The following is a 122,400-nucleotide window of genomic DNA, read 5'->3' as shown; positions in this document are numbered from 1 at the left end:
GTGGCCACTACAGTGGACAGCAGTGACGGAACATTTCCATCACGGTGGAAAGCAAAGGGACAGGGCTGTCAGCACCAGGCAGGGAACCTTGGACTTTCCTTGGGGGACCGGGGTCTGGAGGGCCCTCAGGCAGGGCCTGTGGGATGAGGAGCAGCAGGGCTCAGGGTGTTAAGAGACTTGGGATCCACCCTGGCTGCATTTCCCCATTGGTTGCAGGCCAGTCCCATCCTGTGGCCTGTCTCGCTACCCGTACAGGTGTGTTTGGACCGGATCAAATGAGTCCGTGCCCTTGAAACTTTGGTGGTGGCATGACTGCTTTGGAGGAACTCTTCCTGGATACCCCTGGGTGTGTTCATGGGTACTAATCAAGCCGTCTGGTTCGGAGGAGGAGCCTGAGTCCTTACCCAGCCCCAGCCCTCCCTCCAGGCCTCACGGAGTAGCCTGCAGTCCAGCAACCTGTTCATTTCTTTAGTTCTTGGCTCCACCCCTTAGCCTGGAGACTCCACAAAACCATGTCTTGGTCCATTCTCTACATAGTTCAGGTCTCAGCTCAAACATTGCTCAAGAAAGCTCTTCCTAACTGCTATATAACCATATATGATACATGCTGTCATATTTCTAATTTGATCTGTTTATGGTCAAATTTCTCAGTCTTTATAATTTGCTTTTTTAGTGCCTTATAGGTACTTTTTGTACCTCTGAGGTTACTAAGATAGTTCCCCCTATTCTCATCTAAATAGATGTAAATTTAGATGTATCCGTCTTAGTTTTGTGCTTCAGATTTAGATTTGAACTCTCCGGGAACTTATTTTTGTGTGTAGTGTGAGGTAGGGATCTATGTTAGCTTTCTATTGCTGCTGTAATAAATCGCCAGAAGCTTAGTGGCTTTAAACAATACACATTTATTTTCTTACAGTTCTGGAGGTTGGCAGTCCGAAATCAGTCTGGGCCAAAGTCAAGGTGGCAGCAGGCCAGGGTTCCTTCTAGAGGCTCTGAGAGAGAATCATTTTCTTGACTTTTTTAGCCTCTAGAAGCAGCTGAATTCCTTAATTCCTCAGCTTGTGGCCTCACATCACTCCAGTCTCCGCTTCCACGACCACATCTTCCCAGTCTTGTTTCCCTCACCCATCTGAGGGGTCCTGTGGTTACCCTGGGCCTGCTGGGGTAATCAGCATAATCTTCCCACCTCAAAATCCTTAATCACATCTGCAAAGTCCGTTCTGCCATGTGTAAGCTAACACACAGATTCTGGGGGTTAGGACGAGGACATTTGGGGGGGACCATTCTGCCCACCACAGGGTCCCACTTCGTTCTTTCCCATCTCAGCTCACAGATTAGCCTGCCCTTTCTCATCTGCAGTGGGGGTCGGCAAGCTGCAGCCCACCGGCAAAATCCAGCCCACCCGCTCTTTTTGTAAATAAAGTTTTATTGGAACCCAGCCACGAATTCATTAATGTATCATAACGTGTGGCTGCTTTTGCGCCACAACAGCAGCGTTGGGTGGTTGTGGCAGGCACTGCGTGACCTGCAAAACCTAAAGATACACACTATCTGGCCCTCTCCACAAAGAGATTGCCAACCCCGATCTACGGGGGTGGGGTTGTCACATGTCAGGACCAAGGGTCACCTACTTGTTATTCAAAATGGACTTGGCATCTTCATTTTCCCCGCCACTATTTGATTACTGCCCACTTCCTTCACTGGACCAGATTGGCCTTGTTTACTGCCATGTTCTCAATACCCTGTGCAGGTCCTGGCATACAGGAGGTGCTTATGTTAGAAAGAAGAGCAAGCCAATGTCAGCTTGAGCCTCTGATTTTAGTGGGAGGAACTGGCCCCAGGGGGGACACTGACTTTGCCCGAGATGGTGACGCTTGCACCCTGACACAGGCCTTGTTACAGGTTAACACTTGTGTCTCACAGACACAGCTTCTGGGTCCAGAGATGAGACAAAACTTGTCCAGGGCTCCTGGGCCATACCTAGTGGGTCAGAGCTGGCTCCAAAACTTGGACTTCGTTTTTTTCATACTCTCAGTAATATACCCCTTGTTCTTGACTTTTATCATGTATGTTAAGAATCTCTCCATGCTGGTACCTGAAGGGCTGACTTTTTCCTACAGCTACACATTCCACTCTAGTTCTGTCTTCTACTAGCTGGTCTGGTGACGAACACTCAGGTTGCTCCCCCCCCTTTGGGCACAGCCATCGCGCCGCAGTGCACGTTCTTGCCCACGTGCCTTGCTCACGTGCTTAGTTTATAGGATAAATTACAAGTGGAATAGTTGAGACGAGCACGTGCGCGTTCCACTATGTTACAGATACAGCCAAATGGCCAACACGGAGGCACCGGTCAACTTAATAAAGACAGCCCGTTTCCCCACACTCCTCACCAACCCATGTGAGCAGACTTCTTACCTTTGCCAAATGAATAGTTGGGAAAAACCAGAGCCAGTGGTTCACACCACAGCTCCAGGTCCACGTTGGGGCCGGTTAGCTCCCAGTGGGTGACCCTTCCCTTCCCCAAAATGGGTAAGCAAAGAGTTCCTTCACCCTTTAAGTTACAGTGCAGTGTGCGGTGCCACCCTCCCTGCCAACTAGAAGAGGTGAGTCCGTGCAGCCCGGTTTAGAAGTGCCACCTCTTTATTTCCTGGGGCCGGCGGCAGGGGGAGCCAGTGAGCCCAGGGGAGGGCTCACCCCCGCTCCCCCTGACTCTCGGCCGGGTGGTGGCTGCGTTGGTGAAGGAGCAGGAGGCGTCTCTGGCCAAAGGCCTGGCCGCAGCTGGAGCAGTGGTGCCGGGCCGTGGCCTGGCTGCCCGGCGCGGTGGGGGGGTCGTGACATAGGCGATGGGCGGCCAGTTTGGAGGGGAATGAAAAAGCCTTGGGACAGTGTGGGCAGGGATAGGGGCGGGAGTCCGTGGCATGGTGTGTGTGTCGGTGGGCAGCTAGTTTGGAGGGGTAGCAGAAGGACTTGGAGCAGTCAGGGCACGGGTAGGGGCGGGCGGGCGCGTGGGTCCAGAGGTGGGCTGCCAGCTTGGAGCGGTGGCCAAAGGCCTTCGGGCAGTGCGGACACGGGTGCGGGCGGGCCCCGCTGTGCGTGAGGCGGTGGGCTGCCAGCTTGGAGGGGTAGGAGAAGGCCTTGGGGCAGTCGGGGCACGGGTGGGGGCGGGCGCCTCCATGTGCCAGTCGATGCGTGGCCAGCTTGGACGGGTAGGAGAAGGCCTTGTCACAGTCGGGGCAGCGGTGCGGGCGCTGGGGCGGGGGCCGCCTGCGGGGTCGAGTCGGCGCCCCCGAGGATGCAGCAGGCCCTGCAGCCGACTGGTGGGGCTTCTTGGACGAACCCTGGTGGGGAGCTACGGGACAGTAGGGCTGATGGGCTCTTGGCAGCAGCCAACTCCCTAAGTCTAGGCTAGGTTTTCCCCCACCCCAGCCCGCTTTGATATTCGAGTGTACCTGGGCACTCAAGTGTCATACTGAGATTCCTCAACTGTCATGTGTCTGCTCTCGACCCCTGGCATCTATCATCCTAAGGGATGCCAAAACATTACCTACCTGTACCCCCAAAGCTAAGGCTTTTCCAAAGCTACTTAGGTGTCTGCTTCTGTATCTTCCCAAGTGATCACCCTCAAATCCTGCATGTCATGTTCCTTGTCCCTCCTGTAATTTCCTGAGCCCTAGAAATGATCATGAGGGTCCCCCCTAAGCCAACCGGGAGAATCCCAGAACTTCACATTTTGGGGATCCCAAATTGCCACTACCCTGGGCCCTCACATTTTCACCCTGAGACACCCTCAAAATGTGATTCTCTTAGCCCAGCTCCTGGAGAATGCCGCCCCCCCCCACACACACACACAGCCGTGGCCATTCTCACCTCCTTTGGTCACTAGTTCCTTGCCAGCAGGACTAGGGTCGGTGGCTGCAGTGGCGGGTTCGGCATCCCGTTCCAGCATCTTGCTGGCCCAGAGACCTAAAGGAGGGCCTGAGGGGGGGGAGGGGGGAGAGTGTCGCTGGTGATTATCAGGCTAATGAGGATATGGCTGCAGGGCCTAAAATCAGAGGTTAATCTGTTTAGGGGTCTATTTAAGTGTGGGATCCTAAATTGGAGGCGGGAGTTGCCGGAAGGCGGAGCCTAAACGCACCATAGGCGGGGCTATGCAAATCTAATGCAGATAAATTCCCTTTGCCACTTAAACCCAGGGTTATAACCTCCGAGCAGAGTACTACCTAGACCTCTACTACTTAAACTCAGCAGCGATCCTGGGCGTGGAGAGGGCGGAACCTATGCCCACACTGGGCGGAACCTCCCCACCAGAACCTCCCAGGCAGGGGTACTTACGACCGGAATGGCAGGAACTACACAAGTAGGACCCCAAGTCGCCTGCTCTGAAGCTCAGGCCCAGAGGAAGGGCCAAAGAACTCAGTGGGCGGGTCTTCTGAGATTTTCCCAGGGGAGGGGCCCCAGAGCTCTGTGGGCGGAATTTCGTGTCGAAGAGAAAGCTTTACCTCGGCTTAGTCTCAGTCCATTGACGCCTGGACCGCTAAATTTCTTCCTTGCTGAGAAATTCCATCCCCGGCGTGGAGTTGGGGCCGTGGAGGGTAAAGGAAAGACCTGTAGGAAGACACAGAAAGAACGTGGCGTGTGTTGTAATCCAGAGAGTCTTACTGGACCTCTCCGGATCTCAAGCGTCCGGGCCTCGATTCACCCCAAGGGATCGTGGCATTCGGGAACCAGTGCACCCTCCCAAGGCTCAGACATCGATGCAGTTCCTCCGGAATCTATGCATCAGCATCCCAAACGATCCCACTCCGGGAGATCCTAGCATTCTGCCCCTAATCCCTGTCCGGGAGACCGAGGCGTCTCGGCGGGGGCTCCAGCATTCTCACCTGCGGACCGCCCCTCCCTGGGGGCGGGGCTCTGGGCTCCTCCCGCGGCGGCCGCGGTCGCAGCCGCGCTGCCCGTAGACACGGAGTTGTGGCAAGCTGTATACCCAGCGACCACAGGGGAGGGCGGGGAGCGCTCGCAAGCAGCTGGGCCCAGCCTCATTTCCATTCCCTCCGCCCACGTCCTGCCTGTGGGGGCGTCAGTACGCACGCGCAGTGACGGTCCGAGGAGGCAGTGGCTGCGGAGACAGAATGGATGGAAGGAGTGGGTGTGAAAGTCTGGCAAGTTGGTGAGTAAGCGCAGAGCCGCGGGCGGAAGGACTATAGGCAATAGAAAAGTGTACAGAGGCTTGCAGGGCCTACGGTGGCTGACTGGAGTCAAGAACGTTCAGGAGTTTACACGGAGAGCTGCGGGTAGACCTCATTGAGACAGCGGCCACGACTGGCACCTTCCCTCTTCTGTGTCCCACTTCCTTTCGAGCATCCCGCTGGGAGCCTGAGGTCGGTCCCTGGAGGCACTTTCAAGAGCCGTTGGCCCCATCCACCCCTACGGCGTTTCTAATTCCTGGAGAGAGGGCGGAGTGGGGCGGGCTCGGGGCGGAGCTGATGCCCAATAAAAAGCACGCTATTTGCATAGCTCCTTGGCACCCTTCGTCATTGGGTTATTCCAGATTCTTTGCCCCTCCCACCCCAACAGCGTGACCCAGCGGAGGCGGGGGGTGGGGTGGGTGGTGGTGGCAGGAGTTGAGGGAGGGGTTCCCAGAGGGTCTGAAACTCCTGATGCCACGCGGAAAGGCATGCTTTGCATCCTTCCGCGAGCCGTGAGAGTGCATCTTTCTGCCCAGCACAGGAATGACCATGAAGTGCCTATAAAAATACCCCGCATGAGTGGTTCTTCATCCTGATAACCCACAACGTCTGGCGAGCTGTGGGAGCTGTGGGAGTTACCCCAGGGGTTACTGGAGCCAGGTTGCCTGGGTAACTGGTTTGGAATCTGGGCTCTGTCACTTTCTAGCTCTGTGACCTTGGGCAAGGACCTAATTTTTCTAGGCCTCAGTTTCCTCATCTATACAATCAAGGGTTGTTAGTATTAAATTCGGTAATGGAAAGTGTTTTACAACAGTGCCTACAGTGTCAGTGCCAATAAATGTTACCAGTATTCTTGTTCTTAGTGTTCATTAAAATAGACCATGACAGGGTCAAGGTTGTCTCAGGAACAGAGAGTGAATAGACCTCAAGGTGGAAAGGAGCGGTCTGTGTTCCAAGTATCTCTTTTATCCTGTCCTGCCTTGCTTCAGACTCACTGACCTTCCAGTTCTGGTATGTGCTGTGGTCAGTCCTACCTCAGGGCCTTTGCACCAACTGTGCCCTCTGTCCTCAAGGCCCTTCCTCCATCACTTTGCTTGCTGATTCCCCAGTCAGATCTCAGTTCAAATATTACCACTGCAGAAGTACCCCCTGCCCACCCTATCTCAGGGAGCCCCTTCTCTCCATTGCTCCATTGTTTTATTCCCTTTGTATGCACTTAGCATTATATACCTGTCTTCTAGAATGTATGCTCTGTTAAGATGGACAGTATGGACAACTTGTTTATCTCATTCATTTCTCTGTCCCCCACATCCAGAACCGGGCTTAGCTACATATGTTGTGTTAAAAAAAATTATGTCAAGCGAATACCTGAAAGAATTAACAGCCAGAAGCTCTCTCTAATGAGAAGGTAGAATGATGGGGAAAGTTAAGAACTTGAAGTCAAGGAGTTGGCAACAGGCCTAAGCTGAACAGAAACCCAGGCGGGGGTTTTAAACACACAAAGTGACATGAACTAGTTTAGATTTTTATCCACTTTATTCTTTAACCATATTTCTAGGTTATGGAAAATTCTCAAACATACAGAAAAGGAGAAGGAAGGGGGGAGGGTAACTAACTCCCATATATCCATCACCCAGGTTCCACGTGGCCAATTTTATTTCATCGTCCCCTCAGTGACCTTCCTTGAGCACACTGCATTACTGGTATTTTAAAGCAAATTCCAGGTATGTCACCCAGAAATGTTTCAGTCTGTGTCTCTAAAAAAATAGGAGCCTTCACCCTGGCCAGGTATTTTCAGTTGTTAAGAGCATTGCATGAACCTGCCTAGGTTGCAGGCTCAATCCCGTGGTTACGGCACATACAGGAATCAACTAATGAAAGTATACACAAATGGAAAAACAAATCCATATTTCTCCCTCTCTCTCTAGAATCAATAAATTTAAATAAGAACTCTTTTTTTTTAAAGTATATACTTTATTTATTTATTTTTAGAGAGAGGGGACAGGAAGGAGAAAGAGTGGGAGGGAAACACGAATGTGTGGCTGCCTCCCACGTGTCCCCCACCAGGGACCCGGCCCGCAACCCAGGCATGTGCCCTGACTGGGAATCAAACCGGCGACCCTTTGCTTTACAGGCTCAATCCACTGAGCTACACCAGCCAGGGCAAGAACTCTCTCTTTTAAATAGAACCACAATATTGTTGACAGGAGAAACCTCATTTTTCTTGCCGATGCTGGAAAGAACTACAGATCAGCAAATTTATTAGTTTGCAGGCAGGGTTCATGGGTGATATGTTCTCATGGAAGAGAACGGACCTTGTGTGGGTGGGGGCGCAGGAGGCTTAGGTCCAAGGCAAAGCTGAGCAAGGGCAGCAGAAGTGAGGTCAGCCAAAGGCCTGGGGTGGCAAGCACCCCAAGTCTTTTGTTCTGAGGACCTACATGGTTGGTGTGGTGGAATGGGGTGAAGAAGTCACATATTTATTGACAGGTAAAGGTGATGCCAGCTTTCCCCGGGAGGAGGGCAGGAGGAGGATGTGACTACCCAAACTTAGGTGTGTGGGGGTCTGGTAACCCGAATCCTTATCTTTTTTTTTTTTTTTTTTAAGATTTAATTCATTTATTTTTAGAGGGGAAGGGAAGGAGAGAGGGAGAGAAATATCAATGTATGGTTGCCTCTCATGGGTCCCCTGCTGGGAACTGGCCTGCAACCCAGGCATGTGCCCTGACTGGGAATCAAACCGCGATCATCTGGTTTGCAGGCCCGTGCTCAATCCACTGAGCTACACCAGCCAGGGTCCTTATCTTGTTCCAGACTCCATTTGTTCATCTTGCTGTAAAACAGATACATGACGGGAGGCAGTTAATTAAAGTTGGTGCGGTTACCCAAAGTTATTTATGGGCTCTTTCTGTAAGCATTAGGGACTCCATCCTAAAATAAATAGTGTCCAGAGGTAGGCAATTAACCACAGTTGCTTCATGGGCTTCTTTGGGTACTGGGGACCCTCCTGCCTTTCAGGCCTTGTGATGAAAGCACAGTTTCAAGGCTTTTTCCCCCAGATAATGGAAACGCTACATAGAATTTCAATGACTTTGACAGTTTCAAAAACTGACATAGTGTTTCTTGTGATGCTGGAACACCTGGCAGTATTATCGGATCAGGCTCAGGACTGCTGAGTTAGTGGGTGAGACATGTCTCCCTCCTCCTCCCTTCCTCGGTTTGCTGTTCGTTCTACCTTAAGTGCTAAGAGGCGTTTCCTGGCAACCAGATGCTAGACACAGGATGTAACAGCAGCACAGTCTCAGAGTTCTTCCTATGCTGTCTTCTGCCTCAGTATAGTTATCACACCTTCCAAAATTCAGAGTCATTTCTATGTTACCACATAGCCTACAGTGTTCAAATTTCCCCCATGGTCTTAAACAATGTGAGTTTGAACTGAGAGTCAATTTTTAAAAATCCACGTGTAAGTGGACTCCGCAATTCAAATCCACGTTGCTCACAGGTCAGCTGTGTATCTTATTTTTTTCCTTTCCCAATGTTATACTTTCTTTCAAAGATTCAGAGAATTTGAGAGAATAAAGAACTGTTCTCTGCCTTAATAACAGAATTGGCCAAGGTCAACAGTTATCCAGTCATAGCCAGTGTTGTTTTATTCTTGCCCAGCCCCCAAATAATTTTAAAGTGATATGCCAGACATCATAACCCATAAGTACCTTTTTGTTACACTTGCTTTGTTTGGTGGTTGCTGCATGGGAAATGAATTGCAGGGAGGCGGAGTGGAAGCCAGAACCCAGTGAGGCGGCTGTTACATATTAGTTATATATAAATTACCAGCATTTAGTTAGCTCTTTGTATACCAGCAACCATTCTAAGTGGCTTATATGCATTCATTCATTTAATCCTACAGCGACTTTTTAAAAAAAGATTTTATTTATTTATTTTTAGAGGGGAAGGGAAGGAGAGAGGGAGAGAAATATCAATGTATGGTTGCCTCTCATGTGTCCCCTGCTGGGAACTGGCCTGCAACCCAGGCATGTACCCTGGCTGGGAATCAAACCGCAATCCTCTGGTTCGTAGGCCCATGCTCAATCCACTGAGCTACACTAGCCAGGGCCTACAACGACTTTTTAAATGGAGGCACTACTATTATCTTCATTGTACAGAAGAGGAGAATGAGGCATAGAGCGGGGAGGTCACTTATCCAAGGTCCCACAAGGCCAGGTGTTGAACCCCTGCATGCTGGCCCCGGAACCAGGTAATTTGCATGTTTCTTTGCTGCCTGTTGACTGGACCAGAGGACATGATGCTGGAAAAGCAGCCTGATGGGGAGGTTCACGCTATAGGGCCTACAGTGATGAATTGGGAGGCGGTGGCAAGATGAGGAGGGAGTGGAGGGTGGAGATGAAATAATGATAGCCAGCTCCCACTGAGCGCTTGTCCTGTGCCAGGTGCTGTTTCAAACTCTTTACATGGGTAAACTCACCGAATCTTCACAATGAGGGAGGAATGATTTTCAACCCCATTTTACAGGGGAGAAAACTGAAGCCCAGAAGAAGGTGAGTTTTGAGCCCAAGATTACCCAGGTAGGAAGAATGATGCCAGCCTTTCTAACTCAGAACACCTCACCGCTAACCCTAGGAAAACCCCAAAGAGAGTGCACACCTTCAAGGAACAGGTTAACCATCTAACAATTTTGTAAAAGCATCAGGAATGGGCACCTCGGGAATGAGAAGGTCTTATTTGCGGGGCTCCAGAGCTTCTGGAAGTCGCTGCACCTCTCCTTGTTTTAGCCTGATGTCTGTACCTCCCTCCCCATCCAGACGGAGGACTCACCTCTGAATCTCCAGCTTCACCCGGCTTGGGCCAGGCATGCGGGACACCTCAAGGTAGGCGAATAAAAATGAACAAAGTTCTCTGCTTGGCTCAGCTTTTTTGTAAGCCTCGCTTGAAGACATGCTTATTGATTTTTTTTTTTGAGAGAGAGAGGGAAGGAGGGAGAGAGAGAGGAGAGAAACTTCACTTGGTTGCCTTCTCATAGGAGGCTGACAGGGGTTGGGGATGGAGCCCTATGCTGGATATGTGCATATGTGACCTGAAAGGGAATCGAACCAGCGACCTTTCCATCTGCTGGGGGATGTGCCAACCAACTCAGCCACACTGGCTGGGGTGCAAAATTGTGTTTTGAAAAGGCTTTTCCTGAATTAACATCATCAAAATGTCCATACTACCCAAAGCAATTTACAGATTCAATGCAATACCTATTAAAACACCAATGGCATATTTCACAGACATAGAACAAGCACTTCAAAAATTTATATGGAACCCTAAACGACCCCAAATAGCAGCTGCAATTTTGAGAAAGAAGAACAAAGTAGGAGGGATCACAATACCCAATACCAAACTGTATTACAAGGCCACTGTAATCAAAACAGCCTGGTACTGGCATAAAAACAGGCACATAAACCAATGGAACAGAACAGAGAGCCCAGAAATAAACCCAACTCTCTATGGTCAATTAATATTTGACAAAGGGGGAAGAAGCATAAAATGGACTAAAACTATTCCCAAATGGTGTTGGGAGAGCTGGACAGCTACATGCAAAAAAAAGAAACTCGATCACCAACTTACACCATACATCAAAATAAATTCAAGGTGGACAAAAGACTTAAATATAAGCCGTGACACCATTAAAATCCTAGAGGAGGACATTGGCAGGAAAATCTCATATTCCACACGGCAACATTTTTACTGATATGTCCCCTAGAGCAAGGGACATAAAGGAAAGAATAAACAAATGGGATCTCATCAAAATAAAAAGCTTCTGCATGGCTAAAGAAAACAGATAAAAAGAGAACCAGCTGTTTGGGAAAACATTTGCCAATGATACCTCAGACAAAGGTTTAATCTCCAAAATATACGAAGAACTCACATGACTGTACTTTAAGAAGACAAGCAACCCAATTAAAAAATGGGCAAAGGACCTAAACAGATACTTCTCCAAGGAGCACATACAGAGGGTCCAGAGACATATGAAAAGATGCTCAATGTCGCTAGCTATCAGAGAGATGCAAATTAAAACCACAATGAGACACCACTTTACACTGGTCAGAATGGCCATCATAAACAAAGCAACAAACAAGTGTTGGAGAGGTTGTGGGGAAAAGGGGACCCTAGTTCACTGTTGGTGGGATTGCAAACTGGTGTAACCATTATGGAAAATGGTGTGGAATTTTCTAAGAAAACTAAAAATGGGTCTGCCTTTTGACCCAGCAATTCCACTGTTAGGAGTATATCCTAAGAACCCTGAAACACCAATCCAAAAAACCTATGCACCCCAATGTTCATAGCAGCACAATTTACAATAGCCAAGAGTTGGAAGCAAGCTAGGTGCCCATCCAAAAACTATGGTACATTTACACAATGGAATTCTATGCAGCAGAAAGAAAGAAGGAGCTCCTACCCTTTGCAACAGCATGGATGGAACTGGAAAGCATTATGCTGAGTGAAATAAGCCAGGCGGTGAAAGAAAAATACCATATGATCTCACCTTTAACAGGAACCTAAACAACAAAACAAACAAGCAAGCAAAATATAACCAAAAAGACTGAAATACAGAACAGGCTGACAGGGACCAGAGGGGAGAGAATTTCAAGGGAAAATGGGAAGGATTCACAGGAAAAAGTATAAAGGACACATGGACAAAAACTAAGGGGGGTGGAAATGGGAGGGAGGTGGGGAGCATGGGGGTGGGCTGTGATGGGAGTAAAAGACAGAAAACTGTACTTGAGCAATAATTAAAGAAAAAAAAGAAAATGCTCTTCCTGGAAAGGAATAAACATTCCCGAAAAAATACTTAGGCAATTTTAAAAGAAACTTTAATGAGATAAAGTGTTGTTCTGGGAGCCATGCACCCACCGTTTCTGAAGTGTCCTGGAACCAGACTTTTTTTTTGTCTGATAGTGAGAAGCCAACCTCACTCTTGTCCTATGAAATGGCCCTGGGGCTGTGAGTGTATTGGGGCCTCTTGTTGGGTTTTTACCTCTCTCCCTGCCTGTGCTCCCAGCATCCCTCTATTGCCTTTGAATGTCTCCCTGTACCATTCTCACAGTTTTCCTGGTCTCTGATACCTCCTCACCGCCCCAGGCCCAGCTGTGCAGGCCACCTTCTGGATGCCCCTCCCCGTGGCCGCGGCCGGCCCCTTTAAGGCGGGCCCCCGCCCCTGCGCCCTCGGTCCCTTTAAGGCCTGCCTGGTCCACGCCCCCCTTCTCTCCTCTGCAGGGAGCAACTTCCCTCCAAAGACTCCGGCTGGGCTCCATCCTCCTCCAGCCGCTTGCGCGATGGCGGGGAGCGCGCTGAGGGTCGCGGGGCGGCAGCTGAGCCAGCACAGCGGGGCCGGAGCCCGCTTCCTCCTGCGGCAGGTGAGAGCTGGCGGGACAGAGAGCGGGATCCCTGGGGCCCTGGGCGGCCGCAGGGGCCGAAGACCTGCGTCCTTTAAATCCGGAGAGATCTGGGAGTCCCGGGGCCCGGGGCGGATCCTTGAGTTCTTCACGGAAGAGGGCGCTGGGACTTCCTAGCAAGTGGGGACTCTTCGGTCCCGATAAAGTGCCTGGGGCTCCAGACTCCTGACTCCGGAGGACCGAAGTGCCTGGCGTTTCTGCCTCTGGCTATTAGCCAGGAGAGTCCAGCCGAGGCCTGGACTCCCAGGTCCCCAGTGAGTGGGTCTGGATCTGCGCTCTCAACTACCTCCCCCCCCCCCGCCCGCCCCCTCTCCAGATGTTTGAGCCCAAGAGCTGCACCTACACGTATCTGCTGGGGGACAGAGAGTCCCGAGAGGCCATTCTGATCGACCCGGTTCTGGAGACTGCGCCTCGGGATGCTCAGCTGGTCAAGGAGCTGGGGCTGCGGCTGCTGTACGCTGGTCAGTCTGGGTAGGACTCCTGGTGGGGGAGGCGGATATGAGGGCTGGGAATCCTGCGTGCCCTCCCTGCACCTGGTGCCCTCCCGGACCTGGCCTCCTCTCTCTCCCAGTGAACACCCACTGCCACGCCGACCACATTACAGGCTCGGGGCTGCTCCGGTCCCTCCTCCCTGGCTGCCAGTCTGTCATCTCCCGCCTCAGTGGGGCCCAGGCGGACATACACATAGAGGATGGACAGTCCATCCACTTCGGGCGCTTTGTGAGTCGGGTGTTGGGTCTTCCAGAGGGTGGTGGCCTGGACTTGGGCTCAAGGGATGAAGAGTCTTGGGGGCCTGGGTTCCTCAGTCCTGGGGTGGGAGGGGCCTCAGGCTTGGGTTCCTGATCCCTGAGCTTTTGGTCTCTAGGAAAAAGATGCTATTAACCCAGGTGGGGAACTGGGGCAAGAGGCTCTGGGGAGGTGTGTTGCTGGCCGAGCCCCTTAAGTAAACAGCACTTACTCAGCTTCCTACAGTTTGGGGGCAGCTCCTTTGGCCTGGCATCTCCATAAAAGTTGATTGGGGACTGGAATGCCAAGACCTGGGCTGAGGGAGAGACCTGTCTTCTGAGAGCCACTGTTGGAGGAAGTAGCATTCTTGTTGCCCAGGGTCAGGATGGGGGTAGGCCCTGAGGCACCCAGGGTGCAGCATTTAAGGAGGAGCTGACTCTCCAGGCCAGCACCTTCCGTGACCTCGCCTCCTTAAATGTTGCTACTTAAGCTACTGTCTTGCTTCACTCTGGCCCCGCCCTGCTGTTGCCCCACACTGGAAAGGTCTGAAGGTTCCTACCTGCCTTTCCGTTCTTTTGCCACAAGCCTAACCAGCTGGTTTCTGGCCAGGATTTCAACCCAGGGCAGTGCAGAGGGGTGGGAAGGATGCTGGGGTGCCCTCAGAGAGAGAGAGAGAGAGCTGGCAGGGCTTTTTTCTGATCAGTGTTGCTAAAGGGGTAGTGAGTCCCCTGACATCAGGGACATGATGTCAGGTGGCAGGGTTTCCCTAAATGGAGATAGTTTGAGCCACAACATTTAGCTGAAATGAGGGCTGTGTGGGGTCCTCACATGTTTGAATGGAACTCAACTTCCATTGTTTGAACATACCACATTGGATTTATCTGTTCATTAGTCGACAGACATTCGAGTTGTCTCCATTGTGTGGCTATTTGGGATAATGCTGCCCCGTGAATGTTCATGTTCGAGTTTTTGTGTGGACGCCTGTTTTCATTTTCCTTGGGTACATACCTCGGATGGAATTGCTGGATCGTATGGTGACTCTACAGTTAGCAGTTTGAGGAAAGGCCAGACTGCTGTCCGAAGTGGCTGCATCATTTTTTGTTCTCACCAGCAGGGGGTGAGGGCTCCAGTTCCTCCACATCCTTGCCAACACTGGTAACCATCTGTCATTATGAATATTCACCATTTTGTTTGGTTTTTACCTGAGTACTTTATAAACCATTGGAGACAGGCACATTTTTTCCTCTCCCTTATTTTCTTCCCTACACTTTTTACAACTGAATTGTCACGTACATATAATATGGTACAAAGTGCACATATTGTATATATGCAGCTTGATAAATTTTTACACGTTTACACTTGAGTAGCTACACCCAGATTCAGATAAAGAACATGCCCAGCACCTAGAAGGCTTCCTTGTCCCTCTTTCTGACCATTGATACCCTGCCGAGGAATCATCATTCTTCTGTCTTTTCTAAAATATTTTAAAAATTTTTTTAGAGAGAGGGAAAGGGAAGGAGAAAGGGAGGGGGAGAAACATCAATGTGTGAGAGATACATTGATGGGTTTCCTCTTGCAGGCACCCAGCTGGGCAACCTGGCCTGCAACCCAGGCATGTGCCCTGGCTGGGAATCGAAACAGCGACCTTTTGGTTCACAGGCCAACATGCAGTCCACTGAGCCACACCAGCCAGGGCTCTTCTGTCTTAATCTTAGATTAGTTCTGCCTGTTCTGTGTGTTATAACCAGAAATCATACAGTGTGTACTCTTTTGTGCCTGGCCTTTTTCACTGTACACAATGTTAGATATGGTTGTCATTCTTTCCTTTTGTTGCTATATAGCAGGGATTGACAAACTTTTTCTGTAAAGGACAAGATAGGAAATAACCTTTAAAAAAATTTTGCCTGGCTGGTGTAGCTCAGTGGATTGAGCACAGGCCTGTGAACCACTCGATCGTGGTTCAATTCCCAGTCAGGGCACATGCCTGGGTTGCAAGCCAGTTCCCAGCAGGGGCCAGTTCCCAGCATGGGATGCACCAGAAGCAACCATACATTGATATTTCTCTCCTTCTCTCCTTCCCTTCCCTTCTAAAGATAAATAAATAAAATTTATTACTTTTTTTTTTTTTTTTTTTTTTTTATTGCCCTGGCTGGTGTTGCTCAGTGGATTCAGTCCCAGCTTGTAAACCAAAGGATCTGGGATTTGATTCTCATTCAGGACAAATGCCTGGATTGCCACCAGGTCTCCAGTAGGGGGCGCATGAGAGGCAACTACACATTGGTGTTACTCTCCCTCTCTTCCTCCCTTTCCCTCTCTCTAAAAATAAATAAAATCTTTAGCCCTGGCTGGTGTAGCTCAGTGGATTGAGCATGGGCCAGCAAACCAAAGGGTCGCTGGTTCGATTACCAGTAAGAGCACATGCCTGGGTTGTGGGCCAGGTCCCCAGTAGGGGTTGTGCGAGAGGCAGCCACATATTGATGTTTCTCTCCCTCTCTTCAGAAAGAAGGGCTTTTTTCTGATCAGTGTTGCTAAAGGGGTAGTGAGTCCCCTGACATCAGGGACATGATGTTGGGTGGCAGGGTTTCCCTAAATGGAGATAGTTTGAGCCACAACATTTAGCTGAAATGAGGGCTGTGTGGGGTCCTCACATGTTTGAATGGAACTCAACTTCCATTGTTTGAACACACCACATTGGATTTATCTGTTCATTAGTCGACAGACATTCTTCTTTCTGAAGAGAGGGAGAGAAACATCGACTGGTTGCCCTTCTCACATGCCCCAAACCCCTGACAGGGATGGGGCAGCAACCCAGACATGTGCCCTGACCAGGAATTGAGCTTGGGATTTTTCACTTTGTGGGATGACTGACACCCAATCCAACACACGGGTCAGGGTGTTAGTAAGATTTGCAGGTCATATGGTCTCTGTTATAACTACTCAATTCTCCTATTGTTGTGAAAGCAGCCAGAGAGGATGCATAAATGAATAAGCATGGCTGTGTTCCAATACAACTTTATTTGTGGCCGCTGGAATGTACATTTCAGTAATTTTCATGTGTCATGAAATAATCGTTCTTACTTTGATTTCTTTTTCAACCACGAAAAACTGTAACAAGCATTCTTAGCTTTCAGGCCTTACAAAGGCAGGCGGCAGGTCCAATGTAATATACCAGCCATAGCTTACCAACCCCAATGTAGAGAGCATTTCATTCAGTGAATTTATCACAATCCATTTGTCTTTTGCTGGCTGATTCCAGCTTGGGGCTATTATGAATGGCACTGCTATGAGGATTCTTGTACAGATCTCTTCGTTGAGATTACCCTCAATTCCAGGGAGGGGACTTGCTGGGTCACAGAACTGACACCTGTTTAACTGAAATAGAAACTGCCTGACAATTTTTAAAATTTTACACTCATACATTCTACACTCACAGTAGGCCAAATTTGGATGGTTTCACTGTGGCATGAGTTTTCTGTTTTAATAAGCCACCATGGAGACTTGAATGTTTTATCACCCGTGAGGAGATTTAGGAAGTTAGTCTTTCCTGTTAAATGTGTTGATTGTTACGCATGTTCCTCGAAGACCCTCTTCTTTCCCCCATTATCCTCCTCCCTGTTCACCCCTCCCCTCTGGTTACTGTCAGTTTGCTCTTTATTTCGAGAAGCGTGCTTCTCAAGACTCCAAGTTCCCGGGTCCCATTTTTTTTAAAATATTTTATTTATTTATCTTTAGAGGGGAAGGGAAGGAGAGAGGGAGAGAAACATCAATGTATGGTTGCCTTTTGTGCGTCCCCTGCTGGGAACTGGCCTGCAGGGAACTGGTCTGCAACTCAGGCATGTGTCCTGACTGGGAATCGAACCGCGATTGTCTGGTTCGCCGGGTTCCATTTTTGAGATTCTGATTTAATCGATCATCATATGCCCTACAAAAGTATTTCTGTTCTTCCTCCTGTTTCAAATTGAAATATTTCAGTTGTGGAACAAGCCTTTTATCCTCCGATATTTTTTATTTATTTTATTTTTAATTTGTAAAGATTTTACTATTTTTAGAGAGAGGGGAAGGGAAAGAGGGAGAGAAACAGTAAAGTGTGGTTGACTTTCAGTCGCCCCCTACTGGGGACCTGGGCTGCAACCCAGGCACGTGCCCTAACTGATAATGGGACCAACGACCCCTTGGTTCGAAGGCCCGTGTTCAATCCACTGAGCTACATCAGCCAGTGCACCCCAATATTTTTATTTTAATTTCAAGCATACAGACAAGTTGAAAAAATTTCACAGCATGTATCTTGTATATCCACCCATCACTTCATCTTATTTTGTTTCCACAAAAGAAAGAAGGTTTAGCTGATGGAGGTTCAATGTATTTTTGCTACAGTGGAAAATTATATTTTGGGTTTTTGAGTACAGAGGGAATAGAAAAATGCATGGTAATACCAAGATTAAATACTTTTGAATAATAGAGCAAAAAAATACACTTGGGAAAAGAAAGGTAAAGAAACCGGGAATTTACGTGCCACCAGGGGGCAGTGTGGGCCGCGGAAACTGCAAGGTGAAAGCGATTCGGGCCTGCACTGATCCCTTTAGTCTGGGGTTTAGTCGATGCAGGTAGTTTCAGAAGTCAGATCATTAGGGTAATAATTTCTTTTCCGACATTTGCTTCTCTTAATTGAGTGTGGGGATTTAATTAAGGATGAGCTTCCTGGGCCGCAATGTTTGTGTCTGGGTTTTGTGGGGTGTTTGGTTTTGTTTTGTTTTTTTAGAGAGAGGAGAGAGAAGCATTAGTCAGGCTCTCTCACACACCGCGACCAGGGACTCAGCCGAAACCCAGGCATACACCCCGACAGGTGACCCTTCCCTTTGCTGGACGTTGCCCAACCACAGGAGCCACACCCGTCAGGGCATGTCCAGGATTCTTAATGGCAGTCTTAGAAGTGGCTTTGGAAATCAGAAAGTGAACGTTTGAGGTGACAGACCCTGCTCAATTGCCCTGTAATGTGGCTGTATGAGTCGTATCCACATCCCAGGAAAGGTAAGGCCTTTCCTCAAACACCCTGAGTGACTGGCAGTTGCCAGTCTGGTGCGCGGATAATAAAGGTTTTTAAATTTAACTCTCACTGTTCCCTCCTTCCTTTTAAGGGAGGTCGAAAGTCTTTTCAGATGGTTTTTTTTTTTTTGCCATTTGTTTTCTCTTCCATGAAATACCTGTTTGGTTTTTTGTTTTTGTTTTTTAAAATATTTTTAGACAGAGGGGAAGAGAGGGAGAGAAACATCAACATGTGGTTGCCTCTCACGCACCCCCTACAGGGGACCTGGCCTGAAACCCAGGCCTGTGCCCTGACTGGGAATCGAACCAGTGACCCTTTGGTTCACAGCTTGATGCTCAATCCACTGAGCCACACCAGCTAGGGAGGAGTTGTTTATACATTATGGCTGTTCACACTTTATAATAGTTATTTACTCATGCTGCTAATTAATACTGCCTCTGAGGTTTTATTCTGTCTTTTAACTCTGGTTTTGTACTTTTTGATAATGAAGTTAAACTATGTGCCCACAGCTGTCACTGTTTTTCCTTATAGCCTCTGAATTTTCTATCATTCTTAGAAAAAGCTTTTCTACCTCAAGGTTTTAATCATTTTATTTTATTATTGAATAAATAATTGACAGAGAGAGAGACAGAAACATTGATTTGTTGTTCACTTATTTATGATTCTTGTATATGCCTTGATAAGGATTAAACCCACAACCTCGGTGTATCAGGATGCTGCTCTGACCAACCGAGCTACCTGGCCATGGCCCTTTTCTACCTCAAGATATAGTTCCTCCTATATTTATATCTAGAATTTTAATGCTTTTTATGTTTAGATCTATAGTGTATCCTGAATTTTGTGTTTTATTTCTAGTTATAAAGTTACATGTTCGTTGTATTTAAAAAAAAAAGATGATATAGGAAAAGTTTAAAGAATAAAATATATATTTTGCCCTGCCTGGTGTGGCTCAGTGGATTGAGCACCAGCTTGTGAACCAGAGGGTTGCCCATTCAACTCCCAGTCAGGGCACATGCTTTGGTTTCGGGCCAGGTCCCCAGAAAGGGGCAGGTGAGAGGCAACCACACATTGATGTTTCTCTCTCCCTCCCTTTCCCTCTCTCTAAAAATAAATAGAATATTTTTTTAATAAAAATAAATAAAAAAGAACAGAATATGTATTTAAAGTTAATGAATACATTTTATAAAAGGTGACACTGTAAAGGTGGCTTTGTAACTTGCTTTTCTGCACTTGATTTTAAACATATTTTTGTGTCCTTAAATATTTGTATATATCATCGTTAAATTTCAAAGACTGGTTAGTATTTTATAGTTGTATTAGTGTGCTTATGTTTTTCTTATTGATTTGCAGGATCCGTTTGCTCAGGAAGTATGCTGTGTACCACCATGTGGTACATACCCCATTTTTCGGACTATAAGACGCCCACCCCACCCCCAATTTGGGAGGAATAATGGTTGTTAGTGCTGCTCTTGAGTTCTGTTTACATTTACATTGGTGAAATATGATGTTACTTATGTTGTTAAATATTTTACCACATTTTTTGCTTCAAAATTTTTTTTCCTATTTTCCTGCTCTGAAACCTAGGTGTGTCTTATGGTCTGAAAAATACTGTATATTATAAATATATGGGATCCTCAGCTTGCTTGTTCCCTTTAAGTTTAATTTGTGATGTTTTTGTCATTGCAAAACTTCAGGTTGACTTAAAGTCAAACCATCAGTCACTTCCTTAATGACTTACGACATTAGGGATCACATTTGAATGTGGTTCCCTCACCAGAGGTTGTATATTAATTTGTACTTCTGTTGCTGCCACAGTGATATGATTTTATGGTCTTGCCTTTATTTCACTTGGAGTTTAGGTCAGTGTGAGGTCTGGGCCTGGAAATCTAACTTAGTTTTTTACAAAATAGGTTATCTGTTAATAGATGTGACCCTGGAATAGTTTCACCAGGAGGGCAGGGCCATCAGCTTCCTGCTGACCACCTGTACTTTCCCTCCCTGCCAGGCCTTGGAGACCCGGGCCAGCCCCGGCCACACCCCGGGCTGCGTCACCTTCGTCCTGAGCGATCACAGCATGGCCTTCACCGGAGATGCCCTGCTCATCCGAGGGTGTGGGCGAACGGACTTCCAGCAAGGTCACAGGCCCTGCCCTGCAGCCTGAGCCCTTAGTATAGTTATGAGTGTGCCAGGGTTTTAAGTCTCAGCTGCAAGAATGACTGAATGAGTGTTAAGCATTTAGGGGGTCAGGACTGACCTCAAGGCATTTAGCTGTGGAGTGGGGGTGGAGTTAGATTCAGAGGGTAGCTGATCAGGGAACAGTTAGATTGAGGGGTTTAGTTGTTAGGGGACAGTTAGGTACAGGGGTGAATTCATTATGTATTGCTGTGAAAGAAATTACCCCAGAACTGAGTGGCTTAAAACACTGATTAACATTTATTATCTCACATGGTTTCTGAGAGCTGGGACTCTGGGAGCGGGTTAGCTGGGTGGTGGATTTGGCCAGGGTCTCTCATGAGGTTGCAGTCAAGCTGTGCGGCTGGGCTGCACTCATCTGAAGGCTTGCCTGGGGCTGGAGGCTCCGCCTCCACAGAGGCTCCGCCTCCACAGAGGCTCCGCCTCCACAGAGGCTCCGCCTCCACAGAGGCTCCGCCTCCACAGAGGCTCCGCCTCCACAGAGGCTCCGCCACATGGCTGGCAGGCTGGCCCTGGCTGCAGGCAGGAGGCCTGGGTTCCTCCTTTCATGGGGCTATTAAAGGGCCATCACAACCTGGCAGCTGGATTCTCCCAAAGGGAGTGAGCAGAGAGAGAGCGAGAGACAGGGGCCCTAATTTTTTAAAAGAAGACTTTATTTACTTTTAGAGAGAGGGGAAGGGAGGGAGAGAGAGAGGGAGAGAAACATCAATATGTGAGAGATACATCCATCTAGTTGCCTCTCGCATGCCCCCAACCGGGGACCTGGCCCACATCCCAGGCATGTGCCCTGACTAGGAATCCAACAGGTGACCCTCTGGTTTTCAGGCTGATGCTCAATCCATTGATCCACACCAACCTGGGCCCTAATTTTTCTTAATGACCTAATTTCCTTAGTTAAACGGTCATTTCTGCAATATCTTATTTATTAGATACAAATCCCTTAATCCAGACCACCGTGTCAAAGAGTTTGTGGCCAGGTTTTAAAACTGCGTGAGAGGTTTGGCTGCTGGAGGTGTTGTGGGGATGGGGCTGGTGGAGTTCAGTTCTGGACGGCACCAGCCGCTGCTAGCTCTCGCTGCTAGCAAGTTGTCCGAGTCAGTGGTTTGATCGCTAGGGGGTCTGTGTTACGTTCCAGGTTTAGCTGCCCAGGGCACTGAGATTCAGGGATTTCTCTGTGAGAGGGGAGTTGCAGAGTCTCAGGGTTTGGCTGTTATTTGAGTGAGACAGAGAATGTAGGGTGGACAGTAGGTTGGGGGGATTTAGCTGTCTCGCGAGAGGAGGGCGAGACTGGATGAGAGGAGCAGACAGCCACGCTGACCTGGCGGTGGGTAACCAGATCCCCTGGGCGCCTCTTGCTTCCTCTTCTCTCTCTCCTTATCTCTCCGTCTCCTCCTCTGTCCTTTACTCTCTGAGGCCCCTATGCTCCCCCTTACGCACTCCCAAAGCAGTCATGCAGTGGAGGGGTTCAGGACTCAGGGCTTCCTGTTAGAGCCGTGGCGCCATTCCTTCAGTATCTTGCCTTCTAGTCCACCGCCCCTGCCCAGACCCTTTCTTGGCATCTGCAAAGCGAGGGCCAGCTCCTCAGCGCTTCAGTGTCTCATCTCAACCTTGTTTCCAGCTATGCCGAGTGTTTCACCGCTCCCTGTTCTCTGTATGTGCCGTTCCACCTGCCTAGAATACCCTTTCCTCTCCTTCTCTACCTAGATAAAGGGGTGCTGGCAGGAAATGAGGGAGAGGGTTTAGCTACCTGCACCCTGTTCTTGGGGGAAGGGGTTAAGGGGCCTCTCTTGTCCTCTTGATCCACTGACCTCTGAGCTTTGCCTCCCCAGGCTGTGCTAAGACCTTGTACCACTCGGTCCACGAAAAGATCTTCACACTCCCAGGAGACTGTCTGATCTACCCTGCTCATGATTACCATGGTGAGGGCTTCCTGGAGGAGGTGTGGGACCTGCATAATTTACTACTATTTGACAGGGAGCACCAAAGTACTGTAATCCTTGTGGGGCGTGGGACTACAATTCCCAGAAATTCCGCTGGCCCAAATGATGGAGTGCTTATGTGTGCTGAGTGTGAATGTGGAAACCATGACTCTGGAATTCCAGAAGGCCTGGGTTTTCCTAGCACCTCTTAATAGAGCTTAGGGAACTGAGAAACTAGGTTTCCCATATTGCCTGTTGAGGAGGGAAAGCAATTTCAGGAACATTCCGAGAAAAGCCTAGTAGCCCCGGGGCCAGAGAGGCACCCCAAAGCCTTCTGGGAAATGTAGTCCTGAGAGGTCCAAGGCACTGAACAAGTGGACAGTCCTCTCCCTCCCTTGCCCATTAGGGCTCACGGTGTCCACTGTGGAGGAGGAGCGGACTTTGAACCCTCGGCTCACCCTCAGCTGTGAGGAGTTCATCAAGGTCATGGACAACCTGAACTTGCCCAAGCCTGAGCAGATAGGTATTTGGGGGCTTGGACTCCTGGTCTGAGGGTGCAGGGGATGGGGGCCTGGAATCCTGGTGTGTGGGGTGGGGGTGCGGTCCTGGACTCCTGGGTCTGGGTTCAGGGACAGAACTCCTTTCCTAAAGAAAAGGGCTCTTAGGATTTCTGGGTGCCATTTAAGCCTGCTGGGGCCCCTTAGCTTCCGTCCTGGTTTCTTCTTTCAGACGTTGCTGTTCCAGCTAACTTGCGTTGTGGGGTTCAGACCCCACCTTCCTGACTTCATCTCCGTCACATGCTCATGTCCATTAAAAATGCAGTAGCTGGGGAGAGGGGAGGGGTGCCGTCACTGGAGTCTCTCTCCTCTTCCCCTCCCTCAGCAGTCTTCAAGCCTCTCGAATAAAGTTTTTTTGTTGTTGTTCTGAATCTGACTTCTGTCTGTTTTCTGGGGGAACCCGTTGGGCTTTTGGGCCGAGGTACCTGGGGTTCGTTCTGGTGTCCGGAGAGGCCAGACAGCAGGACAGAGTGAAGGTCCAGAGAGCCCAGAGGAGGAGATATTCTAACTCACAAGAGCAGCAGCAAACAGGTGTCTGGGGCAGGGCTTCTTGGCTCCATGGATTAGAACGTCATGTTGAGTTCGAGCGATTTCCCCCTGGGAGACCCAGGATAAGGTAATTCTGTTCTCCAGGCCTCTTCTGTAAAGTGAACATAGTAATGTGTTCTGATGATCCAGTGAGTTCATATGTGTAAGGTGCTTGGCACACTACCTGCCTGGCAGGCTTCCTATCAGTGTTAACCACTATTTTTAAAAAAATTTTTTTCTTTTTTTAAATTTAAAAAAAAATTATTTATTTATTTGTAGAAGGGAAGGGAAGGAGAGAGGGAGAGAAATATCAGTGTATGGTTGCCTCTTGTGCATCCCCTGCTGGGAACTGGCCTGCAACCCAGGCATGTGCCCTGATGGGGAATCAAACCACGATCTTTTGGTTTGCAGGCCCGTGCTCAATCTGCTGAGCTACTTTTTTTTTTTTTTTAAAGCAAGATTAAGGCCCTGGCTGGTGTGGATCAGTGGGTTGAGCATCAGCCTGCAAACCAGAGGGTTGCCTGTTCCATTCCCAGGCAGGGCACGTGCCTGGGTTTCGGGCCAGGCCCCCAGTGGGGGGCACTTGAGAGGCACCCACACACTGATGTTTCTCTCCCTCTCTCCCTTCCCCTCTCTAAAAATAAATAAATAAAATCTTAAGGGAAGATTAAATTTTTTTTTAAACTGAGAAAGTGAGATGTTAGCATTGTCAGGGATATAGGAGCCATAATGAGATGATAACATCTGTAATTCAAGCACTCATTTAAGATGCCCAGGAAATATGATACATGAGGTGGACACAGACTGACCCCTGTGTTGGGAGTGACAAGCGGTAGAGGGTTCCTCGGCCATGGAGAGGTGATCATCCCTGATAAACTATGGGTGAAAAGAAGAGGATTTTTTACCATTTGAAACTGAGCTGCTGAATCAGGTTTTCAGTAGAAGCGATAGAACTCTTTCACACACAGTGGATGACAGCAGCCGTGTCAGTGATCAGTGTCTACTCCAGGCATGTTCACTGATGTGTCCCAGACTTCCAGGGCCCCAAGGATAGCCACGCCCTAAGCCTCCACAACCACAGCATCTACCACCATGGCCGCCATCTACCACAGCAGTTTCCATATTAGCTGCAGCACAGCCTCGGGAGGTGAGGATGAGCGTCGACTATTATTGTCACTATCAATTGGAACGATCTTCCAGGCATTTCCTGGCTTGGAGTGACAGTCAGCAAAATGGTTTAAAAGCACACTTTCCAGAGAACACATCTGGTGCTGACTTTAACAACATGTATAGACTTTGGGCACACTTGTCCCCTCCCTCCCGGTCTCAGTGTCCCCAACTAGGAAGTGGAGATAGACATCTGTTGTTACGCTGCTAGGAGTATAGAATTAAATGAACGTGTATCAACTTCTAGCACAGCTCCTGACATCCAATAGTACTTTCTCACACCAGTTATTTTCCTGTTTTTACCCAGAGAGGAAAGGGTCTGGCTGACACTTTTAATTTCTTTGGTTCACCCCATAGCAAAGTGGGGGGGGGGGCACACTTCTCTGTCTCTGAGCAGGTTTTTGACTCAGCTCAGGGCACCTCGTCCCCTTGTCCAGCTCCCCAAACCGGTCCGGGCTCTTGTAAAGGACTCATTACAGGGGAGAGGCCCCTATCTGCATTCCCTTCTTTCTTTCAGCATTCCCAGGGTCTGGCATTAGGGAGGCGTTGCACATATGAGACCAAGACACCTGGCCCTCCAAGAGACAGCAATGGGGGTGCCAGCAACAGAGCTGGGTGGTGGTCGGAGGGGGGTCGCGATGCTGGGTTTTCGGAGAGTGGGACCGGTGGGGCCGGGATGCCCGGATGCCACGGTCGCGGGCGGGGCAAGCAGGTCGCTGCCTCCTCCCTCTGGAGCTGTTGGACCTGTTGTGCCCCCCCTCCACTTCCGGGCTGCTGTGGAGGGGGTGCAGAGCAGCCTCTCTCCTCCCTCTTCCCCAGCCACCTGTTTCACAGGCTGAAACGACAGCGCCCTGAGTGCAGAGCGAGCGCGCCGAATCCTGAGCGGGTGAGAGGCCCGGGGCTGCGGAGCAGAAGGGGGCTGGAGGCTTGGCCTCCAAGGTCTGCGCGGGTGGAGGAGGCTAGAGTTTGCGAATGGAGCTCCTTGGAGGAGCTCAGGACTCAAGACTCCTGGTTTGTCTGGAGAGAGGGAGACTAGGAGCCCGGACTCCTGGGTCCCTGGGTGAGGTGGCATGGGTGTCCCTCCTTTGGGGTCGGAGCCAAGTCTACCAGGCTCCGGGGTGCAGGGGATAGGAGCCCGGACTTTTAGGTCCCCGAGGGAGAAGGAGACCCCGGGGTCGCTGTAAGGTGGTCCAGGGATTGTGTGGGGGGGGGCTGCTGGGGTGGGGTAACAAGGTGCCACATCTGGATAGAAGGGAGAAGCCCATAGGGGGTGGGCTAGGATCCAGGACTCAAAATCCGGCCCCACCTCCGGGGGCGGGGCAAGAGCCGAGGAATCCCGACCCTGAAAACTCCAGGCCACGCTGCGGGAGTGCTCAGTCCCTTTCTTTGAATTCTTAGGCCCCGCCCCCTTGGAAGAGTCGTGCGGAGCGCTCGGGCCTCCCCGGCCACGCCCCACGCTGCCAGGCCACGCCCCCAGACTCCTGGCCCCCGCCCACCCCGCCGTAGCGAGCCACCGCCATGGGGACTCCCAGCAGCCCGGACGAGGGGACTCCGCCGCCACAGGTCCCAGAGTGCGATGAGGCGGTTCAGCCCGAAGAAGCCGCCCAGCCCCGGGAGCACCCCGAGGGCTCCCGCGAGCAGGAGGCTCCCGAGGTCCCGGCGGAGCTTTCTAGCGGCGGAGGAGCTGAGCAGCAGGCGGAGGAAGAGGAAGAAGTGGCCGAAGGCAGCAGCACCGAGAGCAGCCGCGACGCGGTGAGGGGCGGGGAGGGCAGGAGCCCCGGGGTCGGGGGCGACCCAGAGCAGGTGACAGGGACAGCGAGAGACAGGTATGGAGAGAGACCAGATAGACCTAAATTCGGAGACCAGGAGAGAGCCCCAGAGATATGGCAACTCCTGAGAGACAAAGACATCGACCCGGGGCCAGACAGACCCAGCCCGAGTGAAAGACAGAGACGTCCAGAGACCGGCATGGAGAGACCGGATGGACAGAGACTCAGAGACGGGCAGACTGAGAGACAGAGACCGAAAAGAGCCCCGGCCGCTGTGGCTCAGCTGGCTGGGCCTTTGTCCAGTGACCCCAAAGGTCGCAGATTCAATTCCCCGTTAGGGCACATGCCCGGGTTGCAGGTTCGGTCCCCAGTGGGGCACGAGCGAGAGGCAGCCTATTTATGGTTCTTTCTCACACTGATATTTCTCTATGTCTCTCCCTTCCCTCTCTCTAAGCATGCCCTCGGATGAGGATGAAATAAATAAAATTAAGAGAAAAGACCCCAAAGAGACAGAGACACAGGAAGAGACTCAGAGAGACGGAATAGAGACAGAGAAACCTTAAGAGAGGGAGATATTCCGAGGAAGAGGAGGGGAAGTAGTAGCAACGTAGAGACAGAAGACAAACACTAGTGGGAGAGATTCGAGAGACCTGGGGGGAGAGAGAGATCCGGGGCCTACGAGGACTCGTAGGGGCCCAGAAAATAGGACCTGGTTAGAGAAAAAGGAACACCCTCCCTTGAGTTGGCTCCTGAAACTGCGAGCCCCTGGGGCCTGGTGGTCACTGGACTTGCACCCCGCCTTGTATAAAAGCGTGCTGGTTGAGTTTAGGCCAGTTAAGACCCCCCCCCCGAGGAAGCTTGAGGCAGGGAACAGACCAATGTAGTGACGGGGGGGGGGGTGTGAGGCCTCTCCACACCCTCTGACCACACCCTCTTTTATCGTAGGGGGAGGCCCCGCCTTCTGTACAGACCCGGGCCACGCCCCCCACGCCCCCCCAGTCTAAGGAAGGGGCTCGAGGGGTGGCGCTGCGGCTTCGAGAGCAGCAGCTGGAGATTCTGACTCGAATGGCCCTGATGGAGCAGCGAGTGAAGGAGCTGCAGCGCCAGAGGAAGGAGCTGAGAATCGAGGTGAGGCTGCAGACCTTGTGCACGAAGCCTCCCAGTCCTTTCCTCTATGGGATCCAATTCCAGGCCTCCAGCCCCCTCCTTTCCTAGACCTCCGAGCCCTAGCTTTTCCGTTTTCTCCACAGATGGAGGTTGAGGTGGCCCTGCTGCGCGGGGAGCTGGCTGGGGAGCGAGTGGCTGCCCGGCGGGAGGAGGAGCAACTCCGGGAGCTGCTAGAGCAGCAAGTGGACACAGAGCAGGGCAGCCGGGAGCAGCGGGAACAGAGGGAACAGGTCTGTTGGTCCGGCTGAGTCTTCATCATCAGTTTTCTTCCCTGTCGGAGGGGTATTCCTGGTGGGGTTCCCGGGACGCGGGCTCCAAGGACTAGGGTTACCCCTATTCCCCAAGTGGGGACACTTGGGCTAGGATGGGAGGTGGTGATGGACAGATGCCTTTCCTTATCTTCCTCCTGCCTCCCAGACCAGGATTTTGGAGCCTGACTCACCGGGGCCTTCCTTTGGCCCCCTCTCTTCGCTCTTTCAGTGTCACACTGTGAAAAACGTCAAACCAGTAGCAACAGAAGAGTCAGATGGCCGCCGTGCGGTGTGCTCGCTCCTTAGCTTCAGCAGTGACCGACTTCCATGCCTGTTTGGTAGCCCTCAGTTTGTGTCCCTATTCCTGGTTTTGAAAGCCTGTCCCAGATATCACATTACTTTTCAATAAGAACTCCTTTTTACATTAATAAGTTTTAAATATTGTTTTATTTCCAGTTTTCGAGTTTCCAGATCGTCTCAAAAATGCCCCTGAATGGTTGGTTAGCTGTTTGAATCAGGTCCCCAAAAAGGTTGAAATGCCATACGTGTTGGGTTTTTTTTTTTACTGATTTTATTTTATTTGTATTTTTTTCATTACTTGTTTCACTTCTAGTAGTCCCTCCCTACTATTGTTTTCCATCCCACTTCTTGGAGAAACCAAGTCTCCTGTCCCACAGTCAGGATGTGGCCCGTGTCCTTTGCCTGTCCCTCTTCCTTGCAGCAGGTGGTGGGTGAGAAGTTCAAGTTGCATCAGATTCAGGTGTGCTTGGTGCTTCCTGTGTGCCATGCTAGGGGGACGTCAGCTCTGGTTGTCCAACCTCAGAAGGTCACTCTGATCCCTTCCTAATAATCCTGTACCTAAAGGCTTTAACAGCCCTCCATTGGTAGTCATTGTGTGGATTTAAGGTTACAACTTAGGAGATGGAACCTTTGTTGTTCTATCAAATGATCTCTTAGCCCTTATCTTGTATGTCGTAATATCCTCGGGCTGGGTCCTCAAAGAGCCTGTATTTCTCTCAGCCCTGATTTCTCTCCCATAACCAGACCTCTGTGTCCTGCTGAAGATACTGGCTCCTAGATAGTCCTTCCTCGCCCAGTACGCAGGAGTCGAGGCGCCCAGGCCTCACCTCCCACAGACCCACGAGTTGGCCCTTCTCGGTCACCACAGCCAAAGCTGACCTCAGCAACTTCCTTTTCTACATTCTTTCTAGCTCACCCTCCCTTGAGTCACCAGGCCAGTGTCCTGGACCTTGCTCGGCTCACCTCCCTACCTTTCACACCCAACCCTGTCAATCAACAGGTCTCACCCTTTCTGTCCCCTGGTCCTCTGTCTAGCGCATCCCCTTTGCATCCCCACTGCCAGGCCGAGGGTAGGTCTCGCCCTTCTTGCTTGGAGGGCTCATGAAGTAGCTGGTCTCAACTCCTGGAATCCATCTCCCAAAGGGACGATTCCACACCTCAGTCCCCCTCCATCCTTTCAATCCTTCCATGGCTCCCCATTGCCTCGGGATTAGGGCTTCTTAGCCCGGTTGACCAAACCCAACACCAGCTGAGCCCACCTTTCCGCCATCGTCTCCCCTGTGCTCACTGTCTCTTTCCTCCACTGTGTCTTCTTCCTTCCCAACCAGAGTTTGCCCCTAAACTTCCCACACTTTTCAACTCCACGGCGCATTTGCAACATGCTGTTCCCTCTCCCCAAAATACCCTTTCAACCCCCTCTATCTCCTTAGGTCTAAATGCGCTCTGATTTTTGAGGCTCATCTTAAAATCTTCACATCCAGGAAAACCTGGGATTACCCCAATAGATTGCTCCCCACTCTGGGTTCCGACAGTCCCTGCATTTCATTGCCTGGATTGTCCCAGGCTGTAACTGGCTGTGACCCCACCTGGGGTCCAGGGACCATGTCTGACCCCCTGCTCTGGGTCCAAGTATCAATCACCCAGCATGGATATGCTTTGCATTCATTCATTTATTTTTCTTTAATTAATTAACTTATTTTTAGACAGAGGGGGAGGGATGGAGAAAGAGAGGGAGAGAAACATCAATGTGTGGTTGCCTCTCATGCACCCCCTACTGGTGACCTGGTCTGCAATCTAGGCTTGTGCCCTGACTGGGAATGGAACCGGCGACCCTTTGGTTCGCAGCCCGTGCTGAATTCACTGAGCTACACCAGCCATGGCATCATTCATTTCCTGAACAACTGTTTAGATGATGCCTACTCCAGACAAGCCAACACCAAAGTGAACCAGACTCACAGGGTCCCTGCCCTCATGAAGCCAACCCCAGGCAGGGGGGCGTCAGAGGTCCGGTGGGCCTGGCCCTCGCTTGCCTCTGTGTCTGTCCCTTGTGCTCAGAGGGAGGCCAAAAGCCTGGCTGTTCTTTCAGGAGCAAAGGCGGCTGAGCCAGGAGCGGGATCGAGTGGAAGGTCTTCGACAGAGACTCCGTGAGGCCCAGGGGCAACTCGACTCACAGCCAGAGGACCAGCGTGAGCGGTTCCTGCAGACCGTGCAGGAGGTGAGGGCTCTTTGGACCCTCTCAGGGACCGGGTGTCTAGGCCCCTCCCCACTCAAGACCCAGAAGTCCAAGCCTTCAGCCTCCTACTCCCAGAGTCCCCTAACCCCCAGGACTTGAATCTAGGCCCTCAATGCCTCCTCCCTTGTTAGCCTGGAGTCCTGGCCCACCCTTTACTCCCCTGAGCCCTCCGGGTCCAGGCTTCCAGCCCTTTTGCATTTCTGCCCACAGATGAGGGAACAACTGGATGCGGCCCAGCGTGCCTACGAGGACCTGGAGTTCCAGCAACTGGAGCGGGAGAGCCGGCGGGAGGAGGAGGATCCTCGGGGCAGCCCTGGAGCTCGTGTGCGGGACCCCAAGGTCCAGGAGCTGCAGGCCAGCCTGGCTCAGCACAGGGTGAGCCGGGCCGCGCTAGCCTGCCTTGCTCACGGCGCCCTCCGCCTCCTCCCCTCCACGTCTGGCCCTTCTCTGATCCCCACCTGTGCCGTGTCCTTCACAATAGGAACAATAATAGCTGACGTCTGTTTAATCACTGAATCCTTACAACAATCCTGGGAGACAGAGCTTACCTTTTCCCATTTTATAGATGAAGAAACTGAGGGTCAGCCTACTCACGGAACCTTTGCCAAGTCGCTTAGTTTGTAGAGGGCAGAGCTGGAATTTGAACCCTTTTCACTCTTCACCACTACACTCTATGCCTGTCAAACCCTATCCAAAAAGATGCTTTTTGAGAGCATCTTTTTGCTGCCGCCAGTTCTTTCTGCGAGCGTCAGAGTCAAGGGTCTGACAAAGCCCACTGGAAAAAAAGTGACACGTTTGGCCGGACTGAGCGCCACGTGTTCTGGAATTTTGCATCAGAGAGTTCTGAAGTGTGTCTTCTCTCTCCGCCTCCATTTCTGGGTCCCTTTCCTGTCACTCTCTTTTCCGTCCCTCTGTCTCACGCAGCTTCTGTCCATCTCTGCGGTGCTTCCACCCTGTCTTCCTTCTCTGCATCTCTGCCTCTTGGGATCTGTCTAGGTCCTGCTTCCGGTTTGTTCCTCCATCTGCCCCTTTCTCGCTCTGTCTCTGGCGACTCTGGGTCTCTGTCTGTAGGTACGACCCTCCATCTCCTCTTCTGGACACCCCAGAGGGAAGAAGGCACCAGGGAGCTTAACTCTGAGTCCCCCCCCAGCTCCCTTCAGGCCCTCAGGACCCGGGGTCTCTGTTATGGTATAGCTGGTTCTGGAGGAGCCAGCCGGGGACCCGGGTCAGCTAAGTAATGGGGGTACTGGGGGTGCCCTGCAGCATCGGATCCAGGTCTTGGAGGAGCAGCTGAAGTCGCTGGGGGAGCAGATGGCAGCTGAGAGCCGGGGGCTGAGCCGGAAGAAGGAGGAGGCCCTTCAGGCCCTGACACAAGTAGGTGGCCATCAGTTCTGTGGCTGGGGTGGCCCGTCCTGCCGACTCTGGAGGGTGGCGGTCCGTGATGTCATGCCTCTGCCCTCCCTTAGGAACGGAGCCGGCTGCTGGAGCTCAACTGCCTTCAGGGCAGCTCTGGCGGAGACCCTGCCGAGTCCAACCAGGCCCTCACTAAGGTATGGGGGTTTCAGTGCACCCGTCAGCCCCGCCCCCGCCCCCCTCAGACTCAGGAGTCTAGGCCCTTAGACCCCTCTTCCCTTGGGATCCAGGATGCTCAGCCTCTGGGTGATGGAGGAATTCGGGGCCCCCAGCTCCTCCTCCTCAGGGAAAGAGCAGTCTCTGCCCATGGTCTGGGAGATCAAACAGTGAGACCCCATTCCAGCCCTCTGGTGACATTGGGCCTTTGTTTTTCCATCTGAGAAATGGGCTGGCACTGGAGACAGTGGCCAGAGCATCCTAGAACTAGTGGGGCCTGCGATCCCTCCAGCTCCTGTTGACCTTCACCCTCTCACGCAGCTCCTGTTCACTCAGAAGACAGACCGCCAGCTGCTGGTGCTGCAGGACCCCAAGGCGCCGCACGCTGCCACCTCCGCCTCTTCCTGCCTCTTCTCCGTTCACAGCTCCCTGCAGGTGCTTCCCCGCTGTCCCCCTAGTCGCCTTGTCTCCAGAATTCCCACTGTGGCTTTCTCTGCCATGGGGGGGGAGGCAGGGAGAGTTAGTTGATCCAGGGGTATTTTTAGTTTTATCAGGCTCCGGCTTCATTTTTTTCTTCCCCTTTTGCCTAACCCTCAATTCCTTCCCTGGAAAAATGAAACGTGTGTGTGCCCAGGAGCAAGTGGGAAAAGCATCTGAACAGGGCGTATTGATAAGCGGGCCCCCCCGCCCACCCTGCTGGCCCACAGTCCCCTCCGCAGAGGCAGCACAACTGTGTGTTGCTGGCGTAGCCTCCCTTTTGGATCTTCGGAAACTGTGTTAATGAGACAAGTTGCTACTGACTTTTTCAATGAAGTAGAGTAGCCGGTGGCAGGGCGTGGTGCCTGAGGTGGGGTGCAAGTTACATGACAAAAGTCTCGTTTCAGTTGTGTGGATAAGCGCTTAGAAATTGGTAGCTTGCGTTATATCATGTAAAGCAGTTTTTTTTTGTTGTTTTGCAAAAATGTGTATGTTAGCTATAAGTTGGCTTTTATAACTGAATGTTCTGTCATGGAGATTGTTTGCTATTGACACATTTAGAGCTGACTCATCCTGGTTAACAACCCTGTGACGATAACCGGATAAACAATAACAGTGATACTAACGACAGCTCATATTTCCCGTGTATCGTGGGCCAGGTACCATGTGAAATGCTTCACGCATGATTCATACACCTGGTGTTGCAAAAACTCAACGAAGAAGGTTCTTAGGTCCATTTTGCAGGTGAAGAAACTGAGGCAGGGAGGTGAAGGTACTCAGCTAGTTGGTGTGTGGCTGAGTCGGGATGTGAACCCAGGTGCTCTGTCTTCAGAGCCTACGCTCCACCCCTCTGGGCTTCCCTGTGGACACAGTTCTACTCTGGGGCATCAAGCCACCCTCCCTCTGTGGATAGTGATCTGTTTTTTGCAGTTGCAGCAATGCTGTTGAAGAGATCTCAGTGTGTGTGTGTGTGTGTGTGTGTGTGTCTTTGTACACAGGCTAATAACATGAGTATTATTAGACTGTCTAGTATACATATCATGTAATATAATATGCAGTGTGTTCTTTCTTATTAATACTTTTAAAATCTTGCCTTAACCTTTTTTAAAAAGATTTTATTTATTTATCTTTAGAAAGGAGAGAGGGAGAGAAATATCAATGTGTGGTTGCCTCTCATGTGTCCCCTGCTGGGAACTGGCCTGCAACCCAGGCATGTGCCCTGACTGGGAATTGAACCGCCATCCTTTGGTTTGCAGGCCCACACTCAATCCACTGAGCCACACCATCCAGGGTTAAACTTTTTTTTACTTACTGATTTTCTAGGGAGAGAGAAATATTGCCTTGTTCCACTTATTTATGCACTCAGTGGACAATTCCCGTGTGTCATGGCCGGGGATGAAACCTGCAACCTTGGTGTGTCGGGACAATGCTCTAACCAACTGAGCTATCTGGCCAGGACTACTTATTAAAATTAATTAATATTAATAATAAGTCACTTTAGAGAGAGTAATGTAGGCTGGGGTCTACTTAAAGCATTTTTATCACTTTGAGCCATGTGGGATTGCTATTATTTAGATATGAAAAACAGCCAAATATTGGCAACTTGATATAAAATTATATGTATTCATGTACATTCATGAAGTTGTGTTTTGTATAATTTATGAATATATAATTCCATGAATATATAATATATATTCATGGATATCTATGTATGTATAAAATGAAAATATATCATTTCATTTTTTGCTCAGAAGAATCTCCCAAAGTAGGTCCTATTAGTGGCAAAGGGTGAGCAGATAATGTCTAGGGAACTCACTTTCTGACTGATTTTCCTGGGAGCCTGATAAAGGTAGCAGCTGGGTTGCCAGGCAACCGACTTACAGTAAATACGACCCTTATAAGTAAGTTGCCTGGCTACAGATACTCAATGGGAAGCCGGGTCCATTCCTATGGAGTCCTTTCCTGAGTTACTGCCTCCTGTGGACACGGAGCTTCTAGGGCCAGGGGCACCCTGTACCCTCTGCTGTGGCTCTCATACCTGTCCTGCGCCCAGGTGTCTGTCACCTGGGGGGCCCGGCCAGGCAGTCCTCTAAGTGCTTTGCACGAGGTCACTCATGTAATCCTGACCTTGGCCACGGCAGGGCAGTGGGCCCTCGGCCACTTTGCAGCAGGCAAGTCCAGCCTGGGAGGAGACATGTCCTGCCAAAGTCACACACCCAGGAAGTGGCAGAGCAGGTCTGAACCCAGTATGTCTGTTTCCGTGGCCTGTGCCTTTTAGGAGACTGGTTTTCTAGGGCTCCTGCAGAGTCGAGGTGGGCACCGTGCTCAGCACTGGTCCAGAGGGAGCAGCCGGGGGCCGCAGGGCACAGCCGGATAAAAAAGTAGATAACTCCTCATCTTCTTACCCCTTTTCTCTCGCTTCAAGTCCTAGTAAATCCTCACATTCCACCCTTCTTTCCCGGATGCCGTGATGTCTGAGAGTACAGCCCCTGCTGGGGTTCAGCTGGCAGTACTTCCCAGCTGGCTGAACTCAGACATGCCTCTGTGCCTCTGTTTGCTTAGCTGAAAAATGGGAATAATAACAGCACCCATTGGTCGACAGGTAAAGGCTCAGCATGGTGCCTGGCACATAGTAGGTGCTCCGTGGATGTGGCCTGCTGGTACTCTGATCACAGTCACAAATATTAGTCGTAGTATGATTATCGGCATCCTTCTCTCCAGTTCCATCCCATCTCTGGTTTTTGTGACCCTATCCTGGCTTCCTCACTGGTGTCTCTGTCTTCTTTTTTATCTCCCAACCATCTGTTCTGCACACAACAGATGCATCTCCTACTTCAGTCCTCCCCGCCAAATGCCTTCAGCCCCCCCAGGCCTCCTCGCCAGGGCCTGCCAGCCCCTGCACGATCGGGCCCCTGCCCCCGCTCACCGCTGTCCTCAGGACCCTGCTCAGCTGCAGAGCGCTGACCAGCCGCACTTGTTCCTGTCTCAGGACCTTTGCACTTGCCGATTCTTCCACCTGGAACACTTCCCCTCAGTCTTCCCCAGCCGGCTTTTTTTTTAAAGTACATTTTATTGATTATGCTATTACAGTTGTCCCATTTTTTTTCTCCTCTTTAACCTTCCTTCGCCTGTACCCTCCCTACCCTCCAGCATTCCCCCCTCCCCTGCCTTAGTTCGTGTCTGTGTGTCGTATATATAAGTTCTTTGGCTTCTCCATTTCCCATACTGTTCTTACCTTCTCCCTATTTTGTACCTGCCAGTTATGCTTCTTATTCCCTGTACCTTTCCCCCCCATTCTCCCCCTCCTTGCTCATAACCCTCCATGTGATCTCTATTTCTGTGATTCTGTTCCTGTTACTAGTTGTTTGCTTAGTTTTTGCTTTTGTTTTTTAGGTTCAGTTGTTCATTGTTGTCATTTTACTGTTCATAGTTTTTGATCTTCTCTTTCTTAGCTAAGTCCCTTTAACATTTCATATAATAAGGGCCTGGTGATGATGAACTCCTTTAACCTGACCTTATCTGGGAAGCACTTTATCTGCCCTTCCATTCTAAATGAAAGCTTTTCTGGACAGAGTCATCTTGGGTTCAGGTCCTTGCCTTTGATGACTTCAAATACTTCTTTCCAGCCCCTTCTTGCCTGCAGGGTTTCTTCTGAGAAACCAGCTGATTGCATTATGGGAAATCCTTTGTAGGTAACTGAATCCTTTTCTCTTGCTGCTTTTAAGATTCTCTCCTTATCTTTAATCTTGGATAACATAATTATGATTTTCCTGGGTGTGTTCCTCCTTGGGTACAACTTCTCTGGAACTCTCTGGGCTTCCTGGACTTCCTGGAAGTCTAAGTTTTCCTTTATTGTTTGTTCAGATAAGTTTTCAATGTCTTGCTCTTCCTCTCCTTCTGGCACCCCTGTGATTCAGGTGTTGGAACATTTAAAGTTGTCCTGGAGGTTCCTAAGCCTCTCCTCATTTTTTTCTTTTTTGCATTCTTATTTTTCATTCTGTTCTGATTGGATGTTTATTTCTTCCTCTTGTTCCAAATCGTTGATTTTAGTCCTGGTTTCCTTCCCTTCGCTGTTGGTTCCCTTTATATTTTCCTTTATTTCATTCTGTGTAGCCTTCATTTCTTCCTTCATTTTGTGACCAAGCTCAATCAGTTCTGTGAGCATCCTGATCACCAGTGTTTTGAATTCTGCCTCAGACAGGTTGGCTGTCTCCTCATTGCCCAGCTGTTTCTCTGGAGTTTTGATCTGTTCTTTAATTTGGGCCATATTTCTTTGGAATGGCGTACCCGTAATGTTGTAGGGGGAAAAGCCTTAGGTATTCACCAGGACAGGGCACCATTTTTTGCTGCATTGTGGCAGTGTCTGTTGGGGGAGGGTCAGAGAGGGAACAATGCCCTTGGCTTTGCCTGAGCTGCACTTTCCAACAAACTCTCCTGTGAGGCTGGGAGTTTGCCTTTGCAACCCCCATAGCATTTTACAGTTAGAGGTGTGTGTGTTTTTTTTTTAAAAAGTATTAGAGAGGAGAAGGGAAGGAGAAAGAGTGGAAGAGAAACATCCATGTGTGGTTGCCTCTCACATGCCCCCTACTGGGGACCTGGCCTGTGCCCTGACTGGGAATCGAACCAGCGACCCTTTGCTTCACAGGCCCATGCTCAATCCACTGAGCTACACCACTCAGGGTTACGGTCAGAGGTTTTGAGTCTTTAGTTTCCCAGTCAGCCAGCCCCTGCCTCGCTCACATGGTCCACCTTGCTGCCCATCCTCTCTGCCAGGAGTTCCGTGAAGTCTGATTTTTCTGGCAGTCCTCATTGTTCATTGTTTTAAAATTGGTTGTTATCCATCTTTTGGTTTTGCGAGGAAGTGAAGTGTTTTTCTACGCTTCCATCTGGCAGAAACTCTCCAGATTCTTCCCTGGCCAACTTGTATCCTTGGGCCTTGGGTCACTGTCCAGAAGGCTCTCCCTGGTCTTCCGGTTGGAAGGTGACCCTCTTTTTTTTTTTAATCCTTACCTGAGGGTATGTTCATTGACCCCTGAGAGAGAGAGGAAGGGGCGTGGAGGGAGAGAGAGAACAGAGAAACACTGATCAGTTGCCTACCACATGAGCCCCCACCAGGGATCGAACCCACAACCTGTTGGTGTCCAGGATGACGGTCCGACCTCCTGAGCCACCCGGCCTGGGCAGAAGGGGACGCACTTTTATAGCACCCTATTCTCTTCGCCCCCATCAGTTTCTGATGATATACATTTATTGGCACGACTGAAAAATTTCTATCAAAAGGGACTCACCTTCATTTACTGTTTTGTTACCCAGGGGTGTGATTTTTTGTAGGAAATGTAGGGAAAATGCTCACTGGTTTGACTTCCTTCACCTGTCTTCAAAACCAGGTTGGTTCTCCTGCATCCTCCCCAGGTAACCACGTCAGTTTTCCCTTTACTGTTACTATTATGATTTACCCTGCCCCCTGTTAATAATAATACTGTTATTATTAACTCATGGATTACATGTGTTTGATGAGTTACGACCTGTAGCAGTGAGTATCCTTACTGGTGCTCAAATCATGCAACTTTTAAAAATTATTTTTATTATCCACACAGAGGTGTTGCTGTTTTTTTCTTTAGAAATGACTTTAACTATTTCTTTATGGGTTGTTCTCATGGACATTTTCATCTTTCATTACTTTTCCTTTTGAAATAACTTAAGACTTACAGAAAGAGTAGAAAGAATTCCTGTGTAGCTGTCATTCAGAATCTGTAATGAACATTTTACCACGTTTGACATTTGCTTTATTATTCTTTCTTGTCTCTGTACACACACACACACACACACACACACACACACTTTACTATTCTCTTCTGAAGTGTGATTCCCTTCTACCCCTAAATACTTCTCTATCATTCTGTAAGGCCAAGGCCATTCGTTCTTAAATTTTTATTCATTTTTAAGAGATTTTATTTATTTATTTTTAGAGGGAGGGGAAGGGAGAAAAAAAGAGAGGGAGAGAGACACCGATGTGAGAGACGGTTGGTTGCCTCTTGCTTGTGCCCTGACCGGGGACTGAACTCTCAACCCAGGCATGTGCCCTGTTCAGGAATTGAACCAGTGATCTTTTGTTTTGTGGCGTGATGCCCAGCCAACTGAGCCACACCTGTCAGGGCTCAAGGCCATTCTTTTTTTTTTTTTTAAAGACCAGCAATGTTTTAAAAAGGACTTTGTTTATTTTATTTTTAGATAGTGGGGAAGGGAGGGAGAAAGAGAGGGAGAGAAACATCAGTGTGTGGTTGCCTCTTACACGCCCTCTACTGGGGACCTGGCCCACAACCCAGGCATGTGCCCTGACTGGGAATTGAACTGGTGACCCTTTGGTTCACAGGCCCGCACTCAATCCACTGAACCACACCAGCCAGGGCTCAAGACTGTTCTTACACATAACCACAGTACAGTGATCAAACTCAGGTAACTAATTGAGATAATACTATTAAAACCCACAGATCTTATTTATATCTAGTCAGTTGTCTCACTAATGTTTTTTCTGGGACAAAAACCAAAGGAAATTTTTTTTTCTGTCCAGGAACACAGGTTGCATTTAGTTATCCTTTAAAAAAAAAACAACAAGCTAAACATCCCCCGTGTTTAAAGCTCAAAAGGCATGGAAAAGGCTCTTTGGCTATTATGTCCAACCATTCAGATCCTCTGCCGATGGTGGCCAGTGTCTGGTGTCTACTTGGAGATGTTTGTGTTTATACATTCTGTCCTGCACACATGCTGTCTCTTTTTTTATGCACAAATATATCATCCTTACGCTGCTGTGCACTTGCTTTTTATCTTGGAGGTTATTTTCTTTCCGGCTGTAAAGAGCATCCCCTCCTCCTAGTGTACGTGCTGTGGCGTTTTCCACGGCGTGCGTCATCCCTGATTATTTACCCTGCCCCCTTCTGTGGGCACATGGGTGGTGTCCAGGCTTCTGAGGGGAATAACCTTGAACTCAAGCCATTTTGCATATGTATTAATATATGCATTGGATATAGTCCTGCAAGTGGAACTGGGGCTCAAAGATGTATGCATTTGGTATTTAAAAATAAAATAAAAAGAGCCACACTGGCCTCTCTAAAGCTTGTTCTGATAGAACGGCCCCTCCCCAACATGTGGGAGGGTGCCTGGCTTTTCCACGTGCCCTCCACACAGTGCGCTTTTCTTTTTAGTTTTATTAAAACGTAATTCACCTAGTTCAAGTGTACAACTAGTGGCTTGTAGTGGATTCACAGAATTGAGCGACCATCACCACCACTTAGGGCCTGGTCATTACAGCAGAAGAAACCCGGGGCCCTTTAGCCATCACCCTCAATTGTCCCTCTTCCCCAAAAGACCGATCTACTTCCTGTCTCCTTGGCTTTGCCCATTGTGGACTTGACCCGGTGTGGCCCTCTGCGGCCGGTAGCTCTCACTCGGCATCACGTTTATAATGGCTTTTTGACTTGTGCCGGTTACATGGTGGTTTCCCTCGGCAGTGAGCCCTCTGACTTCCAGTTGAGATTGAGCGTCTCCTGTGTTTTCAGGGCTCCATCGGCCTCCAGAGGACTGGGAGCATGTCCCGGAAGAGGGGAGAGAGACTGAGCCAGAGGGGATCCCCCCGACCTCTGTCCCTCCACTGTGCTGGTGAGGACCCCCCGCCATCCCCCGACACCTCTTCCTTCCCAACCACCAGCCTTCCTGAAGCACAGGACGGAGGAACTTGGCATGGCTGCCTGTCCGGGGAGAAGTGGAGGGGCTTGGACAAGGGAGAGTCCCAGCCGCCTACCCTGACCCCACCTCTGCTCCTCCAGGGCCCCTGGAGGCCTCAGCCCTCCCAGCAGCAGGGGACTCTGGGAGACACCCGCTCTATCAGCTGCTGAACTGTGGCCCTGGAAATAGGTGAGACATCAGGGAGAAGGTGCAGAGAGGGAGGGGAGAGGCAGGGCCCCTGTAACCTGCCCTGGTCTCTGTGCCCTCCTCCTAGCTATGGGGCGCTCTACCCAGACATCGCCCGCATGGAGCGGCTGCTGCAGCAGGCTGTGGCGGAGCGGGAGCGGCTGCTCAAGGCCAGGGTGAGACGCTAGACCCTCCTCCCTCAACCCAGAACTCCAGGCCCCTAGCCCCTCCTCCCTCGGACCGGGATTCCACGCGCCCAGCCCCCCGCCCCGGGGAGTTCAGGCCCCCAGCCCCTCCTCCCTCGGACCCAGGAGTCCAGTCCTTTGTTCCTCAGATCTTACTGGTGGGTCTCCTGACTGACCCCGTCCTGAATCCACAGGAAGGAACAAGAAGGAGCGCAGAAGGTTGCTCAGGCCCCGCTGTTCCTGCCATCATGGTCAGTCTCCCACCCTCACCCCACCTCTCCCCCTCTTGTGTTGCTCCCTGGCCTCTGTCTTTTCCTATCTCACCCTTTCCTCTCCAGTGGCGCAGAAAAGGGTCCTGGGCTCGGCAAGGGAAGGGAACCAAAAAGACCGGGCTTCCCTTCCCGCTGCGGTTGTCTGTACCCACGGCACGTCCTCGGGTAACACGCTCCGCTTGGCTGTGCCTCAGTCTCCTCCCCTGGAAGTGGGTGGTGACAGTGTCACAGTTACTGCAAAATGAAGGCAACTACATCCGGGGCCTTTAAAAATCATTTAAAAATTTGCGTTTTTGGTTTATTTTTGTTTTTTTAACAGACTTACCAAATTTTAAAATATGAATTTAAAAAAAGATTTTATTTATTTATTTTTAGAGAGAGGGGGAGGAAGGGAGAAAGAGAGGGAGAGAAACATCAATGTGTGGTTGCCTCTCCAACGCCCCCTACTGGGGACCCGGCCTGCAACCCAGGCATGTGACCTGTCTGGGAACTGAACCAGCGACCCTTTGATTCACAGACCGGCACTCAATCCACTGAGCCACACCAGCCAGGGTCTTCCCGACTTGTTTAACACCATTTTACTCATAGAAAAAAACTCATCCTGTACTTTCTTACATTATGGATTTAGCTGACAGCCTCCTTATTCAAATGGTATTTTACCTGTGCTAATACCATGGATACATTTTTATTATAAAGAATGTGACAGCATGGGCCCTGGCTGGTGTAGCTCAGTGGATTGAGTGCGGGCTGCGAACCAAAGGATTGCAGTTCCATTCCCAGTCAGGGCACACGCCTGGGTTGCGGGCCAGTTCCCAGCAGGGGACGCACGAGAGGCAACCACACATTGATGTTTCTCTCCTTCCCTTCCCCTCTAAAGATAAATAAATAAAATCTTTTAAAAAAAGAACCTCTGAGACATAGACATATACCATATTTTAAAAAAAACAAACAATGAAACATAGCTCAGGTGAGGATTAGAAAGATAATAATAAAGCTTTCCAAAAAGGAAAAGCCCAATGAGTAAGTAAAATAAGGTGCACGTCAGGTGCTGATATGAGTCAAGGACTGAAAGCAGAGCATGAGCTCTAGCTCATTAAAAATGAATCACCCCTGCTTGGTAGCGGCATCATTTATTAAGTAGCGTGTTTCTGGGTCTGTGCCTAACAGTAGAGTCACCAGGTTGGAGAGCCTGACAGCAGCCAGCGCTGCCTGGAGCAGCCTGTGCTGTGAAAACAGCCCCTGAGCTTCAGTTGGGGGGGGGGGGCGGGGACTGAGGCTCTGAAAGGGGCGGGGTCCTGTGCGGAGTACACAGCCCGAAGGCCAGCCCTGCTGCTCCCTTGGATCTGGGCGGACTCCGCCACGTCCTACCTGGGTAACCTGGCTGAGTCACCGCCTCTCTGAAGCCTCAGTTTTCTCAGCTGTCAAGTGGGGACAGGAAGGAGAGAGAAAATGAGGTAGTCATGGTGATCGCTGGACACACTGGGGAGCCACCCCTATGGATTTGACAGGATGACCTATGCGCTTCCAGGTGCCCCAGCGGGTGTCCTTGCAACAGTCTGCCCCTCCACGTCCCCTCTTTTTTTCCAGCTCGATCTCTGTCTCCACCCAGTGAGTCTCTTCTGTTTCTCATCCCTTCTTGCTCTGGCCTCACTTCAGTCTTCTCAGCCCTCCACACTCAAAGTGTGGCCTGTGGACCGACAGCATCGGCGTCCCTGGGGCCTGTCACATCTGCAGAACCTCACCCCACCCCAGACCCTGCCTGGAACGACCTAATCTGAGCGTGCATTTTAACAAATTCCCCAGGGGCTCTGCTCGCGGGCAGGTCTGAGGCCTGGCGTGGGTCCCCTGACTGCGGGCTCATGCTAGTCTTTGCAGAGATCATTCAGGAAGAGTAGGTGTGATCGGGCTGGGCCTGGTAACAGTAGGCACTTTCAGGGCCTTAATTTAATTCTTCTCCCCTTTTTGACCACCTGAGGGGACCACTGCCTGGCAAGTCCTGTCTTGGTTATCTCTGGCTCTGTGACTTGGGCCTAGTGACAACCTCTCTGAGTCTTAATTTCCATATCTTTAAAATGGAAAAAGTAGCCCCGGCTGGTGTGGCTCAGTGGACTGAGGGCCAGCCGGAGAACCAAAGGGTCACTGGTTTGATTCCCAGTCAGGGCACATGCCTGGGTTGCAGGCCAGGTCCCCAGTAGGGGCGTGTGAGAGGCAACCACACATTGATGTTTCTCTACCTCTTTCCCTCCTATCTCCTCTCTCTAAAGATAAGTAAATAAATAAAATCTTTCAAAATTATTAAAATGGGGATAATAGGGTACTGACCCCCCAAGAGGGTTTGAGTGGGCAGTGGAATTACGCCTATAAACTGCTTAGCACAGGTAATAGTCACTGACTTCATCACAACAGCAATGATAATGGAAATGGCGCGCTCACTTACTGACCACTTACTATTTGGTCCCTGCTTTCCAGAGGCAGTATGTGAGGGTCCCCACTTTGGGGACCCTGACCTAGGCATCCCTCCCCTCTGTGACATGCCCGTGGTGTTTCACCCTGAGCTCTTAGGTCAGGAAGCCCTGGGTTCCGGCCCCAGTTCTGCCACCTGAGCTCTGGGTGACCTTGGGTGGCTTTACTTCATCTCTTTGTACCTCGCTTTGCTCATCTGTAGTATGGGGCTCATAGTATCCCTGTCCCAGGGACGGGTGGGCGGTGGTGGGGGAGTCAGGGGGTTGACGCTGATGAAGCTCCGGCAGTTTCATAGTAAGTGTAGCCGTCAGTTTCCCCATCGGGGTCGTCACTGCTAGAGTTGCTGTTTAAAGGCTGTAAGAGGCCTTTCATGACTTTTCCGAAGGCTCCTCCTGTGGGCTCCAGGCTTCAGGACCTCCTCCTGACCCTGTGCCCTCAGCTGCCCCCTTTTCTTCTCTCCCAGGCCCCGCCCATGCTCCCGCCCCGCCCTCAGGTACCCCGGGTCTTGGATCTCCAGCAGCACCTGGAACGCTGGGGCCACAACCCTGAAAATTGCCCAAATGTCCAGGTGTCTGGGGGCTGCTGCCGCGGGCCCCTGGTGAAGATGGGCGGGCGCATCAAGACCTGGAGGAAGCGGTGGTTCTGCTTTGACCGCCAGGCCCGGCGCCTGGCCTACTACGCGGGTAAACCCATCCTGAAGAAGTCCACCCCCGGGGCTTTCCCACCAGACACCTAGGAGCCCTGGCCCCGGCCCCGCCCCCTTCTCTTAGGCGCATCCCCAGCCCCTTCCTTCCTCAGGACTCAAGAGTCTAGGCCCCCACACTGGACTTCCCCTCAGGGTCCAGGAGTTTGGTCCCCTACTCTTCCCTAACTTTCCACAACCCAGGACTCTGGGCTCCTAGCTCCCTCTTCCCCCAGGACCCAGGAGTCCTGACCTCCATCCCCTTCCTCCTATAGAAAGCCTGCTTCAGTAACATGGGTAACAGTTTTGTACAATTTTGGCTCCCCAGTCCCCATTTTTCTAAAATACCCAGGAGGAGTCAGAACCCATCTAATCAGTGCCCTCCCTGCCTCCGAGACCCAGGAGTCCAGGCCCCTCTCGACTTTTCTCCAGGGGAGTCAGTGCATCTGGCCTGTCCTTGAGTCCCTTCCCTTGTTGGGGACCAAGGCACTGAGGGACTCGGATTCCAATCCCATCCCCTAGTCCTGTCCAGACTCCACATCAGGTTCCCATTTAGCATCCATGTTCACTCACCTCCCATCCACAGTACTTCAGGGGCCTTCGGACTGTCAACCTGCTCCCCACCCCAACCCCAATCTCCGGACGTGGACCCAGTGACCGCGCCCTGCCCAACGCACACTCATACCACGCACACACCTCACTGGCTCTGTTTCTCCCTCACCTCCCTGTCAGACAAGGAAGAATCTAAACTCAAAGGCGTCATCTACTTCCAGGCCATCGAGGAAGTCTATTACGACCACCTGCGCTGTGCCTTCAAGGTGAAGTCCCTGCTTGGCGCTGCCCTGTCCTCCTCGTGTGAGGCCCTGCAGTCTAGCTTTAGCTAGTTCCGGGGAAAGGCCATCCACGGCCCGCACCGTCAGGGTACTCCATCCAGCACAGGGGGGAGACAGGGCATTTCACTGCGGGGACCAAAAGTTAAGAGTTGCAGCCTTGGGTTCTCGGCCACTGTTACTTTTCCTGGCGTGAAAGATTTAGAGCAAAAGTTTGGCACACTGATGAATGAATGAATGAACGGCAGGGTGAGGGTTGGGGCAGCCTGGGAGCATTCAGAGGAGACCGCGGTTTCAGCTTCCGCCCGTAGTTGCCAAACAGAATGGGTCCCATGTCACATCATATTTTTAATTTTTTCCCTAGAGGACTCAGGAATTCAAACTTTTATAACAGTGCAATGCCAGAAATTTAAATGTTGGCAACTGGTACAGTGTTTAGAAAGAGCTGTGGAAAGCAGCCAGTGGGACATCAGGGAAGTGACTTCTGTTTGCCAGCCTTAGTTTTCTCACCTGCAGAATGGGCACACTTCAACCCATTTCCTCAGAGGTGAGAAGGTCAAAGACAGATAATGGATGTAAGGGATTTCCTGAATGTAGGCTTGGCAAGTAAATAATAAATAAATGGGTTGCAGAACACGCTAGCTTTCCCCAGTTACAAACCAGGGAGAGCTACATTTTGGAGAAAGGAAATCTGAATGCTTAGACTTCTAATATAGAGAAAGGTAGGCTCGGGGAAAGGAACACGGCTCCTTCTTTTTAAGTTCCTCTCCTAAAAATTCTAAGCTCCTCGTGTTAATTCATTTAACCCTCGCCACCCAATGAGGTAGGTGCCATTAGTTAGGACGGCAGATGGGGAAGCAGATTCGGGGAGTCTTAAGTAACTCGTCCAACGCCATATTCCATCCTTTCTGTGCTCTTAACCACCTCCCCCGCCCCTTTATCCCAGAGCCCCAACCCTCGCCTGACGTTCTGCGTCAAAACCTACGAGCGCCTCTTCTACATGGTAGCGCCCAGCCCCGAGGCCATGCGCATTTGGATGGACGTCATCGTGACGGCGGCCGACGAGAACCACGCCCCGTGAGCGGCCCCGCCCCTGGCGGACGGTCCTGCGAGGCCCCGCCCACTTCCGGAAAAGCCTGGGCCCCGCCCCTTTGGAACTCCGAGAAATCTGCCCGTGCTGCGGCTCTGCTGGCCTGAGCCGCGGTGTTTTTCGGGGCTGCAGGTGTCTTTCCCCCGACGGGAAGCCAGCCCCGGGGCCCTGTGCCGGGTTGGAGGAAAAGTGCGGGGGTGGGGAGGAACTATTTATTGGTGCTCCTGTGATACTGAATTAAACATGGAGGGAAAAACCGGTTGTTGTCTTTTCCAGCCCAAGCATCTGGGCCCCTCGCCCCGTATCGTCGTCGGCAGGACGTCCGATTTAGGGTTACATCAGAGCGCCAGGCGTCCCCCAGCCGGTTCTCCCCGCTGTAAAAACGGAGGCCTTCGACTCTCAGGTCACGGCTGAGAGAGGGGTGTGGAGAGGCATGTGTCCTTAGTCTTTGGCAATTTTGGTCTTTTAGTTTCTGGGTCTAACTGCTTCCACTCCCACCCCACTTTCAAATGATGGTAGAGTGGGGGGAAGGGTGAAAGATATAGAGGGAGAGAAACATCAGTCTCACACCCCCAAACCAGGGACCTAGCCTGCAACGCGGGTATGTGCTCTGACCGGGAATGGAACCAGACACAAGGCACTCAAGCCACTGAGCCACACCAGCCAGGTCTGCTTCCCCCCTTTTTGATTTGACTGGGCTCTTGCCACTCCAGGCCTTGGCACATGTTATTCCCTCTGCCCTGCCCTTAACCAGTTAGCTCCTCATTCTTCAGGTCTTATTTGGGAAGAAGCTCTTCCTGATTGGGTTAAGCACTGCTTTAAGCTCTACTGTTCCGTTCCTGAACAGCTAGGTTATCACTGGTGATTTATGTTCTTCTAGACTGGGAGCTCCATGAGGGCAGAACCAGGGCTGTCCTGGACATTGCTGTGTCCCCAGCACCATAGGGCACATTTCACTCCATGAAAGTGAAAAAAGAAAAATGCTTCCCATTCACCTCTTAGACAGCTTTTCCCACTCTACCCAGTTCCTACTCATCACTTAGGTTTTAGCGCAGGTGTTTCCTTCTCCAGGAAGCCTTCCCTGATTCTCATGGCTGAGTCAGATGCTTCCCCTGGACTTCACATCCTGGCTCTGATCACTCATCACAGCCTTGACTGACTGCTCTGGGTCATCGCTGCTGATGAGTGTGTCTCCGTGCTGGGTGGGAGCTCCAGAAGGCAGGGACTGGGGCTGTCTCTGTCACTACTGAGTCCTCCGTGCACAGCAAAGAGCCTTGTGCAAACTAGATGTTGAGAAAATGTCTAATGTGTTAATAAATCGATGAGAAAGATGCCGAGGACTGGAGACAATGGTGAACAAGGCACACAGAACTCTATCCTTTAGGTCTGACCCAAGGTGTCCCCTCCTTCACGAAGCTTTTCCTGTTCTCTAGACTGTGTCAGGTGCCTATTCTGGGTTTCCGCAGTTCCCCAGGCTCCCCCACAGTGACCCCTCTAGGCTGTGGGGTCAGGTCTCCCTCACCTCCTCTGAAATGGGACTATAAGTCCCTCTGGTTCCCATGTCCTTGGGACCTGGGTGTCCTATCAGTCCTGTCCCAGAATTGGCACTTCTGAGTCCTAGGGAGGCTGACACTCCAATTCCCAGGCTCTCAATGATCCCAGCTGTCCCTCCCTTGACCCCCACCTCCCGGTGGGAGACATCTGCATTCTTGGATCAATTCATCTCCTCTGCAAACTGGGCACAAGCTGGGGCCAGCTCCATGGCATGTATGTGACCAGCTGACCGGTTGCATGCTCAGAAGAACCCTCTCAGGATTAATGCTCTGTGGTTGCTGTCTGGAAAGTCTTAATTTTGTATTTGAACTTGTGTTTTATAAGTGAAGTCTGAAGGGCTGTGAAGCATGAGTTGAGGGGATTGGAGCCGAGACTCCGCCTCCTCCCCCCACCCCCACCCCATGACCACTGCCACCCTGCAGCTTCAGCGGGGCCTGGGTGTACATGGGCACCTGTGCCTTATGGCCTCTCAGGGTGGGGCGTGGCTGCGGGCAGCTGGAGGAAAGGGGGCCCAGAACCAGAACGCTCTAGTTATGCGACAAGGTCTCTAGACACCTGCGAGGGCCTGTGCTCACCCCAGAAGCATCCCTGTGCCCAAGGGAACATGACATTAAACGCCAGGAGAAGTGGAGAGAGATGGTGGAAGAAAAAGTTTCTATTTATAGTATTTTAAAGGCATTTTTTCCTGCCTTTTGAACCGGATCCCCGTATTTTCATTTTGTACTGAGCCCCGCAATATAGGGAGCCAGCACTGCTCCTGACCCCACCCCTTCTCTGAGACATCCCAGACGGTACAGCCCAGAGGGAGTGAGTCTGAGACAGGCCGGAAATGTCACTGAGCTCAGTGCCTTTGCTGTCCTGGGGGACAGAAAACCCCTAGTGGCTATGGCCCCAGGCTTGTCTGAGGCCCTGGCGTGACCTCCAGGACTGGGGACTGCCTCTGCACTAGCCCCTCTGTGCATCCACCTTGGGAACCGGATTCTAAATCTCTTCGCAGTGACTTCTGGGGAGAGGAGCTGGGGAGAGTCACTGAGCAGGTTAAGCAGAGGCCCTGCATTCAAACCTCCCTTTGCTCCCTGGTCCAGGGCCAGGTGCAGGTCAATGCCCGGACTCTGGGCAGGCCTGAGCAAGAACAGGCTCCCCACCCTGAGTCCAATTCCCTCCCAAGACGCTAGTTGTTCTGGTCCAGCCAGTTGGGGTTCCTCCCTGAAACTCTCCCACGCGGCTACGGCCTGCAGGGCCTTCTTCTGTTGAGCACAAAATAATAATAATAGTATTATCAGCTGGCCTCCCTGCACCCCACAAGAGAGGGGTTTTCGGACCCATTCGGCAAAGGAGGCAGCCGAAGTTCAGAGAAGGAGACACAATTGGTGCAGGTCACACAGCAGGAGGATGACAGAGGCAGGATTAAAATTCCAGATTTGATACTTTGTCCGCTGCCTCACTCCTCTATGAAAGACATTCCTTCCTTTATTATAAAAGACACCTCGAAGGCTCAGAGAGGTGAAGACACCTAACACAGGGTCACACAGCAAACCATAAGTGGGGCTCAGATTCCAAGGCCGGGCGGCAGAGAAGGGGGCCAGTGCCAAATGACCTTACCAGCAGCCATTCACTTTCTCTCTCAACACGATGCCAAGTGACCTCACCTATGACTGAGGTGCTAGTCACTGTTGGGAGTGGGGGTGCCCAACGGGGCCTGGGGAACAGATAACATCTTTACGAACACAGCCACTATTTTAACTGCCATAGGTAAATCTTATCTATGAGCTAAGAGAAGCAAAGCAAGAGTAAAGGTATAACTTTAACGGAACACAATATAATAAATACAATACGAGCAGTCCCTTACATTAAAGCCAGGACATGGGGACCCTTAGTCATTTCATGGTTTGCTCTTGTTTCTGTATTCAGACATGGTGACACAGTGGTCCTGAGCGCATCTCGTTCCATCCCGGTCACAGTGTGGCCCTGTGTGATGGTCGCAGTCTGTGTTGGTGGGTCGCAGAACACTATGATCTCACTGAGTGCCAGGCCAACCCCCGGCCAGCCAGCAGGGGCTGCCTTTCTCTCTCTTACTTGGAAAACTGGCCAGTTCCCTCACTGCACCCCTGGTCTTCTTTCTCTTCCCTTCTGGAGTCTTGTACTTATTTACAAAAAGGTCACAGAGACTGTTGTCCTGTTTCATTCATTCTTTTTTTTTTTTTCTTAATCCTCACCTAAGGACATGCTTATTGAGTTTAGAGAGAGGAGAAAGGAAGGAGAGAGAGAAGGAGAGAAATATGGATTGGTTGCCTCTCATATGTGCGCCAACTGGGGACTGAACCTACGTCCTACGCATGTGCCCTTGCCAGGAATCAAGTCTATGACCTTTCGGTTTACCGGATGACGTTCCAACCAACTGAGCCACACTGGCTAGGGCTCTCCTTTCTTTCTTTAATAATAATGTACGTTCATTCACTTGCGTAAGTATACAGCTTAATGATTCTTTACATATTTGTACACATGTGTAACTACCACCCAGACAGAGATTGTAAGGGCTTCTCACCATTGCTCCTTTGGGGCAACGCCCAGCCAAAGATAACCCCTACTGTGATTTCCCTCACCCCTGACTAGTTTTGCCTGGTCTAGAACTTCATATAAATGGAACTATAAAGTATGCTTTCTTTGTCTAAGGCTTCTTGAACTCAACACGAAGTTTTTGAGCTTCATCCATGTTGCTGAAGCCATTAGTTGGCTTTTTCATTGCTGTGTAGTATTCCACAGGCAATCCACTGTTTTTCCATTCACTTCTTTAAAAAAAAAAGATTTTACTTATTTATTTTTAGACAGAGGAGAAGGGAGGGAGACAGAAAGGGAGAGATACATCAATGTGCGGTTGCCTCTCATGCGCCCCCTACTGGGGACCTGCCCCACAACTCAGGCATGTGCCCTGACTGGGAATCGAACCAAAGACCCTTTGATTTTCAGGCTGGCACTCGATCCACTGAGGCACACCAGCTAGGGCTCCATTCACTTCTTGATGGACATTTGCATTATTTCCCAGACTGATCATTTTAGAAAGATCTGATCGTGTCCCCAGCTGACTGAGACACTCTCAAAGGTTGTCCACCTTTCTCAGAATTAATTCAAATCCCTTCTCAGGGCCTGTAGTGCCCTGGCCCCTGCCTGGTCTTCTGCCTCACTTTCCACTCTTTCCCCTCATTCTCTGAGCTCCAGGTCCACTGCTCTCCTCCGAGTTTGAGTGGTTCCTGCTACTTCCCATCTGTAGGTCTTTGCATCTGCTGCTCCCTCTGCTTTGTCATGCTCTCGGCTCCCACCCCAACCTGCTTCATAGGCTAAATCTTCCCTGTCTTTGAGACCATCACTTGAATGACCTCCAGGGAAGCTTCACAGACCGGTCTGCCCTTCCAGGCTCCACACTCCTTGTAGCTCCCCCCCACTTTTTCCTTCATTATGCTCGTTGTAAATAACAATTTGTGTGATTAGTTGATGAACATCTGTCTCCCCCATCAGACTGTGAGCTCTGTGAAGACAGGCCCTGGTTCTGTTTTAATCCGCAGGCCACCCAGACCAAAACCGCACACTGCAGGTACTCATGAAATATTTGGTGAGTGCCAAGCGTTGAATAGGCCCCTCTGGGAACCTCAGCACTGCCCCCCAAACACACAGACTTTCTCCTGAGAACTGCCAGGGAACTGGAGTCCTGCCATTTCACTCCTTGGCAGCTGCGGGGGACCCACCCAGGGGCGGGTGTTGGCGCCCACAGCGGACGCTGATTTGGCCCAGTTGGGCAAGGCCAGGGTTGCCTGCGGGGAGGTTACTCATCCTGGGCTCAGGTAAGAGGAGCTGGGTTGGGAAGCCGCACACTGAGGGGTGACGCCAAGGGAGCAGGATCGAAGCATGGCCCCTGCCAGGAACGCAGGTGCCCGGGCAGTGATCTGGACTACGGGTTGGCTGCTGCTGCCGATACTGCTTCGAGAAGGTGGGTCTGCTGCAGGGAGGGCCGGAGGGGGTAGAGTGGAGGCTCTGGGGAGGAGGGTCCCCTCGCTCCCTACACACACAGAGGGCTGAGGGAAGGATGTCCGCATCCTGAGCAGAAGGGCTGTGGGAAAAAAAAAATCATCTGCCCTGGTCAGAGGGGGCTTGTGGAAAGGGATCCCATCCTGAGTGGAGAAGTGTAGGAAGGAGCTCCTGGTCCATGGCGAGGTTCTCCCAGGACCCAGGTTAGGGATCCCTCACGTTGGGCGTAAGGCGCTGTGGGAAAGACAGTCTCAACTGTAGGCATAGGGGGCTTGAAGGAAAGGGACGCAATGTATCCCACGACTCCAGATCTGTGGGAAGATTTTCCTTACTCCAGCCCTAGAAAAGGTCGTGCCGTCGGATTGTCTCCTCCTGCGGATACAGGGCGTGGGAAGGACTATTTCTCCTTGCCAGGCCGGGGGTGGAGGAAGTTTAACTAGGGGTCGCTCATTCTGCTCCGCCCCGCGTCCCCAGGAGCACAGGCCCTGGAGTGCTACAGCTGCGTGCAGAAAGCAGATGACGGGTGCTCGCCGCAGAAGACCAAGACCGTGAAGTGCGCGCCAGGAGTGGAAGTCTGCACAGAGGCCGTGGGGGCGGTAGAGACCAGTGAGTGGGGCCCCCTAGTCCATGTACCCACTCCTTCAAGTTCCTCTGGCCGGGCCCCACCTCCTTATAGTCCCGCCTCTCTCTCTCTCTCTCTCTCTCTCTCTGAACTTGGCCACACCCTTCCCAGCAGCCCCATCCCTCCCTACATCCTGGCCCTTCAGCCTAGCCAGGGCTGTTCAACACCACCACGCCCCTAAGCACGGTTTAGAGGGGTGAGGGGCTGAGAGTTGGGAACTGGGTAGGTGAACCAGGAGATCCGGGATCTGGGACCTCGTCCCCTTCGATGGAGGACCACACTCTGTTCATTTCTGCTCCACCACTGAGACCCCCTCTAGCCATTTCTGTCCCAGACACAATGTTCTCCTCTCTCCAATGGTGATGGAGAATGAGGCTCCGACGCTCTAACACACATCCCACCCCAATCTGAGGCCCCTGCTCCTAGGAGGCCCCACCCCTCCCCCATCCTGTGCCTTTTTCAGTCTTAGTTCCTTCTGAGGTCGCTTTCCGCGGTTCCGCCCTTTTATTACAGCCAGCCCTCTACTCAGCGTCTGTCAGCCTGGCAGACCCACGAGCTTTGCTTTTTTAAAGATTTTATTTATTTTTTATAGAGAGGGAAAGGGAGGGAAAAAGAGAGATAGAGAAACATCCGTGTGAGAGAGAAACATCGATTGGTTGCCTCTCCCACGGCCCCAACAGGTGACCTGGCCCGCAACCCAGGCAGGTGCGCTGACCAGGAATCCATCTCGGACCTTTCCACCTTTCCGTTTGCGGAAGGATGCCCAACCCATTGAGCCACACTGGTCTAGACTCAGACTTAGCTTTTTGAAGTCCCGCCCCTACGTTCGTCATTCTTTCCAATCACTCTTTTGGAGGGCTTCGCCTCCTCTGACCCCTCCTTCCCTCCTCTCCGCAGTCCACGGACAGTTCTCGTTGGCAGTGCGCGGCTGCGGTTCAGGACTCCCGGGCAAGAATGACCGCGGACTGGACCTTGCCGGGATTCTGGCCTTCATCCAGCTGCAGCAATGCGCCGAAGACCGCTGCAACGCCAAGCTCAACCTCAGCTCGCGAGCGCTCACCCCCGCAGGTCAGTGGGAGCCGAGCCCTGGGCCCAGGGGCGGAGCCAGAGCGGGCCGGGGTTGCTCCGGGTGATCACTGGAGGCCGCTAGCGGACGTAAGGGGCTGGGGGCGGAGCCACGCTCAGGGGCGGGGCCTAGAGTCAACAGGCGGGGCTTCATTGCCATGGGGTGCTCGTGAGATTGGACTCCAGAGGCGGGCTCAGTAGGCGGGCTCACAGGGTGGGGCGGAGCTAGACGCTGAACCAGCACCCTTGAGAGGCGGAGGGGTGGGCTGTCGCGACCCCGGGCAGAGCTCAACCGCTTCCTTCCATCCTGCAACCCTGGCAGGTAATGAGAATGCGAACGAGCCCAACGGCGCCGAGTGCTACAGCTGCCTGGGGCTGAGCCGCAAGGCGTGCCAAGGTACCGCACCGCCCGTCGTGAGCTGCTACAACGCCAGCGACCGCGCCTACAAGGGCTGTTTCGATGGCAACGTCACCCTGACTGCTGGTGAGCGAGCCCTGGGGAGTTGTAGCCTTTCTGAGGCCTCCTGGGCGGTGGTAGTCCTTTACTGAAAGTACCCCACCCCCACCCCCAACACATCCTGGGAGCTGTAGGCCTAAGTGCTTGTCTTGTTTTCTAAAGTGTCATGAGAAATGCAGTCCTATCCCCTGTATAGCACGGGGATAGGGATGCTTTTTGTTTGTGGGAAAAATACATTTCCATAGAAGCTTGCTAAGTGCAGAATGCAGAGAAATGCAATGGGAAATGTATTTAAATCTTCTAGTTTCTGCCCGGGATCTGCAGGAATCTAGTTCTGTCTTCTTAAAACTCAAGGGGTGCCCTGGCTGGTGTAGCTCAGTGGATTGAGCTCGGGCCTGCGAACCAAAGGATCGAGGTGGGATTCCCAATCAGGGCACATTGCCTGGGTTGCAGGCCAGTTCCCAGCGGGGGACGCACGAGAGGCAACCATACATTGATATTTCTCTCCCTCTTTCCTTCCCTTCCCCTCTAAAGATAAATAATTTTTTAAAAAAACTAAAGGAAGGTTAGGGTGCCCACTTAAGTACTTTGGAAAGGTGCCTACCGGCCTCTGCCTCAGGGAATCATGGGAGATGTTCTTCCAACTCCATCCCCTGATAGGCATTAGGGGACATAAAGTTCGGACTCTGAGACTAAATATTGGCGGTGTTACTGGGAGATGTATGTGAACAATGACCATAGGGGGCGTTTGTTTTTCTCTTTGGTCCTGTGAGAGGTGTTAGGCACTGTTGGACTTGTAGTTCAGCCTGTGTACTTTTCCTCTCGATGTACTGCGGGAAACGTGATCCATAAGCCAAAGACTGGGACACTGTGTCTCAAAGTGGGGCCTGAGTTGAGACTTTCGGATAAATGAGCCCTGCTTAGTTTCATTCTGGCTGGGCCTCCCCTCCCCGCACTTCAGTCACCGACCTACCTGTGTCTCCCTCCTGCAGCGAACGTGACTGTATCCCTGCCTGTCCGGGGCTGCGTCCAGGACGAGTACTGCACTCGGGATGCGGTGACAGGCCCGGGGTTCACACTCAGTGGCTCCTGCTGCCATGGGCCGCGCTGTAACGCCGACCTCCGCAACAAGACCTACTTCTCCCCTCGCATCCCGCCGCTTGTCCTGCTGCCGGCTGCTCCGCCCACCACGCGGGCTCCAACCACCAATGTCACGACTTCCACCCCGACCCCAACCACGACTGTCTCTGCCTCCAAGCCCACTTCAGCCTCCACCAGCCAGACTCCTCCGAAGAAAACAGAACCTGAGACCTCCCTGAAAGAGGAATCTAGCCTGGCTGGAGGTGCCATTAGTCACCAGGACCGTAGTAATAAGGAGCAGTACCCTACAAAAAATTGGGCCCATAACAAAGGCTCTGAAGCTCCCCTGGCAGGGTTGGTGGGTCTTCTGTTGGCCGTGGCTGCTGGCACCCTACTATGAGCTTCTCCACCTGGAAAAACGCCCCCTTGCCCTCCTTCCCTGGCCCTGGGTACCCTCTCTTCCCTTTCCCACCACTGGACTGGGCTGGCCCAGCCCCAGTTTTTCCAGTTTACCGCAGTACTGCTGGCTTCAGCTGCACTGGTTTGCGGCTTCGGGAAATAAAGTTACCATTGTATATATCCTGCCGGGTGTTCTAGCTTTTTGTGGCAGTGAACGCATCCCCCTCATCATGGTGCCTAGTCAGAATAAGTCACAGGAAGGGTGGAAGATAGAATGATAAGCTTCCTATTCCCTTTGTCCTAGCCGACCTAGACTCTGGGGGACCAAGTGGGATAGCAGTTCCCTCTTCTGTTGGCAGCTGGCCCTGCCCCCCGCCCCTCCATTTTTACAGGAATCCTTTCAGTGTCTGTCTTCCTTACTAGACTGTGAGCTCCTCAAGGTCAAGGACTGTGCCTTACACCTCTGTGTGGTCAGTTTCTGGAAACGGCCTCAATAAAATTTGAATTACTTTGTACAGTGTTTTGAAGGCATTATGTCTACCTCACTTTTTAAAAGATTTTATTTACTTATTTTTAGAGAGAGGGGAAGGGAGGGAGAAAGAAAGGGAGCGACGAAACATCAGTGTATTGTTGCCTCTCAGGCACCTGTGACTGGGGACCGGGACCACAACCCAGGCACGTGCCCTGACTGGGAATTGAAACAGGGACTCTTTGGTTCATAGGCCTGCACTCAATCCACTGAGCCACACTGTCCAGGGCAAATGCCAAGACCTTTTAGAAGAGCTGAGACAGCCCTGGGGGAAGTCTGGGTTTGAATCACTGTCATCTCCTGGGGTTTAGCTAGCTTGTGGGTGATCCCACTGGGGAGGGGGACACTGTGTGAATCCATGAAGCAGTGTCGTGGGGTGAATGGGGTCTTCAGCAATGCCAGGGAACAGAGGGCAACTTTGTTGAATGGGTTTGTACACCGCCTCCCGGACCCACCCTCCTTGCCATCAATCTGGTGTCTTAATTATTCGGTGGGTTCAGCCACTGTGTCCCAAAGGGCTTGAGGATGCTGCTCTCAGTCTTTGCTGCTGGAGACGCGGGGCTTGAGCCATTCCCTCCCCTCTAAACCCACGAAGGCATACAGGCCCCAAGGAGGAGAAGCCTATGGTGGGAATGTGAGAGGGGCTGGCAGGCTTTGGGACTGTTTGATGTAAGGCAGTAGTGAGGTGATAACAGTAATATTGCCATGCCAATATTTCTAAACTTTATTTGTTTTTGGAGAGAGGGGAAAGGAGGGAGAAAGAGAGGGAGAGAAACATCTACCGGTTGTTACTTGTATGTGTCCCCACTAGGGACCGAACCTGCAACCCGGCCCTGTGCCCTGGAGTCCAACCGGTGACCCTTCACTTGGATGACACCCAAGCAACCCAGGCACACTGGTCAGGTCACTTTTTTAAAAAAATTATTTATTTATTTTTAGAGAGAGGGGAAAGGAGAAAGAGGAACAGAGACATTGATCAGGTGTCCCTCTCATGCCTCCAACCAGGGAGCTGGCCTGCAACCCGGGCCAGTGCCCTGATGGGGAATCAAACCAGTGACTTTTTGCTTTGTGGAATGATGCCCAACCCACTGAGCCATGCCTATCAGGGCACTGGTTTTTAATTTAATTTTATTGATTGATTTTTGGGGAGAGAGAGAAACGTCGGTTTGTTGTTCCACTTACTTATGCATCCATCGATTGCTTCTTGTATGTGCCCTGACTGGGGATCGAACTGATATCACTATGAATAGGGAGTAGTATGAGGTAATAACAAAGCCATAGTAAATAATGATTAGATTGACAAAACAGAAAATTAATAAGAGCATAAGCAAATTACAGTGGTAAAATAGTAGTTATAGTTACAGGAATGTTGGGCATTGTTATTTATTTAAATATTTTAAAGGATTTTTTTTGGGGGGGAGGGGAAGGGAGGGAAAAAGAGACGGAGAGGAACATGGATGTTTGAGAGAAACATCATTCAGTTGCCTCTCTGATGCCCCCCTAACCGGGGACCAGACACACAACCTGGGCCTGTGTCCTGACTGGGAATTGAACCAGTGACCTTTTGGTTTGCGGGATGATGCCCAACCAGCTGAGCCAACACTGGTCAGGGTGATTGTTAGTCATTTTTAAAAAGTCTTACCACACGCTAGGCCTCTGCTAAGGGGGTTTGCATTCATCAGCTCATTTACTTTTCTGTTTTTTATTAGTTAAAATATTTTTTCATTTAATTTTCCATATAAATCTTCAGATGGGATGATTGGAGGTGCAGAGGTATAACGTGACTTAACCCAGAGCAAGCAGTCCACTTACCAACATTATGTGCCAGGTAGTGTTTTAAGTGCTGTGTCTGTATTAACACATTTAAGCTACACAACCAGCCTATGAGGTAAGGGTTAATCATTTGCCTTTTACAAGGTGAGGAAACCAGGCCCAGAGAGGTTGAGAAACTCGCCCCAGAAAGCACTGGAGACCAAATTTGAACCCAGGCAGACTGGCCTTATGGAGCATGACCCGAAAGACTGTAACTGTTCCCTTGGCCTGTCTGCACTTGAGACAGGCTTCTTCCTGCCTCTCCCTGACCTCCTTCTCACCCCTCCGTCACCCGGCCCTTCCAGATTTCAGAAGACCTCACCACGGAGGCCCCAGATGTCCCTTCCAGTCCCACCAGTTTCTTGCTTTAGAAACCTTGTCACCCTCAATTCTTTGGCCGCTCCTTCGAGATGTGTGTAAGTTTCTTTAAAGAGCCTCTTGGCAGTTTTACAGGCCAGGAAATGCCTTTCTCAAGGTCCTGGGAACCATCTCTTTGAAATGTAAACACCAAAAGAGGGAGCGTGTCTATCTTCCAGTTTCCCCAGCAGAGCGAGACCTTATCTTCAATGGGTGTCTCCCCCCCCCCCCCCTTGTAAAAAAACTACCTCCTGGACTGCAAAACAAAGGGTCGCTGGTTCGATTCCCAGTCAGGGCACGTGCCTGGGTTGCAGGCCAGGTCCCCAGTAGGGGGCGCACAAGAGGCAACCACACATTGATGTTTCTCTCCCTCTCTTTCTCCTTCCCTTCCTTTCTCCCTAAAAGTAAATAAATAAAATCTTGAAAACAAAACAAAACTACCTGCTATCATGAAGATACCAGAAAGTTTCCTTTTCCTTTGGGGGAAGCCAATTAGCAAACACAGATGACCTACGGAACCGAGCTCTCCATTACCCCTAGCTCTTGAAAACCCGACTGTCCCTTTGTTTCAGCTGAGTTGAGTTCACACTGAGTTCTGGCCTCTCCCTCTACTGTGATTCTTGAATAAAATCTTCCTTCAGCTGCAATTAATAGAATATTGAATGCCAACTGTCACTGAGAAATGAAAACACATTTTTACAAAGCCCTCCTTGTCTGTTCCACGTTGGCCTTTTTGGGTTATTGCCTATTCAAAGCTGGTTATTCTTAAGAGACAAAAGACTTGGGAAGAGCCTTTTACCTCCCCCTTGTCTGCCTCAAAGAACCCAGATAGAAAAAACTACTTAAATGGAGAGGGCTATCATCTCAGGGTAACACGAACCAGTGTGGCCGGCTGGGAGGAACCCAGCAAAATCTGTTAGACTTTTCTCTGGGTTCCATTGTTTCTGGTGGCTGGCAAGGATTTTTTTTTTTATTTTTTAAGATTTTATTTATGCCCTGGCTGGTGTAGCTCAGTGGATTGAGCGCGGGCCTGCGAACCAGAGTATCGCGGTTCGGTTCCCAAGTCAGGCACATGCCTGGGTTGCAGGCCAGTTCCCAGCAGGGGACACATGAGAGGCAACCACACATTGATGTTTCTCTCCCACTCTTTCTCCTTCCCTTCCCCTCTCTCTAAAAATAAATAAATAAAATATTTAAAAAATTAAAAAAAAGATTTTATTTATTTATTTTTTTAGAGAGAGGGGAAGGGAGGGAGAAAGACAGGGAGAGAAACATCAATGTGTGGTTGCCTCTTGAGTACCCTTTACTGGGGACCTGGCCCGCAATCCAGGCATGTGCCCTGACTGGGAATAGAACCGGTGACCCTTTCGTTTGCAGGCTGGCACTCAATCCACTGAGCCCCACCAGCCACGGCTGATTTTTTTTTTAACCAAATGTTTGCTCCCTGCCTACCTCCCCTTAGAGTCCAAACCTCTACCCCTCTTCTTTCTTAGCGGAAGATGCCATATACGCCCCAAAAGCCCAGTTTGTACTCAGGTCCCCTATTCTTAGGGAATCCCTGTTGGTATCTGTGCAATCAACTTGAATCATTTCTCCTGTTAATTCCTCTCATGCTAATTCGACTGTTAGACCAGCCAGAAGAACTCAGAAGGGTGGAAGGAAAATAATTTCCCTCCCCTACACTGGCATATCACACAGTTTCAGGCCGGCAGCTTGGTAACTAACTGTGAGTCTCTTTTTGGTACCTCCGTGGTGCAGGCTAGAACTTCTCTTATTACTCCTACTTTACGGGGGCTTTTCTCGTTCTCTGGGGGAAGACTCGAGGATTCCCCCTCTCGTGTGGCTCTGCTGTGGGTTCCTGAGGGGAAGACTCCCTTCACCTCCCCACAGTGTGTGCTGACCCCGTGTCCCACTGTGGCCTGCGGCGGGTACTCATGCTGCCGTCTCAGAGCTGCAGCAGTGCTGAAGGATGCTATTTTCTTTTCTTAAAAAAAAATACTTTACTTATTTATCTTTAGAGGGGAAGGGAAGGAGAGAGGGAGAGAAACATCAATTCGCGGTTGTCTCTCACTCATCCCCTGCTGGGAACTGTCCTGCAACCCAGGCACATGCCCTGACTGGAAATCAAACAGTGATATTTTGGTTCACAGGCCGGTGCTCAGTCCTGAGCTACACCAGCCAGGGTGAAGGATGCTACTTTCCAAAAAGGTGAAACCACAGTTCTGGCACAGATGAAAAACGGCCCTGGGTGAAAGGTTTCATTGCCCTCACCCATTGATGAGGAAATGGGTAAAGTGTTACAAGCCATGGCCTGAGTGGCAGGTGACTTGTAGGGCTACCAGCCGGGCCCTGTCTGGCCCATGCCCCTGTCCCCTGGAGAAAAGGTGTCCCGGGAACGTTATTGCTGCAGGGGCACTTGGCCCATCTGACCGAAGCTCTTACAGGGCAGGGGTCCCTGATCTCTCTGGTCCCAAGTCCCATGACGCTCGGCACCTGCCAGCCTCCAGAGCTGTGTGTGCTGCCAGTCACACCCTGTGCGGGGAGCCGCTGGTGCTCGTCACCACCACACTGATTTGGGAGCTGAAAGAAGGGTGTCGGTGGTAACGGCGGACCCAGGGGTGGGGCTGTGCTGCTGGTCCCCAGCACAGCTGGAAAGTCAAGCCAACGCCCATGTTGGCCCAGAGCCCGGCTAAGCAGCCTCGTGAGGGCTTCTTCCCTAACCCGGCTGGGGCTTCATTTGAAATGGGATGTGCCGCCTCCGTCTCGAGGTGGACTGTGCTTCTTTCCTCCCCTGGAGCCCAGATGGCCCCACGGAGGCCTGGCCAGCCGCCCAGCACCTCTTGGGTCACCCATCTCCTCTTGGGCCTCTGGCATTTCTCTGGGTGGGGAGGCCCCAGAGGGGCATGTGCTTCTAGACAGAGCCCTGAGTATCTCTGCCCGCCCTCGGGGTGGTGCTCTGTGCCTCTCCCCGCAGGCAAAATGGTGTGGTTTCCCTTCCCAAAAAAACGTTACCACCAGTTCACAGGAGAGACTTCAGAGAACACATGTACAGGTGATGAGAAACGCTGAAATAAATTTGTAACTGGGCCTCAAAGCGGTCAACATCCAGAGGCAGAAAATCAACCGTGTCTGGCCAGGCAGGACTCCTTCGCGACGCTGTTCGTTTACTCTCGGTGGAGCGTCACTAGGATAGTTTCGGGCAAGGCCAGGGGGCGGTGAGCCAGGAGGGAGTGCTAGACAAGACGCCAGGTGATCCCTGCTGCCTGTCACAAAGGTGGTACATCTCTGGAGGTGTCCTGTGGCGGGGGAGTCCCAGACACAGTCTGTCCCGATGGGGCGCCGTAGAGCTGGGGTAGGGCACTCGCAAGTACGGGCAAGGACAGAAGAAAGACGTGCGCCGGGTGTGGTTCGCATCTGGACCGTGGCACCCCCCTTGCCTCCGCGACTGTGCAGCCACGCAGCGCTGTCCACTTCAGGGTTGCCATAACAAAGTCCCAAACCGGGTGGCTTTAAACAACAGAAGTGTGTTATTGCCTCACTGGTCTGCAGGCCGGAAGTGCGAGATCAAGGTGTGGGCGGGGCCGAGCTCCCTTTGAAGCTTCCAGGGCAGGATCCTTCCTGGCCTCTTGCAGCTTCTGGTGCCCCCAGAGGGTTCTTGGCTTGGAGACGCATCATTCCGCTCGCTCTCCTTCAGGTGGACACCAGTCATTTTAAATAAAAGCCCACCCTAATGACCTCATTTTTTTAAACTTTTTTATCGTATAAAGTTTTTAATATTTGTTTATGATTTTTATTTATTTTTAGACAGAGGGGAAAGGAGGGAGAAAGAGAGGGAGAGAAACATCAATGTGTGGTTGCCTCTTGTGCACCCCCTACTGGGGACCTGGCCCGCAACCCAGGCATGGGCCCTCACTGGGAATCAAACCAGCGACCCTTTGGTTCGTAGACCAGTGCTCAATCCACTGAGCCACACCAGCCAGGACTAAAGTTTTTATATTTAGGATTAGCCAGCTGGACTCGGTTTAGATGATCCCGGTTCTGCTGGCAGCACCCACAGCATCCTCGTTGGGAGCCAGTCGAACAGGCACCTTCTTCTCCCCATCAGGCCTGATCAGGGCGTTGACCTTGGCCACGTCAATGTCACAGAACTTCTTCGCAGCCTGTCTGATCTGGTGCTTGTTGGCCTTGCTGTATTGTTGTCTTCTGTCTTTGTCATGGCTGACGTGGGAGTCTGGGGAACGTGATGGTGGCATCGTGGTCAAGGTTGTTCCTCCTGGGGGGGGTCTCGTCCAAGGATATTTAGGCTGCCTTTGGGGCCGCAGTGTCTCAGGCCCCCGGAAGGGGGGTGACGTGTGGAACTTTTTTGTTGTTGTTTTTGTGGCTGTGGACGCCTTTTAGCTTTGCTTTCTTTACCTTCAAGTCCTTGCTCTTGGCTTTGGCTTTGGGAGGCACCGGGGCTTCCTGCTTTGCTTTAGCCACCGTTTTTATGAAAAGCTAATGACCTCATTTTAAATCGATTAAATCTGCAAAGACTCTACTAAATACAGTCGTCCGCTGCTTAAAGGTAGGGACACGTTTTGAGAAACGCGTCATTAGGTGTGGCAAAACGTCATTTTGTCGTGCAAACACCACAGAGGGCACTCACACAAACTTAGCTACACACCTAGCTATACGGTTGGTGCACCACCATGGTCTATGCTATGACTACAAGTTCACTGCTGGCGGGACCACGGCTAGTAAGTTCTCAAAGCCTCAGTGTCTACATCCAAGAACTGGGTGTGATAATAGTTCCTACCTTTAGGACTCTTCTCCTGAGATTTAAAGTTCATAATACTACTCAAGGGCAAAACCTGGCATATAGTAAGTACTCAGAACATGGGGATCTGCAGCCCAATGGTGAACCTGATTCGAGCTGATGCAAGTATATTTCGTCAGTGAAAGAGAGACTGGGGAAATAAGATTGCAAAATGAGATTCAAAACCAGTTTGTGTCTCGCAGGGCAATAGAACCTTAATCTCTGGGGCTGTGTTGTCTGCTGGATAGAGATCATTTCCATCAGAAGTCATTTGCATCTTTCTTAGACAGAAATAATTTTCGATTTATCTATCTTCTTATTTTAAAGACATTATCTGCAAAGCTCTACAATATATGTGCAGACCAGCATAGCGCATTCCAATAAGAACCTTGAAATTGGTCAAGCGATGGTCTGGTTTGACTTGTCCTGGCCGGGTGATGGAAGGTCAGCAATTTCTCCTGGAGCCGGGATGCCGGAAGGTTGGATCTGTATCTTCTGAAGTTAGTTCCTAGGATTCCTATACAAATGTGCTGTTCATCTATAAGCTGCGTGTTAGTCTGAGCCAGCACCTACAGAAACAATGTAAAAGAATGGTGGGGGTGCCCTGGCTGGTGTAGCTCAGTGGATTGAGCGCGGGCCTGTGAACCAAAGGATTGCGGTTTGATTCCCAGTCAGGGCACATGCCTGGGTTGCAGGCCAGTTCCCAGCAGGGGACCCACGAGAGGCAACCATACATTGATGTTTCTCTCCCTCTCTCCTTCCCCTTAAAAAAGAATGGTGGGGTGGGTTGCAGTTCTTCGCTGGTACCATTTGAGTGTCAGAACTTTCAGTCCTACTTCCCTGGCCTGGGGGCCGGGGGTGCAGAGGGTGGAGAGGCAGAATCTGCCACCGATGGCCAATGACTTTAGCCTTGACATCTATGTAATGAAGGCGCCACAAAAACAAAACCCAGAAAGAGGGAGCAGAGAGAATTCCAGGTTGGTGAACCTGCGTAGGTGCCGGGAAGCTGGCGCCCCTGGACAGGGCCTGGAAGCTCGCACGCTTTCGCCAGAACTTGCCCTTTGCACGTCTTCCAACTGGCTGCTCCTGAGTCATGAAATAAACCAGTCATCTAGTAAGTAAAGTGTTTCTCCGATGCAAGTCCAGGAAGCAGAGGGAGTCCCACACAAGATGCGTGCACAGAGGACCACCCAAGACACATCATCGTTAAAACACCAAAGGTTTAAAAAATGGGAAGGGGTGTGGGCGAGTGGCTGAGGTGAGGGGATTGAGAAGTGCAAATAGGTAGTTACAGCATAGCCATGGGAATGCAATAAAGTGCAGTATAGGAAAGAGAGCAGCTGAAGAATTTACACCATGACCCGTGGACGTGACTAAAGGTGGGGGGATTGCCTGAGAGACTGGGGGTTTCTGGGTGGAGGTTGGTAAAGGGGGACAAATCAGGACGACTGTAACAGCATAAGCAATAAAGTAAAATATAACTTAAAAAATTGAAAGTTTCTGTGAGCCGTTCTAGCAAATTGACCGACTCCACGGAGGGGGCTGTGAGAACCTGGGGGTCAGAAGCCAGGTGACAGGCTCGGCTGGCTCAGCGGTGACCTGACATCTGAAGGGGCAGGGTGGGGGCAGTCTTGTGAGACTGAGCCCCTCACGTGTGGGATTTGACGTATCTTTGGTAGATGGCGTCCGGTAGTGCCAGAATGGCGTGAACGACTTGGCGGTGTGGGAAAAATCACGCCGACCCATAGATGCTACTGGGTTCAAGTGTTCACAGTAACAGGGTATCTACATGCCTACGAATGATCTCACCCACAAGATACTTACCATTTACACATAGGGAACAGTGACATAAAGAGGAAAAACCTGGCGGCCACCCCTGGAATCAAGGGGTAGAGGTGACACTGGTCAGGGGGCCGAGACACCATGGGCTTCGGAGATGACACGCTGATGACCACAGGGCCCGGCAGGTCTCCTGTGGTGTCGGGCAACCGCAAACAACCCCGCCCTCTTCACGTGGAAAGAGCCGTTCAGCCCAAACTGAGGGACATCCCATGGAATAACTGATCTCTGCTCGTCAAAATGTCCATGAGAATGGACAGAGAGAACGAGAGGCCCCGCTCTAGAAGGAGGAGGAACCGAGAGAACGACAGCCGAATGCAGCGTGTGATCCAGGGCTTCCCTGGCTACCAGGGATGTGGCTTAAGCAATGGACAAAATCTCCAGAAAGGGCCCAGATGAGATCATTTATGTTCGATGCCGATTTCCTGACTTAGATGAATGTGCTATGATGATTATGTAAGAGAACGTCCTTGTTTTAGGAAATGCACACGGATGTGTAGAGAAGGGGGAACACGCCGGCTACTTACTCCCAAACTGCTCAGGAAAAAATAAGATAGCGACAGAGAAAAGAACAGATGTGGCAACGTGTTAACTTTGGGGAATCTGGTTGGCGGTATGTTATGGGAGAAACTCCCAGAAACTCGGTTCTTCTTCTTATTTTTTAAAAAAGGTTTTGTTTATTTTTAGAGAGAGGAGAAGGAAGAGGGGAGAAAAACATCAATATGTGGTTGCCTCATGTTTGCCCCCACCGGGGACCCAGGCATGTCACAGAATGAACCCACGGGCGGGTCCCTCTGTCCCTGTGGATTCTTTGCCTGTCACCGAGGAATTAGAATTTTGGCTCTTGATGCCAGAGTTTGGTGAAAAGGAAAGGAACTATTTATTCAGAAGTTATACAGACTTAGAGTAATGACTTATTGGCTTTGTTAAAATCCCAAAGTTCCTTAAAACGCCCACAAAAAAACACAGTGTCCTTCCTTCCCTGCCTTGCCCAGCCAGGCCTCTCTGGGGTTCCGTATCTCAGGGGGAAAAACAGAAGCCCTTGGCTCGGGTGGTCCCTGGTCCTTCCCAGTCATCTGTGCCTGGCTGGCAGGCTCCTCATGGTTCCCAAAACCATCAGCTGTGTCACCTTGATCTTCAGTCCTTATTTCAAACCCACGTGGCACCTTCTCATGGCCCACCCACGAGAGTCCCGTCATCCCTCTCCTTCCTTGCAAGATCTCCCATTGTCCCGGTCCCTAGTCCTTCATTGTCTCTCCTGCTTCCTTTCCACATTGCCGAGAGCTCTGCCTGGCTGCTACATCCGGCTTTCTTGCTTCCTAAGTCACATGGTAAAGGGAGCCCCCATCTAAGATGTTGTTCCCTGAGTACAAGCCGTCGCATCTGGCCACTTTGCCCCCTGCCCTTGACCCAGCTGAATACGATATATCTCTGGAAACCTGAAAAGCGCAAGCCGAGCGGTTGGCCATTGGAGCCCGGCTTAAAAGGGAGTACCTGCTTCAGTACAACGACCCCAGGCGCTACGGGCTCATTGAAGATCCTGCTTTGGCTCGTTGGACCTATGCAAGATCAGCAAATATCTATCCCGATTTCAGACCCACTCCTAAGACCTCACTCTTAGGAGCTTTGATTGGATTTGGGCCCCTGTTCTTCTGGTATTACGTTTTTAAAACTGACAGGGACAGGAAAGAAAAAGTTATCAAGGAAGGAAAATGGGATCGAACATTTAACATCTCATATTAAATCTGGCAATGATGACTATATGTATTACTGTTTAAATAAATCTATTAGTCATTAAAAAATTAAATAATGGGAGCCCCCAAAGCATGTGATTAACCCCCCAAAGCTGCGTGGTTAGCCCCCACCTGGATTTAAATCCTGCTGTCAATCTCCCTCTACAGCTGCTTCTCTGACTCCGCCCACAACTGCTCCCCCCCCACCCCAGCACTCCCGAGTTTTTCCCACCTTTCTGGGCCGCCAGTCAGTCCCGGTGGGCGTGAAATGAACCATCTCCAAGCTCTCACACAGGCACTGTCATCAGGGGGAGCCGCCGCCCAGTTACTCATGGGTCAAAGTCACTCCCATCTCCCTGGCTCAAAGCGGGGACACAGCTACTTAACCTATGTATGAGGCTAGCCAGCAGTTATAGACATGTAAAGTGACTATTTGCATATCAGATATGAAGCTGGCCAACTGTTGATGTGCAAAATAACTCTCAATGGCCCTGCTCCAAGTGTCCCATCCCCCAGTTCAGACTTGTAGGGGTGAAGATATCCTATATTTTTGGATATCCCAAGTTCTAGACCCCGTTGCAAACCCCTTTGGGGGGACCCTGGCTGTACCCTGTTACAGGCTTGCGCCCTGACTGGAAATCAAAGCAGCGACCCTATGGTTCATAGCTCAGCACTCAACCCACTGAGCCACACCAGTCAAGGCAAAATTTGGTTCTTCTTGCCAATGCAGTGAGGAATTACAGACCAGTGAGTCTATTATTGCACAAACAGGGTTTACTGGTGATGTGCTCTCATGGGAGAGAACAGGCCTTGCCCAGGTGGGGGAGAAAAGCCAGTAAGAGATCCTTTGTTTGGAGGATGTATAAAGTTGGCAGGGTGGGGGAAGGTGAAGAGGTTACAGTGATTGACAGGTAAAGGTGGTGCTACTTTCCAGGACAGGGGCGTGACTACCCAAGATGTTCACAGGCTTCTTCCTTTAGGCACTAGGGGCCCTTTCAGGCCTTGGGATGAAAGCAGTTTCAAAGGCTTTCTTTCCCCAAAAATGAAAAACATACATAGACCCCTGGCTGGTGTAGCTCAGTGGATTGAGCATGGGCCTGTGAACCAAAGGGTCGCCAGTTCGATTCCCAGTCAGGGCACATGCCTGGGTTGCAGGCCAGGTCCCCAGTAGGGGACCCCTGAGAGGCAACCACACATTGATGTTTCTGTCCCACTTTCTCCTTCCCTTCTCCTCTCTCTAAAAATAAATAAATAAAACATTTAAAGAAGGGAAAAATATACACAGAATTTCAAGGCCTGCTGAGTCAGTGGGTGGGACCTCCTCCTCCCTGCCTTGATGTCTATCGTAACATCCCCGCCTTGAGCATTCAGAACCCAAATCTTTGGGGGCTTGGGGGCCACGACCACTCTGGCTGCTTCCTGCTGTGAAAGGGACATTGAGCCTTCTCTGGGGTCCACCTGCTTGCTACCTGTCAGTCAGAGGAAGCAGAGGGAGGTGTCCTTCCATCGGCCGCGATAGAGGCAGAGCCTCTCATCCTGGAGGTCAACAGTTGCTTATGACAATCATTTGTAGCTTTATAGCCTCTACTCTACAACAGATAAATTCTGTTAATTAAATAGATTATTATGGGTCCAAATAGTCCTATTACTAGTGTAATGAATCATGGTGCTGTAAAGGGGGGAAGCCATGAATTTGCGTCCCCAAAAGAGGCTGAACTTTTGACCCTAGAGGCAGACTCAGGGACGCTTTGGCTGTTGGGTTGGGCCTGCCCTGACCTGTTAACACAGAAGCAACACTCTCCTTTGAGTTATAACCATGTTCCTCCCGCCGAGGCTGTGAGGAACTGCTGTGATGCCCTTCTATTTTGGAGGGCAGCTCCAGCCCAGGAGTCCAGTTGCTCTGGGAGTGCTGGAATCGTTTCCCCTGTTTTAGTTTAATGACCCAGCTGTTTCCTGTCATAGGCGGCGGTGGATTCCGAATGGAGCTCCCCCCACCCCTGCTCCCGTGGCAGAGAGCATCCTAGTAAGTGACATTAGCGGAATAAGGGGGCAGGCCCTTTTGAAAAGATGTCCTTGTCCTCATAACGGGAATGGGAGGGAGGCATTTCCCCACACTATGGAAGAACATTCCCCAGGGAGCAGACGCCCCTCCGCTGTGGAGGGAGGGTGCAGACCCACAGACCCAACAGACTCCCGTCAAAGTGGGTATTTCTGCCATTAGAGCTATTTCTGCCAATTTAACTGTCTGGGTTTCTACAGAGACAGATCTGCCTTTGACTAGATGCTTGGTCCTTGGGTATTCAGTGCCCTGCCATTGTAGCCCTTGCGCCGCCAGCGAGGCCGCGACCAGGGGCTCTATTATGGGATTGCAGAAACTTGTGCTATTTATGAATTCAGTGAAGCTAGAGCCCCTCTTCAGTTCAAAATGTACGGCGACCTGAGAGCTGCGGTACAGAGGGATACATTCCTCTCTTTCTCGTGGGAGGAAGTTATTGACGGAATAGGATGGCCTGCCTTGGCAGTATGTTGTTTTGGGCGAGTTCTTGTCTAAAGGTGGGCTTTGGAAAGCGGGTGTAAATGAAATTTGTTTTGTCCCCCAGGTAAGAAATCCTCCCAGAGATAATAGGGTACCGCGGTGAGGAGAATTCCAGGAGTAGTGTTTGTAAGCAGGGGGGATTTGGGATTAGAAAATTTTGTTGGCACTGGCTGTCAGCAAGCCTTCCCACAGGCGTGCCCCCTGGAGTGTTACTGACAATGCAGAAGGGGTAGCTGACCTATAGGTGGTTTATGAAGTGAGCAAACACGGGCCCTCTCGGGGAGCGTGGACTGCTAGTGGAGAAAGTCCTGGGCAATCACTTAGCAAGGTTTTGAGTGGCTATGATGCCCCATGAGCTGGAATGTGCGGTCTTTTCTTCCAGGGTTGCAGAGACCTTTCCCCACTGTTCCGGTGCCAGCGGCTGAACACAGCCCAAGCTCCAGGTGGAAAGATAAAGCCAACTGGAAGAATTTAATTTTAAAGCTTGGGCCGTGTGATTGGCTAACTCATAGGCAGTGTTAGGTGCAGATTTAGCATAAGTGAAAGGGGGTGAGGGGTAAAGCAGGAAGCTACTTAATCAGACTCAAGAGGAGCCCCGTGGAGAGTGGCTGGAGGTCCTCCCTGGCTCACAGGAGGAGGCAGCGTCGTCTTGCGGTTCTGGAAGTCCCGAAGGCTTAGTTGACTGCGCAACTGGACTAGACAGTGACGCACCCAACTGGAGACGCCAGGGACCTTGATGGCTGTTGGAGAAGACATAAGAACAGGGAACTGTCCTTCCAAATTTTTGTTAAAACCTGGGCTCCTGGGGCTACATTGGGGCTGTTGCATCCTGACTAGGTTTTTGCCGCAGCCTAAATTCTGGGAGGGTGCCCTGAAACTGAGCCGCAACTGGACCACCCCTCAGGGAATGTCCATTCAAAGGCAAAAAAGAAACTGGGACTTTATGTGGAGGGGGCTGCAAAAGAGCGCATCCTTTAGGTCTAATACAGTAAACCATGCAGTATCCGCAGTAATTGTTCCCAGGTGAGGGTGTGGGTGGGGACCACAGGGTTCAGCAGAACCACAGCCTCATTGATGATTCTCAGACCTTGGACTGATCTGTAGGAGTCGTCCTTTTTCCTGACCACTAAGGAGAAGTGTTACAAGGGAGCTTGCGGGTTTAAGTCGTCCATGAGAAAGAAATTTAGAAGTTAGAGGCTGAGGCCCCACCCTTACCTCGGGTCTTAGAGGGTCCTGCTTCTGGTGGGGAGCCTGTGAGGGATCTCTAAGGCCACTGAAGACTGGTGTAGCATTTTCAGCCCGACCAGAAACTCCGGTATCCCAGACCTGCTGGGTCCATCTGTCCCTCCCTGGTGGGGGTGAGAGTACTTAGATGGCCCTCAATTTATGTAACTAACCTGCAGAGAGGTCTTAAGGCAGGATTCCCTCCTGTAACTCCTTTGGTTCCTAATAATTAGAGAAGATCCTGTCGCAGAACAGGAGTTGGGCATCCAGCATCTACAAGAAAGGAGTGAATAAAGTCATATCCACCCCAGACGCAGCCCAGAGGAGGAGTGAATTCTTAGTGGTGGGTCCTCCTGCTATACGCAGGCCAGGGCAGGAATGGGAGGAGGGGGGTTCGGCAAAGGCTTGATAAGGGCAGACTAGGTGGCCCCTGTAGCTAATTAAAAGGTTATCGCTCTTCCTGCCACATCCATGCATACCCTGGGCTCTCGTTCAGTGATGGTGACCTCTTGAGGTGGGGCTGACCAATGGCCTGTAGTCTTGCATTCAAAGCCACTTCTTTCGATCAGAACACTTCTCTGTGCCGTGCCCCTTCTCTCGGTGATACGGGAAACTTTGAAAAACCTCTGTTTAACCTTTATTTGCCCAGGCCCCAGGCGCCCTAGAGAGAATGATGGGGCCATCTGGGAGGGTGGGTGGCCGGATAGTGAGGACTGGAACTGGCACCCCTGCTGATAGAACAATTATCACATTCTGCTTCTGTACCCCATGTTTGTCATGTAGACAGGAAGACCCCTAATCTATATATTCCCCAAGAATCCTTTGTTCGGGGCTCAGAATTTGGAGACTGACTCCTATGCGCCCGTGCACGTTAAATAATAAACCTCGTACTCCAGAATCCCTCGGTGTCTGGTCGCTTCATTTTCCTATAACATCGGCACACACGACACTCAGTGTCACTTAGAGCAGGCTTTACAGGGCCCATAGGACGTGACCTTGGGGGCCCCTCGAGCACAGCTAGAACTTGGGCCTGCCTAGTCTCCCTCCGGTCCTGCTTTCTCCCCAGCCCTGGCCTCCTTCTCCTGGTCACGGTGATAAAAACACCGCGTTGGCTGTGGTCAGCATCTCCCCCAAGGAAACCCCGGGTCCCTGGAGACATTTTTGTAATGAATTTCCTACTAATATCAGAAGCCAGCTGAGTTAAAATTTTATCCTTTAGCATCACTGATCCCTCCTAAGACTCTGAGGCTAAGTCAGTACGTTGACGAGAGCGTCTCTCAGACTCTCTAGGAGAGCAGTGGGGTTTTCATCTGGGCCCTGGCTAACAGAAAACTCCTTGGAGTAATTAACGGCCGTTTGGTGGCCTGCCTTGAGTCCAGGCTTACAAGTAAGAAATGGTTTCCTTCGCCCTTGTGGGGATTACTATAACAATCTCATTCAGGGCCCAGAGGGGGAACCGCTGTTTCTCTGGAAGGATATTTGTGTTCAGACAGAGGTAAGATGTTAGCAAGCTTTCTGGCCTCCGTCATCACTTTTTCCTGTTTGATGTCTGATAAAGCTTGTCCCAGAGCCACCATTCCATCTTTCCAGGTCAGTTCATATGCTAAAGGAAGGTGCTGGAAAGTGTCTGTGTTTGTCCAGATTGTCTGAGTCATTGTCAAGGCCAGCTCTGACCTGCGTGAGCTCGAGGAGGGGAGGACAGAGGTCTGTGTGTCAGCCGGGGGCCGAATTCTCCTGCCCTTCCTACTATGGGCAAGAGCTTAGCGGTCGGAGCAGTTTTAAGGGCAGGAAAAGCAGGGGCCGGTGGCTGTGCTGGGGACCCCGGGTGTGGGGGCCGTGAGGAAGACTGAGAAAGGGCTTTCCCTGGGGCCTCTGGGGCCAGGACTGGTTTGGTGAGCACCTGGGAGTTGAAGGATGAATCAGTGAGCTCAGCTAAGTCTGTACTTTTTGTATGAACCCCTATGGCCCCTCAAATAGAAAAACGCTTTGGGTGTAAGGAATCTCTGACCACTTTCCGAGACATTTACAAAAGAGGCTAAGTTATAGAATTGTATTATAGTGCAGGGTCCCACGGAGTGGCCAAACCTCCCCGTCCCCTCGTGGATATTGGGGCCAAATTTTGTTATAAAAAAATCAGTTGGTCTTTAAATTCTGAGGATCAGACTGTGACCAATTAGAAAGAATACCCCTTAAGAGGGTACAGCAGGAAACAGACTCTTGATTCCCTTTCTAGAAAAGGGGAAAAGGCTAGTGGAAGGAAGGGCTGCCCGGCCCCTGGCAATGGGGGCGCTGGAGAAAGAGTCTTAGTTCCTGTGCTCGTCTGGGAGCTGAAGTCTTTGCAGGGAGTTGGGGCAGAGCTATCAGGCTCAGGCCTCAGGCAGGACTGAAAAACAGCACTTGAGTTTTCAAGGCTGAGGTCACCTTTTGCCTCGGCCCTGGAGAGGGAGCCCTGCTGGTTCTGCCTTCGAATGAGTCCGAATAATCTCCCTATTGTTCCCAGGACCCAGTAGTTCCCCATTTTCCTTTCCGAGTTCTGCAGTTTTAGGAGGGGGTGACATTTTCCCTCTGGTACCGAAGTTCCTAATTAACGGAGGCCCAGTGGGGCCAAGCCCAGTTTGAAGCTGAAGCCCAAGGCAGGGCTTGGGTTAGGCAGGCAAAGGTGCAGGCCGGACAACGCTGATCCCAAAGCAAGGCCTCAGGGCACTAGCCGGCCAGCTGGGCTGCAAAACACAGCAATTCTTTGTAAAGCAGCTAGACGAGGGAGTGGTGGAGATGTCAATGGGGTGGTCAGAGAAGGGGAAAAAAGACTTCGGAGTGAGGCGAATTTGGACGAAAAGCCCCAGCGAAGAGAACAGGACCTGGAGAATCCAAGGCTACAGTCTTGCCTTCTCTCCAGAACTAGACCAAAGTGGGGGACTTGCCATGGGGACACAAACCTAGCCTGTCCTTGCCTTCGCCAGTGTCGTTCTTGGCTGCGAGTGCCCTAGTGGCTTTTTAAGGGTCCACCAGTGCCCTTGTGTGGGGAGGAGGAGGGGAGAGAAGGGAGAGAAAAGGGTATTTTCAGAACAGGTGGAACATCGCGCCCCTCCTCCCGTTCCTGTGAGTATTCATTTCAGATGCAAATTGACTTGCTGGATGTCGGGCTGGGATGGAAAAAGATTCTGTAAATTTACCACAGGCCAAGGATGGAAACCAGAGATTTCCAAGCTTTGGGCATTTCCGGGCCACACTTTCAAAGTGTGCCGTTTCCTGAGAGGGGCTCCCGAAGGCCATTAGCCCTTTGGCCATCTCCACCCGTCTCAGATGTCTCGTTTCCTCCCGACTGTCTAGGGGGCTCAGAGTGCTGGGTGACCGGCCCTTATTTTGCACGCCCCGGAGGAATCTAGCTTACATTGCAGTGATGGGAGTCCCCTGTGAGGCCCCTGCAGGTCTTAGGGGTTGACCCCAGACACCTCTGCAAGGCCCCCACTCACTGAGGGACGCCCAAGAACTCAGGCTGGTGGGAGGAAGTGACTCTTGTCTTCAGAGCCCAGACAGAGCCGGAGCACTCATTGCCGATTTCAGCGTTTCTACCTCCAAAGGCAGGCCGTCTTTGTGCCCCGCCCCCAGGCCGTCTTTGCGCCCCGCCCCCAGGCCGTCTTTGCGCCCCGCCCCCAGGCCGTCTTTGCGCCCCGCCCCCAGGCCGTCTTTGTGCCCCGCCCCCAGGCTGTCTTTGTGCCCCGCCCCCAGGCCGTCTTTGTGCCCCGCCCCCAGAGTGTGGCACCTCCCTTACTCCAAAGGTGTGAGAGACCCTACTCACTGCGTTCCACATGGCTGGAGACAAAGGGCGTGATTCCTCACGGGACCATTTAGGTTACGGGAGAAACTCCCGCAAACCTGGTTCTTCCTGGCAATGCAGTAAAGAATTAGGGATCAGAGAGTCCTCTATCGAGTAAGCAGGGTTTACAGGTGATGTGCTCTTCATGGAAGAGGACAGGCCTTGCCCAGGTGGGGGAGAAAGGGAAGAGTGAGTGTGAGATACTTTGTTCTGGGACTAATATAGTCGGTGGGATGGGGAAGGGTGAAGAGGTTACATATTGACTGACAGGTGAGGGTGGTGCTGAGTGAAGAGCCTAAGGTGTGTGTTAACGGGCTTCTTCCCTCGAGTTGAAAGCTCAGTTTCCAAGGCTTTCTTTCCCAGATAGTGGAGATGATACACAGAATTGCAAGGCCCGCCGAGTCAGTGGGTGGGACGTGTCTCCCTCCTCCTCCCTACCTTGGTTTGCTCTCTATCCTATGGAACAGGTATATGGGAGTTCTTTGTGTCATTTTCACGACTTTGCCTTAAGTCTGAAACTATGTCAAAAGCTTAAGAAAATGACAGACAGGCCCTGGCTGGTGTAGCTCAGTGGATTGAACGTGGGCCTGCGAACCAGAGGATCGTGGTTCAATTCCCAGTCAGGGCACATGCCTGGGTTGCAGGCCAGTTCCCAGCAGGGGGCGCAGGAGAGGCAACCACACATTGATATTACTCTCCCTCTCTTCCCCTCTAAAGATAGATAAATAAAATCTTTAAAAAAAATGACAGACAGTAATAACCCTGCACTAGAAGGTCATACATAATAACATACCACCTGGAAAAGTTGTGAGGCTTAAAATGAGCTAATATTTACAAAACAGGACTGTACCTATTTTTTCTTTGTTTAATATTTCATACTTTGGGATGGTTATAATGTAAAACCAAAACTAGACAGAACTGTTGGGAGAGTCGTACAATCACCCGCACAGGTGCGGCTGGGAAGGCCCGAGGTGGCCGAGGTCATCAGCCTGGTGCTCACCCTCCCAGCCGTACTGCATCTTGTGGTTGCCTCTTGTCCCCCACCCTCCACCACCGGCACCGGGGACCCAGCCTGCAACCCAGCCCCGTGCCCTGACTGGGAATAGAACCTGTGACCCTTTGGTTTGTAGGCTGGCACTCAATCCACTGAGCCACATCACACAGGGCTGCCAGGCATTTTTAAAAAGCACCCTTCGTTGCCCTTACCCATGTGGCCCAGGTGGGTGGGTGCTGTCCTGAAAAGCCAAGAGTCACTGGTGTGATTCCTGCTCAGGGCATATGCCTAGGTTTCGGGTTTGGACCCTGGTTTGGGACAGAGGCTGCAGATCAATGTTTCTCTCTCATGTCGATGTTTCTGTCTATTTCTCCCTCCTTCCCTTCTCTCACTATAAATAAGTAAATAAATAATCTTTAAAAAGAAAGAATTAAAAGCACTCATTATTTCTTTGTGCTAAGCACTGTGGCGAGCGCTTTCCACACATCACTGAATACAGAGCCTGCTCCTAGAGCAGTTCTCGCGTTTGGTCTCCCAACTTTGATGGTGAAAACGTTCGCGCCCACAGACAAGCTGGAGAGACGTTGCCATGCACGCATGGTTTGCAGGCCGGCGGCACTCAATCTACTGAGTGCCCTCCACTCAGATCCACACTTGGAACATTTTCTGAGGCTCTATTGTGCAAGTGCAGGGCCTGAGGCACAAACAAGATAAAGTCCCTTGTTCAAGGTCACCCTAGAGGGTGCCCCCCAAATGACTCGCATGCATGTCAGGGGTGGTGGGACACAAACAGGAAGGCCCTGCCCTCGCCTTTGACAGCTGGCTGTGGCGCGCTCCACTCTTCCACAGGAAAGCCACGGGCCACACGTGGTTGTATACATTGAAGTTTAAATTCATTACAATGAAACAAAGTCTAGAATTCAGTGTGTCAGTTACATTTCAAGAGCTTAAATAGCCACACGAGGCCACCGTTAGGGGGGTTGCTGACTTGGGCTGTGAAAGAATTCACAAAGAGAAGAAAGTGCTGAGAATAAAGATTTTATTTCACTTTCCCACGGGAGGCAAAGGGCTGGGTGTAACTGCACCAGCACCAGCACTGAGGGGTCGGGGCTGAGAGTTTCTATCGGGTGATGGGGGTGGTTGCGGAGCTGGATGTCTTGGGGCTGCAGCTTGTTTCGATGTTATGTTTGGATGCAGGGTCCGGTGGTCATCATGGTCTGGTTTGTTCTGTTTTGCAAGTTCCCGGAGCCTCTGTACCTTCAGGGCACTTCCAGTAACTTTCCAGTCCTGAGGATGAAGTTTCATCAAACAATTAGGGTCGGTCATGCTTCATGGGGTCCAGCCAGCTCTGGGAGAGAGTGGCTTTTGTCCTGTTAGCCACTGTATGGATGGTGCAGATACAGACATTTCCATTCTCCAGCTCTGGACTCTAGTGGGGAGCAGAGAAAAGACCTGTGATTTTGATCCACGTGGGGGTGAGGACAAGCCCTGGGGTCTGGCCCGACCACGCGTCTGTAGTTGACTGTGGAAAAATTTAGCCAGCTGGCCTTTTCCCACTCTTATCTTTAACCCTTTTTTAAAAAAATTAAGAATTTAAAAAAATGTATTGATTTTAGAGATAGGGAGGAAGAGAGAAAGGGAGGCATGATTTGCTGTTCTAGTTATTCATACATTTGTTGGTTGATTCTTGTATGCGCCCTGACCAGGGATTGAATCCAAAACCTTGGTGTATCTGGATGTGCTCTAACCAGCTGAGCTACCTGACCAGGGCCTCTTTAAATTTTTTTTTTTCTTTTTTTAACCTTTCATTTGGCCCCAGCCTGTGTGGCTCAGTTGATTGGGCATCCTCCTGCAAACTGAAATGTCACCGGTTTGATTCCCAGTCAGGGCACATGCCTGGGTTGCAGGTTCGGTCCCTGGGGATGTGTGTGCAGAACGCAATCCATGTTCCTCTCTCACGTTGACATCTCTCACCCTCTTTTTCTCCTCCTCCCTTCTCTTCTCTCTGAAATTGATTTCAAAACAAAACAAATAAACCTTTCCTCTGCCTTCATGTGCCTGTTTTTCTTTCCTAGTCTCCACCCTGCCTCTGACCTGTTTAGCATCAGCAGGGGTTCCGTGCCGGTGCTCTGCCATTCTAACTGTTCTGACGGCTGCCATGCTGAACTCTCCAGGGGGCAGAGTCAGAACTGTTGTGCCAGAATCTGTGCCTCTCCTCGGCTTGCTTGGGCGAGGTAACCCCATGTGGGGGGAAGAATCTGGAGGCGGAGTTTGGGTTGGGACAGATCCAAGTTCCCATTCTCTCTATTTATCACCGGTGTGGATTTGGGCAGGTGACTTCACTTCTGTGAACCAACATGTCCTATCTGTAGAGTGGGTGTGATTGGATGTGCTTCCGAGGGGCAGGGTGGGAATGGTGAAGGTGAGTCCCACAGCTGCCCTAGCCGGGGAGCGCGTTTGGTAATCGGTAGCTGCTGTTTGTTTGCACACACTGTTTTCCATTTTCTCTACTTGTGGCTCTTGAGGGCAACGCCCAACCGTTGAATGACACAGAATTCGAAAGACAGAAGCAAGACCTGGGGTTTCGTCCATACAGGGGATTAAAAATCTGCAAGGTGAGAGTTTATACGTACTATGAAGGGTCACGACCACATGGAAACCCTAGTTGGGGTTTGTGGGCTAATCAATGAGCTTTTCCACCCGAACTGTTAATTTTTAAAACAAGATTTTTATTTACTTATTTTTAGAGAGGGGAAGGGTGGGAGAAAGAGAGGGAGAGAAACATCAATGTGTGGTTGCTTCTCACATACCCCCAACTGGGGGCCTGGCCTGCAGCCCAGACATGTGCCCTGACTGGGAATCAAACCAGCGACCCTTTGGTTCACAGGCCAGCGCTCAATCCACTGAGCCACACCAGCCAGGGCCTGACTTGTCTGTTTCTGTGAAAATCTGACAGTTGCCACTTCAGCAAAAACCGTTCACTGTGGCTGTCAAAAAAACATCTGATAGAATGGGCTCCTGCGATGGTCACCAAATTAAAGAACACCCAGAATATCCCAGTCCCCACTTTGGGAAGAGTGATGGCCCAGCTGGGGAAACGCACCCTCCAGACTCCGCCCTGTCCTCCAGAACTTCCTGTGGCGACTCTGGTCTGCGCTGTGCAGCGTGGAAGCCACGAGCACCAGACCACAAGACCACAAGCGACAGGCGGGAGACATCGAAGCTTTAATTTTCTTCCTTTGAATGGACCTGAATGCAAACAGCCACATGTGGTTCGTGATACATCCTGGACGCGGAGCCTCAGAAGGGCAGCTGGAGTGATGCCTTCTCATCACCGGGTTCGGTGAGCCAGCCAGCGGCGGTTCCTGATTTTGGGTCTGAGCTTTGGCATCCTCTCTCCCTGCCAGTGCAGGGAGAGCTGCTGCTCTTGGGGTCTACTCTCTGCTGTTCAGTATCAGCGTGACCACCGACTGGCCATTTCCTGGCCCGGAGCCTTAGTTCCCCAATCCGCCCAGCGAGGGAGGAGGATTTATTTCCCCTTTGCAGGGTGTTGTGCAGTCAGGCTCAAGTTCTAAGCCGGCCCCACCTTTTCCTAGCTGTACGGCCTTGGGAAAGTGCCTTAATCTTTCTTGGCCTTTGTTTCTGCAACTTTAAAACGGGCATTAACCTGATGTTCCTTCTAAAATAGTTGTGAGGATCACGAAATATTTTCGAAGTACTTAGAACAGTGCCCAGGGCGTGACCTATCTGTCTGCTTTTGTTTGTCTTCCTTGCAGAAAGGCCGGATGGAGCCAGTGGGTCATGAAATCGATTCACTGAGGCCCCACCAGTTTTTGGGGGGGTTTATTTCTTTACTGTTTCTTTTGGGACTTTTGTTTCCTGTGTTATACTAACAGTTCATAAAGACACATTCGACATTATCTTTTTAAGTAAGGATATATTTTGTTTTGTGATGCTTTTGCTTCAGGTTCACAAATACATTGCATACTGGTCTTTTTTTTTTAAAAAGATTTTATTTATTTATCTTCAGAGGGGAAGGGAAGGAGAGAGGGAGAGAAACATCAATGTGTGGTTGCCTCTAGTGCATCCCCTGCTGGGAACTGGCCTGCAACCCAGGCATGTGCCCTGACTGGGAATCAAACTGGTGACCCTTTGGTTCACAGGCCCTCACTCAACCCACCGAGTTACACCAGCCAGGGCCATGGCATACTGGTCTTGATGTTGAAAATATTTCTTACTTCCAGTGTGCTCAGACATGTTTTAAAAGCACTGCTTTAATAGTTTTTTTTGAAAGATCTTGGATTACAGAAAAAGGTGTGAGGACAGTACAAAAGAAATTAATTTTCCTAACTCAGATGAGAGTAAGTTGCTAATATCAGGCCTCACCACCTACTGATGCTTAGTGTGTGTTCCCTGTGAGCAGGGACCTTCTTCATAACAAAAGTATAACTTCAAACAAAGAGAAGACTAGCACTGATAAATTATAACCATCTAATCCTCACAATCCATTCAGGTTTTACCAGTCACTCCAATAATGGCCTTTGGGGTTCCTGAAGAACACAAATTCAGCCGGGGAAATGTGAACGTCTTAACTGACTTCCCGGAGCCATTTGTGAGTCAGGCAGCAAACAGAAAGGAACTCCGAACAACTGTAAAAAAAAAAGAAAGTTTTTATGGGCAGATTACCTCACTAGTGTTTATCAGGAAATTCCGGAAGGATTGGTTTAAAATTCCCTTCCTGGGAGAGACCAAAACTGCATTTTGGGTCTGTTTCTTTTTAACAAAGCAAAGGTTTCACTCTCAACTCAAGCACCGAGCATCCTGTTTAGGGGTCCTGTCTCCTTAGCTTCCTTTAGTCTGGAAAAACTCTTCCTTCTTCCCTCAACCTTCCTGACTCTTGTGAATGTAACAGGCCAGTTTTCAGGTGGGATGTCCATCCATTGCCTCAGGTCTGACTTCTCCTCATGATGGATTTGGGTTGTGCTTCTCCCACCCGCGGTATCATGGAAGGGATGGTAGACTCTGTTCACTTTGGAAAGTGGGCATTTTCCAGCCTTCTCCACCTCCAAATTCCCCCTCTCCCCTTGGTAATGACTCTGTTTTCTGGGGACATATTTTGGGGCTGTGCACACACCCCATTCCTCGTCAAACTTTTGCTTCATAATCCTGGTTTGTTCTGCTGTTCACATCGTGCCCAGTTTGGCCTGTGGGAGCCCTTGGGAGCCGGCTCCTGTGTCCTTTCGACTTGTCTGCCACACATTGTTTGAGCATTCTCCCCGCTTCCTGGCACAACAAGGGAACCTTGTTCCCCTGCTGTGCCCGTCCTGGAACTAGGCTTTACTCCGGGAAGTCCTGGCCCATGTCACTGCAGAGTGACATTTAGAAACCACCGTGCTTGCTACATGTTTCTCATTGCTGCCGGGGTCTTGCTTCACCCTGGTTCCCTCAGTGAACAGAGGTGGGGGAATATGAATACACAGACACGCACAAAGATCTATATTCCTCCATCTATCTCTACATGGTGAAAATCATGACTTTACGCTGCAATTCCATCCCGATGCTTGAGGGTTCAGTCCAGTTTCCTCCCTTTGAACACCTGTAGGTCGTTTTTCCCTCAGTGAGGAAGACTCTGGCTCTCAGCGTCCTTGATGGATTTCCTTATTTGCTCCATCCTCCCCCTCCCCCGCCGAAGATTTCCAAATCTCTTACAGCTGCCACCGCCCACACCCCACAGCCCCTGGGTGGACGCCATCCTCACCCGACTTGAGCCTGTGACACTCCCTTCTGAGCCCCGCGTCCCTCCCTCCTGTCCCTCTTCCAGACACCTACTTGCTTGTGTTCACGAAAGGAAAGGAGAGAAAGGAAGAGCATAATGTGTGTAAAACGGAACAGATTTTCTTTTGCTCTTCCAGTTCCTGCGTCTGAGCTCCTAGCTCTGGTTCCCTTTCCTCTCCTCTTCCTTGTTCCACAAGCCAGAGTCTGCATGACTCTGTAAGTGTTCTTTCTTCTACGGAACTGGACGAAGGTTTCAGATGTGTTCCGTGCAGGGCTCGCCCAAACAGAAGCTGCAGGAAGAGAAGAGAAAGGAGACAGAGGAAGGACTTGAGGGGCGGGGCATCGAGTTCCATGAAAAGCCTCAGAGGGGGAAAGAGGCCTCAGAGGCCCCCCGTGTTTCCCCCAGGGTTTGACCTTTGAGGCCCGTGTTTATGCTTGAGAAGTGCATTCCGGCCTTGAGAAGGCCAGGCTTGTTGGGGACACGGCAGGTGTGCCAGGGGACAGGGTGGGAGGTTCTGCCTGAACTGGCTTTGCTGGTTTCTCTTCTTCTTGGGCTTGTGTTTTTAATGAAGGGCTTGTTTCATTCTAATTACATAGGAAGTACATGAATACCTTCTTGCTGTGAAACAAACATTTGAGCCACAGAGAGAGAGAGAAAGAGAGAGAGAGAGAGAGAAACAGCCCTTATGGGAAGTGGGCAGCTAGCAAGAGCAGAGGGAGGAACTGGAGTGCGCTCGCTCGGAAAGGTTCTTCACAGTGACCCACGTGGATGGCTTTGGACTTGGCAGTTTTCCTCCTAGGAGTTCATCGTGGAGAGAGTGACATAGACTCCCGGGGTGTGGATAATGCTGAAAAACTAGGAACAACCTAGATCTTTATTAAGAGGAGACTGGTCACGATAGTTATGGTTTCAGAAAATTTGATTATTGATGTGATGGGGGACTCAAGACTTGGGAAATTTTAGCTTAAGGTAAAAAATATATAAGTCTAGCAAGTAGTGTGTACGTTAAAGCTTTTGTTTCAGAAACTGCAGATAAGGGCCATCCTGTCTCCTGGGAAACAGCTGGCCTCCTGGGGCACTGACAGAAGATTACCAGCCTGGGGACATCCGGACCCTTTGTGTTCCAGGGAGAACAGACAACCACCCTCCCCTGGGAACAGCCAACTGCCCAGGACAGGAATATTGCAGCTTCTGAATCTCAAAGCCCTCACCTCACCTTGTTTATTCCCTTGTTATAAAAAGTCTGACCTGGAAAGAGAAGACAAGATGGTCTGTTAGGATATGAACCTGCCATCTTCTCAGATCACCAGCCATCTGAATAAAGTGCCCATAAAGATTCAGTCACTGTCATTGCTTATTGGGTTTGGTAGTGACAGGCAGCCTGAACACCAGTGTCTTTTCTGGTTACAGATGGACATTTAAAAAAACAAGGCAAAGGAATTATGCTGAGTGAAATAAGTCAGACAGAGAAAGACAAACACTATGTGATCTCACTTATATGTGGACTCTGAAGAACGAACATATGAACAAACACACACAAAACAGACACAGGGTCACAGATGCAGAGAACAACCTGATGGTACCCAAGGGGAGGGGGTGGGCGGCTAAGTGACAGAGACGAAGGGATTAGGAAGCCCAGATGTCCAGTTACAGAGTAGTCAGGGGGATGGGAGACAGAGCACAGAGAGTATATAGTCAATGATGTTGTAACAACTACGTATGGTGCCAGGTGGGTACTGGACTGATCAGGGGATTGCTGAGGAATGCGTGTAAATGTCTAACCACTATGCTGCGCACCTGGAACTAATATTGAACTATAATATTAATGTACAATATTGAATGCCCATTGTAATTGAACAATAAAAAAAATACAACAGAAAAAAGAAAAATACAAAGTGCCTATGTATGTATTCATCTGGAGAGATCTTGTAGATAATATAGAATGAAAAAAACAACAACAAGATGCAGAACAGTGTGCAAAGATCGTGTTAAGAAATGATCTATGTGAGGTCCTGGCCTGGTAGGTCGGTTGGTCAGAGCGTCATCCCGATATGCCAAGGTTGTGGGTTCAATCCCCTGTCAGGGCACATACGAGAAGTAACCAATGAATGCATAAATAAGTGGAACAACAAATCAAAGTCTCTCTCTTTCAAATCAATAAGTAAAAGTTAAAACATAACAGTTAGAAAGTGATCTCGGTGCGAGTGCTTGTGGACATCTACCACACCTCAGGAAATTCCCACAAAGTCCCACAAAGGCAATGCATGCCCTTTCCTCTGGAAAGGTGCCACGGGATGGGGGTGGAAGGGACTTCTCCATTCTCCAAGCCACGAGTCGGCTCCGGGCCTCAGTCTCCCCTTTTGGAAGGGGAGGGTGATGAAATCAGAGACTGGAGTTCCATTCAGGAGCAGGCGCCCCAGAGGGGCCATTAACAGAGGCCTTCCCATTGCTCCTGGGGCTTCCCGGGGGCTCCAGCCTTGGGCCACCTCCAGCGGTGACAAGTCAGTAGCGTTTCCACATTTGCAGATGCCGGTCTGCAGCCAGATAGATTCCCAGGGGGATTTTTCTAACTCCTTGGCAGCCTGCGGCAAGCGGGAGGGGGAAGATCATTCAATCCTTTCCCGTATTTCTTCACCCCACCACACCCTCTTGCTTGGGTCCAACAGTGGGGTTTCCCTTTAGGATTCTCAGAAACCATCTTGTTCTGTGTAGGCTGGGCCTTCCCCTGAGGGAGGGAGTGCCCCACCCCCACCACCGCCCCCACGGGTTCCCGCTCGCCCACCTTGTAGTATGTGGCCTGTGTAGGAACCCATCCCAGTTCTGCATACAAGGAGCTCGGCCGCCAGGGTCCAAAGCTATGTCTCCACACCAGATCGTGACTCCGCACCAGATCGTGACTTTGGGCAAGGCCTTTATCTTTCTGTGCCTCAGTTTCCTCACCTGTAAAACCGGAAGCAATATGAGACCACCTGCTTCATAGACTTGTGCTGACACTAATCAGCTAATCAGTTAATATGTCCATATTTGTCCTGTCCAGTAGGCAGCCACTAGCCACCTGTGGCTATTCAGTCCTTGAGATGTGGCTGGTGTGGCCTTGAGGGGCCGGGAGCCAGCCGGGAACTACTGGGAACTGGCCTGCAACCCAGGCATGTGTCCTGACCGGGAATTGAACCGCGATCCTTTGGTTCGCAGGCCTGTGCTCAGTCCACTGAGCTACACAAGCCAGGGCATCACCTCTTTCTTTTTCTAATGTGATTCCTAAAAAATTAAAAATCACACATGTGGCTCACATTGTATCTAAGAGATACTCACATTGTATCTCTTAGGAAAGTGCTGGGCACATACATTTTGCCTTTTTTCGTTTTTCTTTTAGTTTTTTTTTTCTGTTTTCTATTTTGGTTGCTTCAAAAAATTTTTTTTAAATTAATTTTATTTAGTTATTTTTCAAGTACAGTTTTTTGTCTATTTTTCCCATCCCAGCCTCCCCCGCCCCTTGCTCCCCACCTCCCTCCCATTTCCACCCCCCTTAGTTCTCCCAAATTTTTTTTTAATTGATGAGAGAGAGAGAAATATTGATTTGTTGTTCCACTTATTTATGCATTCATTGGTTTCTTCTTGTATGTGCCCTGACCCAGGATCGAACTTGCAACCTTGGTGTATTGGGATGACATTCTAACCAACTAAGCTACCCAGCCAGGGCCAATTAAAAAATTTTATTTTATTTTATTTTATTTTGATTTTTTTTTTAGAATAAGAAATTAGGATAGATCGCCAACAGATACAGACAGAATTCTGTGTGATTCCCAATGTCTCTCAAGTCAATTCATTTCTTTCATTTCCACCGCCTGAGTCCAGGCTTCCTGGTGTCTTGACTACATCCTGTTGTTCTCCCTACTTCTGTGCTCACATTCCCTGGGGGCCATTGCTCCTGGCCACCCCCCACCCACCCCCAGCCTGTCCTCCTCCACTTCTGGGTATCTGGGAGGATCACCTTCCCCGCACCTGAAAGGCACGCGTGGCCACATGACTTGCTGTGGCTGCAGAAATAAGAGCAGAAGTGACAAGTGCACTTCCAAGTGGAAGCCTTTGGGCTGGCGTGTATACTTCTCTGTGGCCCGGATGACCCGACCACCAACCTTCCAGAGGGCAGAGCCGGGGTGGCTGAGTGAGGTCAGAGTGGAAGAGGGTCCTGAGAGATGTGTGAGTGCCAGTGAGTAAGGAATAGGACTGTCTGTGCCAGGCCAGTGAGTTCTGGAGCTCTTTGTCACCGCGGCACAACGTAGCCTGTCCTGACTCCTGTCTTCCCCCACCCCCTCAATGTGCTCTGCGACTGGCATCGTTTGCAAACCTGGTCGAGTCCTCCCACTGGCTGTAACCCTTGGCTGATTCTCCAGCACTATCAGGAAAAGCCCAGATGCTTTGCTGTGGTTCTCAGAGGTCAATTCCTGCGCTTCGTCATCCTCATTGCTTCCAGCTTTATCTCCAGCCGCCCGCCGCCCTTGACCCACATTCCCATACCAGTTTACTGTGAGTGTCACACTCTGCTCACTCCCCGCCTTTCCATGTTCCTTCTGCTCAGGAAGCTTCTCCCTTCTCCTGCCCTGTCTACCTGAGTGACACCTAGTCCTTCTGTAAGACTCAGCTCAGACACCCTCTCCAGCAGGAAGCCCTCTCTGATCTCCAGTCTGCACCAGGTGCCTCCCTTGGGGCTCCCACCGCCCCTGGGCTCCCCCATCCTTGTTCTGATCACTTTACATGGTCTGTTTCTGAAGAACAAGTCTCTCTGTGCCACTGGACTTTCCGTCCCCTGAGGGCAAGGCAAGGGCTGTGTTTTCAGCACTGCCCACTTCAGGGCCAGGCACAGGGGAGGGTTTCAATGAATGTTTGTTGACTGAATAATAAATGAGTTGAAATTTTAAGCAGATCTCTTTATCACAGGATTTTTGAGGAGAGGGTGCTGTCTCTGCCTTTCTCTTCTCTGAATTTTTCTTTTTTTCCCCCCTAGAGTATATTTTATTAATTATGCTGTTACAGTTGTCCCATTTTTTCTTTCATTTATTCCGCCTCTGGCCTGCACCCCTCTTTCTCCAGCACTCCCCCACTTAGTTCATGTTCATGGGTCGTACATTTAAGGTCTTTGGCTTCTCCATTTCCATACTATTCTTAAGCTTCCTCTGTCTATTTTGTACCTACCATTTATGTTACTTATTCCCTGTACTTTTCCCCTCATTCTCTTCCCTCCCCCTCTCCACTGATAACCCTCCATGTGATCTCCATTTCTGTGATTCTGTTCCTGTTCTAGGTGTTTGCTTCATTTGTTTTTGTTTTTTTAGGTTTGGTTATTGATAATTGTGAGTTTGTTGTCATTTTACTGTTCATAGTTCGATCTTCTTTTTCTTAGATAAGTCCCTTTAACATTTCATATAATAAGGAGTTCATATGATGAACTCCTTTAACTTGATCTTATCTGGGAAGCACTTTATCTTCCCTTCCATTCTAATAAAAGCTTTGCTGGATAGAGTGATCTTGGATGTAGGTCTTTGCCTTTCACAACTTCAAATACATCTTTCCAGCCCCTTCTTGCTTGTAAGTTTTCTCTTGAGAAATCAGCTGACAGTCTTATGGGAACTCCTTTGTAGGTAATTCTCTCCTTTTCTCTTGCTGCTTTTAAGATTCTCTCCTTATCTTTCATCTTGGGTAATGTAATTATGATGTGCCTGCGTGTGTTCCTTCCTGGGCCCAACTTCTTTGGAACTCCCTAGGCTTCCTGGAAGTCTGTTTCCTTTGCCAGATTAGGGAAGTTCCCTTCATTATTTTTTCAAATGAGTTTTCAATTTCTCGCTCTTCCTCTTCTCTTTCTGGCACCCCTATGATTCAGATATTGGAATGTTTAAAGTTGTTCTGAAGGTTTCTAAGCCTCTCCTCATTTTTTTGAATTCTCGTTTCTTCATTCTGTTCTGATTGAATGTTTATTTCTTCCTTTTGTTCCAAATCATTGATATGAGTCCTTTTTTCCTTTTCTTCATTGTTGGTTCTCTGTATATTATTCTTTTAAAAATTTTTTTTATTGATTATGCTGTTACAGTTGTTCTATTCCCCCCTTCATTCCCCTCCACCCTACGCCCCCGTCCCCACCATTATCCCCCCTTTGGTTTATGACCATGTGTCTCAAGTCCTTTAGATTCTATATTTCCCATACTATTCTTGCCCCCCCTTCTATTTTCTATCTACTGTCTATGCTACTTATTTTCTGTACCTTCTTCCCCCTTCTCCTCCTCCCACTCCCCTGTTGCTAACCCCTCCTTGAGATCTTCATTTCTATGTTTCCACTCCTGATCTAGCTGTCCTTTTAGTTTGCTTTCGTTTTAGGTGTGGTTGTTAATAACTGTGAGTTTGTTGTCCTTTCACTGTTCATGTTTCTTTAACTTCTTTTTCTTAGATAAGTCCCTTTAACATTTCATATAATAAGGGCTTGGTAATGATGAACTCCTTGAATTTAACCTTATCTGAGAAGCACTTTATCTGTCCTTCCATTCTAAATGAAAGTTTTGCTGGATAGATTAATCTTGGTTGTAGGTCTTTGGATTTCATGACTTGGAATACCTCTTTCCAGCCCCTTCTTGCCTGTAAGGTCTCTTTTGAGAAATCTGCTGACAGTCTGATGGGGACTCCTTTGTAGGTGACTGTCCCCTTAGCTCTTGCTGCTTCTAGGATTCTCTCCTTCATTTTAATTTTGGCTAATGTAGTTATGATGTGCCTTGGTGTGTTCCTTCTTGGGTCTAACTTCTTTGGGACTCTCTGAGCTTCCTGGATTTCCTGGAAGTCTATTTCCTTTGCCAGATTGGGGAAGTTCTCCTTTATTATTTGTTCAAATAAGTTTTCCACTGGTGGCTGTGCCTTTCCCCCTTCTGGTACCCCTATAATTCGGATGTTGGAGCGTTTAAAGATGTCCTGGAGGTTCCTAAGACTCTCTTCATTTCTTTGGATTCTTGCTCCTTGACTCTTTTCTGTTTGGCCATTATTTGCTTTCTTCTGGTCTACTCCATTGATTTGAGTCCCAGTTTCCTTTTCATTGCTATTGGTGCCCTGTGCAATTCCATTCATTTCAATTAGTTTCGCCTTCATATATTTGTCTAATTTGTCGGTATAATCAACCAGTTCTGTGAGGATCCTGATGACCAGTGTTTTAAACTGTGCGTCTGAGAGTTTTGCTATTTCTTCATCGCTTAGATCTATGGGCTCTGGGGCTTTGAGATCTTCCTGCGCCATTTTTGGTCTGTTTGTGCCCTTTAAGTGTGAGAAGCGGCGCCTTGGACTCCCAGGTGGCTGGGTTGTGACGCTGTATGTGGGGGCGTGGTCAGAGCGGGGAAATGGCGACCCCCTCTGCTGTTTCTCACAGCTGGGTGAGGAACAGCGCCTTAGGTGGTTCACCTGGGCCGGGCCTCTCAGAGTCGCTGGGTTATGACGCTATATGTGGAGGTGGGGTCAGAGCAGGGAAATGGCGGCGCCCTCCACTGCCGCTTGCCGCGGACCCGCCGGGACCCCAGTCCAACCGCCCACTCCCTCGCCTGTCCACCCGCGCACAAATGCGCGACCACAGTCAACACGCACCACCGCTCCCCCGCTGTCTCCCCCGCGGTCGCTCGCCTGGTGGCTCCCTCGGTGGCTCACTAGGTCCAACCCTGCACCTGGATTCCGCGCCTGAGTCCATCCGGCCGAGTCCTCCTGTGCAACCCCTCACCAGCCGCTGGTTTCGCCCCTTACTGGTCAGGCTGAAGAATTTGTTGTTAACAGACTTCCGAAAAGTTCAAATTTCTGTGTTCTGGCTGTGTTTTCTGTTGCTAATATTTAGTTTTCTCTAATCTTGGTTGTGTGAGAAGGCACGGCACATCCACCTATGCCTCCATCTTGGCGGAAGTCTGTATATTATTCTTTATTTCTCTTTTCATAGCCTTCACTTCTTCCTCTATTTTGTGACCATACTCAGTCATTCCTGCGAGCATCCTGACTACCAGTGTTTTGAACTCTGCATCTGATAGGTTGGCTGTCTCCTGGTTACTTAATTCTTTTTCTGAAGTTTTTTTTTTGATCTGTTGTTTCATTTGGGCCATATTTCTTTGTCTCGGGGTGCCAGTCTGGGCGAATGTTTCTTCTTTAACTCCTCCGTCGTTGGACTTCCACACAGTTCAATTTTCTCTCAGGTCTGGTTGTTTTTTGTTTTCACATTGGTTGTTGTTCCTCTTTTGGTTGTGCAAGGGAGCAAAGCGTCTCTGCCTACGCCTCCACCTTATCTGCATTTTCTCCCGGAAGACTTCCTCTGGAGCTGAGACCCAGCAGCTGGCACACTGCATGCTGTAGGGAAGTGGCTGTGGTTTCTGTGGAGAGTCCTGGATAAATTCTTTTTTTCTCAACTCCTCTAACCGATTCAGCCCAAATTTCTGTGCTGACACACACCTCCGTCAACTTTTATTTTCATATTCTCCCAAACATTTTTTTCGTGCAGGATTTCAAGCATACAGGGAAGTTGAGCTAATTCTGCAGTGAACACACATGTACCCGTCACCTGGCTTCTTACCAGAGGACTCCCCTCGCTTCATCGCCCATTCCCCCCCACCGTCTTTGCATACCTATGGTGGTTGTCACTTCAAAGTCAGTCGCCGTCACCAGTGTATTTCCCTCGAGACACTATCGTGTGTGAAATTAACAGGAGTTCAATATTTGCTTACAGTTCCTTCTTGTTTATTTAGTGTTTACTTTTCAGGTAAGGTTTACAGACACTGAGATACACTTTAAAGGAGGTAGGATTGATATGTAGGCCTGTGCCAGCCACGTCCCTGTCTGGCATAACCGCCGCTCCGGGAGGTTCTCCCCCACCCTTCCCCACCCAGTCTCTGAGTGTGAGAGAGAAGTTGGGGAGGTAGGAGAATGTGGGGGGGAGAGGGGGTACAGACCTTCAAGGACCTCCTAGACCAGGATGAGGAATTCAATAATGCAATCAGTACTATTGTCGACACTCTTTTTTTTAAAGATTTTATTTATTTATCTTCAGAGGGGAAAGGAAGAAGAGAGGGAGAGAAACATCAGTGTGTGGTTGCCTTTCCTGCGTCCCCTGCTGGGAACTGGCCTGCAACCCAGGCATGTGCCCTGACTGGGAATCGAACTGTGGTTGTTTGGTCCGCAGGCCCACGCTCAATCCACTGGGCTACACCAGCCAGGGCGTTATTGACACTCTTATTATCTTATCCTCTCCCTGTCAGATTCTTGGGAATACGCTCAGGCCTCGGGAGGCTGATCTGCATGGACCACGCTGGGCTTTGTTGACCTCTAGCTTCCTGTGCGGTTTGGTCAACATGGACACTGGTAAGAGATTGGAGGGAGGGGTGTGTATTTCCCCAGCCTCCTCCCTGATGTGGGGGTTGCCCGTGGCTGGCTGCGTGCCCTGTCCCAGGCCACACTTCCAGCCAGGAGGTCCCTTCCACACACATCTGGGCTGTGGCTGCCTTGCAGGCCTGGGGATGGTAGAAGCTCCCATCTTTCCAGCCCTGGGGTGCTGCACTGTCTCCACCCTTGTGAAGAGTCTATGAAACTCTCCTCTGTCACTCTCTCTGTTTCCCGCTGAGACTGCGAGCCGCTGCCCCAAACATACACTGAAACATCCTAAAAGCAACATTGTTCCCGGCACTTCATAAGAAACAATCTACCTATAATCCACCTGACGACCTTGTGTAGAGATAGAGGTGTGAAGAGGTGGTATCATTAGCTCTGAGTTTCAGAATGGAGGACTCTGGATTTGAATCCAGCAGGGATCTTAAACTTTTAACCCTAAGAGCTACGCCCGCGGCTGTCAGGGTTTAAAGCCACGAAGCCAGGTGGTGTTTTGAAAGCGCCCTCTGGCGGCCGGGACGAGCATCGGCAGCTGAGTTACCAGCAGCTCTGCAGAGGTACTTCTCTATTTATTTATTTTTGAAGGTGCAGCATCAGTTGAACCCTGCGGGGGAGTCACTGGCAAATGGACTCTGCCTGGATTCCGGGATGTCTTTTTGGAGGAGGTGACTTAGGAGCAGGGCCTCAAAGGGCAAGTGGCAAAGCCCCGAGAGAACTGGCCTTGTTCGGGGAAGCAGGTGCAAGCGCACGTGGGAGGGCGTTGGGAGATGAAGCTGGGGAAGTAGTCCCGGCTCTTCTGGGAAAGAACTGTGGCTTCCACACGTTGCTCGGTGACTCAGTTTGCAGCTTGTGCACCAGAGAATTTCAAAGACGCATATCGAAGGGTCAGAGGTAGGGTTGTCAAACTTTATTCTGCCAGTATGAACTTAAAAACAAAACAAAACAAATCAAAACAAACCATTCTTGGCTCTGGTTGTTTGGCTCAGGTGGTTGGATCATTGTCCTGCAGTTTCCCATCAGGACATACACGTAGGTTGTGGGTTTAATTCCCATCAGGGTGCCTATGAAAGGCAACCAGTCGGTGTTTTTCTCTCACTCTCTAAAAATCAATAAACATATCCTTGGCTGAGGATTAAAAATGTTTTTAATAACCCATTCTTCAGGCTTTTCAGAGCATTTATTGTGTGTTAGGGAGCGTCCTGGGGCTGGGTCAGAGTCTGTTCTGTCTAACGTTGTGCCCTCAAAGTCCAGGGTCACGGAAAGGCCCTAATAGCAGGAATGGGCGAAACATGGGAGATGGTTGCTAGGACGAGGCCAGGGCGGAATGAGCACGGGGAGTGAGCTTGAGGCCCGTGGGGGTGAGAAGATGAATTTGGAAATAGAAGAGAATGAAGTCAGAAGTCTTCACTCTGTGTCATTATTAGTTTAAAAAAGTAAGTCATCTTTAAATGAAATCTTGCCATTCGTGACAACATGGGATGGACGTAAAGGGTATTGTGCTAATCGAAATAGAGCAGACAACGACGAACGCTGTATCATTTCACTTATATGTGGAAATCTAAACAAGACGAACAAACAAAACAGAGCCAAACTCCTAGATGCAGAGAACAGACTGATGGTTGCCGGGTGGGAGCAGTGTTGGGGGTCCGGCGAGAAAGGCCAAGGCATTAAGATGTAAAAGTTGGCCTGGCTGGTGAGCTAGTGGATGAGCGGCGAAAAGGAGGGGAACTGAGAGGCATTTTAAGAAAGTTCTGCTTATAAAAAGTCACGGTTCTGCATCCTGGACTCTCTCCCAGCCCATTTGCAAGAAAAACACAAAACAAAGTAGTCGTAGGATGTGATAGTGTGTACGGCATAGAGACAAAATACTCCATATTGCAGTAATTATGTGTGGTGTGAGGTGGGTACTAGACTTATCAGTCTTCGTAAACTATATAACTGTCCATCACTATATAAACTTTCTAAACTATATAACTGTCTATCACTATGTTGTATGCCTGGGGCTAATAGAATATTGTATGCTAACTGTAATGAAAAATGAATTTAGAAATGCATTAAAAAAGGAAGTCATATTTACATGTGGCTATTTCCTATATTCTGGAGATGTAGGGTAGGGAAGGTATGACAGAAATACCCAATTTTGGAAAAAGCATTTTGCAAATGTTTATGCATGAATCGGGACACAAACCTTTTGTGCCTTTTCAGATCCTCTTGGTGACCTCCTTCCTATGAGAGGAACAAGAGAGAGAAGGAGGCCCTGATCAGTGTGGCTCAGCTGGTTGAGCATCGTCCCTCAAAGTGAGAGGTCACCACTTGGATTCCTGGTCAGTCAGGGCTCGTGCCTGGGTTGCAGGTTTGGCCCTGATCAGGGAGAGTGTAAGAAGCAACTGATGGATGTTTGTCTCTCACATCGATATTTCTCTCTCTCTCTTTCTCCCTCCCTCTAAAAATAAATAGATAAAATCTCTGTTTAAAAAAGAGAGTGAGAGAAAGGAACTCGCCCAGGGCTCTTCAGCTGGTGAGGTGTACAGTACATTCAGGATTTAAATCCTGGGCAGACTGGCTCGGACTCCTAAACATGTCCCTCTGTTGTTTAAATTACCTTTTACTAGAACTTCGTGTGTCTTCTAAACCAAATGCTTTTTCTTTTCTTTTTCCCAGTAAGGTTATCATTAACTTCTTAGGAATTCTCTTGCACTGGGGAAACTTGTTTGATCGCCTATTTCTATCATAGCCTCAGGTTTAATCTCTGTTATCAAAATTCAGAACCAAGTAAACTCTCAGTCACGCAAGTCCCCATATCTGGAAACTACCATTTCCTGCAAGTGCCATGTGATTGTACTGAAATGTCCTATCAAGTGTTCCTTAAGAAATATTGCAAGATGTGGGGGGAGGGGGCACAGTGGGAGAGGCACAACCTGCTGGGGGTGGGGAGGGGTGGCTGCCGCAGCCGTGGAAGGAAAGGAGAGAGAAGGCGTGAAACATCTTTCACGAAGGAAGGGCAGGGGGGAATGAGACTTTTAATAATAATGGCGAGCCCTTGAAGCGCTCCGGTGGCTCCCCTTCTCACTGAGGGAAGGCCGGCACCCTCGCTGCCCGCAGCTCCCTGCAGATCGGTCCCCTCCCCGCCCACTGTCTGTCTGCCCTCCTCCCATTGCACGATGCCCTTTCCCTCCCACTGCAGCCAGGCCGGCCTCCCCTGATCCTCAGCAGCAAAGGCCCATTCCCTCCGCAGAGCCTTCGCCCTGCTGCTCGCTCTGTCTGGAATGCCCGCCCCCCACTTATCCACAAGGATAAGGGTGCCACTTCCGTAACGCGCCCTGTGTGCAAGGTCAGTGCTAAGCAATGTGTAAACGTTAACCCCAGTAATTGTGTCCTCACTTCCCTCAGGTCACTGCTCACATGATCCTTTCCCCCTGAGGCCTTCCCGGGCCGTCCTGTTTAAACACCCCTCCCCCTGCACAAACACCATTACCCTTCCCCACTTTTAATTTTTTTGTTAACATTAGTCTACCAGTAATCCATGATATATTTAGTTCTCCCTTGTCTGGAATCTGAACCTTGGCCCCTGACTGAAGTGCCAGTTCATTGAGGGTGGAGACTTTAGTCTGCCTTGGCCACTGTGGTGTCCCCAGTGCCGGGACAGTGGCTGGCATACAGTAGGTGCTTGATGAATATTTGTGGAACAAACCTATGGAGTCCTTCAGTTCTGGGGACCTTCCATGCATGGGTCATCTCATGTGATCCCCTCACCTATTCCACAAAATGCAGCATCTTCTTAGGGGGCCCATTCCACAGATGGGAAAACAGAGGTTCTGAGAGGTGGAGTCACCTTCCTGAGGTTGCACAGCTGGTGGCAGAGCTTGTATACATGTGGGTCCTCTGGCTCCCAAACCAGCCACCTCAATGCCTCTGCCTTAGTTAAGGGGACAGTGGAGCAGGGAGGGGGGTTCAGCTGTGGAGCCGCACCTGCAAATGCTGGGGGCCCCCCCGAGCAGGCAGGCTGGGGAGTCCCCTCCTCTGAGAGGCGGGCTGTGGCCCCCCTGGCTGTCTTCCTATAAACGGTTTCTGGGAGGAATTAACGTGCTCCTCAGCAAGAGTGTTTTAGCTTTCATGCTCGTTTGTAAGGGGCAGCGGTGCTTTTCCCCAGAAGACTTGACTTCCAACTCTTTCTGTGTTTTTAAAAAGACTAAAATAAAATGCACATCACATAAAACGAACCATTTTAAAGTGTGCACATCAGCAGCATTTAGTACACTCACCATATTTTGCAATCTCCACCTCTATCTGGTTACAAAACATTCTCATCACTCCGAAAGGAAAGTCTGTATCCATTAAGTGTCCACTCCCCATTCCTCCGTCCCCTGACCCCTAGCAACCCCAAGCTGCTTTCTGTCTCTATGGACCTCTCTGTTCTGGACATTTCATATAAGTGGGGTCCTACAATATGTGACCTTTGTGTTGGCTTCTTTCACTCGGCATAGTGTTCTCAAGGTTGGAGCATGGGGCAGAAATGCATTCCTTTTTAGGGCTGCATAATATTCCACTGCCGACACATAACACACTTTGTTTATCCGTGTATCTAGTGATGGTGGGCATTGGGGTTGTTTTGTGTTTTATTTTTAAGATCTTATTTATTGATTTTTAGAGAGAGGGGAAAGGAGGGAGGAAGAAAAAGGGAGGGAAACAGTGATGTGATGGAGAAACATTGATCGGTTGTCTCTCGTATGCTCGCCAACCAGGGACTAAACCCGCAACCCAGGCGTGTGCCCTGACTGGGAGTCCAACCAGCAACATTTTGTAATGGGGTGCAGAGTGAGGGTCTCCTGAAAATAGGAGAAAACCCCCCACAAACCTTGACTGGGGAAAGGGGGAAGTGGACGATATGGTGTTCAAGATCCTTTGCATAACTATAGCAAGTTCATGGCTGTGCATTTGTTGAAGGAAGAGGTCTGCCACCCAGAGTGAAAGGTTTGTGTGACTCTAAGAACATTCAGGGACTTGTGACACAGCCAGGGGTGCTTAGACAGCGCCTGCAAGAGGCAGGGGGCAGATGCCCACCCCAGCAGTTGCTGGGAACTCTTGCCCTGGCTAAAGATGGAAGCCCAAAGAAAGTAGAAGACACAGAGGAACTGGCAAAAATGGCACACTGTAGGAGGGAGGGGCTGACTATGAGGTCACACAGGAAGCTCCGGGCCAAGCATTAAATGAGGATGGGGTGAAAGAGAAGTAGAAGCCTCTCGGCTTGAAAGGGTGTACACAGGAATCAGCTACGACGTCTGGTGTGCAAGGGGGAAGCCACGTGGTTCGGGGGGAAGAGTGCAGCAGGAGGTCTGCAGTGGGAAGAAGAAGACCTTGGCGGAGCTGACCAAGCAGGGTGGGGACCTGCTTGACCGAGCACGGATCCGCGGGTGGGGCTTGGAGCTGAACTGTGACTGGCAATGCTGAGTCTGCAGACTTCTGCTCCTCCCAGGGCCTGCGGAGAAGCCACGCCCTTGAGGCCTGCGCCTCCCTGGACTCCACCGCGTTGCAGTGTGACCCGGCACGTGACTGCCTGGACTACTACGGGAGGCGAGGACAGCGCACCCCAGGTCCTGGGGGAGAGCGCTGCGGCGAGGGGAGGGCGACTCTGGCATCCACACGTGTGCATTCAGGAGCCGGTGGAGATCTGTCTATCTGACTGGCTTAAGACCTGCCGAGGACATGGGGAACTTCTGGGCCTGGTTTTGGCCCGTAGCCTTTTGGGGAGCAAGGGAAGTGCTGGGTCTCATGGGAGACCAGGGTGTGCTGCAGGAGTGCCCTCAGCATCGACCCCCGCCTCCTGCAGCCCCTGCCCTCCTGCGGTTGGGATTCTGTTAATAAAAGACTGTTTCCTTCAGCACTAATTGTTGGGTCACACCACCTCGTGGGCAAGTCCTAGTTTGCTCGGTAACACTTTTGCTTTGCAGGCCCACACCCAACCCACCGAGCCATGCAGGTCAGGGCTGCTCTCATGCCCCAGTCTTTTATAAATGATTTTTTAGGAATACCTTATTTATTTTTAGAGAGGAGAAGGGAGGGAGAAAGAGAGGGAGAGAAACACCAATGTGTGGTTGCCTCCCTACTGGGGACCTGGCCTACAACCCAGGCATGTGCCCTGACTGGGAATTGAACCACTGACCCCTCGGTTTGCAGGCCTGGCACTCAATCCACTGAGCCACACCAGCCAGGGCTCATCCCATCTTACACGGGAAGGTGAAGTCTGCTGACAAAGGGTGGAGGTGGGATTCACAGCTTTGCAGCCCAGATTAAAGACCTGATCAGGGGTCTGCGGGTGTCAGTGCCATGTAGCTTCGGCTGCAGCACCAACCACAGCCCCCGGTTGCATGCATTCAGCTGGGGCGTCTGTGGGCGGGCGGTCTGGGTGGGGCTTGCCTGGGCGGCTCTCCTGGGCTCAGCTGTGCTTGCTCAGATGCCCGGGGTCAGCTGTTAGCTGGGACAGCGGGGGCATTTGGTTTGGCTCCAGGTGTCTGCCGCCGCCTGGGAGGCGAGCCTGGGCTTGTTCTCATGCACGTGCAGAGGTGCAGGTGCAGGAAGTGTAGGCGGCCTCTTGATGGACACCGAGGCTCGAAACTGGCAGCCTGTCACTTTAACATCCTTCTGCTGGTGAAAGCAGGTCGCGTGGCCAAGCCGGTGTCACCTGCCTACAAAATTACATGGTGAAGAGCGTGGACACAGGGAGGGTGAAGAATGGTGGCCAACTGTGCAATCCCACCAGAGCTCCCACCTGCTCCACGTTCCGGGGCTCTGCTCCCCGGCCAGAGAGGTCGGAGGTCATCTGGGGGAGGCCCCCAGGCTGCTCCAGGTGGGGCTGCTTTGAAGGAAGCAGAGCAGGAGAGGGTGGTGCCGCAGAGAAGCTGTTGCGTGATCGTTTCTCGCTTGGGCGTGGTCGTCTGCAAGAAGCTGCAGGAAGCTTTGGCGGTGCTCAAGATTCCTGGCTGATGGGTGGCTGCCCTGACCTTGTTTGACTGTGGTCAGTACATCACCTGCTTTGGGGTTTTTAACCTGGGTACATTAATTGAGCTCTAGCTATCTACGTATCTGTCTGTTATACCTACGTCTATGTCTTTCTTAGTTTTTACCTTTAACTCCCTGAAACACTGGTTCACAAATAAAAGTGTGGATGCGGATTTCATGCCACCCAAGATCTTTTTTTTTTTCATTTATTTTAAAAATATTTTATTTATTTTAACTGTTGTTCAAGTACAGTTTTCTGTCTTTTACTCCCATCCCAGCCCACCCCGCCCCAGTGCTCCCCACCTCCCTCCCATTTCCACCCCCCTTAGTTTTTGTCCATGTGTCCTTTATACTTGTTCCTATACTATCCCCTCTCCCCTCTGGTCCCTGTCAGCCTGTTCTCTATTTCAGTGTCTTTGGTTATATTTTGCTTGTTGTTTGTTTTGTTGTTTAGCTTCCTGTTAAGGGTGAGATCATATGGTATTTTTCTTTCACCCCCTGGCTTATTTCACTGAGCATAATGCTTTCCAGTTCCACCCATGCTGTTGCAAAGGGTAGGAGCTCCTTCTTTCTTTCTGCCGCGTAGAATTCCATTGTGTAAATGTACCATAGTTTTTGGATCCATTCATTTACTGATGGGCACCTAGGTTGCTTCCAACACTTGGCTATTGTAAATTGTGCTGCTGTGAACAGTGGGGTGTATAGGTTCTTTTGGATTGGTGTTTCAGGGTTCTTAGGATATAATCATAGTAGTGGAGTTGCCAGGTCAAAAGGCAGATCTATTTTTAGTTTTCTTAGAAAATTCCATACTGTTTTCCATAGTGGTTATACCAGTCTGCATTCCCACCAACAGTGCACTAGGGTCCCCTTTCCCTCACAACCTCTCCAACATTTGTTGTTTGTTGCTTTGTTAATGATGGCCATTCTGACCAGTGTGAAGTGGTTTTAATTTGCAGCTCTCTGATAGCTTAGTGATATTGAGCATTTTTTCACATGTCTCTGGATCTTCTGTATGTCCTCCTTGGAGAAGTGTCTGTTCAAGTCCTTTGCCCATTTTTAAATAGGGTTGCTTGTCTTCTTAGAGTGAAGTCTTGAGACAGAGGTAAATTCTTTGTATATTTTGGAGATTAAACCCTTGTCTGAGGTATCATTGGCAAATATGTTTTCCCATACATTTGGTTCTCTTTTTATTTTAATACTGTTTTTGTTAGCTGTGCAGAAGCCACCTAGGGTCTTTTTGAGTTCATTCCAAAACCTTTTCTCACAGCTCTTTTATAAGCTTCAGGCCTCACACACCTGCCTTCCATCCTGGTCCCACTCAGAAGCCACTTAGTTACCACAGCAGCTCCGGGAAGCCAGGATGATACTCACCGCTCTATAAACGAAGGGACCTTACTGGTTTGCACAAGCCAGTTCCCCAGGACTTCGCTGCTTGTAAAAGTAATCGGACCCAGCTGATTCTAGAGCTTCCCCAGGGAAGTCAGGCAGGCTGGGCTGTGTTGAGACAGCTGTCCTGGCCAGGGCCTGAGGCGGGGACCAGCACTCCCCCATCTCTCCAGCCCCACAGATGCAGGACAGAGGGTGTGGTTTTTCCTGGTTCTGGGAACCACCTCCCTGCCCTCAGGGCTCACATGGGCCTGGAGAGGCTGTTGTCTGTAACAGCAGTGATGCTTTTGTAGCTATACCGGCAAACTCAGACCCAGTCTTCCACATTGGGAAGGGTTGTCGGCCCTTGTGGCCCACTTGGAGGATTAATTTCCCTGTGTTTTATTATTGTTTTTAATTTAAAATTTAAAAAAATTTTATTGATTATGCTGTTACAGTTGTTCTATTCCCCCCTTCATTCCCCTCCACCCTACCCCCCGTCCCCACCATTACCCCCCCTTTAGTTTATGACCATGTGTCTCAAGTCCTTTAGATTCTGTATTTCCCATACTATTCTTGCCCCCCATCTATTTTCTATCTACTGTCTATGCTACTTATTTTCTGTACCTTCTCCCCCCATCTCCTCCTCCCACTCCCCTGTTGCTAACCCTCCTTGAGATCTTCATTTCTATGTTTCCACTCCTGATCTAGCTGTCCTTTTAGTTTGCTTTTGTTTTAGGTGTGGTTGTTAATAACTGTGAGTTTGCTGTCCTTTCACTGTTCATGTTTTTTTAACTTCTTTTTCTTAGATAAGTCCCTTTAACATTTCATATAATAAGGGCTTGGTAATAATGAACTCCTTGAATTTGATCTTATCTGAGAAGCGCTTTATCTGTCCTTCCATTCTAAATGAAAGCTTTGCTGGATAGAGCAATCTTGGTTGTAGGTCTTTGGATCTCATGACGTAATTTCCCTGTATTTTATCAGTCCGTCAGAGTTCAGTCTTGCTGGTCCTTGGTCCCTGAGCACTGGGAGACAGCAGAGTGCTCCTGACACTCAGAGATACTGTTCTGGCCCAGAGGAAAGAACCCGGGTCCAGTGATGGGTGTTTACAATATTGAAGTTGCTCCAGGCTGCCCCCATGCCCGCCCCAGTGTCCCTAACGACTTCTCCCCAGCACTGACCACAGATGGGAAAGGGGCCTCCCACTAAGCCTGGCAGCTCACGGGAGGCCAGCCTGGTGGGTGGGGCTTAGCCACTCAGAGACCGAAAGTGACCACACAGGAGGGGCTGAAATGGAAACTTTCTATCTAAAAGCAGGTCATGGTGGGTAGTCATGTCCTAGGCCAAGTATGGTATTGTTTTCCCAACAAAAGTCAATCTTCGCCTTACCTGAGTCTCTGCTGTCGTTTTGCATCTGAAATTACACACCTGGTGACACGCCTTTGGACCAGCAATGTGATTTCCTCGTCTCAGAGCGCAGCCCGGGAACCAGAGCAGAGACCACAGATCCCTTGATGTTGTTATTATCGTGTTGACTGTTACGTGTAAACTGTCCTGTGCCTGCTTATTCGAAAGACGTGTCTGTTCCTTTCACTGTTTGTCCAAACTCAGAGGCTTCCCCACTTCACCTCCTGCCTCCCTCATCTATCCCTGATGGATTTCCTCTAAACCCACACATATCTGTCCCTTTACAGGTTTAAACCTGCAGAGAAGTTTTGAGTTCGTTTGAGCCAAACTGGGGACAATCGCCAGGAAGCAAAACCTCAATAGATTGAAAAAATGCTCCGGAAAATGGCAGGTTTGCATTTTATTTCATATATTACAGTCAGAATAGGAGGCCTAAGGGGCTTACGTGAAACCCACTGGTGATAGATTAGGGAGGCGGAAGAATGCATGTGGGTGGGGGCGAGGTGGAGGCGAGGTGGAGAGGGAAACCTTTGGGACTGGATACAAAGTGACATGAAAGACACGTATCTGTTTTGCTCAGGTAGATACAGAATAGCTGACAGTCAACAGTCACTACGATAAAGTAACAGCGGGGGATTTATGATCTTGCTTTGGTTTGGTGGCTGTGTTTTGAGGGGTCTGGAAGAAGAAAATTACTTTGTTACTGCAAAGGCATGTTCATCAGGTACGTTTATCTCAGATGCAAATGGACTGGCTCGGTGGAGCTGAAAACTGACCTTTGACAGGAAGAAATGCTGCTCTAGGACATGGCCACCTGCCACGAACTGCTTTGAACACACCAGGTTTAATGTTAGACCATCCTATGGGGCTGCTCTCGGCCTCTGAGTGTGTAGGGCCACTGCGCAGGCCTCCCTCGAGCTTGCCGGGTTTCATGTATGACCCTTTTTGTCCAGCTTGAAGCTGGCAAGGACGTGATCAGCTCCACACCCTGGCAGCCTTGGCCTGTGCCCTGCTACCTTCCATGCTGGGATGGCCCAAGAATTAGACAGGGCATTGTGGCCGCCGGCCTCGGGCAGCTTGGGTCCTGAGGGTCCCCCATCTCCCAGCTGCAAGGGGGGCAAGCTTGTTGCTCCCACCCCTGGCTTTCCACATTTCCCATCCTCATAGCTGGGCCAGACTGCTGGGGTTCAAATCCTCATTCTGCACTGGTAAGCATGACTTGGCATTGCATTTAGACGTTCTGTGCCTCAGTTTCCTCGTCAGTAGAATGGGGTTGATAAAAGCACTCATATCGCAGTGGCGTGAGGGTGAGGTGCATCGGCACTTGTAAAGGGCTGTGACCCTGCTGTGCTGTGAGCGCCCCATAAACACTGATTACCTATCAATAGCATGATTATTGACAAGGGGTCACAAGCTTCTAGGGAGATTGATACCCACTCCTCCCCACTGTGAGTTCTGAGAAGGGGAAGGATTCAGGGCCCGAGGGGGCTATGTATGAGATGTTGGGTCTATGCATTCATCCATTCTACTGTTGACAGGCATTTGGATGGCTTCCAATTCCTGGCCATTACCAAGTGCAGCTGGGAGCGTTCTTGTGGAGGCCCTGGGGTGCACATACCTTGCATTTCTGTTGAGTGTGTGTAGGCAGCCCTGGAATGCAAGGTCTCCAGGTAGGCCCGTGTCCAGCTAAATACTGACAGCTTTCCACAGTGGCTGTAGGTACTCACTGAATTTTGAACCAGGAGACAGTATTTTCCTGTTTGCTTCCCAGTCAGGGTGTGTGCCTGGGTTGTGTGCCTGGTCCCCGGTTGGGGCATGTGTGAGAGGTGACCGAGATGTTTCTCTCCCTCTAACCCTCCCTCCCCCCCTCTCTAAAAATAAATAAATAAATAAATACAATCTTAAAAAAATAAAGCAAGTTAAGATGTGTAACTACAAGTGCCACGAAGTCACCCAGACATGGCTTGAAGTTGTGTTAGTTTCCACTTGCTGCTGTAACAAATCGCCACAAACATAGTGGTTTAAAGCAACACAGTTCTCCTATCTTCCAGATCTGGAGGTCAGAATCTTCAACAGGTCTCCCAGGGCCGACATCAAAGGCTGTGCACCTGATAGAGGCTCCAGGGAACAAATGGCTCCCCTTTCCCAGCTTCTCAAGGCTGCCTGCATTCCTTGGCTCCTAGGCACCTCCCTCTGACCTGCCCCATGTCACATCCTCTGTCTGGTCCGCCTGCCTCCCTCTTGTAAGGACCCAGGTGCCTACATTGGACCTTCCTGCTCACCCAGGGTGATCTCTTCGTCTCATTATCCTCAACTTAATCACACTTGTGACAGGTCCCTTTTGCCATGCAAGGTAACCTGATCACAGGGTCTGGGCATTAGGCTGTGACAATCTTTGGTGAGTGGGGGCCATTATTCTATCTTCCACATCAAGGGACACAGCTGTGGTACCCACAGAAAGGCCCGTGAAACTCTGGGCCACAGACCTGGACGAGCAGAGGCCATGGTGGCTGTGTGTCCGCCGTCACATCCGGGAAAGGAATGTGAGCCAGGCTGGGTCTGAGCTCTCTTCTGTGACAGGTGACGTCTTAAGCTTCATGAGAATCAATTCATTTCACACGAACACCAGCACCACCAGCAGCAGCAACCACACCATGAGGTGAGCACCATTGTTATTTCTACTGTACAAATGGGGACACTGAGGCACAGATAGTTAAGGAGCACTCCAATGCCACACGGCTAGGAAATGACAGCTGGGGTCCGGTGCCCAAGCTTACGCTGTTTTGTTTTATCCTCATCTTTTTATGGCTTTGAGAGAAAGAGAGGATGAGAGAGAGGAGGGAAACGTTGATTGGCTGCCTCCCGTATGCACGGGGACCAGAGACTGTAAGTGTCTGGACCAGGGTCAAACCCACAACCCTTCTGCTACAGGACGATGCTCCAACCTGCTGAGCTGGACCAGAGGGTTACACTCTCCTGAGGCCGGTGTCTCATTACCCAGCTTCTCACACTAGGCCCACCTCTCGGTTCTGGCGTGCGCAATCTTCTTTCTCCAGCTACATGTCCAAGCTGGGCATTGGCATCTTCCCTGGTTTTCCCAGAGGCCCTGGTCGGACTGGAGCGAGGGGACAGAGCCGCCTTGTGGCGAGAGAGGGAATCTGAGACATGGAGGTAGGCGAGCCTCTTTCTCTGAGTGAACCCCAGACGTGGGACTGCGAGGCCGTCCGCAGACTTAGTTTAGTCTTCTTGGGTCCTGCCGAACATTGTTTTCAGACTGCGTACTGGTATTTTTCATTCCATGGCATAATCACTTTGCTATTTTTAAAGAAGTCAGAAATCTGAGTGTTGATCTTGAGACACACCCAGAAAATCAAACACTGTGTTGAAAGTGCGTTGTGAATAGTTTGCTCATTTCTGGATGTGTCTTTCGTTTGTAAAGCTGCCAAGGGAACTGGCTGTTTCACCTCGCGTTTCCTGGGCTTCTAGGACATTGAACTTCTTTTCCAGTCTCCGAGCGCACTGGATGGTCTACAGGGGGCGCCACCGTCTGAAGGGCAAGCCCCACCCCAGAGGCGCCCTTCACAGAACTCGCTCCTGGGCCGTCACTGCACCGACCACTGTGGACTGCTGGGCGGGGCCCCGCCTCTCTCTTCCCTTCAGGTAATAGTTTAAATATTCGAGGCCTTCCTTCTTCATGATGCTGTCTGGGCCTAACACCCGAACGTGAACCTGGACGAATAAATAGTTCCCCGGCCGCGGAGGCTGCATGGAAGACAATAGTGACCGAGTCATTGGACGACTATTCACTGAGCTCCTGTTCTGTCCCAGGCACTGGGACTGTAGCTGGGCACTGTGGCTGTAGCAGGGCACAGGACAGACAGTTTGTTCCTGAGGAGGGTGACAAGAAATGCTAAAAACAAATGCGACGGGATGGTGGTAGGTACAAAGGAGGGAAAACGGCGGGGAAGAGCGTGTGCCTGGGTAGGGGAAGAGGGTTGCACGTTTGTTCCACTTATTAATGCATTCATTGTGATTCTTCTAAAATTAAATTTATTGGTGAGCTTTGGTTAATAAAATTATGGAGGTTTCAGGTATATAATTCTACATCATCTATATATTGTGTTCACCGCCCCAAGTCGAGTCTCCTTCCATCACCATTTGTCCCCCCTTCACCCTGTTCTGCATCCCCCAGCCTTTTCTCTCTGGTCATCACCGAACTGTTGTCTGTGTCCAGGAGTCTTTTCTTTAATTTTTTTTCTTTGCTTAATCCCTTCAACCTTCTCACCCAGCCCCTCCTCCCTCCCTCTAACAGCTGTCAGTTTATCTCTGTATCCCTGAGTCTTTCTGGTTGATTCTTCTATGTGCCCAGACTGAAGGTTGAACCCATAACCTTGACGTATCGGAATGATGCTCTTACTAACCGGGCTACCTGACCAGGGCCCATGGTTGCACGTTTAAGGAGGGGGTTGAGAGAAGGCCTCATTGAGAAGGGGACATTTGGGTAAAACCCTGAAGGAGGTGGCACCACAAACAGAGGTGCCAGCAAGTGCAAAGGCCCTCAGGTGAGAGGACCTTCGGGTGAGCTGGTGGAACAGGGAGGGGGCTGTGTGGCTGGAACAGAGGGGCCCGAGGATCTGCATTAGGAGAGGAGTTCCGGAAAGGTCCCGGTGGTGCAGAGAGAGTAGGACCTTGCAGGCCGCTGTGAGAACTTTGATTCTGAGTGAGGGGAGAGCCACGGCCAGGTTCCGAGAAGAAGGTTCAGGCTCATTTTTAAAAAAAGATCATCTTGGGCCCTGGCTGGTGTAGCTTAGTGGATTGAGCACGAGCCTGCGAACCAGAGTATCGCGGTTCAATTCTCAGTCACGGCACATGCTTGGGTTGCAGGCCAGTTCCCAGTAGGGGATGCCTGAGAGGCAACCATACATTGATATTTTTCCCCTTCCCCTCTGAAGATAAATAAATAAATAAATCTTTCAAAAAAAGGGATCATCTTGGCTGTTGTGTTGACAAGAGAACTGCAAAGTTCGAAGCACAGAAAAAATTGCATTTTTCAGCAATGGAGGCTGGACTTGGTGGAGCTGGACCAGGGAGGAGGAAGTGGGGGTAATGGGCAATGGTCGGAGTGGGGGGGGAGCGAAGGGAGGATCTGCTAAAGGATTGAATGTAGCTCGGCAGAGACAGGGAGGAAGATGGAGTATGGCTCCGAGAATGTGGTCCGAGCAGCCCACTTGGAAAGCCCCTGTCACTGTGCACAAGTGCAGAGGGGCACGGGAGACAAACGCAGTGTGGGAAGCCCCAGGTGGCTGCCCACGAGCTTCGACACCTGTCACTGCTAGTCGGTTTCATTTCTCCTGTGCCCCCACCTACCCTCCATCTCATACCACATTGGAACACATCTCTGACTTTATTTCCTTTAATTGGCACACATTTTTCAGAAAGATAAGCTCCACTTAAAAAAAAAAAGGGAACAGCCCTGGCTGGTGTAGCTCACTGGATTGAGCACGGGCCTGGGAAGCAAAGGGTCGCCGGTTTGATTCCCAGTCAGGGCACATGCCTGGGTTGCAGGCCAGGTCCCAGCAGGGGACACAGGAGAGGCAACCAGACATTGATGTTTCTCTCCCACTTTTTCTCCTTCCCTTCCCCTCTCTCTAAAAAAAATAAATAAATAAAATATTACAAAAAAAGAAACACAAACCTGTCACAAAGCTATTTTATACCTGTTAACAGTTGATTCACAGAGACCAGCAGAGTCTCCCCAGGGCCACCAAAGGGAAGATTAAATTAGACAATTTGAGTTGGGTTTTTCTTTTTCCTTTGTTTTAAGATTTTACTTGTTTATTTTCAGAGGGGAAGGGAGGGAGGAAGACAGGGAGGGTAACATCAGTGTGCGGTTGCCTCTCAAGCGTTCCCTACTGGGGACCTGGCCCACAACCCAGGCATGCGCCCTGACTGGGAATTGAACCAGTGACCCTGTGGTTTGCAGGTCCGCGCTCAGTACCCTGAGCCACACCAGCCAGGGCTGAGGTGAGATTTCCAAAGCAACACATTGGCTAGGACGGGGTAAGGATTATGGCACAATAATTTAGGATTGGTGAACATGAGAAAATGGGGGTCTGGAAACAAGTCTTGATATATGAACTGTTGTCTGGTGAATAAACTTTTTGCCCAGGTGAGCAATCCTCAGAAAAGAGCTGTTTGCCCAGGTAAACAAACTGCTTGCCCAGATCAACTGGTTTGTAGGAATTTCCTGGACCAAATAATGAATTCTTCATTGTTTTACAGATATAGTCTTCTAGGCAAGACTTTCTTGGAACAAACTCTTAAGTCATGTTGAAATACATGGTCTCAGTTCTTATATATAATTGAATTTAAAATACTTAATATGGTTAAGTAACCAATCAATGAATAGACTTCCTTACCTGTCTCATATAATTATTTTCCTGGTTTTTATTTTTTATTTTAAAATATTTTACTTATTTACTTTTAGAGAGGGGAAGAGAAGGAGAGAGAGAGGAAAAGAAACATCAGTGTGTGGTCGCCTCTCGCACACCCCCTACTGGGAACCCGGCGAGCAACGCAGGCATGTGCCCCGACTGGGAATTGAACCGGCGACCCTTTAGTTCACAGGCTGGTGCTCAATCCACTGAGCCACACCAGCCAGGGCTACTTTTTAAAATCAGAATCCAAGTGAGATCTATACACTGCATTTGATTTTGTGGTTAAGCCTTTAAAACTACAGCTTCCTTTCTCTTTTTTTTCTTCTAAAAATAATTTTGGACAAAGCCACAGTCTGGATTTTGCTCCCTTGGTGTCCCCATGGCATCGTTTAACATGACCCTTTACCCCATGAGTTCCTTTTAACTTGGTAGTTGGAACTACTGATTGTTGGGAACCGCTCTGCCTGGTTTTAGGAATTGTAACTGTCCCCCATGGATAAGGATGAGTGAGTGACCTCCAGAATGTGGGCCACAAAAGAGACAAAGTCCTCAATGCTTGGACGGTTAGTCTTCGACGGGTACGACCCCTGGGGTGTGGCAACCTAAGCTAGACACCATCACTTGGGAGGCCATCATGGAAGGACTCAGGGGGCTGCAACAAAGAGGGAGCAATGGACCCTCGCCCCTCGGCTATTCTGACATAGCCTGAGTCCCCATTTCCATCTGGGAGAAGCATTTCCTGGCTCTCATCCATTTAAGCCTAAAAACCTATGACTGGGAAGGCAGTGCAGCCCTTTGCTGGCTAGAGTGGGTTCCGGGGTGATTGGGCATAAGAAAGAGTTTGTAAAGTCCTGTGAAGCCTGCATTGTTAAGAGTGCTTTCATTCATATGGGAAAGGTCCGAGCAGAAAATGAGTTTGTCTCCCGAAGTTTTTGCAACTCCCTTTCCTGACAGACACTGACTCAGACTAAGCCCTCAGATTTCTTTGAAATATCATCTACTGTTTGATCCTTGCCGCCTGACATTGATTGATGAGCTTTGCCTGTATTCCTGTGGGTTTTGACCCTAATAAAAGCCGTTGAAGAAGAGGTTCTTGGTCCTTCTCCTGTGAGAGATTGACCACCTCTCCTCCCCAAGCAGATCATGTCTTAGTAGTTTTATTTTCATCCATGGTGGACCAGGGGGACTGGTGGGCAAAATTGCCCCCACAAGTGATCTACTTTAAGCTACTCTGTTAAAATAATACAGCAGATGGGGGCAGTGGAAGAATAGGAAGCACCAGGAATCCATCTCCCCACCGAGCGAGCCATGGCACAGGCAGAAGCTGTCTGACTATGATGAACCATGGAGTCTGTCGAAGACTTGCACTTCAAGTGTAGTTAGTTTTGGTCAGTTTCAGCTCTCACCGCAGCAGACACGCGGCTACTCGCCCTTCAGCCCCAGCCCCCTGGCAGGCGGCTCTGTGTGTTCTGCATCAGCTTGCAGGCTGCGTGCGGGAGCCATAGTGGGCAATGGGCACTTTGCACCCCAAATGTCAGGGATCTGGGCTCTGGTCGCTGCTCCGGACCAGAGGTGCAGACAAGATGGTGGGCAGCCACTGTTGATGTCTGTCCCTTGTCGCTGCCAGCCCATCTTCCTCCAGCTGCCATGGAGAGCTGGTGCCCTTTCTCCCCCACTCATTTTTGCTTCTTCCCTTCAGGGAGCCAGATGTGAAAGATGAGAACATTGGAAGACTATCACATATATGGGGGAAATTAGAAAGTGATTGGAACAACCAGGGACAGGCTCAGTAAACCTGAGAGGACTTTAAGGTTGGTCCTTGGCACAGAGACCGCCTACGATGATCAAAACATCAAAAGTAGTAAACAGCAACACAATGAAGCAGCAAACTGACCAAGCATTGGGGGCTTTGTCTCATTTGTGGCCCACATTCTGGAGGTTGCTCACTCCCCCTGGGGAAGGGGAGAGGGTGACACAGAGAACCCTCTAGATTCCACCAAAAGAAACCCAACAAACCCAGAACCCCATGTGTTGGGTCTTGTCCAGTGTGGTTCCGCTGGGAAGAGCGTCATCACACAAACTGAAAGGTTGTGGGTTTGATCCTGGTCAGGGCACATGCCTGGGTTGCAGGTTCGGTTCCCGGTTGGGGTGTGTGTGAGAGGTAACCTATCGAGATTTCTCTCTCCCATTGATGTTTCTCTCCCTCTTCTTATCCCTCCCTTCCCTTCTCTCTAGAATTAATGGGCATATCCTTGGGCAAGAATAAGAAAAAAAAAGAATGGAAAGGATGCTTTTCACTGCTGAGAAACGAGATTTCATTATTCAATAACCTTTGACATTCTTTTGTCAGAGAGGAAATTGTCTGTTTGGCTTCTGCCACTCATGTCCTTCTCATCCTCCAATGCTTGACAGAGGGTTCACCCCTGACTTTCACAATGGCCCAGCTCACAAGGCTTTACAGTGTTTGTTTCCAGGACATAAGGCCTGTGGAGATACACCTCTCTGAGGCCTGACCATGGTTAGAGGCAAGAGTGGATGTCTAGGGTTCTGGATTATACTTGTTAACCAAAAAATAAAAGGTCATGGGGAGAGGCAACAGGCGTTTATTTGTGATCCAAAAGAACAGCTCTCCGGGAAGCACTGATTCATACAGAAACCCAAATAGTGAGGAAAGGCAGGGTTCGTAAAAGTCCAGGCTGTGCATGCTGCCTCAGTTTACCGTGTTTGTGTAAGTGAAGGACTCCGGCCGAGTTAGTGAGGATCTGTTGAGTTCAACAGGCACACGAAGGATGCTGGGGGCAAAATGGGTTGGCTTTCAAAGTGAGGACAGTAGAGGGTCTGGTTGCCTTGATGGGGAAGGAACTAGGGTCCAGGCATGGCTGACAAGTTCAAAAGCTCAGTTAGTAGAGTGTCATCCTGATACCCCAAGGTTGTCAGTTCAATCCCTGGTCAGGGCATGTACAAGAATCAACCAATGGTGCTCGATTTGGCAGCACATATACTCAAATTGGAACGAGACAGAGAAGATTAGCATGGCCCTTGCGCATGCTAAATTCATGAAGGAGAATTTAAAGGTTTGTGCTTTTAGAATTTGTCAAAATGTCTAGTACCTACAGGAATAGTGTTTATTGTCTCTTCTGCACTCCAGAATACAGCACTTGCACATTCGCTTATTAGTCTTGTCAATCAAAGCTTGTTGCTGCCAATTTAACTCCAATGGGAGTCCCCATTTGGGGTGCAGTGGGGAGGAGGGTGACTTGATTCAGTGAAAACAGTTCAATATGATAAAGCTCAATTGTGGGCAGCTCAGTGGAAGTGGCCCAGGCCTAGGCTGGTGAGGTGGCTCTGGTGTTACAGCTGCAGCTGGGGAACCACAGCCTTTGATGGAAACTCAAAGTGCATTCTGTTGAGGTCAAGTTGGCTTCTATCAGTACAAAGAAGAGTGCCTGCCTCTGGCAGCTGATTGGTTCATTTCCATGCAAATGAGACTCCAAATCCTCACAGTGTGATTGGTCCAAAAGCACTATTCCAAGTTGGTCAAAATGGAGCTGCTCTGATTGGTCAGTGAGGATGAAAATGAGGCTATGCCTGTGCAGCCCCGATTGGCTGGGGCAGGTCTTTAGCCCATTGATGGATTTAGGAACCCGGGAGATCTTTTATAAGGGGCAGTTCCAAGGACAGACACAGTGCAGGAGGCAGGCAGCTCAGGGCCGCTTCACCCTGAAGCACAGAGGGAATTAGAGGCCCCTGTATCTAACGCCTATTAGACTCTGTTTATGAATTTGAGCCCTATTAGCCACGAGGAGTCCTTCTTAGTAGGTTTTTTTCTTTCTCAGGGTCGACAGATGTAAACTTCCCTACTACTCAGCCCCAAATACCCACACAGCAATCCGGCATTCTTTGCTCTCCAGGAGCTTTTAACCAACTAGCAAAAACTGGACAGGTAAGTATATAAAAAATATAATTAAGATGAATTAAAAATAGAAGGTAGAAGGAAAAAGAGATACGGTGGTGATGATGAGATCACTCCTCTCTGAAAAGAACATCGTGTTAAAGTTACCATGACGTTGACATAATATTAAATGTTAGAAACTAACCAACACATCCCTAGTATTTTTTATCTTCCCTTTGAACGTTTCTGTGTTTGCTCCTGTGTTCTGTCCTAGTGAGTCACAGCAAAGTTCCTGAAGTGGTGCCTCTGCTTCAGGAGCTTGATCATTTGTTGATTTTGCTTTAATAATAACACATGTTTCACCATTAGTTATGACGTTGGATATTGATTTGGAAAAGATATTTATTTCTTAGCAAGTTAAAGAACTGTTTTGTTTCTGTTTTGAGGCTCTTTATTGGTAAAGAGGAGTTATTTAACATTTACCAGTACAGTATTTTAATAACCCTTGAAATGACGTGTACATTTTTTTCAATCAGCAATATTTATTGTCTGCTACGTGCCAGGTGCTGCTACTCTGTCATCTGATTCTCATCCCTCCCTTTTATCAGCTGCAATGTCCCAGGCAATATGCTTAACTTTGAGCTTTTTCTGTCTTACGTAGGAAGTGGTATCTTGTTTGTACTTCCACCAGGGCAGTGGTGAGACTCTCTGAGGTCAAGTTCTTACAACAGTGTTGGGCGCCATGTTAATAATGCTGCTCGCTCTCCCCATTCCCTTCCCCTCCCTCCCTCTCCTCTTTCTGTTTCTCTCCCTCTCCCCGCCTCCCTTGCTCTCTCCATCCTCCTACCCTTCCATCTCCGCTCCTCTCTCTCCTTCCTACCACCCTCCCCACCACCTCCTCTTCCTCTCTCATTCCTCTTCACTAACCCCCTTTTTTCTGTCTTATGGTATGAAGCTGCTAGCTTCCTTGAAGAAGAGAAATAACTGAGAGGCGCTCCTGGGGGATGGGTGTGGTTGGCGTCGAGCAGGAAGGAGTAGTGCTGGTGCAGCAGAGAGAGAACATGTCGGCCGAGCCAGATGCCAGCCACTCAAGTGTCAGCGATGAAATGGACTCCAGCTCAGGCACACAACCAGGACATCTCATTTCTTGTGTGAGGAGGGAAGTGATTAACAAACAAACAAGGCTTTCCCTTGAAGACAGGCACGTGTCAGGGGCACGTGCATTTGCCAAGGGAAAATGGCAAAAAGGAAGCTTGCTAACAGTATAGGATTAGCTTTACAGTTTTGCATATTTTACCTTCACTTTCTTCTACAGAAGTAAGTTTTTGCTCCTATAACAACCGTAACTAATGTGGAAAGCCCACCATAAACAGACTTTGACAATTCAGTTTTGAAACTCACATCAACCCACAGTATTTGTATAGCACACTAAAATTTTGTATATTTCCCTCCTAAAATAATCAAATAGAATATTCAGAGATTGCTAGCATTTTTATATCCCTTCCCCAAATCAAACAGGCAGAAACTCCATTAAGCCAAGATTTCCAGTGAATCTTTTCCTAGCGCTTTCAGTGTCAAAAATAACCTCTTGTCTCTTGTAAAAGCCTGGAATCACTGAGAAATTTATGCCAGGTGTGAGAGGCATTGATAGATATATAGTCTAGAGATAGAGATAGAGGCAGGGGGTGGAGAGGAAGAAAAAAAAATGCAGGGTTTTTTTTCTTCTTCTTTTTCAGTGTGGGGTCTGGGAGCAGAAACAGTGAGAGACATGCCCAACTCCTAATACTTGGAAAAGGGTAGAGGTCTGAAGGTTGCCAAAGAAGTGGACCATCGACCCCACTCTTTCAATAGTCCCTGTAGGATCCTGAAGGAATAGCCATGTTGCTCTGACCACCATCTGTTCACCCCACTGGTGCTGGAGGGACACCCCAATTAGACAGTATGAGATGACTGAACACACAGCGCCCAGCGCTGCACAGCTGAGACTGAGAGCAGTTATTTAACCACATGCATTACCAGCCCCAGGGGCAGGGAGGATATCATACCCCACACAGGCCCACTGGGTGCTCTCAGGAGCAGAGGGAATAATAAGCAGGGCACTGGGAGGCAGGCTTGTAGCCACAAGAGGAGGCAGTGTCCCCTGGCTCTCTTAGTCTGATGTAAAGTCCAGTTATGAAAATTGATGCAGGAAGTAAACATGGGTGTAGATTAACTCCGGGAGAGATGTCTAGGGCTTTCTGATTAGTATCAAGAACATTCAATCCTTGGAAGAGAAAAACTCAGTGTGCATCTCTCCTGCTGACTGGGTCATGACCCAGATGGTGGACCCAGTGTTAGGATCTGAGAAACTTCCCTTTACTCTTGTTTGCTACACTTACTTGCTTCATTGAAGTATAATTTACATACCACAAAATCCACCTGTTCGATGTATACAGAACATTGTAGAAGGAAATCGAAAAGACCTAAATCAATGAAAGACATGCTGTGTTCATGGATAAGGAGACTTTTAACGTTGTTAAGCGGATGGTACTCCCCAAATTGATCTCATTTCTGCCCTTTCTTCTCTTTGCCTTCTAGTGCTCCCATTATATGTGTGTTGCTTTGTTTGATGGTGTCCCACAGGGCTTTGAGGCTCTCTCCATTTTTCTTCATCTTTTTTTACCTCTTTTCTTCAGATTGGATACTTTTACTCATCTATCATCAAGTTTGCTGAATTATTTTGTTAACTTGAATCTGCTTTTCAACCCTTCTAGTGAGTCTTTAGTTTTCATTATCATACTTTTAAATTCCAGAATTTCTGTTTCATCTTTTTAAAAAAGATATATTTTTAAATTCCCCTTCACCTTTTTCACCCATTCCCCCTGGCGACCATCAGTTTGTTCTTTCCATAAATCTGTTTTTATTTGGTTTCGTTTCACATTCAACATACAAGTGAAATCATACAGTATTTGTCTTTCTGTGTCTGACTTATTTCACTTAGTATAATACCCTTCTAGGTCCATCCATGTTGTTGCAAATGGCAAGATTTCATTCTTTGTTATCGCTGAGCAATATTCCATTGTGTATGTGTGTGTGTGTAATATATATCCCATCTTAACCTATTTATTTATTGATGCACACCTAGGTTGTTTCCTATCTTAGCCATTGTAAATAACGCTGCAGTAAACATAAGGGTGCATACATCTTTTCAAATTAATGTTTTCATTTTCTCCAGATAAATATCCAGAAGTGGAATTGCTGCATTGTACAGTAGGTCTGTTTTTAATTTTTTGAGGAATCTCCATACTGTTGTCCATAATGGCTGCACCAATTTACAATCCCACCAGCAGTGTTTGAGGGTTTCCTTTCCTCTACTTCCTTGCCACCACTTGTTATTTGTTGACTAAAAAATAATTCCTGGTTCTTTATTTGTATCCTCTATTTGATGGGTCAATGCTATCATACTTTTACAAAATTCTATAGCATGGTTTTTCTTTTAATTATTTTATTGTTGTTCGAGTACAGTTGTCTGCATTTACCCTCCGCCACTGCCCTCCCCAGCCAAACCCACCTCCCCTCCCACACCACTTCCACCTCCCTTGATTTTGTCCATGTGTTCTTTATAGTTGTTCCTGAAAACCCTTCCCTTCTTTTCCCCCTTTATCCCCTCCCATCTCCCCTCTGGTCACTGTCAGCCTGTTCTCAATTTCAATGTCTCTGGCTATATTTTGCCTGCTTGTTTGTTTTGTTCATCAGGTTCCACTTAAAGGTGAGATCATATGGTATTTGTCTTTCACTGCCTGGCTTATTTTACTCAGCATAATGCTTCCAGTTCTATCCATGCTGTTGCAAAGGGTAGGAGCTCCTTCTTTCTTTCTGCTGCATAGAATTGCATTGTATAAATGTACCATAGTTTTTTGATCCATTCATTTACTGATGGGCACTTAGGTTGCTTTCATCACTTTGCTATTATAAATTGGGCTGCTATGAACATAGGGGTGCATAGGCTCTTTTGGATTGGTGTTTCAGGGTTCTTATGATATAATCCCAGCAGTGGAATTGCTGGGTCAAAAGACAGTTCCATTTTTAGTTTTATGAGGAAAGTCCATACTGTTTTCCACAGTGGCTGGAGCAGTCTGCAAACCCACCAACAGTGCCCTAGGGTTCCCTTTTCTCCACATCCTCTTCAACACTTCTTGTTTGTTGCTTTATGATGGCCATTCTGACCAGTGTGAAGTGATATCTCATTGTGGTTTTAATGTGCATCTCTCTGATAGCTAGCAATAGTGAACATCTTTTCATGTGTCTCTGGATCCTCTGTATGTCCTCCTTGGAGAAGTGTCTGTTCAAGTCTTTTGCCCATTTTTTAATTGAGTTGTCTTTCTGTAGTGGAGTCGTGTGAGTCCTTAATATAGTTTGGAGATCAAACCCTTGTCTGAGGTGTCATTGGCAAATATGTTTTCCCATATAGTTGGTTCTCTTTTCATTTTAATGCTGTTTCCTTTAGCCATATAACATGTTTTTTTGGTTTGTTTGTGTGTGTGTGTGTGTTTTGCCCTTTGAACACATTCCCAATATAAGCTTCAGAATCTTTGTCTGATAAGTCTACCATCTGAGCCCCTCTGATAGTTTCTGCTAATTGCTTCTTTCCTGTGCAGAGTACCTTTTCCTGTTTCTTTACATACCTCATAACTCTTTGTCAAAAATTGGACATTTTTGGTAAGATAGGTAGTCACAATTTCAGATTTTGATTCACTCCCCAACCCAGGGGTCATTTATGTTGCTGTTTCTTGGTCTAGTCACTTGCCAGGACTAGTTCTATGGAGTGCGCTTACTTTTCAGTGCCTGCTGATATCCAGGCACAACTGTTCTTTTGAAGTGTTTGTTTGTTTCTGTGTTTGTTTTAAACCTGGCATCTCAGGAGTCACCTGTGTGTCAGCAAAGCTTTGTGGTGAGCTGAGGACTGAGTCAGAGTCCGATCCTGAGTCAGTCCAGCTTCCCCACATGCTGGTGGATCTCCATCCAAATTGGGGGATGCATTTAAAGTCTGGGTGGTGTGTAATTATGCATCAGGTTTTCCTCATTGTGTCCACAGGCCTCACATTCACCCAGGAACAAGCAGAGAGTGTGGGCCGTCTTTGCGCTCAGGCCACCCTGCACGTGCACACAGAGTTCTAGATCCCCAATTGGATGTGGCAGCTTATCAAGTCTGATTGGGGCCACCTTGTTTCTTAGCTCACCCTGTTGACCTGTGGCCTGTCTGCTGCTCTGTTTGCCCCACCACAGCCTGGCGGTGACTGGGGATCTCTCTCTCTCTCTCTCTCTCTGAGTTTGCCATTGTTTTCAACAGCCTCTGGGCGTGTGGTTTTGTAGACTCCAAATCAGTCTGCCCATCCAGGTGAGGCTGCCAATCCTGAGGCCTGGCCCAAGCTGCTGGGATCTCAGCTCCAGGGAGATGAGGTAGAAGGTTGGGAATTGCTTTAGGCCAAAACGCCCCAAAATTCCATTTTCTTAGTCAGTTTCAGTCCTTTTTTTTTTTTTTCCCGGTACTTGTGAATCGTCTTATGGTAATGTTCAGTTTCCAGAGCGATGAATCATTACTATTGTGGATTTTGACATCTTTGTTTTTTTGAGAAATTTGTCAAGCTTCTCATTCCCTTGCTCTGGAAATCCTGCTTGTTTTGTTTGTTTGTTTGAGGTTTTTTTTTTTTTTTTTATCTGAGTTCATTCCTTTTTAGAGAGAGAGAAAGGGAGAGAGACCAGAGAAACATTGATTGGTTGCCTTCTCATATGCACCCCGACTGGGTGCATATGGTGGGGATCAACCCCACCCCCACCCTGTAACCTGGGTATGTGTCCTGTCTGGAATTAATCCCACTACCCTTCAGTCTAAGGGACAATGCTCCAGCCAACTGAGCCATACCAGCCAAGGCATCCTGCACACTCTTTATTCTTAACATCTCTTTCGTGGTTTGAATCTCATATCAAATCTATGGATTGAAATTATTGGTGTTTTCATTTTATAGATGACAAGACAGGGCCAGAGCAGGGAAACCTTTTCCCAAGGTCATCCTAGCTGAAGAGAGTGCAAGCAGGCCTGGGTGCTAAAGGCACTTCGCCAGGCTTCTGAAAGGAGCCCCATTCTTCCCCAGGGCACAGGGAGAGGTGATACCACGTGGGTCTCTGTTAAGTTTGCTGTAAAAGTGAGAACCAACCTTTAGTAACAGCGTCCCTGTTCTTTCACTCACTTTGCAGCCATGTCACTCACATGTCACACAGCCTGTCGGTTTCAGCCTCACAGTTCAATGGTCTTCGGTGCAGCCACACGTGCGCAGCCAACATCACCATCCATTCAGAGCAACTTCCTTTTGTCCAAGAGAAACCCAACACCCGTCATCAGGCCCTGGGTTCCCACCTCCCAGGCCTTGGTGCACACTAATCTGCTTTGTCTTTATAGCTTTGCCTGCTGTGGACATTTCAGATAAACGCAATCACAGCACTTGTGTCAGTGCCTGTTTTCTTGCCCTCGGCATAATAACGTCTTTGAGGTCTGCTCATGTTGTGGTGTGAATGGTTTCTTCATTCCTTTAAATTGTGGGACGATATCTCGTTGTGTGGATAAACCACCTTTCATTTCCCCATCGGGTGACTGTGTGTGTGTATATATATGTCCCCAGTTCCTGACACAGAGCTCCCAACCCCCTTGGAATCTCCTGGGTGATGGGAAGACCTTTTGTTCTCATGAGGTGACTCTTAGTGGGCTCCTGCACAAGGGTGGGGCACCACAGAGACGCAGCCGAGAGGAGAGGCTTGGGATTTTCAGCCTCGCCCCACATTCTCCAGAGAGGGGAGAGGGGCAGGAAATGGCATTCATGATCGGCCATGCCTGTGTGCTGCAGCCTCCATAAAAATGCCAAAGGTTCAGGGTTCGGGAGCTTCCAGGTTGGTGCTGGGAGCATGTCGCATCTGAAGAAGGCATGGAAGCCCCCCACTTTTTCCCCTATACCCTGCCCTATGCATCTCTTTCATCTGGATGTCCACCTGTATCCTTTCTAATATCCTCTTGTAATAAACTGGTACATGTAAGTAAACTATTTTCCCAAGTTCTGTGACATGCTTTAGCAAATCAACCAAATCCAAGGAGTGGTCATGGGAACCTTCATTTATAGCCTGTTGGCCAGAAGCACAGACGACCCTCTGGGCTTATGATTGGCATCTGAAGTTGGTAGCAGACTTGAGAGACTGAGCCCTTTCCCTGTGGAATCTGATGCCAGGTCCAGGTGGATGACTCAGAACTGAGTTAAATTATAGGCTAGCCAGCTGATGTCTTAGAATTGCTTGAAGTGGCAAAACCCTGACACGGTTGGTGTCAGCAGTGTTGGGAGTGGGGCACTTGTGTGAGAGTAAGGGAGAAACACAGGAGGAAGACTGAGTTTTTCCTACTAACCTGAGTATATACCTCTAAGTGGGATTTCTGGGTTGTAAGGTAAGTCTGTGTCTATCTCTTTAAGAAACCGCCAAAGTGTTTTTAAAAGAGGCAGGAGGGTGACAAGTAAATGTGAAAGATGGTGGGCTGGGGACTTCCGCCAAGATGGAGGCATACGTGGAAGCACTGTACCTTCTCACACAACCAAGTTTAAAAACAACAAAGTTTTAGCAACAAAAACGCAGCTAAACCACAGAAAATTGAACTATATGGAAGTCTGACAACAACGGACCCTTCAGCCAAACCGGTAAGAGGGGCAGAGCCAGCAGCAGAGCAGGGGTCGGGCAGGAAAGATCCATGGGACCGACCCCGGGCATGCAACCCAGGCAGGCTGGCAGCCGTGAATGGATCCCAGGTGTGTAGCAGTGGGTTGACCCACTGAGGGTGCAAGGTGGTGGACTCGCTGAGGGCTGACCATGGGCAGACATTTGCGTGCAGATAAACTGGTGAAGGAGCGAGCAGTGAGACAGACTGTGCAGGCCCCAGTACCAGGAAGCTGCAGAGGGGACCGCCATTGTCCCTCTCTGACCCCGCCCCCACATACAGCATCACAAACTAGCAACCTGGGCAGTCCCGCCTTGGTGAACACCTAAGGCTCCGCTCCTTATACATAACAGGCATGAACAGATCAAAACATAGCTCAAGAACATGAGAGCCCCAGAGCCAATAAATCTAAGCGATGAAGAAATAGGCAAACTTTCAGATGCAAAGTTCAAAACACTGGTGATCAGGATGCTCACAGAACTGGTTGATTTTAGTCACAAATTAGAGGAACATATGAAGGCTAAACTAATTGAAATGAATGGAATTGCACAGGAAACCAATAGTAATGGAAAGGAAACTGGGACTCAAATCAAAGGAGTGGACCAGAAAGGGGAAAAAAAATGACCAAACAGAAAAGAATGAAGAAACAAGAATTCAAAAAAAATGAGGAGAGGCTTAGGAACCTTCAGGACATCTTTAAACATTCCAACATCCAAATTATAGGGGTACCAGAAGGGGAAGAGGAACATCCATGAGTGGAAAACTTACTTGAACAAATAATAAAGGAGAACTTCTCCAATCTGGCAAAGGCAATAGACTTCCAGGAAATGCAGGAAGCTCAGAGAGTCCCAAAGAAGTTAGACCCAAGAAGGAACACACCAAGGCACATCTTCATTATATTAGCCAAGATTAAAATGAAAGAGAGAATCCTAGAAGCAGCAAGAGCTAAGGGGACAGTCACCTACAAAGGAATTCCCATCAGACTGTCAGTGGATTTCTCAAAAGAGACCTTACAGGCAAGAAGGGGCTGGAAAGAGGTACTCCAAGTCATGAAAACCAAAGACCTACATCCAAGATTAATCTAGCCAGCAAAGCTTTCATTTAGAATGGAAGGACAGATAAAGTGCTTCTCAGATAAGATCAAATTCAAGGAGTTCATCATCACCAAGCCCTTATTATATGAAACGTTAAAGGGACTTATCTAAGAAAAAGAAGATAAAAAAGATGAACAGTGAAAGGACAGCAAACTCACAGTTATTAACAACCACACCTAAAACAAAAGCAAACTAAGAGGACAGGTAAATCAGGAGTAGAACCATAGAAATGAAGATCTCAAGGAGGGTTAGCAACAGGGGAGTGGGAGAAGGCGAAGGAGAAGGGGGGAGAAGGTACAGAGAATAAGTAGCATAGATGGTAGGTAGAAAATAGATGGGGGGAGGGCAAGAATAGTAGGGGAAATATAGAATCTAAAGAACTTGAGACACGTGGTCATAAACTAAAGGGGGGGAATGGTGGGGGAGGGGGTGTGCAGGGTGGAGGGGAATGAAGGGGGAATAGAACAACTGTAATGGCATAATCAATAAAATATATTTTTAAAATATTTAAATAAATTAAAATAAGATAATAAAAAAGAGGCTGCACTATACTCTGGTTTCTCTTCAGATCGCACAAATCTTTCTCCTTTTTAAAAAGAGGCTGCACTATTTTGCATTCCTGTTGGCAATATATGAGGATTCCAGTTTTTGCACATCTGTGCCAATACATGTTATTATGTTGTTTTTATATTATAGCATCTTAGTGGGGTGAAATGGTATATCATTGTGGTTTTCCCTGACAGCTAATGACTTTTAACATCTTTTCCTGTGCTTATTGACCATCTGTACATTCTTTGGTGAAATATCTATTCAGTTTCTTGGCTCATTTTTAAATTGGGTTGTCATTTGATGATTGAGGCATAAGAGTTCTAGATTTGTTCTAGATACGGGTCCCCTCACACCTGATTTCCAAATACTTTCTCCCTTTCTGGCAGTTGTCTTTTCACTTTTCTGATGGTATTTTTTTTATAAGTTTGAGTTATATATTTTTAAGGATTTTATTTTTTATTCATTTTTAGAGAGAGGGAGGGGGAGGAAGGAGAGAGAAGCATCGATGTGAGAGAGAAACATCAGTTGGTTGCCTCTCCTATGTGGTCTAACCAGGGCCTGAACCCACAACCCAGGTGTGTGCCCTGAGTGAGAATCAAACTGTGAAGTTTTGCTTTGTGGGATGATGCCCAGCCAACTGAGCCACACTGGTCAGGACTCTGATGGTATTTTGGAGCATAAATGCCTTACTTTTCATGAAGTTCCACTTAACATACTTTTTATTTTGCCATTTGTGCTCTTAGCATCATATCAAAGAACTCATTGCCTCACCCAAGGTCTTGAGGTTTTACTCCTATATTTTCTTCTAAGAGTTTTATAGGTTCAGCTCTTATAGTTAACTCCATAGTCTATTTTGAAGTCAATTGCAAATGTGAAGGTCATTTTAGGACACTCAGTGACAGGCCATTAGTCTATGTCTACCTATACTCTCTCAATTACAGTAACTTCATAGAAGATTTAACACTGGGAAGTGTAAATCCTCCAATTTTGTTCTTCACAATTTTTTTTTTTTTTATTATTTGGGGTCCCTTGAAATTCTAGAAATTTCTTTGAATTTAAGACCAGCTTGCCAATTTCTTCAAAGGAGCCAGCTGGAATTTTGATAGGGATTGCATTAAATTTGTAGATAAATTTGGGGAGTATTGCCAGGTTAACAATATTAAGTCTCTTTATCCAAGAACATGGGATGTTTTTCCATTTGTTTAGGTCTTCTTTAGTTTTTTTTAAATCCTTACCTAGGGATGTGTTCATTGATTTTAGAGAGACAGGAGAGGAGAGAGAGAGAGAGAGAAACATCGATGTGAGAGAGAAACATCGATCAGTTGCCTCCCATAGACACCCTGACCAGGAATCGAACCTGCAACCATTTGATCTACAGGGACTACAGTCCAACCATGTGAGCTCCCTCCAGCCAGAGCTAGGTTTTCTTTAATGTCTTTCAACCATGTGCTATAGTTTTCAGAGTATAACTTTCTTATTTCTTTGTTAAATCTATGCCTAAGTACTTTATTCTTTTTTTTTACTACAGTAAACGAGTGGGTCATGGATTCTTGCCCAGGGTGAGCTGGCATGCACAGAGCACCTGCTGTTCCTGGAGTCCTCACACCAGCTCACAGCTCTGAACAGACAGAACTCACATTGCCCTGAAAGAAAGAGATTGTTACGTTCATTTGCAAGTGAGAAAATTGGGGCTCAGAGGAAAGGAGGCATTTCATAAGGAGTAAGTGAGGGCTCCAGGCCTTTCTGGTCTGGAAAACAGGCCATGTTTCTGGTGATCCTTGAGCTTTGAGCCAGGGTGGGGAAGCCTATTGGGAGAGATAAATAGGGTCCAGTGTGAGACACGGCAGGGAAACTCCCACTTTGAACATGCCCTCTAGGCTGGGTGGTCTTAACAGCCAGCCCTGCCCCAGCTTACTCTGTGCCCTAGAGGAGCCCCTACACCTGTTTCCTCCTCCTCTAAATGGTGACTTCCATGGTGGTCTTCAGGCACTTCTCCAAAGCTCTGACAGGCCAGCTGGTTGGACTCCTGATGCTGAGTCTGTAGCAGGAAATGAAGTGGAGTCTGTTGAACGCCCTGTGAGAGCAGACGGTCCTTTTCATCATTCCCTCTGCCCTTTGCCTGGTCATGGAACGCTAACTCGGAAAGGGATTTTACAAACATCTTGGCCTTGCTTACAATGCATTTTAAACTATAGACTCCAGAGACATTAAACCATGGGCCAATGTCTTGTGATTTCACCTGAGAGATAAACTTGAACTTTATGCACTCAGGCTTGGGAACACACAAGCACCATCCTGGTGCAGTTGATTCCTATCTGGTGGCAGGGGTGGGGTATGAGGGGAAGCTGCTCATATAAGAAGGCAGCAGAAGTTGACGTCTGTCAGTCGCAGAAGGCCAGCTGCCATGGCACCGGACATGCGAACTCTCCTCATCTGGATTGGCACCTGTGCCTTTCTGCACATGGACCATGTGCACGGAGGTGAGGGAGGGGAGAAGCGCCGGGACTGGGGTGCAAGAAAGGGCACCAGATGTGGGTAGAATGGTAAAACTAATAATGATGATGATGATGATGATGATGGCAACCAATATATCTGCCATTCCTTGAGTGTGTCCCAAGGACTCATTTTCTCTTCAAACAAGTCTCTGAAATGTGGTCAGTCTGACTCAAAAGCTCATGGTGTTATTGACCATCCATCCTCATGACAGCTACCTCATTTCTGACTGCCTTGCAGTGTTCCAGACATGGGCAGCCTTTGTAACACAGGGTTACTTACATCGCTCCAAGTGAGTTTTTGATGTAAATAGAGGTGAGCATTTGCAGTAACAGGGAAGGCATATTGTCAGGGCACATCCATGATTAGTGTGGTACACTTGTGTTCCAGGGGGTCGTGTAAGTCACGTGTGTCAGTATGACAGCTGTCAGGGAGTGTGAGGTTCTTACTCATGTGGTATGTTGTAGCCTTC

The 122,400-nt window shown here is 49.6% G+C and overlaps 4 protein-coding genes, 1 non-coding gene and 2 pseudogenes across 12 annotated transcripts; 5 read left to right on the top strand and 2 right to left on the bottom strand.

The window, feature by feature from the left end:
• Positions 1-890: 890 nt before the first annotated feature.
• ZNF575 (zinc finger protein 575) lies at positions 891-5,447 on the bottom strand. 3 transcript variants are annotated; one of them, XM_053655741.1, is made up of 5 exons: positions 5,327-5,447; positions 5,089-5,116; positions 4,500-4,605; positions 3,868-3,975; positions 891-3,349 (listed from the first exon to the last, which is right to left on the bottom strand). In XM_053655741.1, the coding sequence occupies exons 1-5, from the start codon at positions 5,416-5,418 to the stop codon at positions 2,691-2,693; spliced, it is 993 nt and encodes a 330-aa protein (XP_053511716.1). In that variant the 5' UTR covers positions 5,419-5,447; the 3' UTR covers positions 891-2,690. The 3 variants fall into 3 exon arrangements, with proteins under 3 accessions (XP_053511716.1, XP_037008195.1, XP_037008194.1); XM_037152300.2 differs by lacking the exons at positions 5,089-5,116; positions 5,327-5,447 and adding an exon at positions 4,881-4,962; XM_037152299.2 differs by lacking the exons at positions 5,089-5,116; positions 5,327-5,447 and adding an exon at positions 4,700-4,868.
• ETHE1 (ETHE1 persulfide dioxygenase) lies at positions 5,081-23,444 on the top strand. Of its 5 annotated transcripts, XM_037152296.2 has the most exons (10): positions 5,081-5,167; positions 9,714-9,739; positions 10,004-10,069; positions 12,462-12,601; positions 12,957-13,101; positions 13,212-13,360; positions 20,416-20,545; positions 22,433-22,522; positions 22,929-23,045; positions 23,252-23,444. In XM_037152296.2, the coding sequence occupies exons 4-10, from the start codon at positions 12,521-12,523 to the stop codon at positions 23,302-23,304; spliced, it is 765 nt and encodes a 254-aa protein (XP_037008191.1). In that variant the 5' UTR covers positions 5,081-5,167; positions 9,714-9,739; positions 10,004-10,069; positions 12,462-12,520; the 3' UTR covers positions 23,305-23,444. The 5 variants fall into 5 exon arrangements, 4 of the variants coding, with proteins under 4 accessions (XP_037008191.1, XP_037008189.1, XP_037008193.1 ...); XM_037152294.2 differs by lacking the exon at positions 9,714-9,739 and having other exon boundaries at positions 5,084-5,167; XR_005083510.2 differs by lacking the exons at positions 9,714-9,739; positions 22,929-23,045; positions 23,252-23,444 and adding an exon at positions 14,259-14,521 and having other exon boundaries at positions 5,084-5,167; positions 22,433-22,520.
• A 2,146-nt stretch (positions 23,445-25,590) lies between these two features.
• PHLDB3 (pleckstrin homology like domain family B member 3) lies at positions 25,591-46,216 on the top strand. Of its 2 annotated transcripts, none has more exons than XM_053655712.1 (16): positions 25,591-25,660; positions 26,173-26,526; positions 27,489-27,671; positions 27,794-27,940; positions 30,348-30,476; positions 30,705-30,869; positions 31,758-31,868; positions 31,961-32,044; positions 32,385-32,498; positions 40,097-40,196; positions 40,364-40,451; positions 40,537-40,624; positions 40,828-40,884; positions 43,832-44,051; positions 44,824-44,868; positions 45,827-46,216. In XM_053655712.1, the coding sequence occupies exons 2-16, from the start codon at positions 26,293-26,295 to the stop codon at positions 46,075-46,077; spliced, it is 2,016 nt and encodes a 671-aa protein (XP_053511687.1). In that variant the 5' UTR covers positions 25,591-25,660; positions 26,173-26,292; the 3' UTR covers positions 46,078-46,216. The 2 variants fall into 2 exon arrangements, with proteins under 2 accessions (XP_053511687.1, XP_037008233.2); XM_037152338.2 differs by having other exon boundaries at positions 44,783-44,868; positions 45,827-46,054.
• A 5,112-nt stretch (positions 46,217-51,328) lies between these two features.
• Positions 51,329-55,347, top strand: LYPD3 (LY6/PLAUR domain containing 3). Its single transcript, XM_037152341.2, has 5 exons — positions 51,329-51,506; positions 52,019-52,150; positions 53,064-53,234; positions 53,554-53,715; positions 54,681-55,347. Exons 1-5 carry the CDS (start codon positions 51,425-51,427, stop codon positions 55,166-55,168), a joined length of 1,035 nt encoding a protein of 344 aa, XP_037008236.2. The 5' UTR covers positions 51,329-51,424; the 3' UTR covers positions 55,169-55,347.
• Positions 55,348-61,887: 6,540 nt separating this feature from the next.
• LOC119054399 (60S ribosomal protein L23a-like) lies at positions 61,888-64,406 on the bottom strand (annotated as a pseudogene).
• Positions 64,407-65,852: 1,446 nt separating this feature from the next.
• LOC119054436 (NADH dehydrogenase [ubiquinone] 1 beta subcomplex subunit 4-like) lies at positions 65,853-66,295 on the top strand (annotated as a pseudogene).
• Positions 66,296-109,148: 42,853 nt separating this feature from the next.
• On the top strand, positions 109,149-109,251 carry LOC119054446 (U6 spliceosomal RNA). Its single transcript, XR_005083520.2, has one exon. It is a non-coding gene; the product is annotated as a U6 spliceosomal RNA (small nuclear RNA).
• Positions 109,252-122,400: the final 13,149 nt, after the last annotated feature.

This window comes from Artibeus jamaicensis, unplaced genomic scaffold, assembly GCF_021234435.1.
Source record: "Artibeus jamaicensis isolate MK-2021 breed Jamaican fruit bat unplaced genomic scaffold, CSHL_Jam_final scaffold_11, whole genome shotgun sequence".
NCBI lineage: Eukaryota > Metazoa > Chordata > Mammalia > Chiroptera > Phyllostomidae > Artibeus > Artibeus jamaicensis.
Note: the sequence above shows the minus strand (reverse complement) of the source record. Positions and strands in the feature narration are given on the sequence as shown.

What these genes read in the sequence shown, in the direction of transcription:
- PHLDB3 (XM_053655712.1), top strand. Translation starts at nt 26,293, where the DNA reads ATGGGGACTCCCAGCAGCCCGGACGAGGGGACTCCGCCGCCACAGGTC. An exon ending in TCCTGCAGACCGTGCAGGAG is followed by an intron (nt 30,477 to 30,704) that starts GTGAGGGCTCTT and finishes TTCTGCCCACAG; the next exon opens with ATGAGGGAACAACTGGATGC. An exon ending in CCAACCAGGCCCTCACTAAG is followed by an intron (nt 32,045 to 32,384) that starts GTATGGGGGTTT and finishes CCTCTCACGCAG; the next exon opens with CTCCTGTTCACTCAGAAGAC.
- ETHE1 (XM_037152294.2), top strand. Translation starts at nt 5,134, where the DNA reads ATGGAAGGAGTGGGTGTGAAAGTCTGGCAAGTTG. An exon ending in TGTGAAAGTCTGGCAAGTTG is followed by an intron (nt 5,168 to 10,003) that starts GTGAGTAAGCGC and finishes CTCCCCATCCAG; the next exon opens with ACGGAGGACTCACCTCTGAA. An exon ending in CCCTGCTCATGATTACCATG is followed by an intron (nt 22,523 to 22,928) that starts GTGAGGGCTTCC and finishes CTTGCCCATTAG; the next exon opens with GGCTCACGGTGTCCACTGTG.
- ZNF575 (XM_053655741.1), bottom strand. Translation starts at nt 5,418, where the DNA reads ATGGGGCCAACGGCTCTTGAAAGTGCCTCCAGGGACCGACCTCAGGCT. An exon ending in TGGACTGAGACTAAGCCGAG is followed by an intron (nt 3,976 to 4,499) that starts GTAAAGCTTTCT and finishes CCCCCCCCTCAG; the next exon opens with GCCCTCCTTTAGGTCTCTGG. An exon ending in GGAACTAGTGACCAAAGGAG is followed by an intron (nt 3,350 to 3,867) that starts GTGAGAATGGCC and finishes ACTGTCCCGTAG; the next exon opens with CTCCCCACCAGGGTTCGTCC.
- LYPD3 (XM_037152341.2), top strand. Translation starts at nt 51,425, where the DNA reads ATGGCCCCTGCCAGGAACGCAGGTGCCCGGGCAGTGATCTGGACTACG. An exon ending in GCCGATACTGCTTCGAGAAG is followed by an intron (nt 51,507 to 52,018) that starts GTGGGTCTGCTG and finishes CCGCGTCCCCAG; the next exon opens with GAGCACAGGCCCTGGAGTGC. An exon ending in GCGAGCGCTCACCCCCGCAG is followed by an intron (nt 53,235 to 53,553) that starts GTCAGTGGGAGC and finishes CAACCCTGGCAG; the next exon opens with GTAATGAGAATGCGAACGAG.